At 45.8% G+C, this 144,179-nt stretch overlaps 1 protein-coding gene across 1 annotated transcript; it reads right to left on the bottom strand.

Moving 5' to 3' along the window:
- Positions 1 to 68,468: 68,468 nt before the first annotated feature.
- On the bottom strand, positions 68,469 to 142,835 carry LOC134564908 (fibroblast growth factor 13). The gene is made up of 5 exons (XM_063424195.1): positions 142,604 to 142,835; positions 140,525 to 140,635; positions 136,324 to 136,427; positions 69,453 to 69,651; positions 68,469 to 68,956 (listed from the first exon to the last, which is right to left on the bottom strand). The coding sequence occupies exons 1-5, from the start codon at positions 142,788 to 142,790 to the stop codon at positions 68,820 to 68,822; spliced, it is 738 nt and encodes a 245-aa protein (XP_063280265.1). The 5' UTR covers positions 142,791 to 142,835; the 3' UTR covers positions 68,469 to 68,819.
- Positions 142,836 to 144,179: the final 1,344 nt, after the last annotated feature.

Raw genomic sequence — 144,179 nt, 5'->3', positions numbered from 1 at the left:
CAGGACAACGTAATGAAGGATAACCTTTAAGCAATATTTGTACTTAATACAAATTAAAAGAAAAACTTAAGACTTCACTTATAATCTTGGGGGAGTATTTTAATAAGACATAGAAAAAAAAACAAGGCACACTGTTGCAATGAATTTTCCTGGTTTGCTGAGCGTTCATATTAAAGGAGAAATGTGCAGTTTCTCACGCTGGTGAATTGTAAACACAGGACCATGTTTTGTAAATATTGGCAATGTTATGAATTCTTTCTCCAAGAGAAGGGGAGGTTGAATGACAGCCTCCTGGACCAATGTGACAGGAGAGGTGGCGATACCCTTCTCCAATCCATGGTCACCTTGCCACAGATATATAATGGAAAAATAAACTAAGGGCAGGTCTTCTGCCCTGCTGCTGTTGTTGCACCCAGATCTGTGTCTCCAGTCTGTTTTTCCTGGTTGGGCCTCCACGGTGATAACTGGCCCCTATACGTGGTCAAGTTGCAAGCTAATGAGGAAAGAAAAAAGAAGAAAAAAAAAAAAATCTGACTTCTACAGCTGGAAAAAGAAGAAACCCACGATGTTCTCAGAGGAACGATTGATGATGGAACTGCTCCACTCCTTTTTGTTGTCCTGTGACGCTGACTTGACCAGGAAACACGTGAGAGAACTATTTAGCTGAGGAAAGAAACTTGGAATTTTTTATAGTGCTGAAAAAGCACTCTCAATCGACCCATGGAAAACCCTGGGGGAAAAACTTTTTTTATCCGTTCTGAACGGAAGTATGAGAGCTAGCGCTCTCTTAGGGACCTGGGGAACAGTCTTCCCACTTCTAAAAGAGGCTGGAGAGGACTTTGAAGTTGATTCTGGGCTTTCGACAGGAAGCAGGACTGGCTCCCCTGCGAGCTCCGTCGCTTCTTACGAGGATTGCTCTGATGCAGGGTTAGAGCCGATGCAGGAGACCCCCACCCCCATGTCGGGGCTTGGGCGTGGCCAGCGCGGGTCTCGGAAGGGCTGCGGGACTTTTGTGAGCCTTTTTGCTGGGCCACTGTGCCCGGGCAGTGCCGCTGGCGCGCGCGCGCCGCGTCCGCCTGTGTCGCGCCAAGCCAGAGCGGTTCAACGCCGCTCCCGCCGCTCCGCCGGCCCTGCTCCCCGGCCCTCACGGGCCCGGCATGCTGCAGCGACCCCCCCGCTGCCCGCCGCCGCTGCGGCGTCCGCCCTGCAGCTGCCGCGCGGAGCCGCGCCACCTCGGGCCCCCAGCCGCCGCCTCCCCGGCCCGCCCCGCCCCGCCGCGACCTGCTCCGCGCAGGATTCGGCAGGCGAGCCCGGCGGGGACGGCCCCTCCCTGCCCCGTCCCGCCGCCGCGCCAAATGCTGTGCGCTGGGTCGCCGACGCCGCCCACCGCTCCGCGCCCCGCCCTACGCGTCCGGTGCCGGTCCGGCGCCGCGGGGGGAGGGCTGGGCCAGCAATCCAACCCCCCCGCGCCACCGCGCGGCACCGCCGCGCGCCCCCTCCGTTCAGAGGGGACGGGGCCTAGCGCTGGAGCCGCAGAGCTGCCGCCGGCTCTGGCCCTGCCCACCAACCCATCGGCTGGCCGGGCAGGAGCTGAAAGCTGTGGCCGGTCGGCCACGCCCCCCTGCCCAGCGCGACAATAGCCCCCCCCGCTCAGAGAGGAGTCTGAGCGAGTCACTGTCCGCCGCCCGCCCCCCCTACGGGGCCGGGTCGGCTGTGGGAGATGATAACGGGGCAAAAGCGTTGTCTGATGTGCACGCTTTTCCTGTCGTGAAATCGGATGAGGTTTTAGTCCTGCATCCCAGGTGAATCAGGCTGCTGACCTAAGAGAGCTGCTGCCTGAAGATGCAGCTTTGCCCGAGCCAGTTCAGGGACCTGTGGTTTTGGTTCCACGACATCATAGCCATGATGACCCATCATGGGCAGTCCCGTTTCCCTTATTAAGGGACGTGGCAGAAGATAATATAAGCTTCACTGAGGCAATTCAATGGATCAGTGCAGAATCTGAAAATCTGATCTTTCCTTATGTGATAAGAGGTTTTGCAACAGTGATGTTTGAACCTCAACAGGTTTTTACCTTTGAGAAAAGTTGGAAATTCCTAGCTGGACAAATGGCTGTCAAAAATAGCCACCTGCCTCGAGACGATCCCTTGTTTGGGGTCGGAGTTGACCTACTTATGGGGAGGAGTCAATATGCTTGCCATGATGTGCAAACTGGTCTTTCTCGCACTGTCTTAGATTCGTGCAGATACATAGGGATATCTGCATTGATAAAAACCAGGTTATCCTTCTCCCCAAAGCAAGACTTCTCAGATATAGCTCAGAAGCCAGGTGAACCTTTTCATCGACTTATAGTGCGTCTGATGGATTTTTTAGAAATGAGAGTCCAGGATAGCACTTTAAGAATGATACTGCTGGAGCAATTAGCACGGAGCCATGCTAATTCTGCTTGCCAGAGGCTCCTGGAAACCATTCCAGAGACTTCTACTGTCCTGGAGATGGTCCAGACCTGTGCAGTTCTGAACACCTGTGAGTCTATGGTGATCACCCCAACGGCTGCTTCACAGCCGGCTGAACAGGGGCAGAATGATGGACATGAGACACAGGCAGATATTCAGCCTAGTGGAGAACAGGAAAAGGAGGCACAGAAAGTGACTCCCTTGTTTCTCTGCGCACAATGTGGGGGTCCAGACCATACTGCAGAAACATGCAAAGCAGTGGGTCATGCTGAGCCCACATCAAGGCCGAAAACTCAGAGGCGAAGAAGAAAAAGACGAAGACATCAGGGGGACGAAACAGTTTCCCAAGCTCTAGAACAAGAGCAAAATTCTCTGGCTGGTGTACAGCCATCATCTCAAGTGTAGGAAGTGTTGATGTTGCCACATAGCTATGGTCAGTTTTCCTTGGACCTTGCAGTGGGTTTCTACGTCCACATCTTATGTTGCATGCATTCTTTGAGAAAAAGTCAATTGCTCAATTTGTGTTTTCTAAGTTCTCTATCCTCAGGTTCTGCGATCCATGCTAAGAAGGCGGCCACTGAAAGTCTGCTGAGCTGCCTCAGGTGCATTGGACTGATCCTGTTTGATCCTGAAACCTTGTGCACCCTGTGCCACCCTAGTGCCACCCATCACAGAAGCCTCTTCGAGATCTGATTAACATGGACACGGACTGGCATCCTCTCTTTTCCTATATGGCCTCCATAGAGACTTTGGATCCTGTGGAGCTGCTGGACAAGGACTGACTGAAGCAGTGTGATGCTGAGAGCCAGCGGACTGTTAATCATGGACTCAGAGGAATTGTTTGCTATGGTTCAGTTTTATGTACGGTAGCCATTGTGACCTCTGTGGGGAAAGTGCATGTTGTTTGGGGGTTGTGGTTTTGGGACAGAACTTTTGGGGTTCAGAATTTTGAATTGAGTGATTAATTTTTCTTGGAATGCTCCTGCCTTTTGCACCGTATATTCCCTTGTATCTTATAAAAATTTAAATATATGAGGGTGTTGGTTTAATTATGTTAGACTATGCTCGAGATATTTTGAGCAGATTATTGCAAGGGGTTCAGGGTGCAACCCTGGGTAGCAAAGGCAGAATCAGACCAACATGTAGCCCTCACACCATCACCTAAATGAAGGTCGGTGAACTTTATACAGGTTTTTTTTTCTTTCTTTTTTCCTGTCATAGAATTGTTCATTTTTCTTTTTCTGTTTTCTTTTTTAATATACTTAAAAGGGTGAGATGTTGCCATGAATTTTCCTGGTTTGCTGAGCGTTCATATTAAAGGAGAAACGTGCAGTTTCTCACGCTGGTGAATTGTAAACACAGGACCATGTTTTGTAAATATTGTCAATGTTATGAATTCTTTCTCCAAGAGAAGGGGAGGTTGAATGACAGCCTCCTGGACCAATGTGACAGGAGAGGTGGCGATACCCTTCTCCAATCCATGGTCACCTTGCCACAGATATATAATGGAAAAATAAACTAAGGGCAAGGCTTCTGCCCTGCTGCTGTTGTTGCACCCAGATCTGTGTCTCCAGTCTGTTTTTCCTGGTTGGGCCTCCATGGTGATAGCACACTAAATAGAAGAAAATGATATTACAAATAGCAGAACTTATTCCTTTACTACTTATAGAATATAACTTTGTTGAGGGTCTGATCTCTTTTAGCTTTTATCATAGGAAGTGGATAAAATAACAGGGTTAATTCATCTGTAACAGGCATTAAAATAGTTGAAAACTTTTCAGAGCTACGAGTCACCTTGAAACTCAGGCCTTATTAGCTTACTCATCTTTTTCTAATACAGATACAGGCACTATTATTTGTCACAAAGAGCTTTTACAAAATTAACTTATTTTTTATTTATTTTAGCTCTAAACTGGTCAGTTTTAATATACTTTTTCTTTTAAAAAAAATTAAATTAATATATGTAATTTAATTATGCCTTCAGTGTACTATTTAAATATTTATCTACCAAAATAGAGTATTTAACTATTCAAATAGCTGAAACTCAGGCAGTTTTCTTTCTATTGTATCTACTAAACACAAATGTCTTTTTACACATCAGTTGTTTTTGAAGAGCATATTTTCTCTCTTTTTTTTTCTTCCCCGCATGTAATGCTAACAACATTCAGAAAAACGCAAAACTTCCTGAGGGATACTATAGAAATAAATCTAAAGCAAAAACACTAAGAAAGAAATAAGTTTATACAATTATTCACCTTTAAGAAATACAAGCACTAGAACAATTCTAAGACTTGTACTCTCCAAACCCAGGGATAGACAAAAAGACACTATACTAAAGGAATCAACTATCTCTTCTAAGAAATTAGCTATATATAAAAAAAACCTTTCCCTGTTTCTTTCAAGCAAACACACAAAAAAAATAAAGATTACAGAGAATCAGAAAAAAATCATAGCTAGTTCAATTAAGAAGCAATTTTAACTTGGACTCTACTGGTCACACGCTTCAAAAAACTCAATCAACAGAAAAAAACTCTTTGCAACACGTTGCTTGCTTCCACAAACGCTGTATTATTATTTCATATTTAAATTAACAATCTAACTCAAAAGTGTAGCAATCATTTTAAACATCAATGAGCTACATCGGTCACAATCTTAGCATGCACACAAAAACTTTCACATGCAATAAACAAGCAACTGCAATGCCTACTGTTCTAGGCATCTAAAAACAGCTACTCTTATATCTTTTTATACGTGAAATACAAATAGCTTTTTACACTGTTCACAACTACAAAGCAAATTTTTATACGTTTCCCTAAGGTAATCTCGCTGAGCCTCGGCAGCCTAGCTCTAACTAGAAGAAAACACACCAGTTTCTAAAGCTCTCTTAAGAAAACTCCATGGGAACAGGGAGTCTATACCTACATTCTCCCGCACAAGCATATGGCCGTGACTTTTTGGTGGCTTACTTCTGACAACGGTTAATAGAGAGGAGGGAGGGTAAATTGCTTAAAAAGCAATCTGCACCTTTTCACTATATTGGACAAAAACTACACAAATTCAGGTGATTAAAGGGAGAGAAAAAAAGCATCTTGGCTTTTTCTAAAGTGTTATTCATCAACTCTAAGTGTTTAGCTTCTACTACTATTTACACAATTCTAAACAAGAAAAAGACTCTTCAAAACTTTTCTCTTCACTTTACTTCACTTTATTAACTCTATTCTATTGCTAAGCACATCTTTGTTACAGTTTTTAAAACTTTTGTCAATTTCGGCTCTAGGCTGCCGTCCTGTCGTCGCAAAAAACCTGCCGCTTTTTTTTTTTCTTGTCTCCCAGCAACCGGGAACTGCACTCGCCTCATCGCCTGCTGGGGTTTAGTTTTTACTGAAAGAAAAAACCACGAACTCTGCCGATTTCAGCAAAACAAACAGCTCTAGGGAGCTTCTAAAATGTATTCAGCCTGAAGTAAAAGATCTACTACCACTAAAGAAAAGAGTAGACGAAATTCCTTTTTAATTCCTTTTCCTATCTTTTTCTTCGTAATTTAGCATCAGTGGCCGGGGGTTTGAAGTCAGGACTAGGAGCGGGGACTGAGTTCTCTCTCGGGAATCCTCTTTGAGCGAGAGGAGGGGCGCAGCCACGGGTCACGTGGTCTCGCATGGGTCTCGGATGACGCAGCTGATGCTATCACCGAGAAGGCTGCAGAGGGGGCGGGGGTTGGGACAGACTTCACCCTGACTACCAAGCTGCGAGAAAGGCATTTTCCCATAGCATTTTTCTCCTGTTAGAACACGGTCACACATCCCCTCCTGACTGAATGCTTCTGCTTTTCTACCTTCCCCCCCCTCCTTTCTTCTCCCTCGCACTGGGGATGTGAGCACCGGCTTTGGTTCGGAGCGCATGCGCTGGCTCGAACCGGGGAAGAGCGGGGTTTCGGGGTGGCGAAAAGGAACGGGGCAGGGGTCTCGGTTAGTGAGACCCCGTTCTCCGCCAGCGGTGCCGTGGCTGTAGCGGGATGAACCCGGGTACGCTGCGGACCAGGGTAGGGAGCGGGCTCCACGATCAGGGCAGGGGCCGGCGCTGGCGGGGGTTTGCAGGGAGGAGGAAGGCAGTCCGGGGGCTCCCATTCATTCCTTTTTCTCAACTCCCCTACCGGATACACCCTAAACTGGGATCTATCCTACAACGGCGCACATTCTAACTCGTCTAGCTCTCTTTTCTTCTTGTTCCTGGCATATTTACACAAAGCTTGACATATCTAGGACTCAAACGTGCTGAATTTTGGCCAGACTACATATTTCTCTATCTCCTTCCAGGACATTCGTTCTAATATTCTAACATCCATCTCAAGGGGCTTCCCCTTGGGACTCAGGGACTACCTCTGCCGAGTTTTCCCACAAATCATCTTCCTGATCTCTACTGAGATACGATCTCATACTCCCCGTGGCACAGAAGTTATGAGATACTATAAAAATTAAATCCCGAGTTTCCGAACTCGGTGCCGTTAACTTAATGATCCAACGGATGACCGTTCTGTGGATGTTCGGTTAACCGCAGGGCTCTGTAACCGCTACTGAAAAAATTGACGGACCCCACTCGGTCGCGGTCAAGAAGGCTTACTCGTCCCCGAACTCAAAAAGGGACGTCCTCTTTCTTTCAGGACCTCTGGTGACTCCCACACCCCATCGGGTAACACTCACACACGAAGCGAAATATCACGCGTTCTAATCGCTTCCCCGTCGGTCGGCTGTGTCTCTCACAGGAGCAGCGGAACCGCAACCTTAAGGTCCTTTCTCGCTTCGTGATAAATCACGTCTCGTTCACGCACACACTCACACGCACATATACGTTCTCAAGCACTTGGTCACCCCACTCAACCACGCTATACTTACGGTCTTTTTCCTGCGTGGATTCTTCGTGCACTTAGACTTTTACGAGTGAAACAATACCGCGGTTCTAGGGGAAAACCCCTGCTGAGTTCCTGAGCTCCCCCCCAAGCTAGCTTGTCTTAATACTTAATACTTTCGCTGTTGTGGGTTCTGGGTTCGTAAAGCCAGTTCATTCTTCTGGACCTACTCGCTCTGCCAGGCCGCTTTTTACGGCGGGGCGCCTCCCAGTCAGAAGCAGGGGTCCGTAGAATATTCAAAACTGGCCCCTCTGTTGGGCACCAAAATTGTTGTAAATGCCAGGACAAATTTATTGCCAAATTCAATAATTTGGTTTAATAAAATTCAAATCACAAAATTTGGAATCAAATTACAGAATTTTAAGTAATAAAAACAAAACAATATGAAACCCCACAAACAGCGACACTTACTTGACAGAATTTCTCCCGGGAAAATTTGAGCTAAGGGTGACCCAGAGACACGGAACCTGGCCGTCGGTGTCTCTAGCTGGGTTCACGAATTTGCCATGTTCGAGGCTTGGTTTTTATACTCTTTATTCTGCCTCTGGCAATATTTCCCCATACTTCTCTTTGTTTCTTGGTTAGCTATTCAAACCCAAATCTATCTCCGGTCGGATTGAAAAGAGCTCCCCTTCCAAGTCCATGTGTTAATATTCAGTTTCTATGGATCTTTATAGTTGATGAATGTTTGCGATATGGGTGATATTGCTTGATGGTCTGTGAAGGTGGCTCCCGAGGTGTGAGTTGCTGATACCAGCTCATCTCAACAGGTCTCCTCCCAATACTTGAGAAGGCTGCAAAGTCTTTTGTTCCCTTCTGAATGGAGACTCTTGATTTTCAGGGTAGTCAGTTTCACCATCTGCTGCAGAAACCTCCTGAAACATAGACTTTTTACTTGATATAAATTTATACAGCTTTATAATTTTCCAATTTACCATAAGAACATGAATTAATCATCTCACGTTTTTCACACGGATGTTTGCTACCAAGTTACCATGCTTTGCTTTTGGGTAGATCTTCTACCTCAGTAACAGGATTGTTTTACAAGGAGTTATTGACTCTGACATGGTTGGGGAAATAAAAATCATGGCTTGGATCCCCCAGCTGCCCTGCGTGGTCCCAGCAGGGAGCAAAATCGCCCAGCTTGTACTTTTCCCGGCAGCCACCTTTACACACCCCCTATAGCTAAACAGAGGGGAGGAGGGTTTGGTTCAACAGGGGTACCATAAATTTTCTGGACACAACGCATAACTCCTGAGCGTTCCACGTGCCCCGATGCAAAGTGTCTCTGAGAGGGAAAGAGTCAATTTAAACCGGGCTCATTAATACCTGCGCAAATATTACTCTTATCTCCCAAAATCAATGGCCTAATGATTGGCCATTAATGCCTCTCCCCCAGGTCCTTTCAGGGGTGGGTGGAAACAGTCAAAGCTATCAGAGACAACACCTGATGCAAATTACAGGGCCTGAGGGGAGGGTAGCTACTGTCAGGCTTTTTGTGCTGTCTGCACTGCCTGTTTTGTGGGGGAGAGATGTTGTATCTCAGAGGGAATTTTTATGCAGTCAAATTTTGTATAAGGGTCATTGCGGCATGTGACACCTCCAGACTGACTTGGAAATCCTCTGATCCAGTTTGGGTAGACCAATGGCCCATGTCATTAGAAAAACTCTGCATATTACAAGAACTTGTACAGATACAGATGAAAAAGGGACACATAGTCCCATCCAATAGCCCTTGGAATTCACCCGTGTTTGTAATTAAAAAGTGGTCTGGGGGGTGGAGGCTGTTGCATGACTTGAGGAAAAAAAAAGAGGCAATTGAGGGAATGGGGCCCCTACAGCCAGGCCTCCCTTCCTGTTCTATGATTCCTAGAAATTGGCATCTAACAGTAATTGATTTAAAGGATTGTTTTTTTGACATTCCGCTGCATCCAGACGATGCACCCAAATTTAGCTTTTCTGTGCCGAGCATTAATATGCAGGCACCACTAAATCGATATCATTGGTTAGTATTACCTCAAGGACTGCACAATAGCCCAACTATATGCTAGTGGTACATGGCAAAAACCCTGAGCCCTACGGGAACAAATGCCTGATGTTCTGTTGTATCATTATATGGATGATATTCTTATCTCTGCAGAAACTGTGGTTTGAGTGGAAGAAGCAGTGCAGGCTGCCTGCCAGGCTGTTACATCAGTGGGCCTCACCATTGCTTCTGAGAAGGTTCAAAAGACATCTCTGTGGAAATATTTGGGCTGGCAAATAGGCATGCATTCTATTTCGGCACAGCCCTTGCAAATTTCAACTGAAACCAAAACTTTACATGATGCACAGAAATTGCTAGGAACAATAAACTGGGTCCGTCCCTTGCTTGGGATTTCAAATGCAGATTTAGAGCCATTGTTTGCCCTCCTAGGAGGAGAGCCTGACCTCTTATCACCTAGACACTTAAACAAAGAAGCACAAATTGCACTTCAGAAAGTGGCTGATGCTATCTCTGAGACAATCAGCTCAGTGGGCTCCAGAACTGCTGTTGTGGCTAATCATTCTGAATCCTAACAAACAGCCTCATGCCTTAATATTTCAATGGGACTCAGAAAAACCAGACCCTCTGCTAATTATTGAATGTGTCTTTTCATCTAATAATATGCCGAAGAATATTTCCATGCAAGATGAACTTATGGCCATGTTGATTGTCAAGGCTCGTCAAAGACTGACCTCTTTTGCTGGGAGAGATTTTGATCATATCTACCTACCTCTCACAATGTTTTATTTGAATTGGTTGCTACAGATGTCTGAAAAATTGCAAATTACCCAGTGTTGTAGTGTGCTTTTATGGTTTATCCCTGAACCCCTGGTCCTTCCCCTGGGTTTCTCCTCCAACTTGTGTCAATCCTTCCTCCTCTTCCCCACCCAGAACCCTGCCAATCTCCTGATCCCTGTCTGTCACCAAAAAAGGACCTTCCCCTTATCCTGGAGAAATTCCTAAGGAACGTCGAGTGAATGGCTGATTTAAAAGATGCCCTTCACCTTTTGGAAACTATTGGCTGCCCAGGTGTCCTTCTTCCCTTTAGACCCACCCCCCCACCCCCCACCCCCCCTTTACCTACCTGACTGGTGAGTCTCCTGCACCTTCCCATCTCCCCTCCCCCTGATAAAACCGAGGGTGACTGCGTGGCTCGGGGAGTTCTGGCAGGGCAGTTACTGAATTCAGAAGCCTGTAAGCTACAATAAAACTCTGGATTGAAACATCCCACCAGAACTGACTCTCTTCTTCACTATTAGTCCAAAAGTCTCTCTGACAGAGGGATTCCTGGAGAACTACCCTCTGCAAAGGCAGTTCTCACTGACTGGCTCCGGAGCTCCAGGCAAGTCCAGGCTTGTCCTCACGTGGTCGACCCCACTGCTTGCAGCACCTGGCTAGGTAAATGTATCTTTGTAGGTAACACTGCAATAGCTGCCTTCTGGGCTCGGCTGCTGGGTTTTTGAGCAAGCCTGGACTGGTTCCGTCATGACCTATTGGTAACACAAATAACCCAGGGCAGATATCTATCCATCTGCCTAAACACAATTTATTAAGTTCTTCTTTTAATTTAATCCCCAAGCCAAAAAGAAGTGAGACTCCTTTGCAAGCTATGACAATATTCAGAGATGGTTCTGGGAAAACCCATAAATCAGTGATTGTACAGAGGGATTCTGAAACTGGAACCTGGCAATCTGATATTGCTGTTGTTGAAGGGTCCCCACAAATAGTGGAGTTAGCTGCCGTGGTCAGAGTGTTTCAGAAATTCAGCACACCTTTTAATCTGATTACTCACTCCACATATGTTTCAGGTATTGTACATAGAGCAAAGAACTCGGTTTTGGAAAATATTAAAAATTACATTCTTTTTTCCTGGTTAAAACTGCTGATTTCTCTGTTAGACCAAAGAATTGCTCCTTACTTTGTGATGCATATCAGGTCACATTCCAATCTACCCAGCTTTCTCACTGAAGGTAATGCCCAGGCAGACTTGTTAACCTTATCAGTGCAGCATGTTTTGCCTAACAAAATAGAACAAGCTAAACTGAGTCACTCCTTTTTTCACCAGAATGCTGGGGCTTTGGTAAGACTTTTTGAATTAATTCCAGCACAAGCCTCTAATATCATTGCTACATGCCCTGACTGTCAATGTTGCTCCCTTCCTAATGTGAACACAGGGGTCAACCCGAGAGGTTTACAGAGCCTACAAATTTGGCAAACAGATGTGACACGCATTCCTGAATTTGGCCGCTTGAAATTTGTGCATGCTTCTATTGATATCTTTTCAGGTGCTCTGTTTGCCTCAGCTCACACGGGAGAGACAGGGAAAGATGCCTGCTGTCATTTCGCTGCTGCCTTTGCCACCTTAGGAATTCCGCAACAGATTAAGACAGATAATGGACCCACATACATTTCCAGTACAGTTGCAAATTTTTTCTCCTTATGGGGTATCACCCACAAAAAAGGCATACACCACTCACCCACAGGACAATCAATTATAGAACGCGCCCATGGCTCTCTCAAACGTCTTCTGTTACAACAAAAGGGGGGAGACAGAGACACTCCTGCTGAAAGACTATGCAAGGCCCTGTATGTTTTTAATTTCTTGAACTGTCCAATGACAGACTCAAATCCCCCTATGACTAGGCATTTTGCATCATCCACATCGCTTTCCTGTAAGGAGAAACCACCAGTACTAATCTGTGACCCAGAATCTGGTAAAATCCCTTACCCTTTGATCACCTGGGGGACGGGCTTTGCTTGTATCTCCTCAGAAAAAGGACCTTGCTGGATTCCTGCAAAGAATGTAAAGCAATTCCAGGAACCTCTATCAGCAGCTGACGGAGGCCAGGATGCCACCAAGGTGCCGGGAGAGAAGGAGGAGCCCCACCCAGACTGCAGCTGATGACATCTTTTGTCCTACCTGTAAAGGAAACTGAACTTTGGGTTTTATGTCAGTGTAAAGGGTGTGGAAATTGGTGATATCGAAGAGCCCTTTTGGCAAAAGCCTATGGTAAGTCAGGTATAAAGCCATTGAATTTTTAATTATAACTGGCCACAAGAAAAGGATAGTCCTCACCTCCCTATTCTCGGGAGGGAAGTTTTGAGGAAATCCAAAAATAGCCGTGTTTGCAAAGTAGAGTGCAGACAAAACAACTGAGTGCCTTATATTTGGCTAGTCCTTGAATAATCTTAAGAAAGGACAAAAAGGGGATAAGCTAAAAAAGTTTTTTCTTTCACCACAACATAGTTCAAAACAAACAAACAAAAACACCATGGGGTTAAATCGAATGCTATGCTTATTAGCATTGCTTGCCTTTTGTAGCACAGCCTGACCTGTTAATCAACCCAAAACAAATGTTTGGATAACTCTAGCTAATGCAACCAAACAAGATACCTTATGCCTGCCCACCACATCCCCAGAAAATCCATTTTCAACCTGTTTAGTCGGTTTGCCATTAGATGGCTGGCCAATACCAGAAACTACCAAAAGCATTGTACAGAGCTCAAACCCCATTGATACATGGGATCAGTGGACTCCTTACCTTCCTATAACACCCTTGGAGCCACAAGAATTAGAACTCCTGGGTTCTGTAAAAATGGATTTTTGTGTTAATTTTGATTACACAAGAAAAAATCAGTCAAAACCCTGGGATGTTTCTCCCTATCAGACCTCTTGGTGCAATTACACTTCTGGCAGCCCTTCTAAATCCAGTAACACCCCACTGTGGCTGCCATCAGGAATGTTTCTGGTTTGTGGGGATTGGGCCTGGGCTGCTATCCCTTCACACATAAAGGGAGGTCCCTGTAGTTTGGGACAACTGACTGTGCTAACACCTAATATGTCCATGATTTTACAGCACAAATATCCCTGCGGAATAAGGCGCACTTTGCATACATTTGATGAATACTGTGATGATGACTTGTCTTTGTGGTCTGTGACCCAGATGAATTGGGCTTCTTCGCTTTTGCCAGGACTGGCTGCAAAAAAAGCCTTAAGTCAATTAAATAAGATAGTCTGCTGGCTGGCAAAACAGACAAATGCCACCAGCTCCGCTTTATCAAATTTATTAACAGATGTTGACAGTATAAAGCATGCTACGCTGCAAAACCATGCGGCCATTGACTTCCTCCTCCAGGCCCAAGGCCATTAATATTAAGATTTCGATGGAATGTGTTGTATGAATCTTTCTGATCACTCAGAATCTATCCATGAAAGCATACAGCAGCTAAAGGATAGTGTTTAAACTAAAGGTAGAATCTAGATCTTGGCTAGATAACCTGTTTAGTGGCTGGGGTTTGACACCTTGGCTAAAATATTTTCTTAGGATAGGAATGCATGTAATGATTTTAATAATAATTGTATTAGTTATGATACCTTGCTTACTTCAATGTGTGCAGAGATTATTTAATAAGGCCATCAAAGGAGTGTTTTTGGTTGATACAAGAGGGGGAGATGTGGGAATACACAAGACAGAGAGTCAAACAGACTTGATTAGCATAGCTAGTTTGATAACCAAGATGCCATGGCAGGAACAAACAGAGCTTTGAAGATTACAGATTACAGAACCTTCCTGAAATGGTATATAAGCTTTTGGAAAATCTGAGTAAAATCAAATTCTGATCACCGAAACAGTCTTCCCATCTCTCAATCGTCAGTAGCGGGGCTGTGTTTCCACCCCTGGGGCAGTCGGTTCCAGGTGTACTGCACTCCCCTCCAGGTGAAAGCAAACTGAGGCCTGCATTCTGCAGCCAGGGGAATGGAGAAAAATGCATTAGCGATGTCAATTGTGGCGTACCAGTTCACTGCCTTGGACTCCAGCTCGTACTGGAGTTCTAGCATGTCTGGCACAGCGGCGCTTAGCAGTGGAGTCACTTCATTCAAGGCACGATAGTCCACAGTCAGTCTCTATTCTCCATCAGACTTGTGCACAGGCCAAATAGGGCTGTTGAAGGGTGAGTGGGTTCTGCCGACCACCCCTTGGCTCTCTAGCTCTCGGATCATCTCGATTCGTCTGATACTGCCGGTGGTGCACCATCGAGGTGGCAACAGGTACTCGTTGCTCTTCTACCTTCAGGAGTCCTACTGCAGATGGGTTCTCTGATAATCCAGGCAAGGTGTTCAATTTCTTAATGCCCTCTGCCTCCACAGCAGCTATTCCAAAAGCCCACCTGTGTCCCTTAGGGTCTTTGTAATAGCCATTCCTGAGATAGTCTATGCCCAGAATACACGGAGCCTCTGGGCCAGTCACAATCGGATGTTTCTGCCACTCCTTCCCAGTTAGGCTCACCTCGGCTTCCAACAGAGTCAGTTCTTGTGATCCCCCCGTCACCTTCAGCAATGGAAATAGGTTCTGTTCCCACATGTCCCGATGGCATTAGGGTACACTGTGCACCAGTATCAACCAAAGCTTCATATTTCTGTGGCTGATGTGCCAGGCCATAGAACCCACACAGTCCAAAAGACTCGGTTTTCCCGTGCCTCTTCCTGGCTAGAGGCAGGGCCCCTCTAGCACCGGTTACTACTCTCTTCCTGTGCATACATAGTAGAGGTTCCTTCAAGGGGGTCTGACAGAGCATCCTCATTTCTGTAATACCTGACAGCCTGGTCATGGAAGGCTGAGGCTACCTTCATTCTAGTGGAACCCCCTCGGTTAGTGTTTCTCTCTTTGAGCTCACGCACCCGTGCTGCTAGAACAGAAGTGGGTTTCCCATGCCACACTCCCATGTCTTCCCCATGGTCACGCGGGAAGGACCACAGGTCAGCTCGTGAGGTGTACCCTCTCTCTCTAGCTGGAGGATGTTGGGCTCTGACTCTGGGGCCTGTGACTGGCACCGGTGCCACATGGGAACTGTTCCTCCTCATCTCCTCCCTTACTTCCCTTATCTCCTCTTGGAGTTCTTTAACCACAGAAGAGACCTGAGTCTGCATTGGGCCACTGATCACACTGTCAAAATTTCTAAGCTTGCTGGCTACAGAACCTACAGTCTCTCGGTTGGTATCAGCATTAATCGTTGACATGAATGTGGTGTATTCAGATGGCCCTTTAGTTGCTAGATTCCACAACATTTGCCCTATGCACCTGACTTTGTCAAGGTCATTGTCATGCTGTCCACCCCTCCTGAAAAGTACCTCCAGTATTGCCACTTCTCTCAGCTGTTGGATCCCTTCCTCAAGAGTCTTCCAGCGCATTCTATGGTGGTGCTCCTGCATTCTGTCTCTGTGGAAAAACCTCTCCCTTACACTCATTAAAAGCTGCTCCCAAAGGTGAAGGGGTCCTTGCTCCCTTACAAATACCTCATTCACACCTGAGTTTTGGGTCAAGGGTCCCATATTCCTTGCCTCACCACCATCCAGTTGCACACCTCTACCCATAAGGTCCCAGAGCCTAAGTAACCAGGCTGTATAAGGCTCATGTCCTAGTCGTGCAATATCTTTTTGCAGACTACGGAGATTTTCATATGACAGGGACTCAGTGATGATCTCAACTTCTGGCCCTCCTGTGGGTTGCTAGGGCCCTCCTTTTTTATCCTTATCACCTGGGTGCTCTGATTTCACCTTATATTTCTTCCTTTCCACAGGGGCAACTGCTGCTGGCTGTGACTGCCCCTGTGGTTCAGCTGGAACCTGGATGGTTGTAACGTCTGTGGGTTCCACTGCTGCACCTTCAGACTCGTCCTCTTCAGGGCAGGGGAAGGGTTTGCCACTAGCTGGGACTAACGAGGCCAATGAGGCCACCACTAGGGAAGTGTGCTCCTTCAGCATCTGGTCCATCTCCTTCACCAGAACTCCCATCCAGTCTGGGTGGTTCATTTCTGAGGTGGGCTTCATGGCAGGGTCAGGTGGTGGGGCAGCATCCTTAGTCTGTGGGGCAGTGTCAGTCTCTATGGCAGCACCCTCAGTCTCTAGGGCAGTATCCTTATTCTCTGGGGTAGGTATCAGGGTGGTTATCCAGGTCAATCTCCCCTTATCTCTGAATGCTAAATAGAATAGGCCTGTGAGCAATACCAGCCATTGTATCATAGCATTAGGATTCAGAGAAGATTTAAACCCTTCAAAAACTGGTGGAATAGACCCAAAGAGCTGAGTGAAGAGTTGCGAAAAAATTTCCCCTGGTGTCATTTCCTCACAGTAGGTACCATTGTTAAATTAACCCCATAAACAAACACTTAGAGTGTGATAGCCATGTATTCATGTGCCTGCCTTCCAGAGGAAGTTAAAAATCCAATAATTCCTCACCTTATTAACCCATAGTGCAAACTGGATAACAGCCACAGTAGCCTTAGTTATAGGGCCCATGTTTAGATAAGGGCCTGCAAATAGGAGAAACACAGCCACAACCACATGCCACCCAAACCAAGGTAAGCTAGACCACATGATGCTATTTAGGGAGGTTTCTATACCCAGTGCACAAGGCCACTTAAGAACTGTTATTCCTTTTCCTCTCAGTGCCCTCAAGCCCCACAATGGGCGCCAAAAATCTGTCTTGGTTTGAAAAAGAGGTATCTGCTAAGAATGGGGCAGGACCTCCCTAGAAATGGAGAATTCAAATCCCCTTCCTCCAAATTATTCTAATTTAGAAAATTAAAGGGGCTTTCAGGCAGAGGTATGGGGATAGGAATAACAGTTCTTTACTGGTATGTATGACAAAACAACAAACAAACAACAACTACAGCATTAATAATAAACAGAACCAGGAACCTTGAGGGCTTTCTTTCACATATGGCCCCGGACAGTTTGATCTCGGTGCCCCTGCAGGACTCCGAGAGGCCAAGCTGGATGGTGGAAAGTCCCAGGCTGGTGGATGAGATGAGGAGCTCTGCACTGGTAGCTGGAGTGGCAGGGGTGTCCCGGCAGGGCTGCGCAGTGCAGGGCTACAGAGTAGCAGGAGAGCCTCAAAGCTCCAAAGAAGCAGCGGCGGTAGGGGGAGGGCTGGAGAAAACGAGCTCAGGATTCCTGGATACACAAGCAGATGATGGTAGATTTCCCAGGACGAGGCAGAGGCAGAGTGATGGCCGTGAACTCTTCCTGCAGCGAGGGGCAGCTTGACTGTCTTCCTCGATGCTGAGAGCAAGAGTGAGTTCCCCTCCTCCAGCTCTGTCTTTTTACCTTTCCCAAAGCTCGTCATCTCTCCCCTCTGAGGGACACTCCCAGAGACTTAAAAACAGTAGGTGTAGCCTTGTGCTGCCATGTCTTTCAACTACTCTCTTTGTTCTGGCTAAGTACTGTCATAAGGGTTTCTTAGAAACTTATGGGGAAAAATTCTGTAAGTGAAAAAGAGGCAAATCTAACCCCCAACAGACCCCTCTGCTGACAGTCCATAATTCAGTGGTTCGTGCCTGGGCAGAGGAGGGGCAGCACAGCCTTGGTTTAAATGCTGGCTGAAAGCTGTGCCAGCACAAATGTTCTCTTTGGCACCACAGAGTGCTGCTGCTTCCTTTATTTATTGATACACTCATTCTTAAAAGCAAGAGAAGGCATAGTCCTGACAGAACAGACCTGAAATCCTTTGGTCCTCCAGCAGCAGTGTGAGCAAGAGCTCATCCCTGTCCCTGCCCTGTGGGTGGACGTTCAAGGGCCCATGATTTGTCTCCAGCAGCCAAGGGTGTAAGAGTCGGTCCGAAAATCCCTCATCTGTCTCACGATTGTCAGAGGCTGAGACCCCAATGGACCCTGGGCCACAGCACAGGAGTTCTGGCCTGATTGAGGTGGGACCCAGGTTTGTCCCTGCAGGTGCACCCATTAGACCAAGATGCCCCCCTCAGAGATCTGTGCAGGAACAGTGGGGGACTGTCACGGTTCCTGGGCCATGTTTGCAGAGGCTGTGTTTGCTCTGACTGTGCTGTACCTGCTGCAGAGCCCAGCTTGCTCTGCTCCTACATTGTGCAAGAACACCTGCGGCGCTCACGAGGTCTCCCCCTCCTCATTGGCCTGTTGCCCCTCGCCTTGAAAAAGAACTATAATAATCACCCCGAGGAGACACTTTGAGATCTCCTCAACAGACAAGACAGATATATTGGCGCACGCCACAAGGACTGCGAAGGTGGTCTATTGGCTCCAGCGTCACGAGGACTCGCGTCTGCTGTTGGTAGCTATACCCCCCCCCCTTTTCCTCTTTTCTCTCTCTCTTTCTTTCCCTTCTCTTCTATCGTATATTGTGGGTATCAATAAAGATACATTGATTTTACTTGAACTAAGTTCTCATTGCCTCTTTTTGCACTTTGAAATCAAAACGAACCATCACAACCATCCATGGGATCGTGACGAAGGGTCACATGGACAATTGGAGCTGCCAGGCTCAGGTTGCAAAGTTTGGTTTTCTTCAGGTTTTATTTTTGTTGGGTCTTGGTTTTATTTATTTTAATGCAGATTAGGTGATTCAGGAATGGTTTAGATGCATTTGATTCTAAACTCTCAAGAGGGCACTCATCAAGGGGCTTTTCTCTTGACTAATCCTAAATCCCACGGTTGCTATCAATTCCCTGCTTTGCTGTGTTTGCTGCTCCATCCCAAGCACAATTTAGCAAAGGAACAATCCTGTTCTGATTACATACAAAAATGCCAAAGCAAACAAAAGTGCAGTCACAAAGGTGGATTATGAGTTATTTTTCCTTTGTTGAGGGAAGAATGTTTTTTGTCCATGCATTTCAAGGTACACTACTGCTCATGAGCAATTTAAAAGAGAAATATTTGATACTGCAGGGGAGTTGGTAATGACTTAATCAAAGGCAAAAATACCTCTTTGCTCCAGTTGAATGTTCACATAGTTTAGTTCTTATTAGCATTAATTTTCCCCAAAGCTTTAGCATCTGATTTATGAAAGGCCACATTATGAATTTTAGCAATAAACAAGAATATTGGAACAACAAAACACCATTCTTCCACTCCCATGTAATGCAGTGTAAAACTCCTAGAGCAGTTCTGGAAGGGCTCTACCTTGGCTGGCTCACATTTCATCTGCAGTCACATGGTAAACTTCCTGTGCCTCTCTCTCCACCCCTCTGCAGGTCAGAAGTCAGAAATCACCTGGATGTGGAATAACCACCTCTGCACGAGCAGACACAAATCCCTCTGCAGCAGCCAGGCAGAGCATCCTTCCTGTGCCCCCTGCTCCCCTCAACACCTGAGGAAGAGCTTGGGGGTTCCTGGCATATGCCTGACCTTGTGATTGCAGGTTGTGCAGGGCCCTGTGCCACACTGCCAGTTTTTATGGCAGATGAGGGATGTGCTGAGCTTCCAGTTGGGTGATGTTTTTATTTAAACCAGGTGAGAGTCTATGACATTCTCAATTACAGTTTGTTTGCACACACTCTTTGCAGTTGAAATGCAGTTTGCATCCAGTGCACCTAAGGTCTGCTCTGGGACATGCCAAAAATCTCACTGCCAAAGCTATGAAAGTATGTGGCATTTGCAGTGCTAATAGAGAAGGAGCAGGAGGAAAAACAAACAAAGCCTAAACCGAAGTGGTGCCCTATTTTTGGTACGCTCCTGCAAGGCAGCAACTGGGCTGTGGCAGCCCCCCAGTGAGCTCTGCTGGTCCCGGTTATTGACGGGTCAACGCAGAGACAGATAACAGGGAGACAGGACTTGGGTGCAAGCTGAGATGTTTATTCAGCAGATGTTGGAGCCCCAAGACCCCGGGCAGAGGCTTTGGGGGGGATTTTATGCTTTCACAGAAAGGGGAGGGGGCAAAGGGTCACAAACTAATGGGTTACAAGTAAGGGAGTGGAATAGGGTGGAATGACATGGATATGGGGCCAATAGGATGGATGGGGGTGGGGGGAAGGGTCACAGGGGCCTATGGGGCATTGAGGATTAGGGGATTTCTAAGGCAGGGATTAGGTAGAGGTTGGCTCATGGAGGGATATTGATAGGGAAAACTCTGGAAAGTGGGATAGGATTAGGGAGGATTGACAACCAAGAGATGGAGTTCCAGAGCTTAACAAACTACTGGGTGAAACTATAACTGGGGATGGAGATGGGGGTATGCCTGGATTATACCAAATATAACAAGCACGATACAGGAATAAGTCATTACCTAAAAATGCAATGCAACACAACTTTCTTCATCCCTTTTAAGCAGTGACTCAGTCACCAGCCCTTCCCACAGTTCTTCACTGATGTTCTAATTGCAGACCAATACCAGCTTAGACTGCCTAAAAATAAACCCCAAATTTTCATTTAATTAGTTGGACTGTCTGCCTCATTGCCATGAAAATTATATAGAAGAAAATATTTACTTACAGGGTTTTCCTAAGTATGATCTCTCAGATATCCCAAACAGGTAGGTAATAAATCTATATAGAAATATGTGAAACTATTAAAGACAATATGAGAGTGAGTTTGGGGCTGGGAGAGCTGGGTGGAGCTCTGGAGCTCAGAGCCTGCCTCACCTGTGCCCCAGCCCATGCACAGGCTGTCCCGCTGTCCCTCTGTCCCTCTGTCCCTCTCTCCCTTTTCCAAGGCTCTCATAAAACAGGTCAGTGTCTGAGCAGTGTTTGCTTCCTCTGTGCATTGTTCCCCCAAATCCTTCACTGTGGCTGCAGCTTTTCTTTTCCCAGGAAAGGACTGTCATTTGCAATCAGAAGCTCAGACCTGTGTCCTGCTCAGTCTGCTGTCACTTCTTTCTCTGTGATGAGGTTCTGGCATGTAAAGAATATTGTAGGTTAATGTCTCTGGCAATGTTGCAGGGGATGCTGGGCATAGCAGTGCTCCTGCCATCACACTGCAATATTCTTCCAATGAATATCAGCTTTTTCAACAAACCATTGTGCCCTTCAAGTGTCTGAAAAAAATGAAAACTGGGATGGTGGTGGGTTTTTTGATGCAGAAATATGTCCTTTTGAAGATATTGGGCTTTCTGAGGGTGTGTTGGGAGCAGTGATTTGCAGTCATTTGAGGGAATACTGCAAAACTGTGGCCGAGTTTCTCAGGTATCGTGGGCATGATATGCTCACAGATACCATTTGAGCTATTCCAGACTAGGCCAAACTAGGCCTCAGGCCTGGGCCTAGTAGGCCGCGGAACGTTCCGAGTACGTAGTAGCAGATAACCTTATCTCCTGCTACGTATGTGTTAAGGTATGGCCACTCGCAGCATGGAGGTAATGGCACTAGATCTCCGTAGCCACCTTAATCCTAGATTGCTTACATACTTCTGTATGTCCACTGCCTATCACAATGCACCTGCTACTGTAAACTATCTGCTCTGTACTTAACCGGCCATCTCGCGGAATAAAGCGGAGTTCGTGCTGGAAACCATACTGGTTTGGTCTCACGTTACTCTAGTCCCCAGTCTTTCCAGGGTTCAACAACAGTGGCGCCCGAAACTTAGAGACAGAGCCCTGGATTTTAATGGAATATAGGCTTCGATGCTGTGTGATATTTGGCTTCAATGCTGTGGATTATTTGGCTTTAATGCTGTGTATGATTTAGCTTAAATGCTGGAAGTCCTCGCTTGATTTTGGACGTGTGTGTGTCGCTTGCGATCTACGGTCCGGAATTCCGAGGCAGGCTGGGGAGCGTCGGCTGATTGGATTGAATAGACGGCGACAGTGCCACCTGCTGTCAGTGGAAAGAAGGTAAGAGCAGCGGCGCGGATGGATTCACTCACGGAACGCGACTATATAGCTGCCACGCAGCTATTAGCGTCCATTGTCTCGAAACGGGGCGAAAAGATCAGAGATTCTGATATAAATGAGCTGGCCCAATGGGCTAAAAAGAAAGGCAAGTTACAGCAGCCCTCGCTTTTGTTTAGCGAGACAGAATGGAAGGAGATCGGAGATTTACTGTGGGACTCGGTAGTTTCACAGGGAAAGGACGCAAAACTCTGTTCGGAGTTAGGCGTCACGTGGAAGAAAATTATAAATACGCTACAAACCTTTGCCGCGGAGCGCAGAGCTGCCCAAGCCGCGATTTCCGCATTGGAGAGAACGTCCCCTTGCTCTCCTGAACCGGAGACCGTTCCTTCCCAAGCGGAAGAGCGGAAAAAAGTATCCAGAGTTGCGAGATTTTTCGGAATTAATTCCACGCATCCGGTGAAAGGGAATGCGGCCCCCCTCTGTTCCTCCCTCCGTGATGTGGTAGACGTAGCCAGCCATGCGGTTGAGAGACCGAGCGAGAGGCCGGAAGTGTCCTTGCCGCGGTTCGGCGAGAATGGCGTGGGGGAGGAGGCGAGCCAGCCGCCAGACCCGAGGGGCGTGGCGAAAGAGGAGGCAGGCGGGACCGGCAGCGGCGCAGGGCGGGCACAAGTGACGCAGCAAGGAGGCGGACTTGGAGGCGGTGCCACCGGCGGAGCGGAGCCAAACCCCTCCCCACCGGAACGGGAGCTGACGTCAGCTGCCCACATGACAAAAACAAAAACAGAGAACATGGCGGCGCCCATGACCGGATCGGACAACGCGAGTTCGATTCAACCTGAGATCCCTGCGCCCCCACAGCCTGCATCAGTGGGACCCGCCACCCATCCACGAGCGTCTCACTGTCCTCTGCCAGAATCTGACTCGGAGGAGGAAGTTTTGAAATCGGATAACAGCTGTGCGACGCAAACGCCGGAAAAGCCGCAGAGGTCAACGGAGCTGCAGCAAATTATAGCAGAGCTTGCTAAGCTCTCTAACCGGCAAAGTCAGCTGGAACAAAGGACATTTGAATTATCCAAAACATTCCCGCAGAAACCATGTACCATACACCCTCTGTCATCATTACAGAGCCAGCAGGCGTTGCCATCCAATGCCCAGCAGATGGCGCTGCCTGCCAACCAAACTGATCCGCTGCTGAACCGCTGGGCTGAAGTTAAAAAACATGCCATCCTCGATAAGGACTTTGACGCAGCCAATGTTATAGCGTGCCCTGTGGTGATTGAGCAGAACGTTGCCAGATGGCAACCGCATGAATGGAAAGTACTGCAATCTGCAAAGCAGACAGTTAGTCAGTATGGAATTCGTGCGGAAGCTTCCAAAAGTATTATACAATACATCTTCACTGCTGATCTCTTGTGCCCTGCTGACAGTTCTAACATTGCAGCACTTCTGCTCACGCCATCTCAGTTTCTCATTTTTGAAAGAGAGTGGAGACGCCTGGCAACCGAGGAAGCCAACAGGCATCAAATAGTGGGAGATCCATTTTATGGGATTCAGCCGGACATGCTGACGGGCCAAGGAGCCTATGCCACGACGAATGTACAGCTGACTTTTCCCATCGAAATCCATCAACTCTCCCAGTCACTAGCCTACAGAGCTTTGCTGTTGGTGCCAGACAAAAAGAAGCCTCCATCCTATGCCAACGTCAAACAGGGAGCCACCGAATCGTTTGCTCAATTTATAGATCGTCTTTCTACGGCATTGAGGGATGCCCCAGATCTGCCTGACGAGGTGCGAGACCACCTGTTTCGTTCTCTGGCATTTGAGAACGCCAGCGCACGCATGAAAACCATCCTGGCCTCCCTCCCTCAAGGCTGTGGCGTGGACGAAATGTTGGTGAGAGCAGCGAGAGCAGAACAGTCCAACCAAACGGCAGCTTTCACAGCGGCAATGCAAAATGCAATGCAGCAACAGGGACATGTTATCGCAGCTGCATCGACGGGAAAGCCCTTTAATCGTTTTACTAATAACAAAAAATCAGCGGCAAAGTCCCAGTGCAACCGCTGCGGTGAAATGGGTCATTTCAGGCGGACCTGCCAAAAGCCTGTTTGGTGTCAACACTGCAATGTGGACACTCATGCCACAGAGATCTGCAGGAAACAGGGAAACTTCACGACCAGCGCGCCGAGGCAGCGCGCCAAGACACAAATCAATGCCTCAACACACCAGACCCCAAAAAAGACTCATTGAGACAGACCAGACCTGCTGCGTGGAGAAGTGTTGGTGTGGACATAACAGCAGCAGAAGAAGTCACCTTGCAAGATAAGGAAGTCACTCTAATCCCGACTGATGTCTCTGAACCCATCTATAATACAGTTTCCTCAGCTGGAGGTTTGATCTTAGGAGGAGCCTCCACGAGCAAACAGGGTATTATGGTGGTGCCAGGAGTCATCAATGCTAATTACACTGGACAGTTAAAAGTAATGGTTTATGCCCTGCAGCCTCCTGTGAAAATCCCAAAGGGGAGCAAAATTGCTCAGATCATCCCCTTTGAGAACATCCTGCCACGTCGTCAGTCCCAAAAGCAGCCTGCGGAAGCCGAAGGCGGAGCTGAGAGCTTTGGCTCTATGGGACACAGTGTTTTCCTTACAGTGGATTTACACGAGCGGCCACGGATTGCAGTGAAACTGCAACGAGGCGATGAAATTATCGGCATCGAACCACTTCCAGACACCGGCGCAGACATATCTTTAATTAACAAATTGCATTGGCCTTCTCATTGGCCTTTGACATCCCCCTATACCCGCGTTGTGGGTGTAGGAGGCCTGACTGTTCCCTCAATAAGTGCAGATCCTATTCGGATCATCTTTGAAGATGGACAAGTGGTTGTGGCGCATCTATATGTTGTGCCAATGCATCAAGAGATTCTAGGACTCCTAGGTAGAGATGTGCTTTCCCAAATAGGGATGGTTTTGACTACTGACCGGCATTTTCCTTAGTGGCCACTGCAGAGCAGCCACCCATTTTAAAAATCACCTGGTTGACGGATACCCCTGTGTGGGTTGAGCAGTGGCCAATGACAGAGAAGAGGCTGCGAATTACCAAGCAATTGGTGCAGGAACAATTAGAAGCAGGTCACATTCGACCCTCAGTGAGTCCATGGAACACACCGATTTTTGTCATCCCTAAAAAATCAGGGAAATGGAGACTGCTACATGACCTTCGTAAGGTTAATGAGCAGATGCAAGCGATGGGTGCTTTGCAACCAGGCTTGCCAGCACCGACCATGATTCCTCAAGGGTGGGACATTGTGATCATCGATTTGAAGGATTGTTTTTTCACGATCCCACTCCACCCTCAAGATACTCAGCGCTTTGCCTTCACTGTGCCATCTATTAACAGAGCAGCGCCAGCACAACGGTATGAATGGGTGACTCTTCCTCAGGGAAGTCGTACCTCGCCTACCATGTGCCAGATATTCGTCAATTGGGCTTTGCAGCCGATTCGTCAGCGTTTTTCCAATGCAATGATTTATCACTACGTCGATGACATCCTTGTTGCTACTAAGGAGCCTCTGCCCACAGAGGACTTGGACTGGTTGATCACGCAATTAAAACATCGTGGTCTGACTGTGGCCCCGGAAAAGATACAGCGATCAGCCCCGTGGAAGTACTTAGGATGGCTGATCACGAGTGCACAAGTCCGGCCACAGAAAATTACTTTACATACCAACATTTCAACGTTATATGATGCTCAGAGACTTTTTGGAGACCTGCAATGGGTTCGTCCCATTGTAGGAATCACCAATGAGGACTTGCAACCGTTTCTACCATGGCTACACGGTAATGATGCCAGTAGCCTTCGACAATGTACCCCTGAACAGCAACAAGCCTTAGTTAAGGTGTCAGAGAAGCTGCAACGGGGTTGGAGCATTCGCCGCATAGAACACCTGCCACTGTCACTGTTCCTCTCCAACGCAGATGCCTGTCCGTTTGCCATCATCTTTCAATGGCAAAAGAAAAAGGGGGAACACCAGTCTGGGTTAAAATCGACGGCTGGTGTGATTGAATGGGTGTTCTTGCCGGTGCAGCCAAAGAGTCGTGTTATGACAAGAACAGAAGCCCTTGCCGCGCTCATCAGGAAAGGGAGAGATAGGATTTTAGAGATCGATGGGGAAGAACCGGCAGATATCAGTGTTCCGATCAGAAATGAAGATCTGGACTGGAAACTGAGACATTCTGTGGAGCTGCAAGAAGCATTGTTGGGTTTTACAGGTGTGGTTCACAACCGACAGCCAAAAGGTCCGATGTGGACTCTGATTGCACGCCATCAGTGGCTGGAGAAGCCTTTGTGTTCCATGACACCTGTGGACGGCAGAACAGTTTATACGGATGCCGGCCGAAAGACACAAAGAGCTGTGTGTGTGTGGAAACAGCAAGGAGAATGGAAGCAGCATTTAATCCACAGTGAAGCCGGAGACAGCTTGCAGACCATGGAGCTGGGAGCAGTGTGTTGGGCTTTGCAAACCTGGAATAGGGAACCTCTTAATGTGGTGTCAGATTCTTTGTATGTGGTTGGAGTGGTACAAAGAATTGAAGATGCACTCATTAAGACCACTCAGAATCAGCGCCTCGGAGAACTATTTCTGCGACTGAGGAGCATACTCAAACAGCGTCAGCATGCCTTTTGCGTGATGCACATTCGTAGTCATCAGTGCAACAATGGTTTGGGAGAAGGCAATGCACGGGCAGATGCTGCAGTCAGTTGCGTTGCCCATGTCCCTCCTGAAAGCAAATTTGTCAGAGCTCGCAACAGCCACGAGAACTTCCATCAGAATGCTAGAGCTTTGCGTCGTCAATTTCAAATATCTATGAACGATGCACAGGGGATTGTGCGTGCCTGCCCTCAATGCAGTCATCACGGGCCAGGTCTTGGCCTAGGCACGAATCCTCGAGGAATGAAAGCCCTGGAACTGTGGCAAATGGATGTAACACACATCCCAGAGTTTGGAAGGTTGAAATATGTTCATGTCACTATTGACACCTACTCCAAATTCATTTGGGCCACAGCGCAGACTGGGGAAAGAGCTCTGCACGTTGAGAGACATTTGACTGTTTGCTTTTCGGTGATGGGAGTGCCTGCAGAAATCAAAACTGACAATGGTCCAGCTTATGTGGGACAACGAGTTGCTAGGTTTCTGCAAAAGTGGGGAGTCAAACATACTACCGGGATTCCTCACTCTCCGACTGGCCAAGCCATTGTGGAACGGGCTCATCGGACGCTGAAAGAGTATCTCGCAAAGCAGAAGCAAGGCAATGACCTAGATGTGACCAATCGTTTATCTAAAGTACTGTTCACTTTAAATTACTTATGCCTAGCAGAAGGGCGAGAAGAGCCTGCAGTTGTCATCCACCACCAGGCTGTGAAAGAAGGGAGACCACAAGCAATTCCAGGACTTTACGTATATCATAAGGACATGCGAACGGGTGAATGGCAGGGACCCAGTCCAGTCTTGTTTAATGGTCGCGGTTATATGTGTGTTTCTGCAGGAGAAGCAGGACCTGTCTGGGTGCCGAGTCGCTTTACCCGTGCGTGTCCACAAGAAAAGATACCAACCGGCGGTGACACTCACAGAGACAGCGACGACTTACCTGAAGCACCTCAAGAAGACGCGGAGAGTGCTGAAAATTGACTGTTTTAATACTATATCATTGCACTGTTGTTGTGTGACACTTAGAGGCACGATAAGTTATTGGTTAGGGTTTTAGGTTGATAGCCTGTGTGCTACACTGTGTGCTTGTCACAATGGGTGAAATGTTAAGCATGAGGGTGTTGGTTTTAATCAGTGTGGTAGTAAAAATAAGAGCAGGGATGTTTGACATTGACACAAGGGAGAACATGTGGGTTACTTGGGCCAAACAAACTAAACAGGATTCCTTTTGTTTATCTCTAGCGACGCCATCCAATCCTTTTAGAACCTGCTTGATTGGAGTTCCACTGACCTCCATGGCAGAGTTCAAGTCTTTAACTCCTGTCAGGATTGACCCAAAAGGTGATTTAGGGCCACAAGCTGCTGCCATAGCGCGAAACCTTCGAGCGGCTGGTCCAGAACCTCAGGAGCTTGATCTCTTAGGTTCTGTGCCAGGAAACTATTGTCTTGTCTTTGGGCGCTTTGCAGTGAATTCTAGTCTATTAATCATAGATGAGCAGCAATTGAAAGGCCACGCTACGTGGCTGTCCCCTCATTCACCATTGTATTACAATTACTCTGAGTATTGTAATAGTTGGGTCAGATCTGTCACGCAATTGACAACAGCTGCTAAGAGATTGCCACCAGGAATCTTTTTAGTTTGCGGAGATAGAGCGTGGTCCACAGTACCTCAAAACAGTGTCGGAGGACCGTGTTATTTTGGCAAACTAACTCTGTTCGCACCTAGCATTCACCAGGTTCTAGGCTTGCCAAGGAAGGCTCAACGAGTCAAGCGCAGTATGTCTCAGCTAGGTCCCAACTGCAAAGATCACGTTACCCTATGGCAGCCTCCAGCCGTGATCTCAGCATCCATTTTTGCCCCAGGAGTTGCTTCAGCACAAGCCCTCACACAACTGAAACATTTAGCCTGCTGGACAGGAAAACAGATTAACATAACGACGAAGTTGTTGAGTGAGCTTGCTGAAGATGTTAGTGGCATTCGCCATTCAGTGCTCCAGAACCGAGCCGCGATTGACTTCCTTCTTTTGGCTCAGGGGCATGGATGCGAAGAGTTTGAAGGCATGTGCTGCATGAATTTATCAGACCACTCACGGTCGATACATCAGCAGTTAGCGCAGTTGAGGGACAACATGAAACATCTTGTAGTTGAGAACACTCCGTTTGACACTTGGCTGAAGTCTTGGAATCTCACTGGGTGGATTGTGGATTTAATTCGTTTTGGTATAATGATCTTTATTGCTGTCATAGTAGTTTTGACAATAGTGCCTTGCTTGATACAATGCATGCGCAAATTAGCTGACCGTGCCTTAACGTCAGTTTGGATAGCCCAAAAAGAAAAAGGGGGAAGTGTGGCCGAGTTTCTCAGGTATCGTGGGCATGATATGCTCACAGATACCATTTGAGCTATTCCAGACTAGGCCAAACTAGGCCTCAGGCCTGGGCCTAGTAGGCCGCGGAACGTTCCGAGTACGTAGTAGCAGATAACCTTATCTCCTGCTACGTATGTGTTAAGGTATGGCCACTCGCAGCATGGAGGTAATGGCACTAGATCTCCGTAGCCACCTTAATCCTAGATTGCTTACATACTTCTGTATGTCCACTGCCTATCACAATGCACCTGCTACTGTAAACTATCTGCTCTGTACTTAACCGGCCATCTCGCGGAATAAAGCGGAGTTCGTGCTGGAAACCATACTGGTTTGGTCTCACGTTACTCTAGTCCCCAGTCTTTCCAGGGTTCAACAACACAAAACCACTCATGAATATTTGCCTTTCCACTCCTTGTGAAAGGGAAACATTGAAACCATGCTAATAAAATGCATTTCTTGGGGACATCAGGAGGAGGAGAACATGTGGATCAGTCACATGGATCAGGGGATGTGTCTGAAGTGTTGGCTTGATTGCCTTGAGCTCCTTGGTGGGTGAGGCTGTTCAGACAAGGAGCTGAAGGCTGGAGAGCCACACGGAGCTTATTTGGCTCAGCAAACACCATGGTCAATGTCTGAAGGATTTGTAAGGATAGTTCTTGACTACTCTATTTTAATGTGAACTGGGAAGTGACTTCTTATATTTATGGATAGTGGAATTTCAGGATGTAAATCACAGGAAAAAAAATAAAGGAGCTATATTTGATAAGCAAACAGTTCACTGAATATTTTGCCCAGCTGAAAGGTATTGGACTCAGTGGGTCCCTTCCAGTTTAGGTTATTCTATATTTTATGTTGTCGGCAAAACTAGAAAATCTCAGGTAGTTCTTATTTCAGCTTTATGATGAACTATCCCAATAATTGTATTTGACAGTCAAAAATTGATAGAGAGCCATGGAAGTCATTAATGACAGATTGTCTGTCTGTACTTAATGTGTCCAGTCCAGCTGCCTGAAATGCAGCTGTTGGAGACTGCTTTGGCAAGAGGCTGTGACTGAAGCCCCAGGCCTTGCCTGCCACCAGCAGAAGGAAATGCTGCCAGGGGACAGGGATGCTGCCACACCTGCCAGCCCAGCAGCAGCAGGAGGGCAATGGTGCCACTGCCCACTTGCCCTGAGCCCCAGCTGCAGGAAGCCACCTCTGTTGGTCCTCAGGAGAAGGAGCCCTGCACGGATGAAAGCCCTGAAATTCACTTTGTGGGAATTACAGACCAGACTTTCAGGTAATGCTGCCCCTGAGTGTTCAGAAGTCATGGAACTGGCTAAAAATGATGCCTTTACTTACTAATGTGAGACGGAAAGGCAGCTGTTCTACTTCATCTTACTACAATTATTTATTTTCTTCTATAGAACTTTATTAATAAGAAATATTTTTATGCAAAAGAAAGTAAAAGCAGGAATATTTTGGGGCATATCCCAGTATCAGGTTCTGTTGTGTAAATTGCCAAATCATCCTGAGATTTACATTAAAAAACACAGGTTTAGCTATCCTAAATGCATAATACTGTAACTCTGTTGCTTATGTGTAGCTCAATTAAGCAGCAGCCATGATGAAGCCTGCAGGGTGGGGTTTTCATGCAGTCTCCCAGGAAGGCTCTGCACCTCCTCCTGCAGCAGGGAGGGTCCCAGGGCAGCCTGACTGCCAGGGCAGGGGGGGCTCACCCCTCATTTCTGACTCCATGATGCAGTGATCTCGGCTCCTCTGGCATGTTTTGAGGTGTCAGGCTGCTCCTCTGTCTGGGTGCCGAGGCTATGCCTGGTTTTCTGCTCCTTGCACTCCAGTTCTGCCTTGCCCAGGGCTGCTGGAGCCCGCAGTGAAGGGGAGCATCTCTTCAGAGTGCAAAGAAACCCCACTTCTCCCTGTCCCCACCAGCCCTGGCAGCAATCACATCATTTCCCTCCCATTTGTTTCCCTCGGAGCCTGCAGGGCCAGGTGGGGAGAGGAGGGAGCAGCCCTGCGTTCTCCAAGCTGCTCCATGCACCTGGCACGATGTGATGGGAATGCGGATTGAGAGCTCTGTCCTCGCCCAGTGCTTGGGAAATGAATCACTTTGATCTCAGGCGGATTTCCCCGGGCTATTTTTAGATGCAATGAGGATAACCGAGAGATGTCGATTCTAATGCAGATGGAAAGCAGTTTCAGATGCAGTTTTTCCCCAGGGGTAGAAGAGAAGAGCAGGTGGAAAACAAGGCAATCTCTACCAGCATTTCCAAACCTTCTGCTCAGAGATAGATTGCCAGGCCCCTGAGGCTAGAGAGGGATGTTCCCCAAATACAAAATTCACTGGATAGATGGTGATTCTCCTTGTTGGCTTTTGTGTAACTCACCACTCTGCTGCAGCCCAGAGTTAGGACTTGCAGTTAAATTAATCTTTGTAGCACAGTGGATATGTTTATAAAGGATTGCTAATAGCTACCCTTTAATTTAAAAATAATTGCATCATCTCTCACTTTCCCTGCTTAAAACATGTATGTGGAGATCTCAGATTGCTCAGTTTTGATCATATCAACTCCTGCTTTTCATTTCATCTTCCAAACTGAAGCAAAGCAATGAACAGATACGCAAACCAAACCTTTCTTCCCTAGGGCAGGAGTGTGTGTGTCTGCAGATTTGCACTCAGGCTGCTGAAGAGCAAGAGTGAAAACGTGTACAGGGAAGAAGCGCTTCTGAAGGGTGTTTTCTCCTCCTTCTTCCATCCACCATTGCTGGGGAAACCAGTGCAGTGCTCCAGCAGCATCGCTCCGAGCACAGCCAGCACAAAGGAGATGCAGATTCAGCACCAAACACAGCCCGGGGCCCCTCCCAGAGCCTGTCCCAGGGCCTCCGGGACACGGCTAGTGGCAGCTGGCTCTAAATGCACTCTGGAGGCTGGGAAAGGCATGGGACAGGCTTTCAGTGCTGGGGAAGGAGGGGCAGTGCAGCCAGGAGCAAGGGATCCCCAGCCCAGCAAGGCTGGGAGAATCCACAAGGGATCCCTGCAGAGGCTGTTAAGCCAGACAGTATTAATACACACTCCCCTGGGGAGAAGCCAGACAATAATATAAACATGCCCCCTTAGAAAAGGAGCAGTTAGGCCAGACAGAATATAAACTCAACCCCCTAAAGGAGAAACCCTGGCAAACAGCTCTCTATGATATGGTGAAGAAATGTGTTAATCAGTTATACCCCATTAGTTCTTTTTTACCCCAGCTGATTGGTCCATTTTGGATCCTTCCCCTGATTGGTCCCTTTCCCAATTCCTCTCCCTGTTGGCCAAGTTGTGAAACCCCACCCCTAGCTACCCTATATAATCCCACTCATCTTGGGCTCTCTGGCTCCTTTCTGCTCCGCACCTGTGAAATAAAGAAGCTCTCCTGGAGATCGGAAAGACCCCGTCTCGCTGCTTTTCCTTCTGCGTCTCCCGGGGTGGCAAATGCAGCTCTGCTGCTCAGGCAGCCTCTCAAAGAGCAAATCACTCTGCCCTTGAGAGTGCACTAAAGAGCAAATCACTTTGCACTAGAGAGTGTACCAAATAGCTGATCATTCTGCACCTGAAGGTGCACAAAGAGCTAAATCACTTTCTGACTGAGAGTGCCTGTGCCTCCATCGATCTAGGTGTCTTTTTAAAGACGTTTCTAGTGAGGAAGGTTGTGGCACCTTTACCACTGGACCAGATTGCAACAAATCCCAAAGCTATAGAGTGCTGAGGCTGATGGAGAAAACCCCCATCAATTTCAATCGGCCTTGCTATCTTCCTACTTGTCTATAAACATTCACAGGGACTAATGGGTCCTCTTACCCTGCTCCCTCATCCTCATTTGCATCTTTTGAAGTGAAGCTCACTGTGAGCTCTGGAACCTGTAATGGGGATATGTTCATTTTTTGTTGTTATGTCCATGGTGCCTGTAGTTAAAGGATGTTTTTCCATGGCCAAATGTAGTGTTCTGTTAGCACAAAACCAGGCACTAAGATACCTAAGCTTATAAATCCCAAACCATGAAGTCAGACAAATACACTAAAAGGTCAGAAGCGTAAAAATAAGAAAATTAGGATCTTCTTATGTATTTTAATGTATTTACTACAGTTTTGTTCAGTTTTTCTTCTGTTTGGAGAACCAGAATTTTAGGAGCAACTTCAGTGCTTCTAGTTTTTGTGCTTTCTGTTTATCCAGTGCCGCAGTTTTGTGGAGGAGGGATCCAGGAAATGTGATGAACCTGCAGGAGAGCAGTGAGCACAGCAGGACTGGCAGCAGCCAGAAATCAAGCATAGCAAGGTGCCATTAGGCTGGTTTGGCTCCTGATCTTGTCAAGCTTTGGGAAACTGAGGACTATCTGGAAATTTTCCCTGCTCAGGTTTGTGGGCAGCCTGTGATGCACAGATGTTTCCAACATCTGCATCTGAGAGCAGGGCCCTGATGTTGCAGGTGCTAAGGTCTGAGATAGACACTACCAGCTGGACACTTCCAGTTTTTCAAACACAACCTCAGCACCTTCTCCCCTATTTTCCTTTCCAACACTGGGGTACCACCCACTTCTTCAGACTGTTAACCTAGCAGCTGAAACAAACAAATTCTAATTTGGAAAAACTTCCAAACTTGGTGTCTGTTTAGTTACCAGAGTCCAAATATGTTTGGCCAGATGGATCAGTTAAACATCCTTTACTCCCTGCCCCACACACCACACCTGAGGAATCTTTCCAAACCCTTTTTTAGTATCTGAAATGCCACTCCCTCAGCATCCCCAGAGCAGTCTTTTCTCTCTCCAGGCATCTCTCCATGGGCCATGGTTAATCCCAGTGCCCCTCTGCAGTGAAACATGACCCTTTTGTTCCATTCCTCTCCTCCAAGCTCGAGTTTCTGCAGGAATCCCTCGGGGTTTGATGCTATCAGGATCGATGCCTTGCTTTGTTCTCTAGCCCAGAGAGCTGTTCCTGTGAATCTGGGCTCTCCCAAGAGGAGAGGGAGGAAACAGAGCTGTGGGCTGAGCACTTCATCTTCTGTCCACCCCATAGGAGTGTCCAGGGTCTGGCACTCACTGTGCTTTGTCTTGGAAAGATTCATCAGCTGCAGCAAGCCATGTGTGAGCTGCTGTTCTGGGGCCAGAGCCCCTTCCTGAGGAAGAGCCTTCACTGTAGCTCAGCATCATCTGCAACACACCAACAAGAACCAGAGAGATGCCAGAGTCAGGGCAGGAGGAGAGTGTTTTTAACTCAATGCAGAAGCATTCTCAAATAATGCAGAAGCATTTCAAGTCTAGTCACAAGCCAATGCTGAGCTTTCACAACAGAAGTTTGGATTTAGAGTGTCTCCTGAATCCTAAACCCCATTTCCTGGTGAATTCTTAATTCTGCAAGTAGGTAATGCCTGGTGTCTCCCTTTGGGAACAGTGGAGACTTGACAAGTCTAAATAATAACTCTTACCTCTCCTCTCTTTGATGTTAGATGTCGCAAAGTTGTTTTCTGCCATCCACTTCTCATTTCTTCTCTTTAATTCCTGCAGAACTCTGCTGAACACACAAGCTGATGAAGGATAAGACATTTTCAGGTCCCACCAGTGTTTGTAGCATGAGGTCTCTCCCTGGCTGCCAGGGTGACGCATCACAGTGGCCTGGCATGGGACAGGCTGGAGGGGCCTTGGTGACCTGTCACCCTAATTTTTCAGCCTTCTTTTGTTTTCATAGTTTCTGAATTCTTTCTCACACGAGTGTTACAAATAGAAGTAGTGTTTATGTTAATACAAGTATGTTATTCGTTCCTCTCTTGAGGAGGAGACAATTGATGGACCTTTGGTTTAACCAATGTGGTTGGAGAGGTGATAATCTTGTCCTCCAATCCGTGGTCTGGGTGCAATTACTATAAATATTGGAGTCAGACAATAAAGGAGTGGCTTTTGCCCTTTGAACTGGATGGAGTCTGTGCCATTTCTCTCGTGTCCTACTGCGACAGTGACCCTGTGAAGTTGTGGTACCCAAAGCTCATTTTTGAGCTGCAGTTTGAGTGCACAAAGCCCAGACTTGCCAACGCTCTGCCTACCAAAGCCACAATCTCTGGGCCACACCCAGGCCTTGGAAGAGCCTTTCTGCAGAGTGGAGCCATGTCCAGTTGCTGGACGCTGAGCTGTGCCCAGGCCACGGGAGCGTCTGGTGCCACTACAGTGCAGGGACAATCGTTACACTTCCATTTCACTTGTGTGCATTCAGCTGAGGCCCTGGCACAGAGGTTTCAGCTTCCATGAGGAGCCTTGTAAAGACCTTACCCTAATTATGGAGTCATTCCAGTGACATTTTAAATTATGGATGAGTTTTACATAATTCTTTTGATACATGTTGTTATGACAAAATTTTATCTTTGCCAGATGCAGTGAATTATGTAAGATCTTTGTTTTGCATTTGTCAGGATAACTTGAACCACTGCACATTTAACAAATGCACTTTCAAAGGACCTGGTCCTGCACACAACTGCGATAATACAGATAAACTTTCATAAACTGCCGCAGCTGAGCCTGATGATAAGAGAGGGACTCAGGAGACATTTTCTGGGTTGTGAGCAGATCAGAGCAGGAGGAAGGAACTCCTCAAGTTTATTTACAAAGTAACTTATATACATCTCCTATAATGTCCATCCATTGGAGGATGAAAATCCCCACCTTCCAATCCCACTGGTCAAACTAACTGTCCATCACCTTTCTCCTCCCAACTAGAAATATGTAAACAAAGAAAGACAGTTAGCAAAACATGGCCAGTGTTTACATTAGCAAGCGGGAGAGAAGCTGCATATTCTCTTTCAATATGAGCACTTGACACACAGGAAAAACCTCATGGTAACAATAAACTTTATTAAATTTCTATTAAATTATATAAGCTAACAGGCAAGTTTATGTGACAATGTTCAAACTCCAAAGCCAAGCATGCAAAGAGTATGAAAAGTCTTATCCTGAAATGCAGCACCATTCCTGGGCTTCCAGGCATGGCTCATTATATGATCAAACACTGTTTTTCCCATGAGGGCCCTGTCTCCATAGTGGAGCAGCCTGCCTGATGCAAATCAGTGGGCAGCAATTCAAAAATCTGTTTTCTTTACGTCCTTCAGCCTGTGGCCTCAGCCCTTGTTTACTGTATCCTGCTCATCCTCGCTCTAAAGATGAAAAACTCTCTCCACTTGGTTTTTGTTTAATTTTTTTTCTGTGACACTCATTACTCAGGTCATGTTTGTTTATTCTGCATGCAAACAATAATTTGTCTCTATGAAGCCCAGTCAGGCAAGGGAGAAACATTATCACTTTATAGATAAGGAGCAGGGGCACAGAAAGATTCAGTCAAGAATGTCAATTAGTTTGGGATGTTCAACTTCAGATGCTCAAGAGCTGATAATCCCTGTGCACAAGGGATTTATTTCCTGGCTTTGGTGATGCCATGGACACTGTCAGGGCAGGACCGCAGTGGGCAGCAGCTGCCTGGCCACACAGGTGGCCCAAAGCACTTCCAGGGCACAAGACCAGAAACAGCAGCCAGATGGAAGTGTAGGAAATCACAGAATTCACAGAATTCGAGAATGGTCTGGCTTGGAAGGGGCTTTAAAGATCCTTCAGCCCAGGCCTCCTCCCCTGAGCAGGGACACCTCTCACTATCCCAGGCTGCTCCAAGCCCTGCCCAACCTGGCCTTGGACACTTCCAGGGATCCAGGGGCAGCCACAGCTTCTCTGGGCAGAGTAGCAGGATAAATGCAATGTCTTCTTGGTCAGGCTCACAAGGGAAATTTTAAAGCAAGGAGCTGAAAGAAGGCAGTGAGGTGACTTTGTGGGGACTTTCTGGCCATCTCTTTGCTCTCTGACTGTTCCAGCACAACTCAGATTGCAGCCTGCCACTGATCATCACATCCAGCACTGGGGGAGTCCAGCACACTGTGCACGAATCACACAACCACAGAATCATTCAGGTTGGAAAAGACCTCCAAGATCAAGTCCAACTCTCGAGCTGGCACTCCTGTGTTCACCAATAAACCCTATCTCCAAATGCCACATCCACATGGTTTTTTTGGAGCACTTCCAAGGATAGTGATTTCAGCATTTATCTGGGCAACCTTTTTCAGTGCATGACAAGCCTTTCCATGAAGAAAGCATTCCTAAAATCCAATCTAACCCTCTCCTGGTGAAACTTGAGGCTGTTTCCTCTTGTCCTGTTATTTGTTTCCTGGGAGAAGAGATCTCCTTTCAGGTGCTTGTAGAAATATCCTGCAGCCTGGTCCAAAGAGCTGAAATTCACCCCTCTCCTCTCACTTTGGCTGCAGCAAGCACCAGGAGCGCAATCAAGGGCTGCATTAGCAGGAGAGTACAGGCAGCCACAGGAGCCCAGCTGCAGAACCCAGGCTGAGCTCACCAGCCTCCTTGGCTTGCTTTAGACTATAATTTGCCAGCTTCCAGCCCATAAATGAGAGACCTGAGAATGGCTATGGAAACTTTCACTTGCCAAATTCCAAGAGTATTTATATAATTTAATCAATAAATTGCATTGATTTATTTGCACTAACTCATTGAGGTCTGGATAATAGATCAGGGTGTGCATGGTGCTGTACAAACACATCATAAATAAATACAGCTGGCAAATCAATTGTAAGATAATGATTAAACTTCTCATAGTAAAATAATGTGATGTCTTTCCATTATGGGTTTTTTTTAAAGAATCTGACCTAAGAGTTTTCAGAGTCATTTATTTGAGGAAGGCTGCCCTTTAAGCCAGATCTTACACTGTTTAAAAGGTCACAGGGTTTAAATATCATGGTTCCTTACAAAACAGCACTCCCTGAGTGGTTTGACAGCACCTTCATCAGAACACATCACAGTCCTTCTCAAATGAGGGCTGGGCCACTGAGGCCAGGGCTGGGTCCTTGCAGGGAATTTCATTCTCCCACCCTCTTTGGCTGCTGGTGATGATCCCACACAAAGAACTGTAAAGGTTACATCCAAGGCCTGGTGTGTTAACACAGGTGAAGAAGCACATTTTCCTCCATCACAGCCCTGGCTGGGCCATTTTGTGACATCAGTGAGAGAGCTGGGAATAATGTGGTGTTTTACTGCACTGCATTTCGTGCTGGCCTCATGCAGGCAGGAGATAAATCTCTGACCAGAGCAAGGTCTCATTCCAGGTATGCTGAGCCCAATAAATCTCTTGTTGAGACAGATGAGCCAGACCAGACTGTGCCCATGAGATCCATTGCCCAACCTCGGGGCTCCCAAGCTGTGCACAGCTGAGTTGCCTCCCCATCCCATTCATCTCCTGATGCATTATTATACAGCAAGAAGAAAATGCTTATTCTACAATTATGTGTTCTAATTAATTTATCTCTTCATCAGGTTTTCAAAAGAGACAATTTTCCTTGTTTACCTTCCTCATTGCCTCTTGGCACATGCAGTGCAGCAAGGCAGGGCCATGTTATCCAGATGTGTCCCTGCCCCCCTGTACCACATGGGGCTTCAGATTGGATTTTTAAAAGGAACAAGGGCTTTAAAAGTAATTCATGTGCAATTGTCTTTCATGCGTAAAATGTTTTGCCTTTCCATTTTTACCCATGCTCTCCCTTTTTCATGCACTTTTAGGCACACATAACTTTATAACACAGCATTCACTTTTTAAGAGAGGCAGATGATACTGGAGCTCTTTGGATTAGGAGGTTTTTCTTCTAGGAGAACTTGTGAGATGGGGGAACATGTTTGCTGCTAAACTCCTGGTTGATTCTGCTGAGAAATTCAGAGCGCAGAGCCCTCTTGGGCACAGAGGAGGTGTTTGGCAGAGCACTGTTACCCACTGCCAATGTGAACCAACACAAACCATCCCATCACAAATTCTGAGTACAACTCCATGGTTTCCTTCTGGATATACAGAAATTACATGGGTTTAGCCCAAGGTTTAGACACTAAGTAAAAGCAGTTAAAGCCACTGCTGCCTAGCCACTCACCTGTGTGTTCCAGGATGTAATATGCTCAGGCTTGATGGGCTCATTCGTTTTGGTTGACCTTTCTGTGACTACAGTAATTTTTCTCTCAGACCCATTTTGCAGGAGGGCAAGGAGGTGACTGAGCCTCGGCTCTGGGCAGTCAGAGCAGAGATCAGCTTCAGAACCTGGTGGCTGGAATTTTTATTGGCATTTCATGAAGGTTTCTGGTATCAAGGCAAATGCCTGGATCTATAGGCAGCCCAACTTTCAGTAACTTTTTCACTACTTTTGAGTCACCATTAATGCCATCCCGCTCAGTGGTTATTCCCTGTGGTGGTGGGTTTTTGATAAGTTTGATAACTTATGGTTTGTTCCTGTCACCACCCGGTGTCTGGTTTACTTTGGTTTTTACTCCATATTTTCCCCTCCCCTTTCCCTTTTGGCCCCCTCTCCTAACCCTGCCCTGTGTTAACCTGGGGCCAATCACCCCTCTGCCCCACCCCCTCTGCCCCCCGGTTAAAATGTTAAGTGCAGGACCCTGCTCGCACTCTCTCTCGAAACATCTTGAGGCATAAACACCTTTGAGGCAGCCTTCTCTGACTCTTGCTTCGAAACCTACATGTCAAAGATATCCAGGACCAAGAGAGCAGAGAACATTTCTGCTCTCTACCATTACTTGGACTGCTTGCAGTCTAAGAATGGCCATTCCTGACCAGCCTGGCCAGGGTGAAAACTAGCCAGAGCTCCCCGGCCCTCTGATATCAGCTGACACCCAACGTCATAGGGCAATAAGACCCCCAGACGGAAAGACTGTGCCTTGGAAAGCCAAGAACCATGGCACTGGGAGAAGAGCTGCTGCTGGCCACCCCGGCCACGTGGGAGAGAGGCGCCAAGTGCACTGCTCTGTCCCACCGTGAGAGAGACCACGTGCAGCCACCGGGGCCACTCCGCCACCATGTGCTCAGCCTGCGGAGCTGCTGGAGATGCGCTGCCACCACCGCCACTGTGCCGGTGTGGCACAGCAACCACCATGGCCACTCAGCCGCAGCGGCCACCGAAGTGCAAGCAGCAGCTGCTGCACCGAAACTGACGGGACAGCGTGCACTGACCCACTGCAGCTGCGCACGGCACTGAGGGACCACTGTCCTGTGCCCACCGAGCCCAAGCGGGGCACCGCAAATAGATCGTGCTCTGCCCACCTGTGCCACCGCGCCGGGGACACCTGTGCCTGCCCGCACTGCCTGCACCGACTGCCAGCCACGTGCTCATGCCTGCCACCTCGGGGGGTTGACTGCTGCTTGCCTGCCACGCTGTAGGAACATTGCTGGCTTCTTGCCACTCTCTGCAGCCGGCAGCACCAAGGATTGTACAGTTTGTGGAACACCAGCACCCCTGCCCAGCCAGCTCACTTTTTGGAAGCGGAGGGCCGGCAGGGGAGGGCGAGTGTCCTGGTTTAGGACAAATTAGGGGAAAATCTCCACAACTCCCTCCCCCACTGTAGTCGTGCATTTCTGTACCCGAGCAGGTGTTTCCATATAAGGAAGTGAAGCTAGAATTTTCTATAGCCTGCTCGCTGTAATTGGCTTGGTCCCAACACAGACACAGTGATAGGACTGTAGAAGTGCACCTCAAAGTCTAGTGTCCCTCTCATTGGGCCAAGAGCCAAAAAAGCCCACCTAGACCATCGAGTACTAAAGGGCCTGCATAAGGGTACACGAGGCTTTTTGGGAGTGCCTTAGCCTGTGTAGCTTTGCTTGGTACACTGTGCTCGGCTTATCTCTTTTCATTTTGTAACGTTTATTATTTTCCTGTTATTAAAACTTTATTTTACAAAGCATATCCTGGGAAGCCGTCTCGCTATTTTATTAAGCCATTTCTCCGCTGGCTGGACCCTCGGAGTTATCGGGAGCTACCCCGATAAATGGCACCTTCGAACAGGAACTCTACATTAGGGTAACTGAATCGAAGTTTGCTGACAGAGAGCCCTCACGTTCAGCTAGGCCATTTTGCTCTTGGTTTCGTTTTTTTAAAAGCGAGCTCGTGGTGGTTTTTTTGGTCGTGAAAATAAAACCACATTTTTGGGTCAAAAAGGCTGAGAGGGAGCCTTTTGACTGAACCCCTATACCGGTGAGAGGGGGTCTTTGCCGGACACCGATTCTGGTACAAGGTGGATTACTCTTTAGAAGAGAGAAGCTACAGTCTAGCAGAGCTGGAGACAGAGAACAGCTAATCACCGAGTGACCTGAGAGAGTCGGAGACAACCAAGAGCAGCCGGGAGATCACAAGAGCCATTCTGGTGAGTGACAATGGGGACCCGGCAATCCGTAGAACAGCGAGACACCTTTTGTTATTTTAATTATAAACTGACTATTCAAGACTATAAGTTTGAGAGGAAAGAACTTAAAAAACTTGTGAAATGGGTCTATAAAAAGTATCCGGACACTAATACAGCTGAAACAGTAACAGTGGAATTTTGGGACATTGAAGTTGTATAATTCAAAGAAAAAATCTGTGTTAAAATTAAGACCCATCTTTAAAACTGTGTTAGACTTTGTAACAGAAGAAGGCGAAAGGCTCAGCAGTGAAAAAACACTTGAAACTGCAGAAAGAGAAACCTTGAGAAAAGCCTCTAAAAGCAACCATAAAAAAGGAGCCCAGAAAGTAAAATGCAAAAAGGCTCCTGCTCACCTTAGACATGAAGATAAAAATCCAAGTTCTGATGCCCCAAGTCCCAGAAAAAACCGGTTTGATTTACTCCCGAGGAGAAGGCACGGGGCAGCTCAAAGCCCTCCCCCGAGCCGTCCTCAGACCCCCGGAGTGGGACCTGTGCCAGCCTTGGCCAAGCAGGCAGTTCCATTCCAACCGCCCTCCCCACCCCCTCAGTCACCCAGTACGAGATTCGGGCGATCCCGGTCCGTTAATTTTGAGCGCGCGAGTTTTGAACAAAGCCCTGAAAGCGCGGGCTCACAGAACAAAGAAAAACGTGGAATTCTCCCCATCTCTGAGGCAGAAGCTGTAGTTCCACGTGGGCGGGCTCAGTACAGCCCGACGCTGCGGCACGAACCATCTGATGTGTCGCTCAGCTCCTCCCACTCCAGCACGGGAGGCTCCCCCTCCATGGGCAATCCCAAGCCTCGGGCACCGCCCCGGGTTGCCACCCACAGCCTGGACAGACACGCCCTGGCTGTGAGGAGCGTGGGAACCGGATGTGACATCCCGGAACTTGCCCTCCCCAAGATGGCGGCGCCCATGCCGGAGAAATGTAAACAAACTCCGATGAAAAATCAGAAAGTTTCCCACACGTCCTGCAGTTTCTCTGATGATTCAGAGGATTCATCAGCCAGCATAGATCCCTGGCACAAGATAAGGAAAGAAACCAGCACCCCAGAGCCAGCCCGGCTCTGGCGACAGGAGACCAAAACAAAACAAAAACAAGGACAGAGCAAGACTGAAGCAGTGAAAGTTTATCATCGTCTAAAACCCTCCAAGAAAACAGAACAGAGACAGCTAACAGTTCAATTCCAGCAGCCAAGATACAAAGTAGACTTCGTCCAAAAGAAGACTGTCATGAAAACCACCACAAGAATCCACCAAAGCAGCAGGCTCAAAATACCTTAAAACCCTGACCTATTCTTTTATTTTGCAGTTTTAACAAGAAACCCAGAACTTTATAAGTTAATTTTTTCATTAAGATCTCACAAAGACTACCAAGTAATTCCAAAACAAAAAGTTTTTCTTTTCTGTTTTGTCAATTAAGCAAGAAGATTATAATAACTTGCCCAAAAAATCTATATTCCAAACTAATTATAAAAGCGAATTCCTAAATAATTTTTCCTTTACAGGAAAAGATTCTGCAAAAATATTTTGCTTGCTCATATCTTTAATTGAAATAGTTAATTCAAAATTCAAAAGTTTTAAAAAATAGCCCGTATAAATATTACAAAAAAAATTATTAAATTCATCTCTATAATTAAATTGAAAACCTTTCAAAATTCATACTCCTCTAAAAACAATTCGTTTTATAAATAAGTCAAGAAAATCTAAAATCTCATAACCATGTAGTAAAATCCTAACACCAAAAAATAAAAATAAGATTTTAAGAAAGTCTAAAAACTATATCTCAAAACCAAAAAAGAACAACTGTCTACATGTTTTTCAAAGTTCATATTTTATGTTTACAAATTTTTATGTTGCAAGTTTGGTAGAGGGAGCAGAGACCTCTCAAGAAAAAGTTCTAATCAATTGTAAATTCACATTAAAATACTAATCTTTTTCCTTTTTTCTCAACAGCAACTGTATTGTGTCACATGTTAAAGCAAACACTAAACTCCTAAGTTTTATAGCAAATAGCAAAGTAACAGCAAACTTTTAACCATACATCAAAATACATCAGCTCTTGTAAAAAGTGTCGCATATATCTCAAAGTCAAATTAAGACAATTGTGCAACCATGCCCAAACTACCAAACACTAACTACACCATCAATAGCAGCAAAAGTTAACCCTCAAAATTAAAAACAAGTATCATGCAATATCAACCATTTAAACAATTCAAACAAATTCACTTGTCTAACCACACACTTTTTAAAGTATGTTCTACCTCAACACATAAAGGAGAAAAAGACCAAAAAAGACAATTAAAACATCTCTTGTAAACATTTCTCATTCCTAAATGTACAGTTCTTAAAATTACAGAAGTTTTTCAACATATCAAATCTACCACATATTATAACTAATTCATTCAAAAGCCAATCTATTGTTAAAAAACACACAAACAGCTAAAAATGCTCTTTAAAAGATAAAAATGGGAAAGGGCGTAGTGCTTTCTATTATAGAAAGGTTGAACAAAGTTATATATATGTTTTTTAATCTCTCATATTCATAAAAATTCTGAAAACAAGACAAATTTTAGAGCCTGTCCTTTATGGCAGGGAGAGAGGTTTTGTTTGTCTCCACAGGTACAGACTCTAAGAAAGTTCCTGCAAAAGAAGTTGAGTCACAACTACAAAAGAAGAAAGGAGAGCAGAACACACCTCAAGAAGAGCATGCAAAAAGACCCAGAGTGACCACAGACTGTGTCTTCAAAAAGACTTCTGCATTTTAACACAGCCCAGCACTATAGACACTGAAATACGTTTGAAGCAGAGACTTAAGTTTTATAAAAGTTGCACTGTTAAAATTTTTGAAGTTATTATTGTCATGTCAAAATTGTTCGTTGTTGTATGTTAAAAGTTATTGTCAAATCTTTATGTAGAAGAAAAAGAAAATATAGTTCACTTGAAAAAATCTCCCCAAACAAAAAGTAAAATAAGATTCATATGTAATTTGAGACTAAATATTAATTTTAAAGATTGGCTAATAAAAAGAAAGTACCAAATTTAGAATTTTGTAATCCATAAAACTATAGCTTAACTATAAACCAAATTGTTAAATAACAATAAGTTATTGACACAATCACAATTATGAACAAAAGTGAGAATTTTTTCAAAGTAACTATTTCTCTTTTTTTTTTTTTTTTTTTCTTTTTTTAATATGATTTTACAGGGTGAGATGTAGTCGTGCATTTCTGTACCCGAGCAGGTGTTTCCATATAAGGAAGTGAAGCTAGAATTTTCTATAGCCTGCTCGCTGTAATTGGCTTGGTCCCAACACAGACACAGTGATAGGACTGTAGAAGTGCACCTCAAAGTCTAGTGTCCCTCTCATTGGGCCAAGAGCCAAAAAAGCCCACCTAGACCATCGAGTACTAAAGGGCCTGCATAAGGGTACACGAGGCTTTTTGGGAGTGCCTTAGCCTGTGTAGCTTTGCTTGGTACACTGTGCTCGGCTTATCTCTTTTCATTTTGTAACGTTTATTATTTTCCTGTTATTAAAACTTTATTTTACAAAGCATATCCTGGGAAGCCGTCTCGCTATTTTATTAAGCCATTTCTCCGCTGGCTGGACCCTCGGAGTTATCGGGAGCTACCCCGATACCCCACCACCGGGTTCGGGAGGAATTTCCTCAGAGGAAAAGTGGAAAAAACTTGTTTATTAAGAAACAACAAAAAAACACTCCCCAGCACAAGAAAAACAGTCCGAGATGACAACAAATGTTTTCACCAGTCCAAGAGAGGGTGAGCAGTCTCTGCTGGGGAGGGTGCCAAAGCTTCTCTCAGGTGCAGACTCCGGGAGGGGGACCCTTGACGTTCCCGAATCAGGGCCCGAAGCAGGTCCGATGTCTTCAGGGAAGGGGAGGAAGGAAAGAAGGGGAAAAACAAAAGCAGAAAAATGAAAAAGCAAGCAAAAAAAGCAGAAAGCAAGAGAGCAAAGCCAGCAAAGCGAGCCTAAGCTAGCAGCAGCAAGCCAAAAGCCAGCAGCCGGGGGAGGGGCTCAGCTATAGACAAAACAGAGAACATGGGAACAGAAACACACGATTTGGGATACAAAGCATGAAAATGTCCTGTCACCCCAGGACATTCCACCCCTTATCCCATATCATGAACATGTTACTGAACACAATGAAAAACTTTCTTCTCACTTGCTCAAACCTTCCACACTTACACATTTCCTTCCATCTTACTTGCTCAGACCTTTGACACTTTCACGTTTCCTTCTGTCTCATATCTGTATGATCTAACGTACAGATAATGGTGGTAACACTCAGCAAACAATGATCTCATCCCACAATCAGATCTCCCTGAGGTACACAACGGGTTGTCCCATCTTTCTGCATTATCCACCAGGTATAACCTGGTCCTTGAGCAAAGACAATCCCACGAATGGGTTTGCCTGTACTCAAGGCAGGATTAATCCATACTGTCTTTCCCAACAAACCTCTGACATGGGCCACTGGGACTTTATCTCCATCTACTATATTAAGGGGCTCAGACTGGGCAGGACCTGCTCGGTTGGTGGAACCTCGAGTGTTAACTAACCAGGTGGCTCTTGCTAAATGCTGCTCCCAGTTCTTGAAAGACCCCCCACCCAATGCTTTCAAAGTGTTTTTTAACAATCCATTGTACCTCTCCACTTTACCTGCAGCTGGTGCATGGTTAATAAGATTATTTTTAAAATGAGTCCCATTGTCTGACTCAATCCTCTCAAGAGTACCATGCCTCCAAAGGACCTGCTTTTCAAGGCCCAGGATGGTGTTGCGGGCTGTAGCATGAGACACGGGGTACGTTTCCAACCATCCCGTAGTGGCTTCTACCATGGTTAGTACATGGCGCTTGCTTTGGTGGGTTTGAGGCAGTGTGATGTAATCAAACTGCCAAGCCTCCCCATACTTGTACTTGGACCATCGCCCCCCATACCAGAGGGGCTTCACCCGCTTAGCCTGTTTAATGGCAGCACATGTCTCACAGTCATGAATAACCTGAGAAATGCTATCCATGGTTAGATCCACCCCTCGGTCTCGTGCCCACTTATAGGTGGCATCTCTGCCCTGATGACCTGAGGCATCATGGGCCCATCATGCTAGGAACAGCTCTCCTTTGTGCTCCCAGTCAAGATCTATCTTCAACTCCCCTATCTTTGCAGCCTGATCTACCTGCTGATTGTTCTGCTGCTCCTCATTAGCTCTGCTTCTAGGGACATGGGCATCTACATGGCGAACCTTCACAGGTAGTTTCTCTAACCGGGTAGCGATGTCTTTCCATTCTTCAGCAGCCCAAATTGGTTTTCCTCTGCGCTGCCAGTTTGCCTCCTTCCATCTCTTCAGCCATCCCCACAGAGCATTGGCTAACATCCAGGAATCAGTATAAAGGTAAAGTTTTGGCCACTTCTCTGCTTCAGCAATGTCCAGGGCCAATTGAACAGCTTTGAGTTCCGCGAGTTGACTCGATCCACCTTCTCCTTCGATAGCTTGTGCAACTTGTCATGTGGGGCTCCATACGGCTGCTTTCCACTTCCGGTTCATCCCCACAAGGCGACAGGAACCACCAGTAAAAAGACCGTAGCGTGTCTTCTGCAGGCAATTGGTTATATAGTGGAGCTTCTTCAGCACGGGTCACTTGCTCTTCTCCCTCTTCACCAGTGAGACTGAAGCTTTCACCCTCAGGCCAATTTGTAATTACCTCCAAAATCCCAGGACGATTTAGTTTCCCAATTTGGGCGCGCTGTGTAATGAGGGCAATCCACTTGCTCCATGTAGCATTGGTGGCATGGTGGGTGGAGGGAACCTTTCCTCTAAACATCCACCCCAACACGGGTAGTTGAGGTGCCAGGAAGAGTTGTACCTCGGTACCAATCACCTCTGAAGCAGCTTGGACTCCATACGCGGCCAAGATTTCTTTCTCTGTTGGGGTGTAGTTACTTTCAGACCCTCTGTAGCTCCGACTCCAGAATCCCAGTGGTGGGCCTCGGGTCTCACCAGGCACCTTCTGCCAAAGGCTCCAGGACAGGCCATGGTTCCCGGCTGCAGAGTAGAGCACGTTCTTCACCTCTGGTCCTGTCCTGACTGGGCCAAGGGCTACCGCATGAGCAATCTCCTGCTTGATCTGGGCAAAGGCTTGCTGCTGTTCAGGGCCCCAATAGAAATCATTCTTCTTATGGGTAACCAAGTAAAGAGGGCTCACAATCTGACTATATTCAGGAATGTGCATCCTCCAGAAACCTATAGCACCTAAGAAAGCTTGTGTTTCCTTCTTGTTGGTTGGTGGGGACATAGCTGTGATTTTGTTGATGACATCAGTAGGAATCTGGCGCTGTCCATCTTGCCACTTCACTCCCAGGAACTGGATCTCCCGAGCAGGTCCCTTTACTTTTCTTAATGGCAAAGCCAGCTTCCAGGAGAATTTGGATGATTTTCTCTCCTTTCTCAAACACTTCTGCTGCTGTGTTTCCGCACACAATGATATCATCAATGTATTGTAAATGTTCTGGAGCCTCACCCTTTTCTAGCGTAGTCTGGATCAGTCCATGGCAGATGGTAGGACTGTGCTTCCACCCCTGGGGCAGTCGGTTCCAGGTGTACTGCACGCCCCTCCAGGTGAAAGCAAACTGGGGCCTGCATTCTGCAGCCAGAGGAATGGAGAAAAACGCATTAGCGATGTCGATTGTGGCGTACCACTTCGCTGCCTTGGACTCCAACTTGTACTGGAGTTCCAGCATGTCCGGCACAGTGGCGCTCAGTGGTGGAGTCACTTCATTCAAAGCACGGTAATCCACGGTCAATCTCCATTCTCCTTCAGATTTACGCACAGGCCAGATGGGACTGTTGAAGGGTGAGTGGGTTTTATTAACCACCCCTTGGCTCTCTAACTCTCGAATCATCTTGTGAATGGGGATCACAGCATCTCGATTCGTTCGATACTGCCGGCGATGCACTGTCGAGGTGGCAACAGGTACTCGTTGCTCTTCTACCTTCAGGAGTCCTACTGCAGATGGGTTCTCTGACAGTCCAGGCAAGGTGTTCAATTTCTTAATGCCCTCTGCCTTCACGGCAGCTATCCCAAAAGCCCACCTGAACCCCTTAGGGTCTTTGTAATAGCCATTCCTGAGATAGTCTATGCCCAGAATACACGGAGCCTCTGGGCCAGTCACAATCGGATGTTTCTGCCACTCCTTCCCGGTCAGGCTCACCTTTGCTTCTAACAGGGTCAATTCTTGTGATCCCCCCGTCACACCGGCAATGGAAATAGGTTCTGTTCCCTCATGTTCTGATGGCATTAGGGTACACTGAGAACCAGTATCAACCAAAGCTTTATATTTCTGTGGCTCTGATGTGCCAGGCCATAGAACCCATACTGTCCAAAAAACTCGGTTTTCCCTAACCTCTACCGGGCTAGAGGCAGGGCCCCTCTAAGCCTGGTTATCCTTCTTTCCTGAGACATATGTCTTGGAGGTTCCTTCAAGGGGATCAGACAAGTCATCGTCATCATTATGCCTGACAGTTCGACTACGGGCAACTGGAGCTGCTTCCCTTTTCCTACCTTCCTTCAATTCACGCACCCGTTGTGCCAGAGCAGCAGTAGGCTTCCCATCCCATCTCCTCATGTTTTCTCCAGACTCACGTAGGAAGAACCACAACTCAGCTCATGGGGTGTACCTTCTCTCCCCAACAAGGGAACGTCTGCGTTGGATACCAGGGCCTCTAATTGGTACAGCTGAGATTTGGAGGAGGTCCTCCTTAATCTCTTCCCTGAGTTTCTTATGACTTTCCTCTATTATGTCTTCTAATCTCTGCAGTCGTGTTTCCACAGCTGCAATTCTGGCATGAGCCGGGCCATGTACAGCATCTGCATATGCCCGAAGCTTCTTTGCCATATCGAGCACAGTCTCATATATCTCATCCCGCTTCATTATTGCTAGAGCAGAAGCGTATTCAGGTGGCCCAAGGCGCACAAGTTTCCTCCACATTACAGGTGTGCACGGTACGAAGTCCGGATTCCTAGTTGTTATATCATCTGAAAAAATGATCTCTACCACTGCCATCTCCCTCAGGCGTTGGATCCCCTGTTCTATGGTCTTCCACCGTGTCTGCTGAATATAAAGGTCATCTGCACACAGGTATCTTTGTGCTATGCTGTCCAAGACCCGTTCCCAGAGGCTGTGAGGGCTAGCCCTCCTCATCATGCCTTGGTCGATGACAGGATCATGTGACAGGGATCCTAAATGCCTCGCTTCAGTGCCATCCAGAATGGTAGCCTCCCCTGCCGCATCCCAAAGGCGGACTAGCCAACTAATTATAGATTCATCGGGCTGTCGCCTATAATCCTTCCTTAGGCCTCGAAGGTCCTTCAGGGAGAAGGAATCAATATTGGCTCTGGAATCTATGCCACTTGGTGTTGTCTCTGATTTTGGTGATGGTCCTTCTCTTGGATCATCATCATCCTCCACCCTTCGGTCAGTCTTGCTTTTGCACTTTCCACCTTTTGTATTTGCAGCAACAGCCATTGGTTGGGGCTTACTGTCTGGTTTAACTACTGGCCTGGAGCCTGGGATGTTAGCTGCAGCCTGAGTGACTGGGACAGTGACTAATTTATCTCCCTGTTCCCTTTCCTCTATCTGCTGCCCTACAGTATCTAGCAGGGTGCAATAAGCATGTGCCAGGGCCCAGCTCACTGCAATGATCCTTTCCTCCTTAGTGTTACCATGGCACCTCTCTTTCAGATACTTTACCACCTCAGCTGGGTTCTGAATTTGTTCAGATGGGAAGTCCCAGACTACAGGATCAGAAAACTCCTTTAAAATTCGGCCCATATCCTCCCATTTCCCACACCACTCAGGATTCCTCACCCTTGGTTTCACTCCTAAATCAGGAGTCTCACCAGCTCCTCTAGAAATCTCAGCCTTCATCTTATATAAACTGCAGATAGTATAAAGAAAGCTTACTAAATTAAATGCCAGAAAGATGGTGTCCTTGGCGGTCAGGGAGGACCAAACATTTCCTAATAGAGATGTAAACAATTCAGAGGAGAAGAAGGAAAGCAAAGGCTGAAAAGCCTCCTCCCCTGCTTCTCCCCTAACAAACTGAGTACACAGCCACAACCATGAACCATACATTCCCGGAACCGATAACAATATTTTTATAAACCTCTTGCAAATCATCACAACCAAGCCCAGCCCGATAAATATTCTGGTTAGTGCCCCTCTGCTACAAAAGCTACGCATTAGGGACAATACCGGAGCTTTTTCTGGATAAGAAAATAAACCTAACGACCAAAAAGGTATTAAAACTTCAAAGAACCCTAATGACCAGAAATAGAGGCAGGCTTTCACTCCAAATGACATTATGAATTCAAAAAGAGACATACCAATATACCCACAAAACAACTGAGACCAAAATATTATTAGAATAAAGTTTTTTCCACTTTGTATGGTCGATTCTCCCCGTGCGGGCCACCAAAAAATGTTTGTCCTGGTTTAGGACAAATTAGGGGAAAATCTCCACAACTCCCTCCCCCACCACCAGGTTCGGGAGGAATTTCCTCAGAGGAAAAGTGGAAAAAACTTGTTTATTAAGAAACAACAAAAAAACACTCCCCAACACAAGAAAAACAGTCCGAGATGACAACAAATGTTTTCACCAGTCCAAGAGAGCGTGAGCAGTCTCTGCTGGGGAGGGTGCCAAAGCTTCTCTCAGGTGCAGACTCCGGGGGAGGTCCCTTGACGTTCCCGAATCAGGGCCCGAAGCAGGTCCAATGTCTTCAGGGAAGGGGAGGAAGGAAAGAAGGGGAAAAACAAAAGCAGAAAAATGGCAAAAAGCAAGCAAAAAGCAGAAAGCAAGAGAGCAAAGCCAGCAAAGCGAGCCTAAGCTAGCAGCAGCAAGCCAAAAGCCAGCAGCCGGGGGAGGGGCTCAGCTATAGACAAAACAGAGAACATGGGAACAGAAACACACGATTTGGGATACAAAGCATGAAAATGTCCTGTCACCCCAGGACAGTGAGACAGCCTTTCCATGTCCAGAAAGGTCTTTCCTGGTATCGAAGACCTTCCTTGCAGCCTTTTATTTCCAGAACCATCCGTTTGGTGAGTGCCTGACCACGCGGTAGGCAGGGAGTGCGGTGCTAGCCCCAAGGGAGGGGGAGCATGTGTTGCCACATGGCAGATGGGCCAAGCAGGGCCAGGGAAGCTGTTGAGACAGCTGTATGCCCTCAGACAGATTCCTGGGTTTCTTTTGCTTTTATTTCTTTTCTTTTTCTTTTCTGCAAGGAAGGGCAGGTTAGCTGTCGTGCAGGCAAATATGGGTGCCCGCCCGAGTTCACAACACAGAGAAGCATATCTCCAACTGGGAGAAATCCTGGTGGGAGAAAAAATGGGGTTTTCAAAGGGTCTGTTTAAGAGATTTATCCGATATTTGTTTCTCCATTTTCCACAGATGGATTTGAAAGATGTTAGAACTATGGAATTTTGGGATGCAGTAAGGATTGTACTGATGGGGCTGACCACAAAGGGAGATTCTTCTGCGGATAAATTCTATTCCTTGTTTGTGAAAATTCAATCAGTGGTCAGAAGCCAGGAAAGAGAGAAAGGGAGACAGGAGAAATGGCCATTGCGGCTGCCCACAGCTATGCCTGAAGCCCCTGTTCCCCAAACCCCTTCCCTTCCCTTCCCTTCCCTTCCCTTCCCTTCCCTTCCCTTCCCTTCCCTTCCCTTCCCTTCCCTTCCCTTCCCTTCCCTTCCCTTCCCTTCCCTTCCCTTCCCTTCCCCTCTTCCCCTACCCTTGGCAGATTGCAGGGGGCAACCTACGGTGATATAAAAATGCAGGACAGCTATTATCTTCCCAGGCCTCTGCAACCCTCTCGAGACCCGAGCACTGCCAGCATGGTGCCGGCTGTCAGAGACCTTTCCCAAAACCCTGGTTCCAATCCCTTTTCCCCAGTTTGTCCCTCATGGTCCTTTGTTCTTGACCCTACAAAATGGCCCCCAAGGGGGACATGATGGCACAGGCCAAATGGCTGGTCTCGACCATGTGCTCCTTCTACCCACAATCCCTTCCTCCCTGTCCCCACCCCTCCTCCCAACCCCTTCCTGTCACCCAACCCCTTTCAGCTCCCAGCTACCACCCCTTCCTCTGGGTCAGCCCCTTTGGCTCCTCCCCCTGTGTCAGTCAACCCAACTCCACCCCTGTCTCCACCCAGGGCTCCACCCATTGCTCCACCCCCAATTATGTCACCAGGAATCTCTGCCCTCTTTTGTAACCCCGCCCAGGATTCCATCCCTTGGTTGTGTAGCTCCTCCCCTCCTCTTCCAGCTTCTGGTTCCCACAGGCCCACATCCTGCTCCCACAGTCCAGGACCTGGAAGTGGCTGGTCTGGGGACCTGAACCCAGAAGTGGATGCCATTCCTTTTGCTGCTCCTGTTACATACAATTGCAGGTCATACCATCCTAAATGGGAACCCTTCTCTTGTCAAAATAAGAAGTAGCTTTGTAGGGCTCAGAAAGAATTTGGTAGCAAAGGTGAATTCTTTAAAGGCTTATTAAAAGCTACCTTTTCATAAAATGTACTGGTCCCTTGTGACCTAACGGATTTGTTTTCATGTTTACTCACCCCTACAGAATATATCCTGTGGGAAAGAACATGGAAACAATTGCTTAATAATTTACTTCCTGAACTCTTGCAAAGTACTGATTGCGCAGTTGACATACAAAATAATTGGATTACAATTGAACATATAAGCAGAGAAGGGGAATGGTTTGAGGCATGCAAGCAGGCAGGGGGAATACCTTGGCCTGTGTTAAATCATGTAAAGGATGCTGCCGAAAAGGCATTTAAGATCATGCCAACCAAGGATCCAAAGCAGAGTTATATCTCAATTAAACAATACCCTTCTGAGCCTTTTCTAGATTTTATAGATAGACTTCTGTGCAGTTGTGGAAAACCAGATAGAGGACCAGGAGTTGCAACGGAAGATGATCCTGGAAGTGGCACAGACCAATGCCAATGATGTTTGCAAGAGGATCATCTTGGGGCTTCTGGTTGCTCTGCCTCCAGCCCTGGACCTCCCCACTGACAGCTGCACAAAGCGAGCCATCATGGACCCAAATGAACAGTGATAAGGGCCTGGGCTCAGAGGCTGGACTGCAGCACCAGCCACCATTCCACCTCGACCACTAGTGGCTGGGAGAGTCAGATGTTTCCAGTGTGGACGGGAGGGACATATGATGGCTTTTGTCCCTTTAAGGATAAAACATCACACACACTGGTGGGAGCAGTGGGGGAGGGGGAGAAAGGGAACCTTCCAGTTCCAAAAACTAGGGGAGGAGTGTGGACCTGTCTCGCGTGAAAAAATAAAAATGGGACAGGTGGCCGGGTTGTTGGGGTTGTGGAGCAACCCAATAACAACAGGTATGCTTTTTGACACACCAGACTGGCAGGTGGTTGCCACCGACCCTGGACAGGTGGCCAACCTACAACAGACTGACAGTAAGTACCTTGTTATCAGGGATTCTAAGCACACTCCCTCAGAGATCGAGATTGCTCCAGGACTTTTGCCATCAGATCCGGAGCAACTTGCTCTCCTGACATGCTGTATCCATTTTCCCCTCTTCCTACCAAAGCGCCAAGTCATTGCTCAGGCCATACCACTGCCCAAACTGCCCTAGGGTGATCTGGACCTTTCAGTCTATTGGGCAGAAATGGTGGGAGAGAACAAACCCATAATTTGGTGTTGGCTCAAGAGGGAGGGGGATTTCATCCAACTCCAGGGATTGATGGACACGGGGTCATATGTGACAGTCATACCACCACACAAGTGGCCGTCACATTGGGAGGTGCAACCCATGGCTGATAAGGTTACAGGTATAGGGGGCACACAACTGGCAAAACAATCCAAGAGCATTGTGAAAATTGAGGGACCAGATGGGCAATTGGCTTCTTTGCACCAATTTCTTTTAGATTCCAAATTTACCTTGTGGGGAAGAGATGCCATGTCCCAATGGGGGATTAAATTAGAGATCCTGAAAAACCCTAAGGATTTTAAATTGCGGTCACTGAGGAGTGCCCCTTCCAAAAACTAAATTGGCTGACCGATACCCCAGTTTGGGAGGATCAGTGGCCGCTGAACAAACAGAAATTGAAGGTGCTCCGAGAATTTGTAAAGGAGCAATTGGCTAAAGGTCACATTGTGGAAAGTAATAGTCCCTAGAATTCTCTGGTGTTTGTGATCAAAAAGCCGGGGAAGGACAGGTGGCACCTCCTCCATGATTCGTAAAAATTAATTAAGCCATCGAGGGCATGGGGTCTCTTCAACCAGGTATGCCATCCCCTTCAACGCTCCCCCAAAACTGGAATTTGGCTGTCATTGATATACAAGATTGTTTTTTCCAGATTCCCCTAGATCCAGCCGATGCCCAGCTGTTTGCATTCTCTATGCCTTCCATCAGCAGGGAGGCACCCATGAAGCGCTACCACTGGAGAGTTTTACCACAAGGGTTAAAATGCAGCCTGAGTATTTGCCAGTGGTATGTGGCAAAAATACTGTCCCTGGTTTGTGCCAAGGTGGGGGAGGCTGTCATCCTTCATTATATGGATGATGTGCTTGTGTGTGCCCCCAGTGACAATGTACTTACTTAGGTACTGGATGAGACCTAGCCCCTCTCTTCAATTTGTTAAGGGTGGGAGACGAGCTGGATTCTCCGAGGGCTCTGACTCAGGAGGCTCGGCAGGCTTTAGAGAGGGTTAAGTCGGCAATGTCCAGCCGACAGGCCCATCGTTGCTGGCCAGAACTTTCATTTAATTTCATCATTTTGGGGAAATTGCCACACTTGCATGGGTTGATTTTTCAGTGGGATAAAGACCAGAAGGACTCCCTCTTGATAATAGAGTGGGTGTTCCTAGGTCATCAGTTGTCCAAAAGTATCACTAAGCCACAGGAGTTGATGGCCCAGCTGATCAGCAAAGCAAGGGTCAGGATGCGACTGCTGGCAGGGTGTGAGTTTGCATGCATTCATGTGCCAATCAAATTGTCAACTGGTAGATTTACCAAAGAGGCTTTGGAGCAGTTGCTCCGTGAGAACAAGATGTTGCAGTTCGCTCTGGATAGCTACCCAGGGAAAATTTCAATCCATTGCCCTGGCCAAAAATTGTTCAGCTCTGAATTCAATTTGATTCCAAAAGAGAAACAGAGCAGCAAACCTCTCAAAGCTTTGACAGTTTTTACTGACACATCCGGAGGGTCACATAAGTCAGTGGTGACTTGTAAGGACCCTCAGACTCAGCAGCGGGAGGCTGACATTGAGGTAGTCGAAGGCTCACTTCAAGTGGCTGAGTTGGCCTCAGTCATCAGGGCTTTTGGAAAGTTTTCAGAAGCCATAAATTTGATTACAGATTTGGAATATGTAGCAGGGGTAGTGTCCCGAGCAGAGAATGCAGTTCTCAGAGAAGTCTCAAATCCGGCCATTTTCAACTTGCTTTCAAAGTTGATACACCTAGTCTCCCACAGAGAGCATCCTTACTATGTTATGCATGTGAGATCGCACACTGACCTTCCTGGTTTCATGGTGGAGGGTAACCGCAGAGCAGATGTCCCAGCCGCTCCTGTGCAGCTGGGTGGCCTACCAAACATCTTCCAGCAAGCCAAACTGAGCCATCAACAATTCTATCAGAATGTCCCAGGCCTAATCCACCAATTCCACCTAAGGTGGGACCAGGCCAAGGCAATCATAGACATGTGCCCAAACTGTCAAAAGTTTTCTTTGCCCTCGTTGGGATCAAGGGTCAACCCCAGTGGGCTTGGCAGTTGTGAGGTGTGGCAGACAGATATCACACACATCCCTGAGTTTGGGAGGTTCAAATATGTTCAAGTGTCTGTAAATACCTTCTCTGGCACAGTTTATGCCTCAGCCCACACAGGGGAGAAGACCACTGATGCACAGAAACACCTTGTGCAGGCCTTCTCCACGCTGGGAATCCCCAAAGAGATAAAAAGTGATAATGGTCCAGCTTATGCTTCCAAGGAGTTTGATAATTTCCTGCAAGAGTGGGAGGTGGAACATAATAAGGGAATCCTGTACTCCCATACTGGCCAGGCAGTGATAGAAAGAATTCACTAGATGTTGAAGAACACCTTGGGACAACAGAGAGGGGATGTCAGGGTCAACAGTCCACAACAACGGCTTTGTAAGGCTTTGTTTACCATGAACTTCCTTAACTGTCACCATGAGATTTCTTAGTTTCAGAGCGTTCATATTAAAGTAGAAGTCTTTCACCTTCTCATGCTCTGATATAAACAAGGAGATCGTGTTATGTAAATATTACCATTGTTTTTGCATTCTTCTCCAAGGAGAGAAGAGGTTGTGAGACAGTCCTTTTGACCAATGTGGTTGAGAGGCGGGAATTCCACTCTCCAATCCATGGTCACCTTTCAAATAGTGTTTAAGAGCATGTAATAAACAAAGGTCAGACTGGCTCTGCCCTGCTTTTCTCTCACAACTTCCAAATCTGCATGTGGTCATTTGAGTGTGGCGAACAGTGACATCTGGTGCCAATGTGGTATATTGCAAGCTGTGGGATGAGAAAAAAGAAGAAAAAAAGCCTTTCCACTGCTGCAATCATGAAACCCACAATCTCTTCAGAGGACCGACTTCTGGTGGAACTCATCTGATCATTTTTGATGTCCTGTGAAGCCAAGCTACCCAGTGGACATGTGATTGAACTGTATTCCTGGGTGAAAACATGCAGAATTTTTACAGTGCTGAAAAAGAACTGTCACTTGGCCTGTGGGAGACTGTGGGAAAAAGCCTCTTTGCATCCATCCTTGACAGAGTTCCCAATGCAGGCATGCTCTTGGGGTCTTGGGGGACAGTCTTTCTACTTCTTAAAGAGATTGGCCAAGATTCCGATTCTGGGATTGTGATCAAGAAAGACAGCAGAGAGGGCTCCCCAGCAGGCTGCGTCCTTCTGGATGATGACCTGTCTGAAGTGGGGTTTGAGCCATCGCGGGAGGTCTGCACTCCCGTGTCAGAGGTTGTGAGTGGCCAGCGCGAATTTTGGGAGGGGTGCGGAGTTTTTTCGGGTCACTTCCCTGGGGCACCGTGCACCAGGGCTGCCAGTGAGGACCTCCCGGTCCCCGGGGCACATATGGGGTCGGCAGCGCCTGCTGCGCAGGCACTGGATGCCAACAGTATCCCCCCCCAGCCCTGGAGTGGGGACAGAGGCGCCGCCTGCGCCGTTGGCTGACGTGCCGGCAGGGTGGATCTCTGCCGACCCTCCGGCAGGCCCAGCCCCTCCCAAGGTGGCGCCGCCCCGGCCCCGCCCCGTGGGCTGCGTCAGAGCAGCCCAGCAGGAGCAGGGCCGCCCTGCCCTGCCCCGCGTGTGCGGCATTAGGGCGGCCCTGCGGTCCGCTCCCTCTCTATGCAGCCTGCCACGGAGGCCCTGCCACTTCCGCCCCCCTCCCCCGGCTGGCCAATGCCCGTGCAGCGCATGCCCCCCCACACTGAGCGGGGGCTGAGCACTGCAGTGGATCTGCCATCCCCCCCTCCCCCAGCCAGAACTTGGAGGCTGAGTTGTCAGTTTTTCTGACGTCATACAATTGATCAGTGTTAAATTTGCAGATTTGATCTTTCCATCTGAAATTAGATGCTTGGCTTTGGTGTTGTTTGGACCTGTTCAGATCTGGCTTTGAAGACAATTGGAGACGGCTGGCTGCAGAAGTGGCTGTCCGAAATAGCCAATTGTTTCAGCAAGATCCCATGTTTGGGGTCAGAGCCTATGCTTACCCTGACGTGCAGTTTGGCTTTTTTTAGAACGTTCTGGATCAATGCTGAGAAATAGGCATAGCAGCACTGGTGAAAACTGTTATCCTCTTCTCTAAAGCAGGACTTTTTGACTATAGTCCAGAGGCCAGATGAGACCTTTGTTCAATTTGTGAGGTGTCTGATCCATTCTTTGGAGAGGCAAGTTGAGGATGACACTTTGAAAATAATTTTGCTCGAACAGTTTGCAAGGAGCAATGCTAATGCTTCTTGCCAGAGGCTCCTTGGAAGCCGTCCTGAGACTTCTGATGTGCTGGACATGATCCAGGCTTGTGCGGATGTGGACACCTCTGACCTTAAGGTGTCTGCCCTGGCTGCTGCCTCACAGCCATCCAAAAAGGAGCTGAAGGGTGGACAGCTTGCCTGGGCCCGGGCCTTTCATGGGAGGCTCCCTTGGCCCGGTGACTCCCGGGCCAGGGGAGGGGATAAGAATATGCCCCCGGTCCTGGCCTGGATCGGGTTTCTAGCAGATGTAAACACGCTGCTGCTTCCCCCTGCTAGGGGGGGAGCCGGCCAGAGGCCTGGCCGTGGCCTGTTGCCATGAATTTTCCTGGTTTGCTGAGCGTTCATATTAAAGGAGAAATGTGCAGTTTCTCACGCTGGTGAATTGTAAACACAGGACCATGTTTTGTAAATATTGGCAATGTTATGAATTCCTTCTCCAAGAGAAGGGGAGGTTGAATGACAGCCTCCTGGACCAATATGGCAGGAGAGGTGGCGATACCCTTCTCCAATCCATGGTCACCTTGCCACAGGTATATAATGGAAAAATAAACTAAGAGGCGGTCTTCTGCCCTGCATGCTCTGTTGCACCCAGATCTCTGTCCCCAGTCTGTTTTCTGGCTAGGCCTCCGTGGTGATAACTGGCGCCCACGTGGTCAAGTTGCAAGCTAGTGAGACAAGGAAAAAAGAAGAAAAAGACTGTCTTCCACAAGCTGTAAGAAACCCACGATGTTCTCAGAGGAACGACTGATGATGGAACTGCTCCACTCCTTTTTGTTGTCCCGTGATGCTGACCTGACCAGGAAACACATGAGAGACCTATATGGCTGGGGAAAGAAACTTGGAATTTTTTATAGTGCTGGAAAAGCACTCTCAATCGACCCATGGAAAACCCTGGGGAAAAGCCTTTTTTCATCTGTTCTGAACGGAAATATGAGAGCTAGCGCTCTTTTAGGAGAATGGACAACAGTCTTCCCACTTCTAAAAGAGGCTGGGGAGGACTTTGAAGTTGATTCTGGGCTTTCGACAGGAACCAGGACTGGTTCCCCTGCGAGCTCCGTCGCTTCTGACGAGGATTGCTCTGATGCAGAGTTAGAGCCAATGCAGGAGATCCCAGCCCCCATGTCGGGGGTTGGGCGCGCCCAGCAGGGTTGCTGGAAGGGCTCCGAGGCTTTCCTGCGGGTTTTTTCCTGCGCGGCTGGGCGCGGGAGGTACCGGTGAGCCACGGGGGCAGAGCGCGCCGTGTCGGCGCCCGCCGGGCCAGGCAGTCACTGGGCACGGCCGCCACCGCTGCTTCGCCGGCGCCGCGCCCCTCCCCTCGCGAGCCCAGCCACGCGCCGGGTCCCCGCCGCCGCCCGCGAGGGCTGCTGGGCCCCCCCCCGCCGCCGCCCGGCCCCGCTCCGCCCCCCGCCGCGCCGCGCGGGCTCCAGCGGAGGAACCCAGCAGGGACGACCCCTGCGCCGCCCCTGGCCCTGGCCACTGTGACCGCGGGGCTGCCCCCGCCGCCCGCCGGCGCCGTGGTCTCCGCCACGCCGCCCCCCCTCCTCCCTCCTGCGCGACCCGCGGAGGGCGGGCCGCCGGCTCAACCGAGTTCCGCCCGCCCGGTCCTGGCCCCCCGCCAACTGCTGCACGCAGGTCCTGTCCCCCCCGCGCCCCGCACAGGGCAGCCCCCCCGCTCCAGGCAGCCCCCCCGCTTGGGGAAGCCCCCCCGCTCAGGGCAGCCCCCCAGTGCTGCTGCCCGGGGCGGCCGCAAGCCCCCTCCTTTCAGAGGGGGCGGGGCCGAGCGCTGACGCCGCAGAGCTGCTGTCGGCTCTGGCCCCGCCCACCGACCCATCGTCTGGCCGAGCAGGAGCTGAAAGCTGTGGCCGATCGGCCACGCCCCCCTGCCCAGCGCGACAATCACCCCCCCGCTCAGAAAGGAGTCTGAGCGTGTCACTGTCCCCCGACCACCCCCCCTACAGGGCCGGGTCGGCTGTGGGAGATGATAACAGGGCAAAAGCGTTGCCTGATGTGCACGCTTTTCCTGTCATGAAATCGGATGAGGTTTTTAGTCCTGCATCCCAGGTGAATCAGGCTGCTGACCTAACGGAGCTGCTGCCTGCAGATGCAGCTTTGCCCGAGCCAGTTCAGGGACCTGTGAGTTTGGTTCCACAGCATCATAGCCATGATGACCCATCATGGGCAGTCCCGTTTCCCTTATTAAGGGACGTGGCAGAAAATAATACAAGCTTCACTGAGGCAATTCAATGGATCAGTGCAGAATTTGAAAATCTGATCTTTCCTTATAAGAGGTTTTGCAACAGTGATGCTTAAACCTCAACAGGTTTTTACCTTTGAGAGAAGTTGGAAAATCCTAGCTGGACAAATGGCTGTCAGAAATAGCCACCTGCCTCGAGACGATCCCTTGTTTGGGGTCGGAGCTGACCTACTTATGGGGAGGAGTCAATATGCTTGCCCTGATGTGCAAACTGGCCTTTCTCGCACTGTCTTAGATTCGTGCAGATACATAGGGATATCTGCATTGATAAAAACCAAGTTATCCTTCTCCCCAAAGCAAGACTTCTCAGATATAGCACAGAAGCCAGAGGAAGCTTTTCATAAATTTATAGTGCGTCTGGTGAAATTTTTAGAGATGAGAGTCAAAGATAGTACCTTAAGATTGATATTATTGGAGCAATTAGCACGGAGCCATGCTAATTCTGCTTGCCAGAGGCTCCTGGAAACCATTCCAGAGATTTCTAATGTCCTGAAAATTATCCAGACCTGTGCAGTTCTGAACACCTGTGAGTCTATGGTGATTACCCCAACGGCTGCTTCACAGCCGGCTGAAAAGAGGCAGAATAATAGACATGAGACACAGGCAGATATTCAGCCTAGTGGAGAACAGGAAAAGGAGGCACAGAAAGTGACTCCCTTGTTTTTCTGCGCACAATGTGGGGGTCCAGACCATACTGCAGAAACATGCAAAGCAGTGGGTCATGCCGAGCCCTTGCCAAGCCTGAAAAATCGGAGGCGAAGAAGAAAAAGAAGAAGACATCAGGGGGACGAAACAGTTTCCCAAGCTCTAAAACAAGAGCAAAATTCTCTGGCTGGTTTATAGCCATCATCTCAAGTGTAGGAAGTGTTGATGTTGCCACATAGCTATGGTCAGTTTTCTTTGGACCTTGCAGTGGGTTTCTACGTCCACATCCTATATATCATGCATTCTTTGAGAAAAAGTCAATTGCTCAATTTGTGTTTTCTAAGTTCTCTATCCTCAGGTTCTGCGATCCATGCTAAGAAGGCGGCCGCTGAAAGTCTGCTGAGCTGCCTCAGGTGCATTGGACTGATCCTGTTTGATCCTGAAACCTTGTGCACCCTGTGCCACCCTAGTGCCACCCATCACAGAAGCCTCTTCGAGATCTGATTAACATGGACACGGACTGGCATCCTCTCTTTTCCTATATGGCCTCCATAGAGACTTTGGATCCTGTGGAGCTGCTGGACAAGGACTGATTGAAGCAGTGTGATGCTGAGAGCCAGCGGACTGTTAATCATGGACTCAGAGGAATTGTTTGCTATGGTTCAGTTTTATGTATGGTAGCCATTGTGACCTCTGTGGGGAAAGTGCATGTTGTTTGGGGGTTGTGGTTTTGGGACAGAACTTTTGGGGTTCAGAATTTTGAATTGAGTAGTAAAATTTTCTTGGAATGCTCCTGCCTTTTGCACTGTATATTCCCTTGTATCTTATAAAAATTTAAAAATATGAGGGTTGTTGGTTAATTTATGTTAGACTATGCTCGAGATATTTTGAGCAGGTTACTGCAAGGGTTCAGGGTGAAACCCTGGGTAGCAAAGGCAGAATCAGACAAACATGTAGCCCTCACACCGTTACCTAAATGAAGGTCGGTGAACTTTATACAGGTTTTTTTTTCTTTCTTTTTTCCTGTCATAAAATTGTTCATTTTTCTTTTTTTGTTTTCTTTTTTAATATACTTAAAAGGGTGAGATGTTGCCATGAATTTTCCTGGTTTGCTGAGCGTTCATATTAAAGGAGAAATGTGCAGTTTCTCACGCTGGTGAATTGTAAACACAGGACCATGTTTTGTAAATATTGGCAATGTTATGAATTCCTTCTCCAAGAGAAGGGGAGGTTGAATGACAGCCTCCTGGACCAATGTGGCAGGAGAGGTGGCGATACCCTTCTCCAATCCATGGTCACCTTGCCACAGGTATATAATGACAAAATAAACTAAGAGGCGGTCTTCTGCCCTGCATGCTCTGTTGCACCCAGATCTCTGTCCCCAGTCTGTTTTCTGGCTAGGCCTCCGTGGTGATAGTGGCCCTGGGCCCTTCCCCCAGCAGGGGGAGGGGAGTCTGTGTCTTCTGATGGCAGCTCTGGGCTGAGCCCCCCCCATGAATCCCAAGGGGTGGGCAAGAGACATTTATAAGCATTTATGATTCCTGACTACCCGGCCACCCGGAGCTCTGCTCGGCCTTGAAATCTGACATCATAAGCCGCAGCAGAGGGAGAGAGGAGTTGGACAACCTGAAGCCTCCAGAATTCCAGCCCGTTCCTTGAGAGAGAGAAGAAGGAACACGGAAAGAAACAGCATGATCAAAGTCAGCAAAAGAATTGATTATTGGAAGGAGGGATTGAGGAGTTTGCCATTTTTGGCTGAACCTCTCTTGTGAAACCACGGAGAATGGGCTATTTCCTGTAACATATGAATGCTGTTTGGGGGGGTGCGTGGCTCTAGTTGAGAGTTGTAGATTGATACAATTGGGATTTAATAGAGAATTTTGAACAGGAGAAAGTGATATGAAGGCCTTTGCTCCTAGGGAAAAAGGAGATCTCTAGTTTTTGAGATGAAGATAATTTTGGAGACAGAAGAAGAGAATCTTTGCTTTATACTAGAAGAAACATCTTTAAATGGTACCCTAAATGAGCAGGCATAGCCCATATGCAGTGTTGGGAAAGCTGCTAATGGGAAAGACTTCACAAAGGCAGGTTCCTGGGTGGCTTTGTGGGAGTTGAGGCCCACAAGAAAACAGTGAGGAAAATTCATGAGATATCAAGAGAGACTCTTCTCCCAAAGTGATAGAAGATTATGTTTAAATGGCGAAACTGACTGAAAATTATAATTTTGTCTCTCTATGTTGGTTGTGGGAAAATGAACAGTTTTTGGGGAAGGGAGAAGATTTTTAAAGGGTTCAAATTTTCTTTTTTTTTTTCTTTTGTTTCTTCTTTTAGTGTGTGTTAATAAAACTATCTTTGTAACCTTTAAGTTGGGCCTGTTTTTCCTTTTTTTCTCCCAAAGTCTATCTTACAGAAAGAAAAGAGAGTAAACACAAAAAAAAACCATCACAAATTTGGTGTACCAGCCGAGAAAGGTTAAAATTGGTGAATGTAAAACCACTACACCACAAACCAGGGCCTCACAGCTCTGCTCACACGTGCCAGGGGAGAGAGTGTCTTAAAATATGTGAATTGGAAATTTTTTGTTGTCAAGGTCATGTCCCCAAAAATTGCTGAAAAAAGGCCAGAGCTGGAGTTACTCAGGATACATTGCATGGCAGGTCTTTTCCCTAAGAAATGAATTTATATTAGTCTTTCTACTGCACTTATAAGTCATTTTTGCAGAGCCAAAGTTAGACAAAACAGTGGTGGTTTTTGTCTTGGTCTTACATCAAGGAGGAAACTGAACTCCAGCATTTAGAGCAGCCATTCTCTGAGCTGGTAAAATGCATCACACTTTGTGTCCTTCATCCACCATGCTGAAGCTACAGAAAACTGAAACACCCATCTTTGTTGGTCTTGGACTCACCAGTCAAGTTGCCCCTCTCTGGTTCAGGAAGACAGGGAAAGGATAATTTTCATCCACAAGGGTCTCTGTCCCAGGGAAAGCTAAGCCATGGTGTGGTACTGCTGCTAGAGCAGAGCGCCCTTATAATATCTGCAGTGATAAAAAACAGAACCCAGACAGGAGAGAGTTTGTTTAAGAGAGAATTATTTATTAGAAGATAGGAGGTTGTTACGTACAGGTTCTGTCCTGCAAAAGTGTCCTTGTCAAGGATATGTCAGGGAGACCTTTAAAGCCATCGAGCTGGCCCTGCTCTCCATGCAGACACTCAAGACACAGCAGAGCTCTGACAGGCCTGGCTCCATGCTGGGGCTCAGCTGGGGAGAGCCTGGGTACCACAGCATCCCTGAGCTTGTCACACCACCTGCATCCCATAGGAAAGGTGTTGGGGACAGCAGGAGGGGCACTGCTCTTCCTGGATAATTCCCCAGGCAGGGAATTGCCTTCCATCGTGCTAGCAATGAACGTGCTCGAGCAAGAGGCTACGGAGATACAAACAAGGTATGAGGTAGCATGAGGTAAATCAAACAAACAAGGAAAAGAAAAAACAAAGATCTCTGATACAGAGAAGACCTCTTCCTGCTCTTGCTCACCCCCAAACCAGGCCAAGCAGCAGTGTCTGAGCCCCTGCAAAGACCGCTGAGGAAGCAGCTCTGCCAGGTGATCATAAAAGGCAGCAGTTGTACCTCATGAGAGTTGTGTTCCTGCCAGCTTCAGGGCTGCCCTGTTTCCTTTGGGCTGGCATTTTTCTGCACAGCACTGCAGTGCCTCAAGGCTCTGCCAGGTGAGGCCCAGGTGTGTCAGAAGCTGCTGGGAGGGGGTGGCACCTCCTGAGCAGCTCCAGACCTGTAGGCAGCACTGCTGGAGGAGCAGGCACAGGAGGACGGACAGGTGAAAGGCATCCCCAGCCCTTGGCAATGCCAGGAGGGCCTGAGACCCTGTTCTGCAGGTGGTCAGTGGCTCATTGGAGCTTAGGGCTTGGATCCATAGCAGCCCCATGGCTTTTCCTCACTCCAGGTGTGCATCTTCCTGCACTCTGCTACTGCACCTGTGGCAGAGCAGAGCAGCTTTACCAGTGCCTCTAAGTTTTGATAGAGAAGCATCCAATTAGACATTTTCCCAACATCTAGCAGGTTTCTTAAAGGAAGGTATTATCCAGAAGAAAATATGTGTAACTTTCTAATTTATGGGTGCTGAAATAAATATTCTGGAGTCTGATTCCTCAGTCTGGTCCTCTGATGAAGCCACATTCTTGTCTTAACTTTGAGGCAGAATATTACCTTCACTCACTGTCTGTAAAGTCACATTTAAATCTAACTTTCCTTATTAAATCCTAATTATGGCTCCAGAGACTACATGTAAAACCCTGGGTATGATCCATCATTTTTCTCATAGAGTACATAACCTTTTGTCTACTATCAGCACGCTATCAGGATTATTACCCTTTCAGTCCTCAGTAATCTGAAGGAAAAAATATTGTTGGACCAGGTTTGCCAGAAATTTAATGTAATTGTCAGAAAAATCTGTTTCTGGCTCATCTATCACCACATCTCTCTCCTCATCTCCATCCAAGAGTAGCCTTTGTTAGCTTGGTATATCAGAAAGCTTTGGAACAAGCGATCTGGCAGCGAATGCTCACAGCTGACACCAACATCAACACAAAAGATGGGTCAGACTACGGAGTTCAGAAGGGGGATTTGTGAGACAAGAATTTCCCTTCTACTGCAGATGAGCTCCAGGGTTGGAGGTACTGGGGATGGAGAATAACAGGAATGTTGGAGCCATAAAGCAAAGCAACAGAGTTCCAGTTATCTCTAGGGTAGTAAACACTCAGCACTGAACTAGCTTTGCTACAAATATGCCTATTTTAAAATCAGGCTTTATGCTCCTAAGGCATTCAGACTCCTTTTTTAGAACATGTACTCAAATGAGTTTGATGTCTGGGGATGGGAGGGTTAAGAAAAATGTTGCCCAAGTGTTGTTATGATTTTTGGACAGCACAGAAATAACAACATGACTCTCTGTACGATGGTAAAAAATGAAAGCAAATTTTATTCTTCTAAATTCTTTTATAGAGTAGTTCGGTACCAAGAACATGATTGGTTATTCAGAGTCTACACCCTTTTGTAAACATTTCTCACTTCCCAGGGATTGTTTTTGGTTTCCTCCTTAATATTTCCCAGGCCACTTTCTCCGGCCTGTGTGAAGGTAGTATGTGATGATTTCACACAGACACAGTGGCTGCCTGATGCCTAATTTCAAACCATTGTCAGTACCACACCCAAGGACATCCCACATTTAGTTGAAGGGAAGAGATGATCCAGATCCACTTAGTTATCAAAACCTCTAGAGCAATCATGACATCTTCAGTTTTTTAAGGATTTCTGTGGCACTGGATGTGCTCTCACTTTCTTCACCCTATGGAAAGGGGCAAGCTGAGGAAGCCTGGGCCCTAAGAGCAGGCCAGAGCTCTTCACTTACTATTTGCCATGAAACAACACATCTGGAGCTTTGATCTGAAACAATCTCCTTCCCTCCTCTCTCAGCCCTGACCTTAAAGCTGGTTTAATTCTGGCTCAGTCAGGTGGGAGGAACACAGAGCAGACAACAGAATATCTCATTTTGATTTCAGCCAGACATTTAGGGGTAGATTTTTGCTTCCATTTCCATTATTGTCTTCCAGAACTGGTTCTTCAGCCACCCACAATGAAAACTTGTCCTTGCTAGGACTTCTTGAAAGACCTTGATGAGTGAAGCTCACCTGTCAGAGCTGCCTGGATGCTGCAGATGAGAAAAGTTTTCCTGGATGTTTCCAGAGAGAAAAGGCAGGAGAGAGGAGTGTTTTCCCTCCAGAGCAAAGGTATGGGAGCCTTTTCTCTTGAGGCCAAATGAAGCTGGCTGCTAAATGCACCTGCAGGGATGCCCAGCAAATGCTGAGCATCCCCCAGGTGCTCAGCAGGGCTGGAGCTGCCAGAGCTCCTGGAGCCCATGCCAGGCTCAGGGCACAGAGGTGCAGCTCAGGGGGCCCAGCAGCAGAGCACAGCACAGCACAGGGCTCACTCCCAAGGCTTGGTCACAGCAGAGCATGGCTGTGTTTGAGTATCTCAGCTGGGCACGCAGGACCAGCTCTGGCAGTCCCCAAAAGCAACGAACATTTGAATTTCTGCATGTATAGCATTACAGGGAATTACTGTCACACAGAAAGATTTTGAACATTAATTACAGTGTCTTTTGTAACTTTATAGTTTAATTGCCAACCCTTTTCCCTTCAAATTAACCATGGATGTACAGCATATAATCAAACAAGCTTTTTAAAAAAGTACGTCTTAATATAAAGAGTTTATTCAGTGCATGGTTGTGTATACAACAAATAATAAACAACTTTTTTGTACCAGGCAGAAAGCTGCCTGTACAGAACTAATTTAGTTTTGGAGCACAGAATCCAACGATGATTAATGCACAAAATCTTACAATCATGCAACTCTATGCCAATATTCCAACTTTCTCCCATGCAACAGACATGATGACCTAAATGGAAACCTAACTACATTTTTTAAACAATTGTTTCCAATAGCATGTATATGTTGTTTAGGGGTAACCTGTCCTAATGCTTCCTCCTACACAATATTCATGTGCTCGTTACGGTGAAAGGACTTTTGCAAATAAGACGTTTCTTATTAAAAAATTGTCACCTTAATTCCACAGTTTCTGTCTTTAGAAAAGAAGCCGCAACGATAGATTAACATGACACATAAAATGGAATTAAGAGAAATCTACACTGGAGGATAATTTTATCCCTTTCTGTTAACCTCCACTTGGGATAAAAAAACAACTCAATTCCTAAAGACTGGGGTTAGCACAAGAACTTTACCAGAAACTACAAATCTATAAAAAATTATATTTCATTGTGTTTAAAACCACAAGAACATTGTTTGCTTGAGCCTGAGACACCAACTCACAGTTCCAACCCTGAATTTTGAATTATTTTTTTAAAGACAAAGCTTTAAAGACCCATTGGAGTTCAGAAATCAAAAAGTTGCACTATTCCAAATTAAAGGATACTTTTTTTATCAAGCCTTAGATATAAAACAGTAAGCCAAAGAAACAACAGTTTACGTATTTGTTTTTTGTTTGCCCCAATAAAATGTACAAGCATTAAAATTTCCTTTGAAGAGCAAAAGTGGTCTTTTTCTGAGTTGGAAAGCAAATTCTTATCAGCAGTAAATGCTGTGAAATGTTTTTGTTTCATTTCCACAAAGCATAGGAGAGAGAGAGAAAGAGAGAAAGAAAAAGTGAAAGAGAGAAAGATCTGGACATTTCTTCTCAGAGATTTTCCTGCAGTTGTGTTTGCTGCTATCCAACTGCCTTGTGATATGCACAAGCACATTCTACATGCCTGGGGTTTATCCTCTGACAACCAGTAGATCTAATGGCTAATAAATGGGTGACCTATGCGAATTCGGTGGCTTGTCCTGGGCAACTTAAGGTTTGGATGAAAGACTGCAAGTAAGAATTCAACTGCATCCAGAGGTAAGGTTCTGTTTAGAGAGCACTTGGCTGGCCTGAACCCGGCTACGTTGACTCATTTTGGCTCATGGATTTACCCCCATTTAGCACTCCTGAAACGCTTCTGCTCTTTGTTGGGGTCCCACTTCCAGACCTGGAGAACTCTGTGAGATCATGGAGGGAAGGCTCTTTGTACATGGCCACTGCAAAGGCAAGAGAGAGCAGAACATCAGCACAGGTTGGGGCTGCTCGGGCTGGGGGGCAAAGCTCAGCTGTGACATGCTGACATTGCTCAGCCAGCAATACGCAATGGAAGGAGAGACTCACCCAGGGTAAGGAGACCTCTTCCATTTCAAACGCTCCCTGAGAACCTCTGAGATCCTCTCGACTGGACTGACATTTTACAGAAGGGGAAAACCATTCCTCCCTCTCCCAATTAAACCAGCCACCTACCCACTGCACTTACACAAGCCTGCAGGACAGACCTAAGCTGATAAAAATCAGCATTTCCTTACTAACAGAGAAGTAGCACTGTCAGTAGTTGTGATTTAACCTGTTTGAACTCTGCTGAGATGAACACCACGTTACAGAACATTACACTCCTGGTACATAAGCACCAGACACGTCAAATATACATGCACAGGAATTAAACACAACACAGTATCAGTTCAGATAAATGGAGCAAATCCAAGCAATTACCTTTTAAGGGTTTTGGAAGAAAGTGTGCAGCAGGTTTATTTTTCTTCACATGGTTTCCTTTCATTATTTCTCCTTCTTTGTTAAGACCTAAATACCAACCCCGGCCAGATTGTTGCTGTCTGTAGATCATTGAGGAATATGTCACATAGTAGTTTTCAAATACTGATTCTTTGAACTTGCATTCAGGTGTAAAATGTTCCTGTAAGAAAGCAACAGATCAATACGGGCAGGGCCGAATCTCACATCAGTTAATGAAAAAACATCCAATATCCATTGCTTTCTGAACAGTTAGAAGTCATACCTCTCATCCTCAACTATCCAATTATGAAACATGGGTCCTAAAAGTATTAACAAAAGAGTAACACAATTTGAAACCTTTGAAATGATGCTGTGAGCAGCTCTAAGTAGAACAATGAATAAAAAGTCTAAGTGAAGATTTATTGATTGATGCAGCTAATGGATATCAGGTGGACACAGAGCCGTGTCACCCCCTGGGACCAGCTGTGGTCCAGCCCTTCAGGCAGGAATGCTTTGTGCATTAACTGCTGGCCTGAACTGTGTATGAGAAGTGCAGGAAGAGTCCAGAGCCAATATGCTGTGAGTAAATGGTTGTGTCTCACTAACCCAGCAATATTAAGTTAGCTGGTAGCAGATGCCTCTGTGGTCTAATCTCTGCTCCTCCTGGGCCTGGTGTATCACCCACAAGAGCCCAGCTGTCAGGGACCCTCTGCAGACATCACCTCTGCTCCAGGGCTGCACCACAGCTGGAAGCCTGGGGCATCTAGCCTTGGGCTCCCTGTTGGATTGCACTGTGTCTCTTGGGGAGCTGGTACCGAGCTGTCAGTGAAGATAAAGAGCAGCAAAGCAGCCCAGAGCCTTCTCCTCCTGCCCGTGGTGTGCTGGCCCTCCCCATGCGATGCCCTGACTGAACCAGAATCACTGCACTATTGCCTAGATGCAAAACTAGATCCAGACATGGAACATGGCTCTTAGAGGGATCTCAAAGCAAAACACCAGTCCTGACAGCACCACAGCTGATTCCCATGGGCCTGGCTCCTTCAGGCTTTGAACATTACAAGTTGTGACATCTCACCTATGGACTCTAAAAGTCCATAAAGTATGAAAGAGGAAGGATTTGGTCTGGTGATGCAGATGTTAACATCTCAATTGTGCCTGTCACTGCACCACAGAGCAGCCAGGTGTTTGCTGGCCTTCCCTTGTGAAGGCAGTCAGCTGCAGGGGAGCTGCCCTTGTGCTTACAGTACCCTACAGAGGCATGAAAGAAAGGAGGAAAATTTGTGCTTGTATAATGATCGCAATTTTGATTTTAAAATATCACAGGAAATTAAATGTCTCAGGAGCTTAAGACATTCTTATCTAGTTTCTAAAATATTCTCATGTGAGAAAAGGATGGCATTAGGAAAAAAAAGAAACCCACCACTCTGCATTTTCTGCACATCTTTTGCCATTTTGTCTTTATAAGAGAAAGAAAAAAGCTCCCATTCTCTGGCATTTGCTTCAACAAAGAATATGAAGCAAGCAATTTTCTTCCTTTTTTCCTTTAAGATAATTGGTTGTTATTTAGTTAATTGACAATTGGTTTCAATTGCTGTCAAATGGGGATAGTCACTGCATTTTTTTAAGATTTCTGCATAAAAGCCTTCCCTCACTGTTCCCTGCCCAGTACCAGCCATGGTAACAAAGACTAATGGAAGGGTATCATCCAATTAGCAGCAAAATGGAAAACTACAGTTCTCCCACTGGCAGATTATGGTTTATGAACAGTAATTTGGAGCTGTTTTGGGTACAAAAGGCCCACCTGTACACAGCAGCAGAGGGTCAGACTGCAAACAGAACTGGAACATTTACCCTGGAGCTCTCAGGAAGCAAGTTAACCTCAGAGTGAGCAGCACCCCAGAATCCCTGACACAGAGGGACAGGAACAGTGAGGGGACAGAAGGAAAGACACTGAACCCCTCCCTCACTCCTGGTTTTCCCTTGGCTCTCATGGAAGTGCTGTGCTCCTGTGAGTTTGCAGCTGAGCCCATGTCCAGACCAATAGTGCCCTGCAGGTGCAGCCAGCCTGCCAGCCACCCCACAGCATCCCAGGGAAAACCTTCCTGGAGCATCCCAGGGAAATCCCTCCTGGAGCAGCCTGGGATCCTGCAGCAGCTACAGGGGCTGGATCCTCTCGACAAACAGAAACGAAGACACCTCTCTGTAACATGCTTAGTTATCAAGACAAATTCCCTCACGGTTTTTGGGGCACTGAAGCAGAGCACCTCATTCCCTGGGCTGGCAGAGATTCGTGCCCCTTTCTGCTGGCTGGTACCTGCCAGTTCCCAGGCTGCAGCTGCAGCTTCAGCAAGGTGGAATGGCATTCTCTTTGCCAAATAAACAGCTCTCACTGAGCTCCTGCAGAGGCTGAAGGGCTCTGCCTGCTCCTGAATACCAAGCAGCTGTTCACCTGTAGGAGGAGTTTGTTCCCACCCTTCCCTTGCCTTTAGTTAATTCAATGTGTGTTCTTCCTGCTCGGTGCAAAAAAGAGCCGGGAAGGAGCACTGCAGAGGGAAGCTCCCAGTAAGGAATGGCAGCATGGGGGCATTCCAATTAAAATGATTTTTTTTTTTTCCTGAGCTTGGCAAGTCCACTATGGGAATACACGAGACAGAGAGTCAAACAGACTTGGTTAGCATAGCTGGTTTGATAACCAAGATGCCATGGCAGGAACAAACAGAACTGTGAAAATTACAGGAGGTGGGATTACACCTGCTTACAGGAAGAGAGAAGATTCAGTCAACTTCTGCAAGCAAAGAGTTGTAAAATGCATGAGTTTTCTGTGTGCTTTTTAACCTAATTATTGTAGTAGAAATTACTAACCTGTCTGAAATAGTATATAAGCTTTTGGGAAACCTGAGTAAAATCGAATTCTGATCACTGAATCAGTCTTCCCATCTCTCGATCATCGCCATTAGTCCACGTGCCAGCCCAGCTGAGTATGGACAGGACTTCCATGAGCACATCAATTCAGGATACAGCGCAGAGCAGAAACTGCAAATTGGCCATTATGTTATCTCTGCTGGAAAATTCTTTATTAATACACAGAGGAAGAGCACGCTAAAGTCAGGAGAGGGCTGAGTACCCCAATTAACATCAATGTTTTCCAGCTCACATAGTCAATCCTATGGAAAATTTATAAACACAAGTGTTGAATTCTAAGGCCAGTTTTTTCCTGTCTTTCGGCTGTCCTTTTAGTCCATCCTTTCAATGAAAAAAATGGAAATAAGTTCTGGAAATCCAGTGTTATGGATACATTATTACACAAAACAGATGAAAATAATTATTTCTGTGAGACAGTATTTCCATCTCTGCTTACCTCAAAAGTCACTGATGATGGCACCTAAATGACAATAAACTGCAGTCACTCAAGCCCCTCACACATCCACCCTTAACACTGAATGAATGAATGAATAAATAAAAGTGAAAAGACAGTGCTGTATTTGTTATGAACAAGTTTCCCGGTCGGGAGGGGCTGGGCTGCCCCTGTCCTGGCCCCGTGACAGAACGGTCGCCCCGTCCCCCCGGGGGAAAGCGCAGAGCATGCATTGGCATGTTAAAAGAGCTCTGGGAGTGCAGCCCCCTTCCTCCCAGTTTGTGCCGTTGCCCAGCCTTGTGGAGGAATGGGGGTTTATCCTGGTTGTAACCCCCACACCCTAGCAAGTTTGAGTAGGGAGGGAAGCTGCCCTGAAGAAAAGTTGCCTGGCAACACTTTCCTACCTCATTAAAATGTGAAAAGAAGCTGCCCATGCCTAGATAGCCCTGTCATTGTTCTTTGTAACTACCTCCTTCAGCAAGAATACCTCTGCTGCTACCAGGACAAATGCATATGCATTTGTATATGCAAATAAAACCACCCCGGTGGATTCTGGGACAGTTTTTTAGGGAAACTGCACCCCAAGACAAGAAGCTAGATTCATCAGAGAACTGGATAGTGCCCTGGCCGAGCAAGGAGTGGATGCGCCCCCTGGCCTGGTTTGAAGATTCACCATGACCTATGAGGAGTCTGAATGGAATGGGAACCAGCCAGCTTAAGCGACACAGACAGAGAACAGGAAACTCTCAAAGGTTTTCCCTGAGGGTAAAGAGCTGACTCTGCACAGTGACAGACTGCCACTGCTCTGCCTTCTGATGGTTGACCAGAGAGAACCCCTAGCTGTTCCTATGGGAACAAGGACTCGGCATCTACTGTTTGCAGTGGAATGATGATCTGGGACAGCACCTGCTCCTTCGGATGGCTGCAGCAGTGTGGAAAACTCCGATTGGACTCTGCAATCCTGCTGATGACTTTAATAAAGAGCTGATCACTTTAATAAAGAGCTGAATATTAATAAAGGCATATGCCCTGTTCATTTCAGATTCACTGTAGTGAATAAAGGAGCCATGCTTAAGTAAGCAGGAAGATGAATTGTCAGAGGCTGCTGCTTGGTTTTGAGCTGATCAGCTGAAGTACTGAAAGGTTCCTTCATGAACAAATCTGTAACTGCATTAAATATGTGAAAAATAATTAAACAAGAGTAATTTAGCTTATAATAATATGGTAAGAAGGCTTTGTGGCATACACTTAGAGTAGCTGTATTTCCAGGCAGCTGACTAGATTATATCTAAAATAATTCAGGCTGCATTACAGAATGCCAAACCTGAAAGCTAAAATATCATAAAAGCCAATCTGGAATTCTTCCTGCTCTATTTGTGCAGAAGACAGATCTGAAGCCAAAACCTCTCCAAATTATCAGCCATCACATCCACCTACACTGCAGGACCATGTGTTAATTATTCTGTGCTCCAAATGACTCTGGTGCAGGAATTCAGCCTCCCCACAAACAGAAAAGGGGAAAGCTGCGTGGAAGGAAGGTGTTTGGTGTCATAGGAGCCTCTCATTGGGATGGCTGATGCACAGTGCACAGAAGGAGGAGGAGGATGTTTGCGCTCTGCCATTTATTGCATTCTGAATTTGCATTGTGGATACCATCAGCAGGGGCCATCACCAAATTCTTCAAGTCACGAGGTCAAGGCTGGGTTTGTTCAATGTTTCTCTCACCATAGACTGAATATCCTGCAGCTACCCTACAGCAGTTTATTAGAACAATCACATATTTTGTTCAGATGGACTTAGTGCTACAGGCATGAGTAAACAGCAAGAAAAGAAAAATTACCTTTGAAAAGTATTCAAGAAAAGTACTGTGTACTTGGGAAACTTGGAAAATGTTCTTATATATTGAGCATGTAATTATATTCCTTGTGATCAGTGACTATGTCCACATATGGGATTTATCCTTTATTTTCTCCATTTAATGAAATTTGGATTTTTCCCCTTCATATCCCAATTTCTTTCAGAACTATAGTGTAGCCCAGGACTCCATTTTATAATCATGAATTTTTGAAGGAGCCTCATTAAGGCTCCATAGTAGTGATTTTCTGCACCAGTGAGCCTGCCTTTTTCATTAACAGAGACTGATTTTCTCAAGCTTGGCATGTGAAGTTCCAGGGTGTATCCTCTGGACCATCACCCTGTAACGTGCAGTGGTATCAACAGCACAGGATGGGAATACTTCAACTTTGATGTTATCAGGAATAACAGCTTTTAGATCACCAGTGGGAGAAGTCTAAAGAAGCCTGGATTCCCTGAGCCACCAAAAGCCATTGGCTGCAGCAATGGAAAATGGCAATTACCCTAAAGCAATGCATTTTGTATCAGATATAGCACATTTCTATAGACAGGTTCCAATCCCACAATGTTGTCCATTTTGCTGGAGTTTACTTCTTTTGAAGAATGCTGGTGATGTCAGTGGGAGTAGCTCCCAATCTGTGAGTATGTACAGATTGTGTGGGGCTGTTTGACCATGTAATTGTGACTGTACACAACATTGTCAGTCACAGCAAAAGACATCCAGAATGCTGTCCCAAGAGAGCACAGAGAGAGGACAGGGACAGACAGAGCAACAGGGACAGACAGGGGAATGCACAGCACAGAATGCTGTGGGGGCTTTTGAGGACAGGTGCTGGATCAGCTCAGGGAGGAGCATCACTTTGGCCACGCCCCTTCCAGGTGAGTTTTCAGACTTTGCAGGTAGCCCAAAGCACTACGGAGGGGCTGTGAGGCTGAACTAACTGCTACCAGACAAATACCAGCTGATGAACAGGGATTTGTGGAACAGTGTAATTCCCCTGGAGGTCACTTCAAGGTATGTGTACTGGCCATACAACCATGGAAGAAAATTAGATCAAAAATTATAGAGAGAAGAGACATTGAATTTATTCAGGAAAACAACTTAATGACAGAAGTGATAGGAAGGCTAAGTTTTCTGGAGAGTGATCCCAAAGAACTCCATAGAATAGATTTTCCTTATTGCTAGTGCAATAAACAGGAATTTATCAAGTGAAACACAAATGGTCAGTGGTGTGTAAAATTATTTAGTGCAAACCTTCTGTGGGAGCCCAAGGAAATAGCTGGATAACCAATATGTCTAGAGATAGATTTCAGGTTGTCACCAGGTATTCTCTGAATCCATGAGAAAAGCATTGAAAAGAGCCTATAATGGTTCCCTTGGAATCATTCCTTTGTACAGCAAATCAAATGCACAAATTCAGGGAAAAATGCCCACAGTGAACTGAAGTAGAAAACATATTAATTACAGATACAGAGATTCAGAGGTGTGAATTTTGTTCATTACTCTTTTTCTACCCTTATCAGTGATTCAGTTGTGCAAATGTCTCCAAGTCATCTCTGCCCAGGTTTTTAAGTGGCATTTAGGCCCATCAACAACCAACTATTTAAAGCTAGGTGCAGTTATCTCATCGTGCTCTGCCCATCAGGATGTGCTGCCTGATGCCCCAAGGGAAACAACTCAGTGACTATGAACAGTGCTGGGATTTGAGACAGGAGCTATGCATAATCACATTATTGTTCCCCTGTCTTTTGGTGATGCTTCACTTTTACAACTGTGTTGATTAACCAAAGCATTCCTTAACTGGGGCAAGAGAACTAAGGGATGATACATACAGAAAGAAGGTACTCTTCTGATTACTGCAGAGGAAATGAATCCTGCTGGAAAAAACCTGTAGTGGGGCTTAAAACTTCTGAAAGATGCCCAGGAGTCCACGTCAGAGATGTCAAACACAGGTCCCTGTCCTAAACCATCCCACCAAGTTTTGACATACAGTTTACTTAGTATGAAGAAGAAAGGACACAAGATCCACTTTACCCCAAATTTTTATTTTCTGCATCATGTTCACCTCTGATGATGCTGGAATCATTGTAGAGGGAAACCTCTGCCATTACCTGAATGATCAAGTCTTATTTTACTACATTCCAATGCTTGCACCTACCCTCTTTTAATTTCTGCAGCTTTAGGAGAGATCCTACCTTGGCCTGGAGGAGAACTCAAGTCACCCGAGGCAGCAGAGGCAGCTCCAGCAGGTCCCTCTGTGTGCAGGTATCTGTGTGTATAAATACCCTGAGCCCACTGGAGCTGGAGGATCATTCCAGCAGCCTGGAACTGTGCCAGCTGCTGAATCGTGCTCCCATTGAAAACTACCAGAGAACTCCCTCTCAGTACGCTCACAGTTTTCCCCCGAGCAGCCAATCCTTTTCATAATTTTCCTAAGCTCATTATCTCTGTTCCCTGCCACAGCGGCTTCCACAGGTGAATCCCGCACTTCAGAAAAAATATTTAAAATGTGTCTGTTGTTGTTTTTTATCATAAGCCATAAGCATGCTTCTTGTTGGTTTGGGGTCTTTTTTGGGTTTTTTTGGGTTTTTTTGTTTTTTTGGTTTTTTTTACAGCTTTTTTTCTCTCAGCTTTTAATTTTGGAAAACAGCGCATAAAAATACTCAGTGTGCCTCTTCTGTGCCATTCATTACCCCACATCTTCCATCGTGCCTCTGCTTATCCAACTCTTGTCTTAACTAAGCAGGCCTAATCTTTTTAAATCTCTTCTCATATGAAAGTTTCTCGGTGCCTTTAATCATTTTCATTACCCTTCACTGAATTATTTCTCTTTTTTTCCCTATCATTTCCAGAACTGAAACACAACATTTAGGAAGAGGCTGCACCATTGAGTTGCATAACAGAGGTAAGGTATTTTCAGTAATTTGTCTTATGACAAAGTAAAATGGACTTTGTTGCTCAACCTCACTATTGTGCATTTGTAGAAAAGTTCTCTCTTTTAAGTTGTGTCTCTGATAAATATAGTCCAATTTTATGGTATTTCTGACCCTCTGATTAGTCAGTGTACCCAAGCTTGAATACTAAAGTAAGGGAAAAAGATGCAAAAAGCAGCTTGAACAGGTTTCTTGCCCAGAACTAGAGCAGAGAGCCCCAAAGATGCAAGCAAACTATTTTATAACAAATCCATTATTACACAGATAACCTGCCAGACACTGCAATCAGATTTCAAGCAGTTTTAATTGACATCAAATCCTGGTATTGATGTCAATTATAACTGCTAGAAATCAAATCTCTCCAACACAGCTGTTGAGCAGAATGTCCTCAACTTAAGTGTGTCATTTAAGTGTGTGCTTTTAAAAAAATAACTAAGTTGAAAAAAAATCCCTTTAAAGTGTGGGGATCATCTGCTCTCAGTCACAGACAGCCCTTCATACCAGTTGTTCTATTGGCCAAGCTCTGAGCCCACTGCTATTTGCTGGACATGGCCAGTGGCATCTCACAGGCCACAACGAGGCAGAGCCTCAGCACAGCACAGCTGCCCTGTTTTCAGGGTTTACTCATGGTTTGTTGCTCTGAGAGTTGCCTCCCAGCTCCTCCTTTGGCTCTGCAGAGGATGGGCAGCAGTGCTGGGCACTGCATCACCAAACAAGCCCTGGCACTTGTGTTGCCCAGCCTCCTCTCCACAGGGAGCTCCCCACACAAGCTCCAAGGGAGCAGCAGGCCTGGTGAGAGAATGGGATTTACTGCTGGATCCTGGATACAGGACAGCAGCCCTAGGCTAGGGAGATGGAAGAGATCTTTGGACTGACACCCATGAATTCATGCACATTTATCTTAAAGGACTGGAAAACAATAATCTAATCAGTGTTTGCAGGAAGCTCTAAATCTGTCTGTTCAATTGCAAGCATCCCTTTTGCAGTGGATGCTCCTAAATTCTATGGAAAATCAAGAAGCACACAAAGCTTTTTCTCTTTGGGAAGAGCACCTGAATGAACAAGAGTCAGAACAAGTAGGGATAGTGCTCTAACATGCCTCCTGTGGGAGCAGTGACAGCAGGGAATGCTATCTCTGTGCTAACCTGCAGCCTGCCTGAATGCCTGTCTGTACAATGCAGATGGCTAAATCGATGTGAAAGTGATCCCCTCATTCCTTCTTGCCCTGCTGAGGTACCATCCTGTGTTCCTAATTGGGAAACTCGAGGAGGCAGAGCTCTCCCACCCACAGCTGGGCAGCAGCTCTCCCAAGCACAGCCTCTGTTCAGCCTGGACCTCCCCAAACCTCCAGCAGCTGCTTTGCTGACATTGAAGAAGAAAGATGAGGTCTGCACCAGAGGAAGAGCTCAGATGCTGCTGAATGAGCTCTTTTTCTGCACACCAGAAATTCTTCAGTGACTGTGAGAGGCTGCAAATGGAAGATAAATAACAGCAGGAGCTGCAGGAGAAGGAATAATGCCACACTACATCAAACAGGTTCCTGCTTGGCTGTCAGTTGAGAGTCTGTTCCACAGGAAAAGCCAGCCCTGCCCTTTGGCTGTGTTCATGTGGATACACATTTCTGGTGTTCTGTCTCAGCCCATCCCTCAGTCCTGAGAGCCCCAGCAGTTCCCCAGCCTCTGTGCTCTCCCCACACAGCCCTGGGCACTGCCTGTGCTAGAACTGCTGCCTCAGAGCAGCCTCCCCTACAGCAACACTGTCAAATGTATTTTGGGAACACCCTGGAAAGCTTTGTAAAGTAATAAGTGCAGCAGAGTTTTTGGACTGGGATTATATACTAAAATATAATACCAAACTATCAGGCCTATTAATTAGGCTTTTATTCTGAAGCATTACATTGCAAGCATAATTGTTAATTTAAGCAGGACATTACACTCAACAAAAGCAGTGACTCCTTCAGAACCTGATCCAAAATGTATTTTAACGAAGGCAAATATTACCCATGCCTTTACTGCATTTTGGTTAGCTCCTAATGATAGTGGAGGGTTAAAAAAATAATTTCTGCATGGCAAGCGGCTTACTGCGGGTGGTGGGGAGCTAGAAGACGCATGACCTGATGTCATGGGTTGGCGCTGGCCAAATGCCAGTGCACCCATGAGTGTATGTTTTTCCTAATGAGCTACTGTGAGATATGGTCAAGAACAGAGCAGAGCAGGCCTAAAACTTGAAATAGAAAAAAACTTTATTAAACTACATAACAACAGACAATAGAAAAGAAAAGAAAACCTAACACCCAGAAACAGAAATGAAAACCTCCCAGAACATTTCTTCTCCTCCCCCCAATTTCCATCCCTTACATGCTCAACAGTTAACACTTGCACATTACCCTCATCTGACTTGCTTAAACCAAAACCCTGGGTTCCCCATCAGTCATCATCCCTAAAAAAAACAATCTTCAATTCATCCAGGGAGAGAGGAGTCTCTCTCGCACCACAGACCCCCCACAGGAAACACAGGTCCATCCTCCCGTGTTCCCATGTCACCCATGGCACCACCTGGAGAAGTCTGCCATGGTGACACTTCTTTCCATGTCCAGTGCTCTCACCACCATCCATGGACCAAAACCGCATATAGGGCTCTTTTAAGGATGTTTGGTCAAGTACCAAAAACCAGCCATCTTCTCATATTGGGACAAGCAGTCCCCCCCACATATACCCCTGGGGCTGAGGGTTCCAAGAACAGGCCACAAAGTCTTTGGTTTTGAGCCAAAATGCATCCACCCAAATACAGTCTTATTTACGTTCAGGAGATTTCAGGGTCCGTCTACAGCTAGCATTACACAAGAAAAGTCCAGCTCAACAGCCACTCCTCTTCATCTCTAGCCAATCTGGGGGTCTTTTTCCATCATGCTTTATCATCTTGGTCCCAGGCTGTCCCTCTCTCTTCTGAAACCACCAGCCATGAGAATCAATGTCTGGGAATAGTTTTCCTCTGCCTCAGAAAGGGTTAAAAGCTTCTGTCTCCCAACAAGGCCACAGGCTCAGGCACTTGCAGGCTCCAGCAACTCCCACACGCAGCAGCTCGGCACCTTCTCCCTGGGGGAGAGTGGGGACGGGCCGAGGGGGACGAGGGGACTGGACGGGGGGATGGAAGGCACCTCCAGAAGTTCTCCACCCCTCCATCCTGGATGGGGCTGGCCCAGCTCCAGTCCCATTCTCTCTCCCCCCCCCGGGGCACGGGCCTACCTCAGCCTGACCACCTGGCCCCCCTCCCCCACCCAGCCTGGTCAGCTGGGCAGGGGAAGAGGGAAAAGATGCTCCTCTCCTGAAAGTGGAGCCAGAAAGAGGAAGTCCCTCTGGGAGTCCTTGCTTTCAACCCCTTGTGTCCTCAGAGGCGTGTCCAACCCCTCAGTGGCCACTAAAGGTGCCAACATTCAAACCTGACCACTGATTGGTTTGACCTCAGCTTCCTGAAAAACTCACTTCCCCTCAAACCAGGAGATTACTTCACCTCTCGCCTCTGAGGACACACATTTATAAACTATCACCAACATTACATCCATAAATTTACCTTATCACCCAATTCATGCTTTGCCCTTGTTCCTCTTTGATCTCATCTCAGTTCTCATTTTATCACTCTCCTAAAATTTCGTTTCCCGGTCAGGGAACCAAGAATGTCATGGGTTGGCGCTGGCCAAATGCCAGTGCACCCATGAGCGTATGTTTTTCCTAATGAGCTACTGTGAGATGTGGTCAAGAACAGAGCAGAGCAGGCCTAAAACTTGAAATAGAAAGAAAACTTTATTAAACTACATAATAACAGACAATAGAAAAGAAAAGCTGGGGTTCTACTGGCTCGTGTCACAGGATATTTGATATTTATCACTATTAATTCAGCTCAGTTTCTTACTACAAAGTGTAAATATAAAAACTGAGCTTAATAATAATAATGTGAATGTCACAGGTTCAAGGAACTGGTTAGATCCATCCTGACCAAACCAGCACTTCTGTCTGACCAAATGATAATGAGACCTTTCCAAATGAGCTTGATTTACTGAAATATGTTTATCCATGCATGCCATGGGTGGATGTTTTTCAAACCTCAGTAGATTGACAGGGCCAGGGCATTACTGGCAGCCAAACCCTGCTTCTTGATACAGTGATGCTCTTTGGAATTTCTCCACCCTCACAGCTCCCTCAATGATGCTATTGACCTTATGCTGCTAAGAGGGCCTCAGAGGGATGTTTGTATTAGAGACTGTTGTAATTTAGGTTTAGGGGGGGTCCCTGGGGAGGGTTCCCTGGGAGCCCCCCGGGCTCTATGTTCATTGGTATTTGCATGCAGGTAGGCAAGGAGACTCTAGACGGCTGGTGAGGTGCTGATGAGATGAGGATTTATTTGAAGTCTTACCCCAGGAAGGCAACATGGTCACTGAGGGAGAGGGGAGAGGAGGAGTAGAGGGGGAAGGGGAGAGGAGCAGAGCCTCTGGAGGCCTCCAGGGAAAAGAGAGCGAGCCCTCTCTGCTTGCATCCTTAACAGGGAGCTTTGAAATGGGTGCGGTAAGATTCTTCAGCCAATACAGTTACAGACACACGATACTGCAGGGAGGTTACAAACTTGGGATAAACCATACACTTTCCAGGGGTGAGCCAGAGCATACCATTTCCTTAAAATGCAATTCCACAAGAGATGGTAGGGTAATTATGAGATCCGAGAGATTTCAGATGGCAAAAACTTTAATAACAAGATAATAAAGGATTATACAGGGGAGATGAGATAGAAGAGTGGCCCTTACTTGAGAGCTGATGCTGACTGGTAAGAACACATTTGTTTCAGCAGGTGAAGACCCCACCCACAAAGGGACACATGCAGAGAACAGGCTACATTTCTCTCTGTAAATGACATACATGCATGTCTTGTAAGCATTTTAAGTTTTGGGGAAGTTTTCCAGTGTAAGAGATGTCCCGGTGCGAGTGGTCGGAGAGAGATGTGGGACTCCAGGCGGCTCTGTTCCAAAATGCTGTTTGTTGCAGAGATGGTGTTACAGCAGTCCTGGGTCATGGGTGATATAGAGCCCAGCCTAAAAGCTGCCAGCTACAGCTTATAGGCATGCCTGAGAGACATTTAAGTTCTGGTTACAATACACTATATCTTTTTCTGTACTGAATATGCTAATTTACAACATCCAACCAGTAAAAGACACAAATCCTATGGAATCTACATACAGCCTATTAGAAATCCTACATTACCATACTGTGTTACATTTTAAACCCTAAAAGCTACTTTCTAGACCCCTTTTCTCTTCACTGCCACATTGGCAGGGTCCCTCTGGCCTTTGGACCCTTGGCATCCCTTTATTTGCTAAGGGTATTGTTCAGTCAAGAGGGATTCTCCTTCAGCTGGCCAAACCATTGTTTTCTGGTTGTTCAGTAACTAACAGCTTGGCATCTTACATCTCAAAGCTCACCTTCATTTCTACTCTGTCCTTCCAGGAGACAGCCTGAGCACACAGATAAGCTCACAAAGCTCTGGTTTCTTTCTCCCACAGTGATATGGACTTTGCACAGGTCTGTCATTTGGCTGGTTTATGAGTCCCTGTTGCCTCTGGACTGTGTAAAAGATTACTCTGGAGCCAGACTTTTGGGAGACACCATGCTGCTCTTGTCTAAGCAGCAGAGGAGAAACAGGTCCCTGGTAAAACACTTGCAAACCTAATTTAAGCTTGGAAGACACCCAAATGTCTTTGGGAGGTGCAGTTTAAAACCCTAACCTAAGACAGCTTGGACTGCAATCGCAGATTTCTGGGAATGCTGTGGAACACTTGCTCCATGAATCAAACACTGCAGATCTCTGTATTATAACATTTCAACAGGAGAGCTGTTCTGAGTTCTCTCACAGTGAAAAAAATAGAAAAACACTATATTCAGACATAGGTATGACCACTACCTGACTTAGACATCTGCACCAGCAAGTCTCTCAAGCTTCCTAAGAATTTGAGTCAAAGAACCATTTCCATTTCCATTTCCATTTCCATTTCCATTTCCATTTCCATTTCCATTTCCATTTCCATTTCCATTTCCATTTCCATCTCCATCTCCATCTCCATTTCTCTGACAGTGTTACCTGTTGAACAGACAGGGAGCTCCCTGAAAGGATTTAGGAGGGTTTGAGTGAACTCTTTGTCCCTCAATCATACAAAAAGGTGAATGATGTGAGCACTTTGATTTTAGAACTAAACCTTGTATCTCTGTCTCAGAAAGTTTTAAGCTTAAAGAGAGATCAACAGATGCTGTGTACTGTATTACAAGGAGAATCTGAAATCCAGGTCCTAGGTTTAGTTTGAAAACTACTGCTGTATTTTTTCTTGAGGTATCTAAAGTGCCTTGGATCAGTTCTGCCTCTGAATTGTGGTTCTCTATTTCCAAGTCGCAGCTGTCTGCAGCCAGCCAGGAGTGAGCAGAGCAAAAGCAGCCTGCAGTTGGAAGTATAAAGGTGAGCCTGTCCATCAGAAAAGGTGATCATCTTTCTGTTTCCCCACTGGCTGATCTCTCATTTCACTGTCCAGGGATCATTTCACTGATCCCTGTCCCGGCCTTTGCCACAGCCACGGGTGCCCAGAGGGACCAGCTGCTCATGTTCACGGCAACACCGTGTAAAATGATCATCTTAGCAGGGATTCCTGCACTTTCATTACAGTGCAATGTTTTTAGAATTATTCCTAGGTGGCTTGGCCTAGGATGAATTTGGTCTACAAACTAATTACTTTCTTCCTGCAGGTTGTAACAGTTTGTCTGCTGGTCTCTTGTCTTTTTAGGCTCCAGCTGGTGAGATTCAGCTCTTCACTGCAGTGTCTCCCACCACTGGATGTTTGTTATTGAAAAGCAGCTGGTGTCAGAGCTGCAAACACAGCCAGGAAAGCCCAGAATGCAAAATGGAAAATGATGAGGAAGAAAAAGATTAATTTCTTCCCCTAGATTTTGCAAAGCCAATATCTGTTTTTGAATGGCATTTCCAATTTGACACTGGAAACCGCTAAAGCATTTACATAAGAATGCAAAAATGCACACATTATCACTGTAGGAAGCATTTAAAATTTAAGATAATTATATAGTATGGGAACCATTTCAAAGGACTCAAACAAAATAACTAATTCTAGAGAGTCACCCTTTAAGATGATTATTACTCTGCACTGCTGCTGATCTCCCACTAAAAAAATCCTTCTCTTTACAATTATATGCACATTATAAAGTCCTACTTTGTTCTTCCACCATCAAGCTCCTACAGCTGCCACTGACAAATGTGCATTCTCTGAGAGCTTAACTAGACAACCAAAATATTCACACTGGGAACAGAGGTAAAGCACATGGTTGCCACAGTCAGGGCCACCCTCTCTTACGCTGGGGCTCCAGCACTGGTCTGCAATGGGGACACTGTGGGAATATACAAGACAGAGAGTCAAACAGACTTGATTAGCATAGCTGGTTTGATAACCAAGATGCCATGGCAGGAACAAACAGAGCTTTGAAGATTACAGAAGATGGGATTAAACCTGCTTACGGGCAGAGAGAAGATTCAATCAACTTCTGCAAGCAAAGAGTTGTTGTAAAATGCATGAGTTGTCTGTATGATTTTTAACCTGATTATTGTAATGGAAAATTATAAACCTTTCTGAAATGGTATATAAGCTTTTGGGAAATCTGAGTAAAATCAAATTCTGATCACCGAATCAGTCTTCCCGTCTCTCTATCAATCGCCAATAGGACACAGGAGGATTCCTGTCAGGAACTTGACATTTCTCTGCTATGGCATGAGCAGCAGAAGTCAGCAACATGGGTGATACACAAAAACCTGGCTGGGCATTGTGGGGGAATCCCTCTGCTGCTGTGTTTGCAGCGAGGGCATCACTTTGGAACCTGGGATGCTGCTTCTCATCTGTGCAAAGTAACAGAAAGCAGGAAAAATGTATTTAGTCAGCTGCTTTCCTGACCAAAAAATCCCATTTCAACTGAATAAACCTGGCATTGGAAGAGAGAAGCACACTTGTGAGGTGAAACTGTTCTGCCCCACCAGCCTCTCTCTACCTTCTGCTTACATTCCCCACTGTTGCTCTGACTCCTGCCTCCTGCTCCACTGCTGCCATTCTTTTGTCTTTTCCTCAAGTGTCCCAGGGAAAAAAAAAAAAATATTCTGCCCTAGCTCTATTGCTCAAACTCACCTGGGGAAAAACTTATCTGCCAAATCCTAATATGTTTTTATTGGATATCTGCTAAGAGAGATTTACAGCTCATGCCTTTTTTTTCCCTGACAGCAAGGGCAAAAGTACAAACTGAACTCAGAGCAAATGAAAATTTCTTGTCTCAGATATTATGGAGACTTAAGAAAGTCTCATACCAAGTCTCTGACTTAATGGACAAAATAAAGTGTTTTCTGAGTCTAATTATCTGAAATAATAGCAGTGAAAAGAGCTGGAACTTTCCCACAAACTTCAGCCTGAAAAAGAAAACTGATATATTTAAAATCTTATATTTGGACAAAGTAAAGAGTAAATTAAAATGGTATCTGGTAATGGGAAGTGTAGCCACCTCATTAATTGGTGTTGCTCCTTGGGCTGCTGCAGGTTTTTCACACAACTGTCTCAAACAAACCAAAGCATTGGAGGTCACTGTTGTCACTGAAACCTGATCATTATTGAAAAAAGACAAAAGAGCTGTGCCAAGTGATGGTCTAGATGTGATCTTCTGCTGTGGACAGCACCTGGTCTGACCTTTCAAATCAGCCAGCATCCTTTGGGGTCAGGACACTGCAGCTGCCAAATTCAAGCCTGGCACTTGCCACAGTGGCCTGGGATAGACTCACTGCTCAGGGGACACTGGGAAGCTGAACATACTGAAATGAGCCAAGCACCATGTGCAATCTCCTATTTTATCAGACAACAGTGATTACACCTGTTAGAAGTAATGAATGTTTTCACTCCATTGTGAGAATGAGGACTGCTAAATAATATTTGAGTGTAATCACATTTACATATTCAAGTGGGCATAGAAAAAATAGTCTTTTAAGAAATTCACCTTTCCTGCTCCCAGCAGCTGCAGTCAGTGTGATGCAAGAATGCAAAGGGCTGAATTACTTCTGCAGACAGGAAAATGATTTTTATGTTTTTAAATAATTCATGTGATTTATATTAAAAAAGGCTTATAACCTAAGAATTGAATAGTGTATAGACTAGTTCATCATTGGGGTTTTAATATGATACCTCTAAAATATGCATACGGATCAGTGATTTACTAATAATCTACTCTTACAACACAGGCACACAGAGAGATGCAAAGCACAACAGGTTTAAACCCTTTAAACCCCCCAATTTCCATTATCACTGCTATTAAAAAAAATTTACGTTGGTTTTATTATCCCTTTGTAAGTCTTAATCCATTACTGGGCTACCTTCTACCACAGCACATAAATAAATGAGCCTTTCATTGTCAGAGACCTTTACAATGTTGTTGTTTGTTTGCTTTTAGTTTTCTGGGTATGCTGGGCATATCCCAGGCATGTAAGAGGGATCTACTTGCTCTAAGAAACTCCAGATCAAAAAATAAATATGATAAGGCTGAAAAATATTCATCAGAGGCAGCAGGAAATCACAAGAGCAGAGCAGGGCAGAGACAGGCAGCAACGATGTAATGTTCAAAATTGTATTTAAAAAGTAAATCTGTAACCGAATTTCTTAGAGATCGTGGGCACAATGTGCTGTGGAATGAGATTTGAGCTATCCCAAACTGGGCCTCAGATTTGGGCCTGTGTAGAAGTAGATAAGCTTTGTGGTGCAGTTAGAAATTAGGTTTAGGTGTGGGCATAGACTGTATAGGGCAACTAGAGTGAAGATACGGTAGCTGCCTTAAACTGAGATAGTTTACATACTTGTTCACGCTGAATACCAATAGAAATGCACCTGCAACTGTAAACTATTCTGCACTGTATAAAACCAGCCATTTCGAGAATAAAGGGGAGAACGTATGTTATTACGTTTTTGCTCCATCTCCAACCCCAAAAACAGAGTCCCTTTTTTCATAAATCCTTCAAGCCGAAGTGTATTTCAGATTCAGCAGCAACTTCAGCACTCGGAGTGAACTCCTGGCAGTGCTGCAGTGCTTCAGGAATGTGTTTTCCTGGTTCATCACGACACTTGGTTCCCTGTGTTTGCTCCTTGGTTTCAGAAACAGAACTTGTCTGCCAGCAGCACCTCCCAGCGCCCAGATGTTATTCCCATGTGAGCATTTTCACAAAGAAGGAAATGAAAACACACTTCTTACATGTTTTGCTCAAGGCTAATGAGGATTTTATTGCCCAGCATGGATTAAAACCCCAGAACACTTCTTGCACCACTACTGTTTTTAGTACAGATTTTTTCTGTCTCTGATCACTCCACCAAGCTCTCCTGCACACTGAGGGAAAAGTGAGTTTTGAGGCTCTTGATTTATTGGTTTTTAAACCTGCAAAATGCCCTGAAATAGCCCCAGTACTTGTACTCTCCTTACCTGCTGCTACATTGCTAAACCTGTATTTTGTCTTTTTCTGTACAACTTTTCACACTCAGAAGATGCAGCAGGATTTAGCCAGGACTAGCAGAAGAGTGTCCAGTCTCAAGTTCCACAGGGACCATGGTCACATCTGCCTTTCCCAGAGTTAAAAGGCTCAGGAGCAGCTGCTGAGGGTCCAAGGTCCTGCCTGCAGGGGGGCAGCACTTGTCCCAGCAAAGAGGAGGAAACTGATGCTCTATTTACATTCACAGCTTGTTCCTGTTTACCACACGTTCTAACTGGAGCAGCTGCACTGCCTTCTGACTTCTGAGGAAAGCTACACACCAAGGACAGCAGGGCACACCCCATCCCTGAAGGTGCTCAAGGCCAGGCTGGACAGGGCTTGGAGCAGCCTGGACTGGTGGAAGGTGTCCCTGCCTCGGAGGGGCTGGAACGAGATGATCTGTAAGGTCCCTTCCAACCAAGGCCATCCTGTGATTGTGTGATGATTCTGTGGCATCTTCAGACTGACTCTTCTGCAGCTTTGTTGCTGCTTTATTACTGCTTTCTGGAGGGAGAGGTTCCTCTACAACACCTTGGTGCATCAACCTGCACTGCCCAACTGCAGAGGCCAAGAGGGCAGTGAAACCATTAGGGTATTTTTACCTGATAAATCTTTTTTCACCCTAGTGCTGGCTGCATGAACTGAGCTCTTGGCAATGGCAAAGTGCTGGCGCCAGCACCTGGCTGGCATCAGAAGGGAACTGGGCAGCACCAGCAGCAAGGTGCTACCATGGTTTTAAAAATCAGTGAGGCACTATGCACTAGAAAGCTTCTCCATCCCTTGACAAAACGAGTCCCTATTGTGTTGGAAGGGAAATCAGAGGGAGGAGCTACTGGTGATCACTATCCCAGTAAAACATGGCTAATGTGCATCACCAGTTGCCCACTGCCCCAGTTACAGTGTGTAGCTACAAGTAAGTCAAGTACTTAATTTGTGTAATTACAAGGAACTGATCCCTTGGGGTCATACAAATAATTCAGTATACTAGCTAAAAATGAGCTTTCTGAGAACACTTACACTAGTATAATCTGATGGGATGCAGAGTTCTGGAAAATAAATGCCAAAGGGGCTGAAAAAACAGCTAAAACTAATTTATTTTTTAAATCGAGTGAATATTAGCATTTTTTGTCTGTATTTACTCAGCTTTAAGGAATAGCCTCTTTGCTTCTTTGTTGCTGTTTCTTCTTCTTGCCAATATATCTCAACCTGAGGAATTGTATGCATGGTTCAGCACAAGTGCCAAGGAGTGAAATGCAGTTATAATAAAGCTACACTGCACTACATGTGGGAGGCACCTTTGTCCATCAGCCTTTCCAGGGAGCTTCTGAAAAATAACCCCTGTTATTAAACTAATCATGTTGTGTCAAACGGCAGAGTGACAAGAGAGAAAATTTACCGGGGTAAAAACTCGGCAATAAAGGTATGTACAGGGGAGGAGGAAATTAGGTTGTTGCAGACACAGCAATAACATCGTGAAGCAAAATCCAGTATTGGAGGAGATAAATGTTTTCCAGCCCAATATTCCTCTGTGACAAGTATGAAAGAGAATGCATAAGAACAAGGGGAAAAGATGAAAAATAGCAGCAGAAAAAATGCCTTTGAGAAGTGAGCTGACAGGTAATAGTGGCTGCAAAGAAAGCAGATCAGAGAAGTGGCAGAGATGTGGATCTCAGTGCCACTCCCCATTCAGTTCTGCTGCATGCTCTGCAGGGGCATCCAGCCAGGGCTGCTCTCCCCATTCCCATCCACATAGAAACAGACCTGGTAAAAGGGGCAAGCAGGGTGTTAAGGTGGCAGCGCTGGTGATGAAGCAAGCCAGAAACAAAATGTGTGGCAGTGACGTGTTTTCTAACAGCAGTAACAGATTTTAATAAGCAAGCTATTCTTCAGTTTTGATTTGAGGTGTATATAATTAGGTAATGTGGGTGTTGAGTGATAAAACGCACAAGAAATACACAAATTAGAAGCATGGATGTTGCCATGAGTTTTTCCCGGTTTTGCTGAGCGTTCATATTAAAGGAGAAGTTCGTACCTTCTCACGCTCTTTTAATGTAAACATCAGCTATGTTCTATAAACATAGCCATTGTTTTTACATTCCCTGCCGGGACAAACAAGACTGTGTGACGGTCCTCTTCACCAATGTGGTGTGGAGGTGGGAATTCCTTCCTCCAATCCACAGGCCTCATAGTAAAAGTATAAAAGTAGGTTTTTGTAAATAAACCGGGTCTCCTGCCCTGCAAGCTCTGATGCACCCAGATCTATGTCTACGGTCTGTTTTCTGGTTAGGCCTCCACGGTGATACATGGATTTTTTTTTTTAAACCATGGCCTCTTTTAGACTAAGTGGCATGACTTATTTTTATTGTATTACTGTATTTGGAAAATAAAAGGAAAACTTTTCTTTTTCATCTCTTCTTCAGCATAGGAAAGATTGGGGACAAATGACACTGCTCTTTTAAGGTCTCCTTCAAAACTTAAGAACCTTTATTTGTGGTTTGATTTCCTGTGAACTGGCTTCTTCCTAGAAGAGATGAGATCTATCTTGTTTTTTACAGATTTTTCAGTTATCACTTCCACAAACTTCCCTACAAACTCAGTTAAGTATTACTCTGCTCCAGATTTGAGTAAGACCAAGGAAAGCTAGAAATATTCTATGACTGCTGACCAAAAGCAAGAATTTACAATGGATTTCAAGAATGTCCTTTTGAAGGAAATATGACTGCTCAAAAAACCAAAAAAAATCCTCTCTAAATTTTTGGGCATTTCCTCCCATGGCAAGATCTTTCCAAGGGCTTTGAAAGTGAAACATCCAGTACAACTTTCTGTACAGCCTGCAGGAGTCCCTACTCCTCACTGTCGCCACTAACAGGCTGAGCAGGGGATCAAAACAGTAGCTGCACAAAATATGTATTTCTGTCTGTCTCAGGAATTTAATCAATTCCTGTGGGGAGACGGACCGACACAGTGCTGAAGGCAATCTTGCCCTTGATATATCACAGCTGTGTTAATTATCCTAGGGTGAGAACAGCCTTGCCCTCCCAGCTATGGGTGTGATAAAAGAGTTAGGAGGTAGGGAGTGAGTTGGAGTTTGCTGGCTGTGTCGTGAGAAGGAAGGGATAGGAGGTTGTGCCAAGGACAGAAAGGGTGAGGCACTGTATGAAGGACAGACAGGGTTATGTGGCTGTGCTAGGGACAGGAAGGAGTGAGCTGGAACTGCAGAAGGGAGAGAGAAGGAGAGAAAGAGCCAGAGCTGTGTGGAGCTGCTTGTGAGAGACTACAGAGAAAAGGTATGGGAGACAGATAATGAGGTGCTGATGCTTGAAGCCTTCAGATGTTTTTATTGAAGCACTCTGAGTGTAGTGGCTGTCTAGGCAACCACAACTTAGTGCTAAGTGGACCACAGTTTTCAAGGCTGCTCTGGGAAAGCAGAACCCAACACCCTTGGGATGCCTCACTGGGCCCCATCCAGTCACCACCTGCAGCATCCTTCTGAACTTCTCTCTCCTGGGCATCCCACCCCAGGCTGCAGAACAGGGCTGATCCCTCCCCTCATTCACCTTCCCCATACAGAGCATTCAGCCTTCCCAGCCCCAGCACAAGGCTGCACCAAGTTCAGTGCTTAATGCACTCCCTGGGTACTTAGGACTATGATCATTTGGTCAGAACTGAGATTTGGAAAGCTAATTTTGTTCTGGCCTCACATTAACTGTTCATTTATTACACTGGGTGTTATCAATATTCAGAGGTCTGAGAACTCCAAGTGCATGTGTACCACAGAATGACAGTATTTTATTGTGTGCAATGGCTCAGATGAGACTGGAGAAGTGCTACTATCCAGGTGGCTTTCTGAAAACAAGCACAATGAATCAGCCAGCAGCACTGTAATATCCTTCCTGTGAAACTGTGTAAAAGGGAGGGAATTGGCCCTCACTCCAAACCCTGCTTCCTCTGCTCCCCATGAGCCAGACAGCAACATGCCCGTGGCACAGACTTCAAAATATCTGCCTGCCATGAGGGTCATCCTAACCAGGGCCTAAAATTACCTGGTTTGCAGGCTGCAACTGGAATAAAAAAAAAATTCCCCTTCTTTTTACAGCAAAACCTTCATAGACCCTCCTCACTGCACCCTTGCTCTGATACCACACTGAAGCATGCACTTGGTGGGCAGCCCTGATCACCCTCAGATTGTCTGGTCGTGATGTAAGGACCTTCCTCCAGGTGCATTTCACTCTTCCACTGTGAAAATGAGAGTAATGTGGGAAATGGATTTGTAGAGAATTCTCAAAGCCTGATAGAAGGCTCCCATAGTCTTGTACATCTGTATGCAAATTTTGAGATAAAAAATGCTGACTTAGTGTCTTGGTTTGGAAAGACAGGTATCTGTCAGGGAAAACTGGAGTTTCTCTTGGAATGGAGAATGTAAAACCCACTCCCTCCAAATTATTACAGTTTTGCAATTAGGAGCTTTCAGGCAAAAATATGGGATTAGGAATAACAGTTCTTTACTAGGAAGATTAAAACCACAAATGCAGTAATACAAAAAACAAACAAACAAAACAAAACAAAACAAAACAAAAAACCAAAAAAAACCCAACTAAAAACAACCAAGGAAATGAACAAAAGTCCTAGAAAACCCTGATGGAGTCAGGAATACGAACTGACACCCTGTTGTCAGGGTGTTGGAAGCAGTCCAAATAAATCCTCCTGGAGTGACAGATGTGGTTCTGTTGGAGTAGAGATGAGTCTGTAGACAGGATTCAGTGGTGGTAAGATGAGTCCAGTATTCCTCTGGGAATGCAGTGAAAAAACAGGATGCCTGAAGTTTCTGGGTCCCCATTTCTATCTGGGTAGGGAATGGTTGGCTCCTCCTCACTGGGCGGTGCATCTCACAATGGGATGATGTAATGTGTCATGTCATTGGTGAGCCTTAATGGCCCATTAACAGAAGATATCCCCTGGAGGGTGGACGAAGTTGATGAATGAGATAAGAAATGTAACTGGATTTCTTAGAGATCACGGGAATGATGTGTTGTGGAATGAGATTTGAGCTATCCCAAACTGGGCCTCAGATTTGGGCCTGTGTAGAAGTAGATAAGCTTGTGGCATAGTTAGAATTTAGGTTAAGGTGTGTGTATGGATTAGATAGGACAGTTAGAGTAGAATCATGGTAGCTGCCTTAAACTAAGATTGTTTACATTTTTATTCACGCTGAATGCCAGTTAGAATGCACCTGCAATTGTAAATTATTTCACACTGTATATAACCAGCCATTTCGAGAATAAAGTGGAGAACGTATGATCTGACCATATTGGTTGTACTCTGCGTTGCTCTGTCTAGCCCCTGTTAATAGAGCCCTGGCAAAAAAGAAACACTACCCCACCTGGTTTTAACAGCTGGCCTTTTATCAAAAGGCATCCACCCTCCTCCCCCCTGGAGTTACAAGACATAAAAAAAGAAACCATCCTCTGTAGTCGTGCATTTCTGTACCCGAGCAGGTGTTTCTATATAAGGAAGTTAAACTAGAATTTTCTGTAGCCTGCTCGTTGCAATTGGCTCAGTACCAGCACAGACACAGTGATAGGGCTTTGGAAGTGCACCTCAAAGCCTAGTGTCCATCTCATTGGGCAAGGAGCCAAATAAGCCCACCTAGACCATGGAGCATTAAAGAGCCTGCACAAGGGGTGCACGGGGCTTTTTGGGAATGCCTTAGCCAGTGTAACTGTGCTTGGTACACTGTGCTCAGCTTATCTCTTTTCATTTTGTAATGTTTGTTATTTTTGCTGTTATTAAAACCTTTATTTTACAAAGCATATCCTGGGAAGCCGTCTCGCTATTTTATTAAGCCATTTCTCCGCTGGCTGGACCCTCAGAGGTATTGAGAGAAATCTCGATAATCCTCCAACTGCTTTCTACAGATGAAATAGAATACTCATTTTTTTGGTTACATAACCCAAGACACTTAGAAATGCCATGGAATAGGACAGACATTGTTGAGAGAGAAATGGAACTAGAACAAGTTTCAAATGATGGCCTTACGAATAGACTAGATACCTTGGAGAAATAGAACTATGAAAGATGCATTGTAGTAGGACCCACAAGGGGTAATTTTAGATGATTGGCTTTAAGGCATTAGCAGCATTGTGTGCCAAAAGCTGATAGTCCAAGAAATGCCTATAATGTATTGTAATTAGGAAATAGTTTGGCGTCTGATTGTGATGGCATGAATTGTAACATCTGTACCGTCTCACCCTTCGTATGAGACTGAAAATAGAATAAAAGTTTTAAAGCGCCTCATCTCTGGGTCAGAAAAATGTATAATACAACAGGTAAGGTTATCCTTAGCTGCACAGTATAGGCAGATGTCACAGTGGACACGGAAAGAACTACACGAGGACACGTTGGTGAGCGAAGCAGGAAAAAGGGCTGAGTTTATTTACAAAACTCAGTTTTATACATTTCTTATGGTGCCTGTGGATTGGAGGATGGAATTCTACCTCTCAATCCACATTGGTCAAACTAATTGTCAATCACCTTTCTCCTCCCACCTAGAAATATGTAAACAATGAAAGACAGTTAGCAAAACATGGCTAGTGTTTATAGTAGAAAGTGTGATAAGGTGAGATTTCTGACTCCAATATGAAGAACATTACAGAAGGCTTAGAAAAGTCTTCAAAACCAGGGTGACAGGCAGGAAGCAACATCAAGAGTAAAGATCAGTTGTCATGGCAGGTGAAACTTCAAATAAACCTGAGTGAACACCCCAGGAACCACCAGGCCATGATGATGCTGCTTGTTCTGGTTCAACAACTTCCCCATACTCTTCCCTGCAAGAGAAATGCATTTTGCTCCTTCTTGGGAGTGGCTGGGAAAAACATAAAGCTCAGGTAAAGGTTTGAGTGGGAATGGGAATGCAGCTCCAGTGATGGTTCCTACGGAGCAAATGGGCTGAAAATGAACAGCAAAACTCAAACAGCATCAGTCAGATGAAATTCACAGAGAAAAAAAGGTTGCCTCATTTAAACAAGCAAATCAGCATTAATAAATTTACCACCTTCTTTACCTGGGCTGATGTAACATCCACCAGTGCAAATCCCAAACATGTGCCCCGAGCAGGAATGTAGGAATGTGATAAAGGCTGAGCATCTCTGAGCACTCACATTCTGCTGAGAAATGCTAATGCAATGTTTTCACTTAACCTCAGTACTTGGACCCCAATTCTGAGAAGGCACAAAAGCAACTGCTGCTTTCACAAAATCGAGTCTCTGATAAGATGCTGCGGGTTCCACACCATTTCCTGAAAGGGAGATAAGGACAGAGTTTGGACAACTCAGATCCTGGGAAACAGTGACTTGGAAAATCAGCTCTGGGAACAAAAAGCAGTTTCAGGTAAACTCATCTGCTGATATGGAAAAGTAATTCTAGTCCAGAGATGAAAATTATTTTAAAGTCTCATAAAAACAATCTGAACAAAATGCACTTTAAACTTTACATTGAGTCTAGCATCTCTGTCATCCCTGCTCTTGGGGCTCAACTTCTACAGCTCAGTAGGTCAGACCACAGTCAGACAGGAGCACTCTGGGCTCTGAAAATACCATGAATTCTACAGGCTGCTGGACCATCATTTCTGTGGCCATGCCAAGGACCAGGGAGATGTCACCTGTGCTGGCAACAGCACAGACCTGCAGAAGGGCTGGCTGTGCTGCCCCAGTGATGCAGCACAGGGTGGCTCTGGCATGCTGGGTACAGCCTGGGGGTTCTACTGCTCCCACACAGAGCCCTGGGGTTCATCCATATTTGCCTCCTTCCATCCCCTCTCCCCTCACTCAGACCAGGAGTGTGCAGAGCTCTGGAACCAGGCTGCAGACCTGAGACAGAGCCTTCCTCCACTGCAAGCTTTAGCCAGGGAGAAGCTGATCTTGGGCACTCTGGGGCATCACGAGCTGACCTGGCTCTGTGGCTGCTCCTTCCCAACAGATTGTCTTGATTTGAAGAGACAGGTATCTGTCAGGGAAAACTGGAGTTTCCCTTGGAATGGAGAATGTAAAACCCCGCTCCCTCCAAATTATTATAATTTTGCAATTAGGAGCTTTCAGGCAAAAATATGGGAATAGGAATAACAATTCTTTACTAGGAATATTTAAAAAAAATACAAATGCATTAGTACAAAAAAAAAAAAAAAAAAAAACCCAAAAAAAAAACCCACCCAAAAAAACAAACAAAACTCCTAGAAAACTCTGACAGAGTCAGAGATACGACCTGAAACCCTGTTGGTCAGGGTGTTGGAAGCAGTCCAAATAAGTCTTCCTGGAGTAACAGATGTTGTTCTGTGGAGATCCTGTAGAAAAAAAGGGTCCAGTGCTGGCGAGATGGGTCCGGTCTTCCTCCGAGAATTCAGTTGAAAAACAGGCTATCTTGGTGTTTGGGATTGCTGGTTTTATCCTGGTGGAAAGTCTTTGTCTCCTCCCACTGAGTGGAGCATCTCACAATGGAATGAAGTAATGTTATCAGTCATGAGAGGTGTTAAATGGCCCATTCACAGGTGATGTCCCTCGGAGGAGGATGGGTGGAGGAAGAGATAAGAAGGCACTGCCTTATCTGGTGTTATCAGTTGTCCCATTAACAGAAGGCATCCGCCCTTTTCCCCCCCTAGAGTTACAAGCGATAAAGAACAATATCTCCCAACTGGTTTCAACTGATGAAAATAGAATACACATTTTTGGTTACATTTTTCAACCCAAGACACAGATACAAAATAAGAGGAACTTACCTTAAGGCTTTAAAACTTTTTTATCACAAGCTGCAAATGTTGAGACAAATATCAACAAAACAGCCCCAATTCTCAGCTGTCATGAGCTAGCCCTTGGTAAAACTGTTATAAATGGGTCGTTTCTATCAAGCGTGACTCGCTTCATGGGGAAGGTTTGACTGAGTACTTAATTTAGGCTGGAGGAAACAGCCTCTATGCTAACCCTCTACTCATATTTCACACCACTTGACAATCTCAAGTATTTTTCACTCATGCTGATGCTTTTCTTCTTGGTGTCAAAAAATTTCAGGACAATTTTAACATGTACCTTCAAATCATCTTCAAGCTGAAACAAATCTGAAAGGTGTGCATTTCCCCACAAAACACCCCCAAAATATCTGCTGTTACTTCTACAGCTGAGGTGAAGTTAGAAACTTTAGGGAACATCTTTGTTAAGCTTGGTAGGAAAAATAAATCAGGCAGTATGAACTGTAGTGAAAAACATCTGCCATCAGCAGCTCCCAGACAGCAGAGAACGAGAGCAGCAAACCCCACTGAGGGGTCAAACACTCCCTCTTGGCTCTGCCACAGCTGCAAAGAATTCTGCAAATGTCTCTTTTCAGCAATTCTGCCACTAAACTCGAGTCCCAGGGGTGTTGTATTGGAAAGGAGAGCTCACTCAAAATGAACAACTCATCTGCATGTGAACAAATTCATTACTGTAAAGTCAGATAAAGGATTTGCAAAGATGTTATGTTTTTTTGATGGGAGAAAACTATGCAATGGTCTTGCTGACACTTATTGGTATAAAAGATGGTTTAAAATTTCCTGTGACAAACTATATTCCAGAGCAGAAGGAAAAAGATACATATGTGCACAGGGAGAAAATATACAGTTTTGGAGAAAATTTATTTTCTCTGAAGGAAATTACTGCATGTTTTAAGATTATGAAGAAAGAAGACAAAATTCAGCCCAACTGAATCCTCATTAATAATGTCTGCATTCACCCATTGTCCTGGTTTGAGGGGAAGTGAGTTTTTTCAAGAGGCTGTGGTCAAACCAGTCAGTGGTCAGGTTTGAATGCTGGCACTTTCAGTGGCCACTGAGGGTTGGACATGCCTCCAAGGACACAAGGGGTTAAAAGCAAGGAGTCCCAGAGGGACTTCCTCTTTTCTGGCTCCTCTTTCAGGAGAGGAGCACCTTTTCCCTCTTCCCCTACCCAGGCTGGGTGGGGGAGGGCGGCCACGTGGTCAGGCTGAGGTAGGCCTGGGGCCCTGGTGGGGGGGGAAAGAGAGAGAATGGGACTGGAGCTGGGCCAGCCCCATCCAGGATGGAGGGGTGGAGAACTTTGGAGGTGCCTTCTGTCCCCCCATCCCCGTCCGTTGTGTCGTTCCCCCCCCCAAGGAGAGAGACTGCTGCTTCAGCGTTTCGAACACTGGCAGCAGGCAGCAGTGAAGAAAGAGTGGGGGGAGAGGAGAAGTTCCCGGCTGTGTAAAGAGTGTGCCGAGTCTGGGACCCTACCGGGAGCCAGGAACTGCTAACCCTTTCTTGGCAGAAGGAAACTTTTTCCCAGACATTGCTTCTCATGGCTAGTGGTTTCAGAAGAGAGACAGCCTGGGACCGAGATGATAAAGCACAATTGGAAAGAACCTTAGATGGGCAAAGATTGAAGAGGAGTGGCTTCTGAGCTGGACTTTTCTTGCATAATGTTAGCCATAGAATTAACTCAAGTCTCTTTTGAACATAAACTGCATTTGGGTGGATACAGCTGCCTCTGCTTTTGCTACAGTGACTGGCACTTTAAGAGTGGAGCAAACAGAGAAGAGAGGGGGAGGGTGTGGTGGCGCCCTCTGCCCTCAGGGGAGACCTGCTCTTGGAACCCTCGGCCCCAGGGGAAAGATGGGGAGAGCTCAGCACGCAAGCATCCTTAAAAGAGCCCTATATGCAGCTTTGGCCCATGGACAGTGGTGAGAGCACTGGACATGGAAAAGAGTGTGTCACCGCGGCAGACTTCTCCGGGTAGTGCCATGGGTGACATGGAAACACATAAAGGGTGGACCTGTGTTTTCTGAGGAGCAGTCTGTGGTGCGAGAGAGACTCCTCTCTCCCTTGCTGAATTGAAGATTAGTTTTTTGAGTGGTGATTGTTTGATTTAAAACCCAAGGTTTTGGTCTCTGGAGGGTAACATGTAGGGGGTGGAAATTGGGGGAGGAGAAGAAATGTTCTGGGAAGGTTTCATTTCTGTTTTGTGTGTGTGTTTAGAGGTTTCCTTTCTACTTCTGTTCCTATGTAATGTAATAAAGTTTTGTTCTCTGTTTTCAAGTTTTAGGCCTGCTCTGCTCTGTTCTTGACCACATCTCACAGTAGCTCATTAGGAAAAACATACACTCATGGGTGCATTAACATCTGGCCAGTGCTAACCCATGACACCCATGCACAACTCTGTGTCAGGGGGTTCAACCTCCAGCACAGATACCTTCCTCACCATTAATTAATTCTTTCCCAACACTCCTCTTTCCAAGTAATTTTCTACATGAAAAAAAATTAAATTAATACTTTACCCATATGTTCTTAGTTAAGAATAATCCACTCAGATGTGATGGATGGCTGTCTGATCTGTAATATACTTGCTATACCATATTTTATATTATCCTGCTTGCTTTCTCTCCCTCTTTCTGTTCTTTATTAATTCATTCTCTCTCTCTGACTTTCCCTTTTAGTAATTCTCTGCTTGGTTTCCAGCCTTATTTTTATCAGTGGATTTTCCCGTGACTCCTTTCTTTGGCCCCTTGAAGAGAACAACAAAAGCTGTGTCCCAGCCTCAGTCAGACACTAAGACCTTGCACACCCTTGCTAGCAAGCAGCACACTTTTTGCCCACTTACACATATTTTTTAACAAGCTGGCTTTCAAATAAAAATGACAGTGCTTAAATGATACAGCTCGTTTTTGGCAGTGATGATCACATTCTTAAGCAGTAAATCCCAAGGCTTTGCAAAGGCTATTCAAGCAGATCCTTTTACGTGGGACTTATTTCCAGAGGCAAACACACTCTGCTGCTAATTTAAACAGAGCTCATGTGTTGTGACAGGTAGAAGAATTATAAAAGAAAGGCCTCGTAAAATCAGGCCTGCTCTATTAAATTAATTGCTAGCCTGTCATCTCTTCTAAGTGTAGTTAAGCAATTTGCAAGTTCCCATGCAAAAACAATCTTGGTATGAAAGGTTTCTTAACACAACCTATTCTTGGGTTGAAAAATCAGTGCATCCATGTAAACAATAAGATCTGTTCCATGAGAAGCCATAAAGGGAAAATGTAAACAACCTGAATCTTAGCATGTACACACAAATCACCTTCTGACCAAAAAATGAAGTAGTAAGAAAACTACCAGTCAATAGGTGTTGCACATGAGGCCTGTGAAAACTTGTCATGGGTTGACATTAGACAAAATGCCAATGCACCCATCAGGGTATATTTTACCTAATGAACTACTGTGAGATGTGGTCAAGAACAGAGCAGAGCAGGCCTAATACTTGAAACAGACAGACAATTTATTATACTACATAACAATGGACAATAGAAAAGGAAAGAAAAACCCAACCACCCAAAAGCAGAAGAGAAAACCTCCCAAAACACTGCTTCTCCTCCCCCCAATTTCCATTCCATACATGCTCACTCAGTTGACTCCAGCACATTACCTTCATCTACTTGCTTAATCCCTCAACAACCCTGGGTTCCTAATCCAAATCATCATCCTTTAAAATTCAGACAATCCACATTCCATCCAGGACGAGAGGAGTCTCTCTCGCACCACAGACCCCCCCCCACAGGAAACACAGGTCCACCATCCCGTGTTCCCACGTCACCCATGGCACTGCCTGGAGGAGTCTGCCAGGGTGACACCCTCCTTTTCATGTCCAGCACTCTCACTGCCGTCCATGGACCTGAACTGCAACAGGGCTCTTTTTAAGGATGTTTTGGCCAAGTACCAAAAACCAGCCATCTTCTCATTTTGGGACTCAGGTCCCCCCCATTTACCCCTGGGGCCAGGGGCTCCAAGAAGCAGGCCAGAACGTCTCTGGGTTTGAGCCAAAAACATCCACCCAAACACAGTCTTATTTATAGTCAGGAGGGTCCAGGGTCCGTCTATGGCTATCATTATGCAGGAAAAGTCCGGCCCAATAGGCCACTCCTCTTCATTCCGGCAATCGAAGGGGCTTCTTTTCATCTCACATTACCCTCTCGGTCCCAGGCTGTCCTCTCTCTTCTAAAACCACCAACTATGAGAATTCAGCGTCCAGGGATAACTCTCTTCTGCCTTAGAAAGAGTTAAAAGCTTTTATCTCCCACCACCAAGGTCAGGCACAGGCGATCGCAGGCACTGCAGCTCTCACAAGCAGCTCCAGCTCGGCACCTTCTCTCTGTGGGGGGAGGAGAGAGACGGGACCGGGGGGGGGGGGGGGGGGGGGAAGGGGGGGGAACGGGATGGGACAGGGAGGGGGACGGAAGGCACCTCCAAAGTTCTCCCTCCACCCCTCCATTCTAGATGGAAGCTGGACCAGCTCCACTCCAGCTCCCTCTGTTCCCCACCCCGAGGCCCACCTTGCTCAGCCAGGCCCACCTTGCTCCCCTCCCCCACCCGGCCTAGCCAGGCCTGGGCAGGGGAGAGAAGAAGACGCTCCCTCTCCGAAAGCAGAGCAGGGAAAAAGAGAGTCCTGCTGGGAAATCCGGCTTTTAACCCCTCATGTCCTCAGAGGCGTGTCCAACCTCTTAGTGGCCAACAAAGGTGCCAATACTCAGACCTAAGGACTGATTGGTTTGACCACTACTTCCAAAAAAACTCACTTCCCTTCAAACCACGACAAAACTGTATAAAATAAGTGATGTGAATAAAGAATTGGCTTTTCCGCATGAAGAAAATGGAGTCTCGGCTAACTTATTACAATATCTGATGACCCGACATGATTGCGGGAGGCGACAGCCGAGCCTGCCACGAAAAAGGACGCAGGCCTAGCCAAGACAGGACTCGAGAGATGGAATACGCAAAGCCATGAACAAACAGCCTGCAGCAAAACAAAATTCAAGCAGCGAATACACAAAGTAGCGAAAGGCTACGGCTACAGCCAGCCACGGGATGGCACAAAATACACAAAGACAAGAAGCAGCCGGCAGAGAAGGATATGAGCAGGTAGCGCACGGGGCCACAGAATGCACAGAAACAAAGAGGTCCCGGGAAGGTGCTGCCCACGGAGGAGTGAGCATGGACTGAAAAATGCATTGTGGACACTGAGACAGGGGGAAACAGCGGTCTCAAGAACCGTGGTGAGTGTAGGGTCAAGAACCGGAGATGTGGGGGACACAATCTGGAACCGTGAGAGAGCACAGCCTTGAGCCGTGGGGAACAGCCGAGAGCCGGGAAATATATTGCATCCAAGGGGATGCAGGGCACAGTCTGAAGAACCATGGAAATACAACAAAGTGAGCCGCGGAGACGCGATTGAGAATTGTGGGAGACACAGCAGCCAAAAAGTCGTGAAAAATACGCTGTGGAAGATCTGTGCCATGGAGCGTAACACGAGTGAAAGTCTGCACGCGGGACTGCAGGGTAACGTCCAGACTGTGAGTTTAAAAAAGGGGTAAAATATAGGAAATCCTAGATCAAGAATTTCAGCTGACAAAAAAGCGATAATACATGTGTGGGCACTTATATTGCCCCAACGGGATAAAATGGGATAAAAGGAAATTGTGAACTTTATTGCTACGGAGTAGAAAACAACCCGAGAGTAGATGTACAAAATGCCTTTTCTGTCGAAAGGTGGGACGAGTTGGGGTAGTTTTTGTGGGCAGCGGCTATAGGGGAAGATATGGTAGCCACAAAATCGTTACCTATGTGATAAATGACATGGGATAATTAGTGTTTATGATGTATATAAAATATAAATCAAGCAATGCTCTGTAAAATAAATGGAAAAAGTCAGTCCGGCTTGGGACAAACAAGTTTTGAGATGAACAATTGCCTCTGCCGGGAATTTAGGGATGGGCAATTGTCCCTGCCAGGTGTGGTGGTGTGGAATTAAGTTCATAATAAGTTTGTTAGGTTTGTGCAGGTTGATTGTACAATGGTATGTTCCTTGTACCCCATTTTCCCCTGTTGGTATTATCCTGTAATTCCCTAAGTCATATAACTCTTCAGTTATTTGTCAATCTTTCCTCATGGTCTGTGTAAACCCCTCCCTGTTGTCCCTGATTGGTTTCTGTAATGTCACCCCATGTTCGTACCACCTCTTTGGTTGAAGCCTATTGGTTGTAACCTCCTTACCACGCCCCACGACACTGCTGTATAAAACGGCAGGTCAGAAGAGCTTAGGGGGATAGTCTGAAGATCTGGCAGGTGGTAAGGAGGTCCTCTGGGACCCCCAAATAAATCTGTCGTTTTACTGGACTGGCTCCTCCCTTCTTCTCCATCGTTGTCAGCATTCTTCACCGCCTCACACAGCCTCTCAGGACAAGAACTCACAGGGATCAGCCTGCTTGTGTGACTTGCCTGGCTGTACCCTTTAGCCTGTTGTGGTGCCTGAGCTAGCCTAGGCAGGCAGAGAGACTGAGTTCTCTTAAAGGCACCGGGATAGCCGGGAATCTGAGGATGAACAATACCTCTGCCGGGAAACCGAGAACTACAAGATTTGCAATAGAAAAGAAGGAGGGTCTGAGATAGATGGGTCCTCTCAGGAGATGGAACTGTGAACAATCCAGCCTTTACGACCAATATGGATCTCGCTCCACCATCTGGGGGACACATCCCAATACATGATTCCGAGAAACCAAATTGATATTCATCCTCCCTCAGAAGAACTATTCAATGGACCGGATGGCAGAGAGGAACTCCCATGAATATGAAGAAAAAGAGGAAAGACAAAGAAGATGTGGAGAAATACTCTGCCCCCAGCTAAATAAACTGTATATAAGCAAACCCCAAAAAGACTGAATTTGTGAACGGGGGAGTTACGGTCCACTAGAGGCCATAGCTAAGGTTCACCCAGTGCCAATCCCAGGACTCAACATTGAACTTTCGATTGTTGGTTGACCCTAAATTCTGTTTGTTAATTGTTGAAAATTAATAAAATCACTTATTAATTTGGAATTGGCTAAACATTTATAACACCTACATGGTATTTTATTAGAAATTGGTTTAAAAAATTACAATCTGCTGAAGGGACTGCAGCTGCTGTGGCAACTGCCCCCCCACGGGCTCCAGAGACCTCTCAGTCAGTATCTCCTGCGTCTGTAGGTCTGTTTCTGTTCCCTTTACCCATGAACAATGGAAAAGTTACCTTTTAATTCTGTTTTTCCTGTAGAAAAGACTATTAAAAATGTTATATTCACTGCTTGTAAATGCTTTCAATCTAAGCCATGTGACGCTGGCAGCATGGGGAACCGAACAAAAAGCCAGGAGATGCAATCTGTGTGCATGCGCCTCTGTAAAACGGTTCCGGCAGGACACAGTCTCCCCAGGTGGCGCAGGGTGGCCGCAGCAGCTCCACTTGGGTGAGTTTTATCCTCCAGAAACCCCCAAACCCTGGGCACCAGTCGGTTTGCAGCTCCATACGGAACGCGCAAGCTCTGCAGACAGCAGGAACCGGACCACATTTCTTACAACATAATTCCTTCCCGGAGCTCAAGGCTCCAATGCCATTCCCTCCTGGTCTCTGCACAGGCTTTTCAACAGAGCTGGTGGCTCTGCTGGGGTGGGCCCTGCATCGGCGGGCCCTCTCCACGGAGCTCCACGGGCTGCAGGGCAGGAGGTGGGAGACACAAATGCTTTGTGCCTTTTTAACCTTTTCTGTATTTGTTTTTGGTGTTTCCCCCCCTTTTGCTACATGCGGTCTTTAGAGGGTTTTTTTGTGTTGCTTTTCCCCCTCCACTTTTCTACCGCAGGTGTTTGGGGGGCACACGGGGATGCAGCAGGCCCAGGAGGGCTGTGGTCGGCTGAGCCGAGTGAGCCACGATGGGTCTGCATGGCTTCCAGCGCCACTGCTGCTCAGTCATTGCAGAGTTAAGAATCCAACCCCTACAGATGGGAGGACAACATGGTGGTGTTTGTTTGTTTTTCCCTTTCTCCTGTGGCGGCTGCAAGATGGCAGTGGCCAGAGTTTTCTTTCTCTTCCCCACCCCCCCCCCCCCTTTTTTAATTGATTCATTAACTTTAAAGAGAAGATATGCATGTGTTTTTATCATCAACAGGTAAAAAGTATTCATCTATTCATTTGATCAGACATCAATTGCCTCTGAGAAAATGAGGTTCAGTTGGAAGAGGAATGACTTCATCATGACCCAGCCTTCATAACCAGAACAAGACCAAAAGTAGGACTGCCAGAGGATGGCTGTGTCTGGAGACTTACACAGGAAACTTGTGAACAAAAGCCTTTTGTCATCATCATGGTATAGTGCTCCTACTAACCTTCTTCAGCTATTCCCTGTTTCAGGCTCCCAAAAAGACATTCAGTGATGCCAAAGATCAACATTTCCAGCGAATGGACTTTCTTCTGAGTCTATTTGGACTTTAAAACAATGGTCATTTATCTCCATTTCCCCTAGAGACATTAGATATTATTTTTATTTTTCTCATGCTGCGAGACCCTGTCAGTGACATGACTGGATTTAATAAGTTTTGTTGATTGTAACCATTTTTTTAATGTATCTTGTCCCATATTTAATAGATAACCAGTAATAGCCTTAATAAGATGCAAATTGTTTTAACATCAGAACATATGAGCTTTTTTAAATTAATAAAAAAGGGAGAGAGATCGAGACAGGTAGAAGAACTATAAAAGAAAGGCCTCATAAAATCAGGCCTGCTCTATTAAATTAATAGCTAGTCTGTCATCTCTTCTAAGTGTAGTTAAGCAATTTGCAAGTTCCCATGCGAAAAGAACCTTGGTATGAAAGGTTCCTTAACACAACAACCTATTCTTGGGTTGAAAAATCACAAAATCACAGAATCATTAGGTTGGAAGAGACCTCCAGGATCATCAAGTCCAACCCAACCCTAACCTCAACTAAACCATGGCACCAAGTGCCACATTTATTCTTTCCTTAAATACATCCAGAGTTGGTGAATCCACCACCTCCCCAGGTAGACCATTCCAATACTTTATTACACTTTCTGTAAAAAACTTTTTCCTGATATACAGCCTATATTTCCCTTGGTGCAGCTTAAGACTTTGTCCTCTGGTTCTGTTAGTTGCTTCCTGAAGAAAGAGACCAACTCCCACCTGACTACAACCACCTTTCAGGAAGTTGTAGAGAGCAATAAGGTCACCTCTAAGCCTCCTCTTCTCCAGGCTAAACAGCCCCAGCTCCCTCAGTCGTTCCTCATAGGGCTTGTGTTCCAAGCCCCTCACCAGCCTTGTTGCCCTCCTCTGGACGCGCTCAAGCATCTCAATGTCCTTCCTAAACTGAGGGGCCCAGAACTAGACACAATACTCAAGGTGTGGCCTCACCAGTGCCGAGTACAAGGGAAGAATGACCTCCCTGGTCCTGCTGGACACACTATTCCTGAGACAGGCCAGGATTCCGTTGGCCTTCTTGGCCACCAGAGCACACTGCTGGCTCATGTTCAGTCGGTTATCAACCAGAACCCCCAGGTCCCTTTCTGCCTGGGCACTGTCCAGCCACACCATCCCCATCCTATAACATTGCAGGGGGTTATTGTGGCCAAATGCAGAATTTGGCACTTGGACTTATTAAACTTCATCCTATTGGACTCTGCCCATCCATCCAACAGTTCCAGGTCTCTCTGCAGAGCCCTCCTACCTTCCAGCAGATTGACAACACTCTCCCAGCTTAGTGTCGTCTGCAAATTTACTAATGAAAGACTCAATAAACTCATCCATTGTTACCTTAGTTTTGAAGACTTTTCTAAGCTTTCTGTAATGTTCTTCATATTAAGAGTCAGAAATTTTACCTTATCACACTTTCTACTATAAACAATGGCCATGTTTTGCTAACTGTCTTTCATTGTTTACATATTTCTAGGTGGGAGGAGAAAGTTGATTGGCAGTTGGCTTGACCAATGTGGATTGAGAGATGGAATTCCATCCTCCAATCCACAGGCCCCATAGGAAATGCATAAAACTGAGTTTTGTAAATAAACTCGTACCTTTTTCCTGCTTCGCTCACCAACGTGTCCTCGTGTAGTTCTTTCCGTGTCCACTGTGACAATCCATGTCATCAATAAAAATATTGAACAGAACTGGCCCCAACACAGACCCCTGAGGGACACCACTAGTGACTGGCTGCCAGCTGCATGCAGCACCTGTTCACCACCACTCTCTGGGCCCAGCCATCCAGCCAGTTCCTAACCCAGCAAAGAGTCCTCCTGTCTAAGCCGTGAGCTGCCAGGTTTTCCAGGAGTGTGCTGTGGGAGACATTGTCAAAGGCCCTGCTGAAGTCCAAATAGATAACATCCACAGCCTTTCCTGCATCCACCAGGCGGGTCACCTGGTCATAAAAGGTTGGTCAAACACAACCTACCCCTTCTAAACCCATGCTGGCTGGGTCTGATACCCTGGCCATCCTGTAAGTGCTGCATGATAGCTCTTAATACAAACTGCTCCATAACCTTACCGGGTACTGAGGTCAGGCTAACTGGTCTATAATTACCAGGATCTTCCTGTCTATCCTTTTTATGAATGGGAGTCACACTGGCCAGCTTTCAGTCATCTGGAACCTCACCAGTAAGCCAAGTTTGTTGGTAAATGATGGAGAGTGGCTTTGCAAGCTCATCTGCCAGCTCCCTCATCACCCTGGGATGGATCCCATCTGGGCCCATAGATTTATGGACATCCAAGCAGCTCAACATTTCTCTGAATGCCTCCTCCTAGATAACAGGAGGACCATTCTGTTCCCTGACACCACCCACCAACCCAGTATGACAATTATCCTGAAGACAAGCCATCTTCCCACTAAAGACTGAAGCAAAAAAGCCATTAAGTACTTCTGCCTTCTCCTCATCTGCAGTTACTAAGTTCCCTCCTGCATCCAATAGATAACAAAGGTTGGTCTCATCCTTCCTTTTACCATTAACATATTTGTAAAAAGTTTTTTTATTATCCTGTACATAGGTTGCCAAATTAAGTTTGAATTGAGCTTTGGCCTCACTAATTTTCTTCCTACATGCCCTAGCAACCCCTCTAAATTCTTCCTAAGAGACCTGACCCTCCTTCCAGAGATGATACATCCTTTTTTTATTCCTAAGTTCTTTCAAAATCTCCTTACCCATCCAGGATGGACGTTTGCCTTGTCGACTCATCTTTCGGCACACAGGGACATTCTGTTTCTGTGCCCACAAGATCTCTGTTTTGAAACATGCCCACCTTTCCTGGACTCCTTTGTTTTTAAAAACTACTTCCCAAGGAACTCTCTGGACAAGTCTCCTGAACAGGTCAAAGTCTGCCCTCTGAAAGTCCAATATAAAAGTCTTGTTCATGCTCCTCCTAACTTCACCAAATATTGAGAACTCTACAATTTCATGATCACTATGCCCTAAGTGACCTCCAGCTACCACATCTACTAATCCATTTCTATTTGTAAACAACAGATCTAACACAGTCCTACCCCGGTGGGCTCACTCACCAGCTCAACAAGAAGTTGTCCTCAATACACTCTAAAAACTTCCTGGACTGCCTCCTTTCTGCTATATTAAGTTCCCAGCAGATGTCTGGTAGGTTAAAGTCACCTGCCAGAACAAGAGCTGGTGCTCCTAAAACATTCTCCAGCTGCTTATAGAATAGGTTGTCCACCTCTTCTTCCTGGTTGGGTGGATGATGACAGACTCCCAATAGGATGTCAGCCTTGTTGGCCTTCCCCTTAATTCTTATCTATAAGCATTCAACTTCATCGTCACTAGTTATGATATCTATGGCATCAAAAGCCTTCCTAATATAAAGGACCTGTGCATAAAAAGTGCATCTGTGTAAACAATAAGATCTGTTCCATGAGAAGCCATAAAGGGAAAATGTAAACAACCTGAATCTTAGCATGTACACACAAATCACCTTCTGACCAAAAAATGAAATAGTAAGAAAACTACCAGCCAATGGGTGTTGCACACGAGGCCTGTGAAAACTGTATAAGTGATGTGAATAAAGAATTGGCTTTTCTGCATGAAGAAAACGGAGTCTCAGCTAACTTATTACAATACTCATGTAGTCGTGCTCTGCTGTGAATGGCTAAGGATCACTGGGGCTTACACTACATAGACTTCCTACTTATGGAAATTTTAAATTACCCAAAATGTATATGAGTTGAGTTGAATATGTATGCCCACCATCCCCACTTCAAATTGAAAATTGCTTTTTTTATAACAAATGCCTATTTTGAGCAGAGTGTTTGGAAAAACCCTTCCAAGCCAGGGTGTCCTCTGAAGCAAGTGGGAGAAGAAACAGGTTTTAAACCTGCTCCTTTTTTTCCAAAATGTGGAATTTGTTACTTTTATAGTCACACACTTGCCATTGGCTCCAGCAGGCTTGGAAGCAGGCTTATAGGGGTGCTGGGAACAGGAGGGAGGGGTTGATGGGTAGTAAATCTGTCCCTTCTGCTGGCAAAGAGAGGGATGTAATAAATTCTAGAGGAGGAGGAAAAGGAGAAATATAATAAATAAAATATTTAGAGGAGTGGATGTTAAAAGAGGGGAAGTGACAAGAAGAAAGGAAATGAGAAGTCAGTTGTATTAAGGACCAACAAGCTGTTTATGAAATGGAAGCAATGAGGGAGCCAGTGAAGTCAGGGAACATCAAGTGCAGTCTCTGGTGCCACCCTGGCAGGGCAGGCAGCCTGTTTGGGAGGCAGGAGCTCCCCTCTGCCCCTCCCTGCAAGGGGAGGACACTGCCAGAGAAGGGGTTTGGGTGGAACCAAAGGTCACCCCAGCCCCACTGCTGATACAAGGCAGAGCGCATTTAAAAATCCACCTCATGTCCATGGAAACTGCCAGGCAAAGGCCAAGAGGAGCCCCTGTGATCTGGAACTCACCTGCAGTCTCTCTGGAGCCAGTCCAGTGTCCTGCCCTGTGGGCAGCAGCAGAGCTCAGCTCACCTTTAGTGTCACTACAGGACTTCACCTGCTCTCCCCAGGCTTCACAAGACCTTGGACAACTTGACACACTTAGTCTCTCCTTTAAACTGGCTTCAGGCTTTCTCCTGAGCTAATGAGAAACAATTTCTGAGCTACTCCTTTAGGAAAGGGCCCTTCTTCAAAGCCCCTTCCAAGTGCCATATGCAAACAGTAGCAGATCCAGATTCCCTCCTTAGATCTCACTTGTCTGCACCCCAGGACTGCTCCTGGGAGCTGTTTCAAAGTCTGAAGTGTCAGCATCAAAAAGAAAAGAGGTGTGTGGGTATGAAGTTACTAAATACAAAACTGTCAACCTCCTTTCATTTACAGCCCTGAAAATGCATACATGCAAAAATGTAGGGCTTATATTAAAGTTTTTACTCTTGGAGCAGAAAATATTAAGGAAAAAAGAGACTTAAGATAAGGCTGTGCAGGTCAGAATTCTTTCTCAACTAATCTTTTCTTTTTCATCAATAATGATTTCTGTTAATAAACCCCACCCTACCTTAAATGAGATTGTCTTTTACCATCTCAGGGAAGGGCAGTCAGCAGACAGACACCTTTTGTTGGTGACTGGTCAATGACAGCAACAAACAGCAGATGGATTTTTTTAGTCTCTTACCCAGATAAAAGCTGTGTGGAGAATCAATGCCCATCCCAGAAGAGCATTAGCTTACAAGCCACCTCAGGATAGGAGTGGGGGTCCTGAGGTGTCTGGGTGTTCCAGCTGAGGAGGCTGCCAGGGCTCTGCCCGGGCTGGGACAGGGACCCAGAGAGCTGCCAGTGCCAGCTGGGAGAGCTGTGCTCCCCCAGGGACTGAGCTGTGACACAGTGGGAGCCCTGAGAGCAGGAACAGGGACACACAGGGCTATGGGACACTGTCTGCACCAGCCTTTCACAGTGCAGAAATTTTGGAAATATGCACAGCTGCTCTTAAGCAAATACGTTCCTTACCGAGCTTGCCACAGCCAAGAGGAATGAAAACTCACCCCATCTAATGGGAAACCTGAATTCTGCCCCTTGGGCATCCTCAGTCTGTGTTTCTGCTGCCTGCTGGTGGCCTAGACATGTCACCTGCTCAAGGGGGCACCTGCTCACCAGCTCATTGATTTTGCTGATGTCCCCAGGACTGCCCAGGTATCAAACAACACCAGCACGTTGCCACAATGTTCAGGGATGGCCCAGGCTCACTGAGCTGCTGGAGCACTCCTGTGCTCAGATCCAGCTGGAAAACAGCACTGAGGCAGAGGTGAAGCATGAAGGGCTGAAGGGAGAATATGTCCTTAACAGACACCCTCAGCATTTATATGGAAACTATGATTTTGATAGTGGGTTTTACTTAAAAAGTGCTTGGATTTTGGTTTAAGAAGTACATGACCTGTAAAACTTTCTTGGGTTATGTAACAAAAAAAAAAAAGTGTATTCTATTTCATCGGTAGAAAGCAGTTGGGGAAATGTTTTTTTTTTCTTTATCTCCTGTAACTCCAGGGGGGAGGGGGGAAGATGCCTTCTGATAATAGACCAGCTGTTAAAACCAGGTGGGGAAGTGTTTCTTATCTTTTCCACCACCCAACCACCCTCCGGGGGATATCTTCTGTTAATGGGCCATTAAGGCTCACCAATGACATGACACATTACATCATCCCATTGTGAGATGCTCCACCCGGAGGGAGGGGGGGGGGAGCCAAATGTTCCTACCTAGATAAAAACTGAGACCCAGGAACACCAGGTATCTGTTTTTCCACTGGATTCCTGGAGGAAAACTGGACCCATCTTGCCATCACTGGACCCTTTCTACAGGATTATCTCTACTCCACAGAACCACATCTGTTACTCCAGGAGGATTTATTTGGACTGCTTCCAACACCCTGACCACAGGGTGTCAGGTCGTATCTCTGAGTCTGTCAGGGTTTTCTAGGATTTTTGTGTTTGCTTGCTTGTTTTTTTGTACTACTACATTTGTATTTTTAATATTCCTAGTAAAAAACTGTTATTCCTATTCCCATATCTCTGCCTGAAAGCCCCTAATTGCAAAATTATAATAATTTGGAGGGAGGGGCTTTACATTCTCCATTCCAAGGGGAGCTCCAACTTTCCCTGGCAGATACCTGCCCTTCCAAACCAAGACAAAAACCCCACCATACTCTCTACCAGAGAGTCAAAGATGCCAAAACATCAGTCAAAGGATCAAACTCTTCATAATGTGTGTGACCCTGCTGCAAGTACCACAGGGATGAAGTGATGTGGGAGGGACAACCTGAGCATGTGCGAGGCACAAGGGATTTCCTGTTCTAGGTTACCCAACATTTGTTTTGAGTAAGAGTAGATATGTTTGGATTTGGCCTTACAGTAGCAAACAGCTCCAGGAGCATCAGCCTAATGACAATTTTACCAACATTGCTTGACTCAGTAAAAACCCTACAGATTGAATAATTGCTATATCAAAAAGGAAAGGCCATAACTATCACAATTACCCACATTAACTCAAATTGTTTCATAAGAGAAGCAACTGTTGCTTAGAAGACTGTCAGAGCCAGAGGGAAACAAAACAGTTCAACAACAGAAAGCCTGGTATTAAATGAGAGGGGAAAAAACCCCTTGTCTTCTTTTACTGTCAGTGCTGGGATAATAAAATGAGGGGCTGCAAGTGCAGAGGGTTTGCTTTGGGTAGCAAATGAAGCTTCATCAGATGATTCATGGCCAAACCAGGATGACTGTACCCATCTTCTCCCCTAACAGCACAAAAGGAAGTTGATTTCCTTAGTACAGATATTCCCAAGCCTCTTGCAGATCAAGACTGCCTCCCTCTCAGCTGGAAATTTCAGATCTTCAGGGGTTCGTCATGGGGAAATCGCTGTAAGGCCTCTAAAGACAGCCCTGGAGAACTTGATGATAGAGCTGGTGCACAAACAGGGCCTTTCACTGCTTCAGATGAGTGCTGCTCAGGAAGAGAAATCATCAGTGCAATGGCCATGGCTCATGGGTGAGGAATGTTCTCTTCCTGCCATGGCTGCTGGACATAAATGTGAAGAAAAGATTTTGTTTAGTTGTAAGAGCTACAGGTTATTTATAATAAATGCTTGCCCTTCTGGTACTGTTCCTACAAGTATAATTAAAGGAAATATAAACTGTCAGTGCATCACTTAGAGCAGAGGTGTTTTCTGGCATCTCACAGATTAGAAATGCAAATGTGGGAAACAATTAACTAATGTGGTAGAAATCAGAAATTTGCATAAAGCTCTTCCAGGTCTTTCCTAACACAGCTGCAATAATTTCCCCAAGAAAAAGCCCAAGGAACTCTGTACTGAACTCTGCTGCCTGTGGTGCAAGCTCCAAATCTGTCTAGAACACATGTGGGCCTGACATTGGTCTGAATTTAGGCTTCAGGCTCTGCCACTGTCTGTGTGAAAGGCAAGCGAGCAACTTTCTCATGTTAGCCTGAGAAATCTTAAAGAGGAATTCAAACAAACCTTGGGAAGTGAGAAACTATCTGCAGGTGGTGTTTTTCCAACATGTTTACTGGAAAGAAATATTTACAAAAGAGTGTAGACGCTGAATAACCAATCATGTTCTTTGTACCGAACTACTCTATAAAAGTAGAATTTAGAAGAATAAAGTTTGCTCTCATCTTTACCATCATGGAGAGTCATGTTGTTATTTCTGTGCCGTCCGAAAACCATAGCAACATCTGGTGACCTGACGTTTTCGAAGAAGTTCAGCACAGCCAGGACTGATTCATGCAGCAAAGCTTGAAAATTCTACCTGCCTCCTCAGAGAGGTAAGCGAAGTATCTCCACATTTTTTCTAAAGAATGCTGGTCCTGCTGACCATGGAAAAAGATCAATCCTGCCAAAAGACAGCAGGTCGGACGGCACCCAGCACAGCTGGACTTTAATTTCTAGAAAAGACAGCCGGGCAGAGGTTCCAGAAAAACCTGGGGAACCCCTCTCCTGAGAGAGGACAGCTTGTGCCTTTCCTGACAAGAGCAGCTGGAATTCTTCGCTGCCGACAGCTTGCCCAGCGCTCCCCCGACCTCTTTCGGTTCTGTCTGGCTGAGATCAAAGCGAGCGTCTGTAAGCCTCTCCCGGCCGGCAGAGACGGCGCTTCCTTGGCTTTTCCTTCTCCTTTCTTCATACCACGGATGGCTGGCAGTGGTTCCTGCGTTATCACCCACTGCGACTGGTCTGTACCGTGACTTTAAAAGATGCTAGCCCATCCAAGATACAGCTGGTCAGATTCCGACCCGGAGTGTGACACAACGATCCTTTCCTCCTCGGCGTGGCCCAGCATCTGGCCTGCGGACGGGACCGGGATCAAAAACCTTTGATCCCTCTGTATCCTTCTGTGTGTTCAGGGCGAAAAGTTCACTTTATGAGTGTTTTATGCTAACGTTACCTGTGCTTGTTTTTATGATTGCCTGTGTGAGTTTAGGGCTTGTCTTTCTTTGTGTTTTAACTTTGTTCTTTCCCTTGTGCGGGGGTGGGGGGGTGCGGTGAGACAGGCATGGCAGCACGGATGCGATCTCCCTGCCTTCTCTCTCTCTCGCTCGGGTTTTCTCCCGCCCTGCTCCAGGGCGCTGCAGCGGCTGCAAAATCTCTCTCTCTCTCGTTTTTCCGTACTCGGTTTTCCCCCCTCCCCACAGGCGCGCGGGTCGGGCGGGCGCGCAGATCCCTTCCCCGCGCGGTGCCGCTGAGACGGGCTGAGAGCAGCTTTGCCTCTTCGTCCCCCCCCCTTCCCCCCAGGGCGGTGAGGGGGGCCACCGGCTCTCCGCTTGAGACAGGCGGTGGCAGGGCGGCGGCGGGCTGAGCTCCGCCAAGCACCGCTCCGTTGTCCCCTCCCCGTTTCCCCCCCGGCGGAGGTTTTCTCCCACCCTGTGCAGTAGCGATGAGAACAGGGGCCAGCGGCCACTGCCCCGCCGGCACACACTCCATCGCTGTTTTCATTTCCTTCCCGCGTGAATTTGCACAGCAAGTCGTCATAGGAACTGAGGAGCGGTCTCCTCGCTCCTTTTCCCCCTTCCCCCCGCCATGAGCGGCGGGGTTCGCTCCCCCACTCCTTCCCTGCGGGCCGAGCGGCTGACTGCGAATAGGGCACGAGGAACTTGCCGTTCCTCTAGACAGCGGATAATGCTGTAGGAGTTGCTTCGCTTGAATTTTTTTTTTTTTTTTTTACATAGAAATGGGGGCCACTTTTGTTTGGATTTCCCCCAGCTCTGCGGAGCGGCCCTGGGGCCATTGAGCCCCCAAAGCCCCACTCAGGGAGGGCCAAATAGCTTCACTGCCTTTAAGGCAGGCAGAAGCTTTTTCCTTTACAGAAAAATGGGGGCCACGTTTGTTTGGATTTCCCCCAGCTCCGCGGGGTGGCCCTGGGGCCCTTGAGCCCCCAAAGCCCCACTTAGGGAGGGCCAAATAGCTTCGCCGCTTTTGAGGTGAGCAGAAGCTTTTCCTTTTAGAGGGACAGTTGATTTTTGTTTGGGTTTTTCCCTCCCCCCCCCCTCAAAACATTTCTTCTCAAGGCGTCTCTGTGAACAGAATTGGAGCCTTAAATGCCTGTTCATAATAGAAGAAAAATGACAAGAAATACAAAAAACAAATAAGCAACCTTTGTTGCCTTTCGCAGATAACACAAGTATTATTAATAATTCTACAGTATAACCATCAGTTATGTTTTAAGTGTTATCTCAGTTTTTAAGATATTTGATGTGAATTCACTGATATGATAAAGTTATCACAGTTCTACAGCCGGCTGCTACTGCTGCTGCTTCTGCTTCTTCTTCTCATGTACTTTGCTATTTGTCTATAATTGCCTGTAAGACACGTGTCACCCAAGAATTTTTTCTTGTTTTCTAGCTGTCTATGCTAGCTTTGCATTCATGATTTTCTAAATATTTTCAGATTTCCAGACAAGGTTATCTGAGTTTGTAAGAATGCCTCCTCTGTCCTGACGGTTTGGGATGCAGTTCCAATCCTGGTCACAGACCATCTCAAGACCCTGCTGAGCTCAGAGCATCTCTACCCTGACAAATTTAGGAGGTGTCAATTACCATATTAGTTTTTTATTATAAGATTTTTAAGAAGCTTGTTTTTAAAATTGGTGTAAGGGATTCCTCTGCAGTTAGAGCTGGGCACTGGCCATGCCTTGGCTCTCTCTGGATGGGAATTGCCTATTTGCCCAGATGTTTTAGTAAAAATTACATATGAGTTATTTGACTCAACAATTTGACCTTTAAATATAATAGCTGAATTGATCTTTGAGGTGAACCTGGAATTCCTGCCCGGGAAGGATGAACAGGATCTCACTGGTAAAGAAGCACTTCAGCTTTTGCAGTTCCTGGGCTGATCAAAAGTATTATCAAAAAGATAACATGCAACAATGTAACATTTATGTTATGAACCTGAAGAAAAAGTAATTCTGAAACCTGGATGTTGAATTTAGACAATGGAGTCTGACAAGTTATCAGTTTAGGGCAGTGGAGCCTGACAAGTTTGTTAATTTAAGGAGATGTGCCTGTGTTTTATCATTAGCAGGTTCAGCAGTCGTGTTACCCATCACCTCTGAGGAGTGAAAAGGGACATTGCATAGCCTTAGTGGCTGTCACATAGACTGCAAAGATGACCATGTGGTTGGAAGTTATGGAGACAACAGAAGTCCTGTGTCAGCAGCATGGTCCTGTTTTCATCGATCATCCTCGAGTCACTCCCTGCTCCAGGCTTCAAGAAGACATCCAGTGATGCTAAGGATCAACATCTTGTCTCAATGGACTTTTTCTTTTCATGTGTTTTAATTTTATAGTAGATGTTGTTTCATTTAAGTTTCCTACATAGATGTAGTTGTATTTTAGGTAATATTTCACGTGCCTTCGGTGTATGTTTTGTAGTTATTAAGGGCTGTTATTTCACTTTGTGGTTTTTGCCTTTCTGGTCTTTGGGATCATGTAGATTTTTTTTGGAGTCAGATATCTTTTTATTGATATTTTTATTAATTTTATTATTCTTATTCTTTTCTTTCTAGGTGACATCCTACAGATATCATGGGCCAATTGAGTGAACGATGGTCCAATACTGCACATCCTGCAATGGGTCTCTGCCCTTTCAAACATCGCATGCATTTTTGCATTAAAAAAAAAAAAAAAAAAAAAAAAAAAAAAAAAAAAGGGTCAACTCAGGTTGTCCAAATAATTGGAAAATTAAATCAGTTTGCGGTTGCAGGTGTAATGCAAGGACCACTGTCCTTTGCTAAAAGGCAGAAAAAGCCCTTGTTATCTGAAAGGATGATTCCTAGAGTGATGGATCTTGACAAATTAGACTGCCATTTTTGAGCAGGCTAATGATGTTTTGTTTTTTTCTGTATTAGAATTAGTAAATAGCTAAGCTTGACGCTGGTGCATGGACATGGTTATGAAGGGTCAACACCAAATGCCACAGAACTTCCCTGACCATTTAAGTTGGTGCCCAATGAAAGTTCTGTTTAGTAATTGGTTGATTACTAATGGGACTTCGGGTGTCATGTTTGTCTTTTTTTCTCTTGCAAGGGCCCTGCAGGAGAGGACACAGACACAGACGCCGCCCTCAGCAAAAACTAAAAGGGGGAGATGTGGGCCTGACATTGGTCTGAATTTCGGCTTCAGGCTCTGCCACTGTCTGTGTGAAAGGCAAGCGAGCAACTTTCTCATGTTAGCCTGAGAAATCTTAAAGAGGAATTCAAACAAACCTTGGGAAGTGAGAAACTATCTGCAGGTGGTGTTTTTCCAACATGTTTACTGGAAAGAAATATTTACAAAAGAGTGTAGACGCTGAATAACCAATCATGTTCTTTGTACCGAACTACTCTATAAAAGTAGAATTTAGAAGAATAAAGTTTGCTCTCATCTTTACCATCATGGAGAGTCATGTTGTTATTTCTGTGCCGTCCGAAAACCATAGCAACAAACACACATCAAATCTTTGCTTCACACAGAAGCAGCTAAAGCATAAATTAAAGTCAAGGTTTTCAAAAATGGGTGAGTGGTGCTGGCTGCAGCTCCATGGCTGGTGACACAAACACAATCCCTGCCTGCAGAGGTGGCAGGGGAGATCAGGCTGTGCTGCCTGAACCTGATCTGAGCACTCCTGGAGCCTCTGCCAGCTCTCCCCACACTGCAGGACCAGGGATTCTCACAGAGGGTACCAAAAACCAAAAAATTGCAACTCCTAAAATTCAATGTCCAACAGTACAAGACATTTGAAGAGAGGGATTATTTGTGAACAGAACAACACCTGGCTCTGCGCTTGCTGGGCTGTTCCATACGAAAGCATCAGTCCAGCTCCTGCCTGGGGCATTCAGCCAGAGAAGGCTCCAAGCCAAGGGCTCAAGGCTTGTCCATGACCCAAACAACCCCCCTCTAGGCAGCCAGGGCTCTCTGCTGCTCTCCCTGTTCCTCATGGCTGTTCCAGGCCTTGGAGCCTGGCTCCAGGCAGGCAGGCACTTTTTTTAGTCATTAAGTTTCACAGGCCTCCCAAACATTCTGTTCATTTTTTAATGGCACAGAAATCTCATATAGTAAATCAATTACTGTCTTGTCAAGATCCTGAAAATTTCACTAAGATAAATTCTCCCTCTGGCTGGCAGTCAGAGAAACTGCTTGAGTAAGAATAACTTACATGAGAAAGGATTTGCAATAGCAAGCCCATTAAACTCTTAGTTTATCAGGTGAAGGGAACAGATCTGCACTTCAAACTCTGTCTATTTCACTGTGCAAAATGTGAAATGATTAATTCATGTTCTTATGGTAAATTGAAAAACTATAAAATTGTATAAATGTGTATTGGGTAAAGTATATGTTTTAGGAGACCTTGTAGCAGATGGTGAAACTAACAACCCTGAAAAAGCAGGCGCCACCATTCAGAAAAGAACAAAGGATTTACGGGAAAGCCTGCAGCCTTCTCAAGTACCGGGAGGAGACACATCAAGATAAGGTGGCCCAGCGATCCACACCTTGGTTGCCACCTTCACAGACCATCAAGAACTATCATCCATATCTCGATCATTCATCAACCATAAAGATCTATAGAAATTGGACATTAACATATGAACTGAGAAAAGAACTCTTTTCAGCCTGGTCAGGGAAACTCTTGAATTTGTATAGCTAGTCGGGAAACAAAGGGAAATATGGGGAAATATTGCCGAGGGCAGAATAAAGTTGTTATAAACGCCAGGACAAATTTATTGCCAAATTCAATAGTTTGGTTTATTAACATCCAAATTACAAAATTTAGAATTAAATTATAACAATTTCAAACAATAAAAACAAAACAATACGAACCCCACAAACAGCGAAACTTACTTGACCGAAGTTCTCCTGGGAAAAGTTGAGCTAAGGGTGACCCTAGATACACAGGACCTGGCAGTCGGTGTATCTAACCGGGTTCACGCCTTTGCTCACTTAAAGGCCCAACTTAAATACCCTTAACTTCCCCCTCGGCAACTTTTCTCCCATTGTTTCTCTAATCATCGGCCATTAACTTTGTTTACACTAAATCCCGAAAGGTTCTCCGGGCACATTCAAATGCTAATGTCCGTTGCAAGTCCTTGCTGGCATGTAACATTTGATCGTTGCAAGTCTTTGCTGGCACGTAGCATTTTGATCGTTGCAAGTCCCGATGAGTTTAGCTGCACGTAGGCAGGGGTAAGTCATCAGCGCCTCGTGTTCTCACCTTCTATTTTTGGAACCCGGAAGATCAGGAGAGGTGCTTTACAGAAGTTCGTGAAACGTGCGGGTTGAGCAGACACACATACCTTTATACAATATATATTACAGTTCCTAATCTATAATTATTTATAGAACATGAATTAAATAACCATATTTCCCACAACTCCCCCATTTCTTTTCTTTTGTCAATAATTTTAATTCATGTTTTGTATTTAATTTAATTGTTTTCCTCTCTTGAGTTTCTCGTTCCTTGGAGAAACACCTGACCAGCGATTCCTGAACTATGTTTGCCTTTTCTGCTTTTCTTCTATCTTTCTAATTCTCATGTCTCTGGCTGCCTTTGAGTGCCAGCTAGTTACTTGTGTCTTAACAGGGGTAACTTTTTGGAGGAGCCTTATGTCACAGGGCTGGCTCTTCACCGAGCGCACAGCCTGGTTGACACTCTCTAGAGTGATCTGCAGAAGCTTCCCTCTGTCTGGCCCAGCGTCTGTCGGGTTGCAACTGAACAACGGGGAAGTTTTTCTCTTCGCGACAGCAGGGGCTCTCTGCTCGGACCCTCGGGGTGGTTCAGACAGCATACCTCCTTTTAAAAGCTCCTCATCGAGATTACTTTACTTGCTCTGCTACACACGGCACTACATTAGTTCGACTGCACTCAGTGGCTAACACTTGGGCTTTTAGATCTAATTTTCCCTTTAACCCCTTTTCGTATATTGAATACTACCCGGGATAATCTGGTTCTATCAATCTCAAACGTGTGGCACAGTCTAAGAATCGCATAGTCAGAGTCTGTTCTTCCTCAGAACACCTGTGGCATAACTCCAGCGGCCTCTACCCCCACTTGCAGTGCACTACTCTAATTTCAAGACAATAATGGTATTTGAAATGGATATATGGATTGCAGGGGCATCTAGGTTCAGAGCAGCGCATGGATATTTTTTCTGCCATTTGTTTCTGATATCCTGGGGTTGGAGTTCTTTTTCTTTAAATTTCTGGAGCTCCGGATTCACCCTTCCTGATGTTCTAACACCTGTTAAAAACAAAACAGGGGAACCCTCTAAAACTGAGGGGTTAGCACAGACTACACCTTTGTCACATGAAAAAAAACCCCTCTTTTTCTAGAATCTATCTGATTTTATAAATTAACCTCTTGAAGCTCTCTCACAGCTGGCTTCAAATCAAATTTATCAATTCAGATCTAGGTATAATGTAAATTTAAATTTGGATATTACTTTTGAAAAAAATCTTCAGGAATGCATTTCAGGAGGAAAATCTGCTACGACTATTATTCAGACAATCTGAATATTTGAATGAGTTTTTCTAGTTCATAAGTCACTCATCATCTCTATACAAAACAATTCATCACACAATTCTTCATACAACTCAAAATCTTCCTTTCATGCATGAATGATTCAATCCCATATCTAGAATTTAAAGAACTCAATGCTAAATTCAAAAATCTTCTTTTTGTACTGTTACAAGGAGAAATTAAAATTAACAGAAAGAGAATTCTACTTCCTATTGAATGAGGTTTATACTGAAACAGACAAACAATTCTTTTTATATTCTACTAAGACCTCTGACAGTGTCCACTGGGTATATAGCAAGTAAACAATAAACACTAAGACAACTCCAAATCCTATAGCATTAACACAGGTTTTAGCTTTTTAAAGAAAAAATCAGTTAAAAAAAATCATAGACAAGCACAAACAATTCGGGCTTATTTCAAGAATCAAACTCAGCACATTCAGAGTGATTTGGTATACAGACAAACATTCATAAAACTCAGTATCTTACAATGCTTTGTGACAACAGCAGTTTCTAGGACAATCAGCTGTTAAGGTTACACACATCTTCACTCAGTTTCTACAGTCTCAGTGCAATGAGTCTGCACTACTGCTAATTAACTGAACTACAAATTTATATTCCAGACCCCTACTCAGCACATTCTCAGATACACACAGCCAAAAGAAGGAAGCAAATTGAGTGAGACAATGGGACTACTTTCTGTCTCTATTTTCGATGTGCACCCTGCCATGGCCATTCTCACTCAGCCTCTAAGAAGCATCTGCCTTCACAACTGCTTCTCACCCTTGCTTCAGCCACCCCTAATGATCAGCAAAATTAACACAATTCCAGAAGTACTATCGGACCTTTCAGCTTTGCTGTTAGCTTGATGGCGACACTTCTTATTTTGGTTTGTAATTCTACTGCCTCGTAGCAATTGTGACTACACTCTTCAGATCCTCCCCAGGACAGAAACTGGGCGGGGTTTCGAGCCACAGCAGTACGGAGTTCTAACTCCGGGGAATTTACCAGAATTGCCTCATATTTTAATAGCCGGGATTCAGTAAGCTATTTATCTGCATTCTGTTGCAATATACTCCTAACATTGTGAGGGGTATACACTACTAAAGGGGCACCGAAAGTTACTTTCTTTGCCTCCTCTACCATCAAAGCCACGGCCACAATTGCCTGTAAGCATGTGGGCCATCCTTGGCTAACAGGATCTAATAATTTTGAAACATACCCCACCGGTTTCCTGGCTCTCGCCCACTCCTGTGTAAGAACTCCATACGCCGTGTGATTGCTAACATCCCCGAAAAGCTGGAACTCCCGGTTAATATACCGGGGCAGTTCCCGTCAACTACTCGTGCAGATCCGTCTACAAACCATTTCTCACAGACAGGATCAGCTGCAGACCCCTATTTCAGCGTGGCAAGATACAATCCTGCAGCAGTAGCTGAAGTGACTTCTTCACTTCATCAGGGAGCCAATTCAAACAATCAGTGAGCAGTACAACTTTATAAAGGATAACTTTAAGCAAAATTTGTACCTAATACAAATTAAGAGAAAAACTTAAGACTTCACCTATAATCTTGGGGGAGTATTTTAACAAGACAGAAAAAAACAAGGCACACTAAATAGAAGGAAATGATATTACAAATAGCAGAACTTATTCTTTTACCACTTATAGAATATTCTAGACATATACAGACGCTATAAGAACAATACTGGCAGCATTATAAAAATGGCATCGCCTCAGGCACTTCTAACTTATTGCGGGTCTGAGCTTTCTTCAGTTTTTATCAAAAGAAGTGAATAAAGTAGCAAGACTAACTCATCTGTTTTAGATGGAAGGCATCAAAAGCTATGGTTAAAATGCATCAAAATACTCTGTAATAAACTATGCATTACTTAAATTCGGAACTTAAGACTCAGAAAAGTTTTCCAAAGCCAGGAGTCACTGTAAACTTCAGGCCCTGATAATCAGACAGCTTTATCTAGGGCAATTGTCAGAACATTAACACTACTGCTTTTTACCTCAGTCCAAAAAACTTCACAAACTTAGCCTCTTTTAACAAGCAACTCGAGTTAACTTATGCCTAATTCCCAAAGCAAAGCTCCTGTATTTGCTATCTACTCTTGCGTATTATTAAACTTAAATACATGGCTCGAAGGACTACAAGCAAACACCGACCAAACTTAACACCGGTGACACAAAAGCTGCCTCTCATACATCACTTACTCTCTACTCCTGAAAACACAGGCACCAGGGCAACCTCAAGGTTCACATCCTCTAAATTGAGGAGCAAGTAAGAAGACATAATATCAAAAACACAAACTATCTCCTTCTAAGGAGTCAGTAATTAAGAATCCCGGTTCTCAACTAGATAAAATACATACAGAATAGGAACTGTAAAGAATAAAGAAAAATCTTGTAACTACCAACACAGAGAATTATACCACTTTCTCAACTTAATACTAAAATCCTGACTCCAACTACCATTCTAACACTATCTCGACAGAAAGATTTAGTTTCTTGCCTCTCAACGGCCGCTTTAATTTGGACTCCACCGGCCACATGCTTCAACTTTTTGAAAGAAAAATTGAAACACACAAAACTTTTGCAATACACTGTCCGCCAACACAAATGCCATATTCTTGTTCAAGCTAACAATCCGAATTCAAAATGTAGCAATTGTTTCAAACATAGACGAGCTACATCTACCATACTATCAACTTTTTGATTTGCACAAAATCTTCACATGCAGTAGACAGACAACTAAAAGGAAGATATATTTTCAGCTTTTCAAGAACAAACACCTAGGTATTTCCTACGCATAAGTATAGCTCTCATTCTTGGTCTCTTCTCTCAATACTTTTATCTATTTTTGCTTCCTATTTCGCCTTACAGGGCGGTTTTCTGCCCCGGGCAGCCTCGTCTAGTCACTTTAAAACTGCCGCTTTCTTTCGTCTCCCGGCAACCATGGACTGACTCGCCCTGCCGCTTGCGGGAAGGGGGCGGGTTTCGTTCTATTCTCACGTTAGTGAAAAGAGAAGAAAAAAAAAAAAAACTCCGCCGATCTCGTCCAGGAGAAAAAAAACTCTTAAAGCAAAAGACACAACTCTAGGGAGTATCCAAAATGTATTCAGCCTGAAGTAAAAGATCTACTACCACCAAGGAAAAGAGTAAGCAAGATTCCTTTTAATCCCTTTTCTATCTCTTTTCTCCTTTTGCAGACTCACGTGAATTCTCGCGTTTCTAATTTGCACGCTTCTCAACACCACTAGTTATTCTCTAATGCATTCTAATTCACCTTTGGTAATTTCTGTTTTGCTCTACTGTTAAATTTCTTACGGGAATGCTTCTTTTTCCCCATTTTTTTTCCCGGGCCGTTCTTGCTCTCACACTAACTGTCCCACCCTGAATCCCTCCCGGGCTCTTCAAGATCTCTTTCGGGGGTCCTGGTTTTAGCCAGGGCTCTAACTGGTGTATACCTGTCTGGTTTATTCTTCTACCCTTTGTTTTCTTTACCCTTCTTCTCTTTTTCTCCATATTTTAGCGTCGGTGGCCGAGGTGCGGGGTCAGGACTAGAAACGGGGGCAGGATTCCCTCTCGGGAATCTCCTTGAACGGGAGGGAGGTTTCTGGAGTGGCCGCTGAGCTCGGGGCTCCGCATGGGTCTCAGATGGCAGTGCTAACACTGCCCTTGAGAAGGCCGGGGAGGAGGAAGGGGTAGGGGTAGGGGCTGGCAGGACGGGGGCCACCGAGCCGTGAGAGAAGTTTATCCTGTAGTCCAGTTCATTCCGTGTTTCCCTTTCTTCAGAATACAGCTTTACTCGTACCCCATACCATAACAGAACATATGCCAATGCTTCAAATTCTCTCTTTTTCTTCTTCGCTACATGTTCTCACAGAGCTTCCCACGCCCATTCGTCAAAAGTACCAAACACAGGCCATATAAGATTAGGTCCTATCTCCTTTCCTCCCTAAACATTCATACACAAATAAATCATCCGATCTTTAGATGCTCCTCTCCTAATTGGGCATTCTTGCCAACCTTGCAACAACTTTCCTAATGGACTTTTTTGAGGGATTTCAAGAGCAGCCCTCGCTGAGGTTTCCCTTAAGGAATCCTCCCGATCTCTGCTGAGATCTGATCCCATACTCCCCGTGGCACAGAAGTTATGAGATACTAAAAAGTTAAATCCCGAGTTTCCGAACTCGATGCCGTTAACTTAATGATCTAACGGATGACCGTTCCGTGGATGTTCGGTTAACCGCGGGGCTCTGTAACTGCCACCGAAAAAATTGACCGACCCCACTTGGTCGCGGTCAAGAAGGCTTACTCGTCCCCGAACTCAAAAAGGGACGTCCTCTTTCCTTCAGGACTTCCTGGTGACCCCTCCCACCCCGTCGGGTAACACTCACACACGAAGCGAAATATCACGCGTTCCAATCGCTTCTCCGTCGGTCGGCCGTGTCCCTCGCGGGAGCAGCGGAAACGCAACCTTAAGGTCTCCTCTCGCTTCGTGATAAATCACGTCTCATTCACACACACTCACACACACATACACGTTCTCAAGCACTTGGTCACTCCCACTCAACTACGCTATACTTACGGTCTTTTTCCTGCGTGGATTCTTCGTGCACTTAGATTTTCACGAGTGAAACAATACCGCAGTTCTAGGGGAAAACCCCTGCTGAGTTCCCGAGCCCCCCCCCAAGCTAGCTTGTCCTAATGCCTAATACCTTCGCTGTTGTGGATTCTGGGTTCGTAAAGCCAGTTCGTTCTTCCGGACTTACCTGCTCTGCCAGGCTGCTTTTTACGGCGGGGCGCCCCCCGGTCAGAAGCAGGGATCCGTAGAATATTCAAAACTGGCCCCACGTTGGGCGCCAAAATTGTTATAAACGCCAGGACAAATTTATTGCCAAATTCAATAGTTTGGTTTATTAACATCCAAATTACAAAATTTAGAATTAAATTATAACAATTTCAAACAATAAAAACAAAACAATACGAACCCCACAAACAGCGAAACTTACTTGACCGAAGTTCTCCTGGGAAAAGTTGAGCTAAGGGTGACCCTAGATACACAGGACCTGGCAGTCGGTGTATCTAACCGGGTTCACGCCTTTGCTCACTTAAAGGCCCAACTTAAATACCCTTAACTTCCCCCTCGGCAACTTTTCTCCCATTGTTTCTCTAATCATCGGCCATTAACTTTGTTTACACTAAATCCCGAAAGGTTCTCCGGGCACATTCAAATGCTAATGTCCAGAGTTAGTCCTTGCTTTGAGTAACTGTCGTAGAGGTGTGTGATGATCGTTGCAAGTCCCTGCTGGCATGTAACATTTGATCGTTGCAAGTCCTTGCTGGCATGTAACATTTGATCGTTGCAAGTCTTTGCTGGCACGTAGCATTTTGATCGTTGCAAGTCCCGATGAGTTTAGCTGCACGTAGGCAGGGGTAAGTCATCAGCGCCTCGTGTTCTCACCTTCTATTTTTGGAACCCGGAAGATCAGGAGAGGTGCTTTACAGAAGTTCGTGAAACGTGCGGGTTGAGCAGACACACATACCTTTATACAATATATATTACAGTTCCTAATCTATAATTATTTATAGAACATGAATTAAATAACCATATTTCCCACAAAGTGTATAAAAATCAAGCCCCGAACCGGGCAAATTTGTGATCCGTTGGGGGAGATAGCAGACTGCCAGGTTCTGTATCTCACGGTTCACCCTTGGCATTTTCCCGGGAAAAAGACTGTCAAGTGTCTCCACTGTTGGTGGGTTTATCGAAATTCTGTAATTCGATCTTTATTAATAAACCAAATTATTATTTTAATTAGAATATCGTATTAGCATTTATAACACACTTATTGGAATTTCTTATGTTTTTTGTTCTGTGAAAAATGTAAGGCGTTGTCATTAATTTGTGTTCTTATGGGTTATGGCATGTTAGAAATTATAAAAACCATTGGGTATATATATGTTATGGGGAAATATAGTCTTAAGTTTGTCTGCCTTGAAAATTCGCTGAGACAGAAAGAGGCACCACCCTGGAATTTACATTTAAAAAGGAGACAAAGGACTTACGGGAAACCCTGGCGTTCTCTTTGGCATCAGAAAAGGACACATTAAGATAAGCTATCAGTCTTCCCCTCCCTGGATGACAGAGCCATCAGATCATTATCTTCAGCCATCTGGAACACCTCATCCCAGCATTGGAACACCACCATCAGAGAACCATCATCATCAACATCTCCGGAGATGAACTTTTACCATTCATAAACTTTGGTGTCCATTCACTAACGGGAAACTAAAAATTGACACCTTGCACCAGAGCAGGAAACTCTTTTCAGCTAAGCCAGAGACGACTATGAATTCGAATAACTAGCTTGGAAACAAAAGGACTATGAGGAAATTTTTGCCAGAGGCGGAATAAAGTGTATAAAAACTAAGCCCCGAACAAGGCCAATCCGTGAACTCGGGGAACGGCAGTTGACCAGATACTGCATCCCAGTTCACTTTTGACGATTCCTGGGTCAATCTTCAATGTATCTCCGTTGTGGGTGGTTTTGGCAAAATTCTGTAATTCGATCCTTTTTAATAAACCAAAAATTATAATTTTAATTGGACTACTGTATTGGCATTTATAGCAGTTCTGTTTCAAATCATTCACTTATTTACTCTGAGCTTACTGTGCCTTCTGACAGTGTCAATATGGCTCAGCTGGCAGCAGATGCTCCGCTAGCTCTGAGCACACTGGTGTGAAATAACGAGAACAGAATGAGAATTGATGTGAACTTTTGCCTGAAACCTGAGCTGAAACCTTCATATTTATGAAACTCTGCTTCTAATTCATGTACCAGCTCCACCACATATCCTCATTTTTAAAAATACTGTCTTCCAGTTTAGCTGGAATACACTAATACTGGCAGGGTGAGGAACAGCCCACTCTTTGCAGTTCCCTAAACCCATTTTGTTAAAACTAAGTTCTGGAGCTGTCATTTGTGCTCACAAATCTTTTGTGGTTTGCCCACTCACAGTCAGCTCAAATGCAACGTCCCACCAATAGTTGGGTTCAAGAGGAACACTGCTATCTCATAACAGGATTTTTTAACATCTGAAAATGCTCTGGGCATGAGGATGGAGGGTCTAAATTGATCCCTTATTTCTGTGCATTCAAAGTAATCAGAGTAAGGAAAGGGGGAGACTGCTTGATAAAGCAGACAGCATCTTGTGCTGTGATTCTGAAACAAGCTCTCTGATTTTTAGGTACCTCTTGAGGCTTTAAATAAACGGAACTGCAGTTCACCAATTATCATGCCTGCTTTGCTTAGCTCCCCAGCAGATTCCATTTTAGAACAGTACTGCTCAATATTCAGAGGTTTTTGGGTAAAATAACAAAAATGAAAAACAATGTGATGGCACCTGTAACATCAGCAGAATGTAAAATATGAAAGGCCTTATCAGTTCAATTATCTAGACCATCCCATTCGCTGGTAAAAGCTATTATATAGGCATTATATCCAAAGACTCTCTAATCCATTCAAAAATTTGGATTCCTTTGTTAATCTTAGATTGCCTAATGAAAGCACTTCAGTATGGAAATGCAAGTTTCTTGATACAATTTTTATTCAACAGACTTTTTGCTTTCCCAGACCCTTTTTATATTTTCCATCCAGGAACCTAGCAGGTCTAACTCCAAGAACTACCTTATGGAAAAGTTTGTTTCTGAAACCAAGGCTTCAAAGGCATAATGCAAATATGACAACTTTTCCATTTCCTTTGTTCCTGGGTAGCTTCTGTGCCACACAGAAGGTTTCTCCTGCTTCTTAGGATTCATACAGGGGGCTCTGGTTCCAGCACACAGGAGTCATGCCAAGAGAATGGCATTCAGACTTGGACTGAAGTAACAGTTTCCTTTGGAAACCTCCGCCAGTTGTGCTGCAGTTCTCAAAAGCAACCATAAAACTCTGAATCTTGGGCTTAATGACTCCTTTTTCTCCCCCATTGACTCCCCATCGGTATTTCTCTGTACTCTTTTCAAAATAATCCTTTTGGCTGACAATGTGAACTTTTATAGTCAAGCTGGATTCTCAGTTTTTGCACCTCATCCCTTGCAATAAAAGTTCTGCAAGGAGAAGATGCTTTTAGCAGGCTTGCAAGGATGTAAACGGCCAGGAGCAGTAAACATTTCTCTAGAGGCTGCCAAGTAGAACAGAAGTGAATTCAGCTCCTCTTAGCACTGCTGTAACTGCAGGGCTACACAAAGATAAAAAGACACAAAGAAGTGTTTAATAAATAAAACTGCTCCCAATACCCCCACATGGCAGATCAGTTGGTGATAACAGCCTGGACTGATGGACAGCAGTTCTGGGGAACTGGGCTGCCCTTTACTTACTTTTAGCACAAGAACTGCCGAATTTTGTTTGTCCTGGCACTGCTGCAAGAGCCAGAGCTGCAAGCGCTGTCCTGAAGCACAGGCACTCACAGCAGCAGGCACACTTGCTTCTCCTCACTCAGCTTTTCCTGCAGCCATTCTCACCCCTGCTCTATACCCTCACCACTTTTTCCCATCAATCTGGGACCAGGTTTAACACTTTGGGGGATTTCTCATCAGAGCAGCAACAGCCTCCTGAAAAGTAACCCACAAACAAAACATCAGCAGGATGCAGCAGCAGCACTAAGCAGTCAGGGCACATCTTTCTCATCTTCCTGGCTAACTGTAGGTGCCCATGGGAGAGTACAGCAAAAAGGGGATCTTACCTTCCTATCCACACTCCCCTGGCCTCTACTGATGGGAATTTCCAGGCACTTCTAAGCCAAACATAACACCATCATACTTTGCAGCATTTTCCTTTCAAGAATTTACCCACACAAATGATGGGATCCTTGGGCTCCCATGGCAATGAGCTCCCAGCTGAACAATGAGCTGCATGGAAAACACTTTCTGTGAAGTTAAACCTGATGAGCCCTTGCATTTCAGTGTCATCCCAGGTTAGCCCCTGCTCTACTTCTGAGTTTGTTTTCCAGTGCCAGCCCACTCCTATTGGTTTGGGGAGCCCTAGGAGCCTGTCTGGGGCTGCTCCAGCACCCTGGTTAGATGTTCACCCTCAGACAGGCTGAGCCATGTGTCAGCAGCAGTGCTAAGTCACTGTGACAAGAGCTGCTCATTAGCTCAACCTGCAGCACTAGAGGGAGGGGAAGCCCTTGTGGGCTTCCCAGAGCAGGCAAACAGCTTTTCAGAAGGAAAGGCAGGTGCAGGAAAGAAGCCAAGGTTTCATAATGGTATTTTCTTTTAATTAAGTCACATTCTAAAGAAGCAGTGTTAGTTTGGAATGTGATCTTGCTTTTGAACTTGAAGACACATATCAGGAAAAATAATCAACACCTCAAAAGTTCACATAAATACTAGCATACATATTTTCCCAGTGAACTGAGCCCAGCTCTATGAGAAACAGACATGCCTGGTGTGCATGGACCTCCACACCCCACAGGTACCTAAGCTGCTGTCCCAAGGTGTAGCACCTACATCACATTTAGGAGAGAAAAGCAGCACATTTCTCCTTGGCTCTGCTGAATCCCAGCAAGGTAAGCTGTCCTTTGGTGATCTGAGCACACAAATCCAGTGGATCCAGGACCTGGCAATGCTCTCCTCACACTCTGCATCTCCAGCCCTTATCTGCTCAACCCTCTGCTTGCCAAACATGTTTTGCAATGTGACAGTGAGGAGTTGTGAATAGCCTGGAAGCCCTGGAATTCAGTATTCCTTGTTTGCTGGTCCAGGGTCAAAACTTGTTCAAAGTGATCAGTGTGATCCAAGGTGTGAAGCTCTCAGACTTGAGTCCAACTTGAAATTCTGCCAAAGCTTTTTTTTTTTTTTTTATCATGGCAGTTTTGTGTCACTGTGACCCCAGTGAGCAGTGCAATGGACTGAAAAACTGGGTGTTAAGAGCTACACTGCCATTTCAGCCACATTTCTGAGCTTGCTGAGTCCCAAAATTCTGCTCTGAGCAGTATCTGAAGTCTGAGCTTATAAATACTTTCTGCTGTTTTTAACCAGGGACTTTGGCATTGATTAGCAAATGACCAACAAAGGAAGAGGATGCACTTTTAGTCTCTTATCTATTTTGCATGTATATTATTTATCTCACAGGACATTTATACTCCTCTTGCACAAACAGCAGCTTCACTATTGATTTTTAGCAGCAGCTCTGTTGGGAAAGCGTTTCTCAGGTGTGCAGGTCTGTCATGATCAGAGGAGAGCACAGCCCTGAAGCATCACTGCCATGCCTGGGCTCCTCTTAGGGAGCCTCAGCTGAGGAGATGCTGAGATCCTCAGCTCCTAGCACCTGCAGGGAGGGATGGAGGCACAGCAGCATCTCTGGGGATTTCAGATGCCTGGGGGATAACTTGAAAAGAAAAGCAGCATAGTAGTTTCAAGACCTTCAGCTTGCTGAATCTCCTAATAATTCTCCTATGGGAGGATTACGCCATCTACACTTCCCTGCTGGAGACGGGCAGTCTGTCCCCAGAAATCTGGGCTCCCACAGCTCCCACCAGAGAGAAACACCGGAAGGGAACAGCACCATCCCTCCACCCCGCCACGCAGCAGCCTCACATCATTTCCAGCAGCACAGCTCTCCTCCTGCTGCAGGGAACCATGGCCCCAGGAGTGTCCCACACCACAGAGCAGGGCCAGACAGGCACGGGGAGCTCAGCCAAAGGCTGCAGGTCCCTTCAGCAGCTGGGGGGCACGTCTGTGAGCAGCAGCTCTGCAGCTGCACTGCCAGACAGTTCAGCTCACAGCTGACCCCAAAACCTGCCAGTCACACACCCTGCTTGGAGGCTGAGACAACGAGTCTGGGCAGGACTATCAGCAGCCTGGGAGGCTCCACTGAGACCCAGCAGGCTTCCCCTGTGCCAGGCAGTAGGAGCACCCAGCTCTGTGCTGCAGCACTGCTGTAGCACTGAACCCAAGTGTGCAGCACTGAACTGCAGGTGTCACCTCCAGCAGTGCCCATGGCTGGAGAGGCCAGCAAACATTCATCAGTTCAGGCTGGTCCTGCAGTGCTTGGGAACCCCCTCAGGGCAAGCTCCCATCCCCTGCTGACCCCACACCTGGCCTGCTCCCTTGGCTGTGGGGCAGCAGCTGCAGGCAGGGCTGGCAGCACACAGCAGCTCACACGAGGGACAGAGCATCCTCTGAGCTGTGAGCATGCTGAACATCTACCCAGCAGAGGGCAAGGTGCTGGGATGGAGAGAAAAACATGAATCTGCACCTCAGACCCTGGCACTGAAGAGAATCAACTGTATTAAGGTGTAGTCTGCATTCCCGGTAAAAAATTATTTATACTTGCATGCAAATACATGCAAATACATACAGAGGACAATGTTAGCTGAATGCTCTCTTAGGGTAAGTTATATGTACAGCTCTGTACAGGGTTTTATACCAAAGTGCTCCTTAAACTCCTGCGAACTCTGCACCAAATGATATCAGATGAGAAATGGCAAAATGAAGCCACGTACAGCAGCAGTATTAAACAAAAAATACTGGACATCCCAAAATAGTTAACAAAGCCAGCATAAACACCTCTTCCTAACAGCCATCCCACAGAAGGCTGAGTGCCCTGAACTGCCCATAGATAAGCTGGAGGGCTATATGAGTGATGGACAGACTTGACCCTGTCACACATGGTCAGGGCAAAGGAGCTCTCTTAGGTAAGGACTCCCTCCAGCCTGGGAGAAGCTGTGAGGAACTGCCCATGACACTGGGAAATGAAATGCTGTGGTAAAACACACAGCAAGACAAGATGGGAAATGAACCCTCTTTCCAAGCGGAGCTGCATTGCTCCTGAGACTGGCCAGAACTATGCAATGAGCAGCACATATTTAATTATACTATTTCTGACAACATACCCAGGATAAACAAGCACAGAATCATCTGCGTTGAAATGTTCTATAGGAAAAATATGCATTTCACTGACAATCATTACATGATTTGAAAAACTCTAACATGATGGTTCATGGAAAATGCATGGATGGAGGTTCACAGGCTGTTTTTTAAACTCTGTGTATTTTCGGTTGTTTCAGCCTATGCAGAACACCCAATTCCCTTCACCTCCATCCACCTTCCCGTAAAGGAACTTCACTCAGCTGCTCTTAATCGCTGAGAGTCTCCTCTATCACATCACCACCACTTAAATGAGAAAGCAATAGCTCCAGGACTGTGTGTCTGACAAACAGGTCCTTAAAATGGCTTTCACTCTTTTGTTCAAGAAAACCAAACAACACACAGAATTCATAGGATATGAAACCTGAGAAACTAGAGTGTGGCATATATGGTAGTCATGTGAAAGATGTGGTCTTTCATAGAAAGAAAAATAAGATGAAATAAAAGCCACCCTAAAATACAAAATGATTCATGTGGTTATGTAGGACAGCAGGGCCATAACACCGTTTAAGTCATCTTGCAGCAGCATGACACTGGTGTGAGAGGATGAATCAAATCCTGTGTTTTCACTGGGAAAGAATGCTCAAGCACCAGGAGCTGTGGCTTCAAATAGCTCCTGACAAGGCCCCTCCAAATGAAACTTTGAGGGTGAGTTCAGCTTGGGAGGAGCAGTCACACAACACCCATGGACTTTGGAAGGACACTGGCTGCAGGAAAGGAACCATTTCAGATGGGGAGTTCTGTGATGTGGAGATGTGATATGGTCGCTTCCCTTCCCTGCAGGCCAGGACTTTGATGTGCTCCTATAACACATGTAGACAATTGCATATTTGGTTTAACAGTCTTTCTTTTGCTTAGCTGAATTGCTGCCTTGTCCCCAAGGAGCTTTTATCATTACAATAGGGATCTTACTTTTGCTCTGACAGATGCCGCAAACTATCTATAAACTCTGGCAGTCAACTACGGATATCTGTTCTCTGCAGATTTATGATACATCATTGATCCCCCCATGGAGAAAATTCACCTCATTCTCGACTACACTCATTGGGTTGAAGCAAACCGCACTGCAGGCTGCCTCTGAGGGCAGATACCTGGGTCCCCCTCTGCACAGACACAAGAATCACACCAGAACCAAACCCAAGTGACCGTGATAGACCACAACAATCTCTCTCCTTATTAAACTGCATCACCAATGCTAATTTCATTTCTCTCTGGAAATGGTGCAACTATCTGCTACAGTTATCTACAATTTAAGTGCCTTTCTATTTCCCCTGTTCTCTTACTTCAGGAACTTGACAGTGTTTTGTGGGGCTTTTGCACTTGATCAATCCCATGTTGCCATCTGTCTGCTCCTGACAAATCCCATTCAGGAACACATCCCTGCAGGGGCTTTTAAAACCTCAGGACGTGTAGATGGATGTCACTTACTTGAGCTGATCTGTTCCCCAGACTCCCTGGTGGCTTTCCTTGGACAGGTGAGTGTTCAGCTGGTATAAATCAGCTGAGCTATCCTGGGACTCATTTATATCAGCCAAGAATACAGCCCAAAATATAGAGTTCATTTCCCATGCATCAGACTGTCAGACTGTCAGACTGCATCCCTTGCTGGAAGGACCATTATTAGCAAAAGAAATGCTAGAAACACTTGAAAAATAGTGCTGGAACTGGATTTCTGGCAGCCTGAACCAGGGGCAGATGCTCCTCACCAGCCCTTATCCATTCCCTGGGCTCACTGATAGGAACAAGAGCTGGTTTTTCCCTCTGAGAGTTTCTTGTGATTATTGCAAAGAACAGAACAACCAAACCAGAAGGCAGCAGAGGATAAACACAAGATTATCGAGAACCTGGGTGACAATTTCCCTCAGAAAAGAAGATCAAAATTAAGTGGACACCTGTCTTGGTGAAGAGTATTTAGGAGTATGAATTTGGGAAACCACACAACAAAAGTCTGTTTGAGGCCTTGCCAAGCCCATCAAGTTCAAGAAGATTAAAAAATAAATGTAGGAGAGAATATAGTTGTTTGATTAAGAAACAAAAATGACCACTGTTACTAAGGGGGAAATAAAGAGATGTCAGCAGTTAATTTTACAGTGACATAAACAATGGAATTCAAACATATTAAAGGATTCAAGGAAGACATGATTCATGGGAACATAACCATATGAACTACCCTTAATCAATGGAAAAAATAAAAATTACAACCAAAGTGAATCTCAGAGCTCTGCCTAAGATGCACAGATGCCCATCAAGCTAAAAGTTGCACTCAATCTAAATCAGTCACATTCTGCCCCTTCTCCTCCCAGCAAGGGATGCTGGAAGTGATACTCCATCATCTCAGTGGTGCCTGTTGAGGCCAGGGCTGTGTGACTGCTCCATTGCAGGGTAAATCCTCTGTCCACTTCCCTGGCACAGACAGAGGTGATTTCTGCAGGACCTGTGCACTGAAAGCACAAACCCAGCGCTCTCTGGGACATTCTTGTCCCGCAGCACCGCCAGGGCTGATCTGGTCCTGCTCTGGCAGATACAAGAGGAAATAATATGCAAAGCTGCCCCTGCTCCCAGCTGTCAGGATTGCAAAATAAATGAGAGATTTGAATAAGTTTGCCTAATTTTTATCAGGATTAAGAGAATCGTTTATAGAAGAGAATCATTTGTAGTAGATAATAGAATATATTTTCCTCTATTTTCCTCCTTGGGAAAAATCTATTAAAACTGTATAATTAAAACTCCTGAACACAGTTCAGCTAACAGTTTTTAATTGAAAAATGGTCTATTAAAAAATCTTTTTTTTCCAATAAAAAATCTGTCTGCTCTCGTGAGAAATGTCACTGAAAATTATTAACTGACATTCTTCATCAGAACTACTAATAAAGCTGTTCTTTACTCACTCACCTACTGGAAACCATAAAATTTCTATTTGAAAATCCTGGCCAAACAAAAAAAATACTTTCTCTTATTCCTTTTACTTACATTAATACAGATTCTATAGGAAGACACAAACCATGCTCAGGCTGTCCCTTCCCCTCAGTACTCCACTCTGATCAGCGCAGTCAGTGCACAGTGACCAAGAGCTGGGATCCTTTCTGTGTGGGGTTTTGGCTGCAGAATTTTTTTATATTTCACACTTCAGGGTTATTCAAAGGCACAACAGTTTGATTCCATACATCCCTACGTGTTCCTGATGGAAAAGATTAACAAACTAGAACCAGACTATCACCACCACACTGACTCTGCTGTCAAACCTCACATTTATAGGTTATTAGAAGATCCCTTGCAACAGTAAGTTATTCACTTACCAAAATTCCACTGAGAACAGAATTAAAAATGTTTACTTACTGATGTGTATAGGTATCCTTCACTGTTCATTGCCAGATATAATTTTGTTTGAACCCCCTGAATTGCCACCACTCGTAAACCCACAGGTATGAGGTTAAACAAAGCTAGGAGAGAAAGGAGATGGAGAGCAAAATTAATCCTTTAGAGTATGCAGATCAGATAGAAAATTAAACCAGAATTACCAGAATCAAATAAAAAATGTCTATTCATGCATATATTAATTTCTGTGGGTGCTACAGAGCAATACGTCTACCATCGTGTCCTTTTACAGCAATTTCCACCAACAGCTCAGAAATTACCTGAGGGTATCAGTGCACCTCTCTTGTTCTGAAGATGGGGAATTGCTGACAGCTAAAAGAACTCACCTGCCTTGTAAGCAGAACTCAGGCTCTGCCAAGTACAATTGAACACAATTTGGGTTTTGTTGGAGTGATTTTCTTTTGCCACTAAGTGCAAAAAAAGGAATCCAGAAGCAAACAAACAAAAGAATTTTCAAGACAAAACTTTCTTTTTCAAAGTCAGTAAACATTTTGACCAAAAGGAAGGAAAAAGATGAAATTCAGAAAAGTTGAAAACCATAATTAGTATCTCAAAATGTTTCCACTTATAACTCATTGGGGTTTGATTTTTCCCTCTTTTTTATAGGAGAATGGGTTTGAAGAAACAGAGTTAAATAACTTCAAAATGAAATGAAGTGGCAGCATATTCTTTAGATCAACCCCTGAATCTGTGCTTTCAAAATTGAGTTGCTTTGAATGTTCTGCTTGCATTTCTGCTTGTACGCATGCTAATAGTGGCAGTATTTACAAGCAAAGAAACAACTCTTCAAAAAATGAAGATTCCAGTTTACAAAGTGGCAAATTAAAAAAAATAAAAGAAAAAAGGAAAAAAAACCCAAAAACCCAAAACCAAAAAGCAGAAAAGCAGAAAAGCAGAAAATCAGAGCTCTGCCATAGCTTGGATTCATGGATATGTTAAAATTGAACACAAGAAATAATGAGTTGAATACAGTACTTTGTATTTAATATGTAGGATTAAAAATAAAGGGGAGTTAAGAAAATTATCATAACCCAAAGCATCTCCTTCCACTCTGTAGCAGAAATGCAGAGATAGGATAAAGTGATGCTGTCCTGGGGTGACAGGACATTTTCATGCTTTGTATCCCAAATCGTGGTTGTTTTTTTTTTTTCTTCCCTGTTCCTGTGTTCTCAGTTTGTTTTGTCTGTGGCTGAGCCCCTTCCCCGACTGCTTGCTTCTGGCTTGCTGCTAGCTTTAGGCTGCTTTGCTGGCTTTGCTCTCTTGCTTTCTGCTTTTTGCTTGCTTTTTTGCCATTTTTTCTGCTTTTGTGTTTCCCCTTCTTTCCTTCCTCCCTTCCCTGAAGACATTGGACCTGCTTCGGGCCCTGATTCGGGAACATCAAGGGAACACCCCCCGGAGTCTGCACCTGAAAGAAGCTTTGGCACCCTCCCCAGCAGAGACTGCTCACCCTCTCTTGGACTGGTGAAAACATTTCTTGTCATCTCGGACTGTTTTCCTTGTGTTGGGGAGTGGTTTTTTTTCGTTGTTTCTCAATAAACAAGTTTTTTCCACTTTCTCCTCTGAGGAAATTCCTCCCGAACCCGGTGGTGGGGGAGGGAGTTGTGGAATTTTGTCCTAAACTAGGACAGATGCCAAACTACTTCTCATTTCCAGTGATTTATTACTTGGCTGAAAAACTCTGGTCTGCTGCAGGCTGAAGTTTGATATTTATGGTTACTGCCTAAAGCCAATTTAAAACCAAATTATGAATTTGAAATATTTTTATTATTTTCAAAATTACGGCTAAGAATTATGATCCATTATAAATTCCTTTTTCAGCCTGAAAACTCCCAAGTGGTCATACTTTAGTAAAAAATTACAGCTTGACAGCATTTAACACAGATCCTAAATTCTGCATTTGGGGCTGCCAAGAGTACATTGAGTGCCCTGAGGTCGGGGCACCTTTGAGCACTGCACTTCCTACAATGGTCAAGCATAGCAGAAAAGGTGGAAATATCCAGAACTAACAAATGAATGCAGGGCATCATAAAATCTGTGGTTTTCTTTCCCTTTCGTAGCCACGAGTGTACATGCAGACACAAACACACACATACAGACCCTCCTCACTCTTGCCTCCAGTTCAAAATCAACACCCATTACTTTCTCTTCACTCAAACAAAATTCTCTAGTTCTGCTCAGCTTTTGGCAAAAGAAACTTTAATTTTCAGTAAGGGAAATGGATTTTTCATTCATTCTATCAAATGCTTGAGTTTATTTGGGGGAGAAAATATTCCCTTGGACACGGGTCCTTTGCAGTTCAGCCACAAAAAGCAGCACCTGATCTCTGTGTAGGCTGGAGAGGACAATTTAAAGCTCAGCATCCAGGCAGAACCTGCAGGTCTCTTTTGGAAGGTGATTTCTTAATGGCCCATTTACAAGCAGGGCAGCTGTTGGGGTATTTTCAGCATGAGGGTCTGAGTATGGGCTCCACTGTAAACAGTGCTGTGGACCTGTCAGCAACAGCTGAGGAGAGGGCAGTGATAGGACAGCAGGGACACAGCTGCCACTGAGATGGGACAGCAGGGACAGAGGTGCCACAGGCCACTGAGATGGGCTGCAGTGAGGAATTCCTGGCTGTGCTGGGTGCTCGGCTGCTGCTCCCAGCACTGGGACGCATTTCCCTGCCAGACACGTCCAGGCTCTGTTTTGAGGCACGATGAGGGTGAGGCATGCTCAGAAGCTGGTTCATACTTCAGTGGGATGAGCAGAGGCTGTGGCACAGACTGCTGGAGCTTGGGAAGGGGCTGTGGGGGAACATTTTGGCCCTGCCAAAGCGCAGAGGGGCCAGCTGTCAGAGCGATGCCCACTGCCCTGTGCCAGCACAGCCACACACCCTGCCCCAGCTGCTGTCTCTAAGGACAGGGGCACTGGCACTGCACCAAAAATGGGACTGTCCCTCTCAGCAGCAGCTGTTACTGCCCCTGTCCCTGTGCAGCAGCAAGTCCAGTCTGGCTCCTGGAACAGTGAGTGATCAGTCCCCAAACCCACAGCAGAGGCACAGAGAGCATCTTTGCAAGTCCCCAGAGGGACAGCAGGATGGAAAGGTTACCTCATTTCTAGGGGATGACCCTCATGAGAACAGATGTGACAGAAGGGGTGGCAAAGAACCTACAGCAAAATAAATTGCTTGCTACTGTGATCAGTTGGTGTCAGCACAAAATAATCCAAAGCAATTTGCATCCTACTCTTTCCCTATTACATTTGCATTGTTTCAAATAAGGACAAGGATAAGGGTATTCATCCTAATGAACAGCTAAGCAATGCATAAGGGAGAGATGATCTTTGCCATAGTCCTTGTGCAGTATGAGCTGACAGAGAAATAAAGCTGCACAGTAAGAGGCAGCAGGCCACAGCTGGTTTTATGAACATAAACATTTCTATGAGGTCTGCCAGTCTTGGCTTGGCCACCTGCACCTTCATACAGTTTCTGCAGGGCATTATTTCCTACATTGCCTTATTTTACCAGACTTGAAATATTTTTGTCCAGCTGTGTGAGACCCTTAAGTATCTTTCACACACCAAATCAATGCTCTAGTCATGTTTTCCTGTTTTCTATTAATCCTCAAAGTTGTAAAAAAAACCCTATCAGAAACAACAAGTAAAAATGCCCAGAGCTTTTCACAGAAAACCTGAGGGAAAGCTAGTTGAAAGTTGATGGTACAATTTAGAAGAGGTAACAAATAATAATAATAGGGAAATGTGAAGTTTGAAATGCTGCTGAACTCCCAGTTTGTGAAATACCAGAGCGCTGTTTGAATGAGCCCCTGTGTGAGAGTGGAGATAATGTTATTCTATTTCAGGCTCTGAGTAGGCGAGCAAATTTTCCCTGCTGAAAAAAATCTAATGAAATCCAAAGGACAGCAATGAACTTCTCCGGATTACCATGGAGATAACATTTGCTTTGTTTGTCACATGTTTGTCACTCCTCTAGTTGATTATTTCTGTAAGTCATTTTTATCTGTATTTCAGATCCAGTACGCCTGAAGGACTTCTGTGCCGCTAGCACGGCTTTAGTGCTGCTGCTACTCACCCAGCCACCCCAGGACAGCAGTTCTGAGGGGATCTGCATGGGAGGGATAAGACATCACAATCCACAAACAGCATTTATTCTCATGTCACTTACTATAACTACTGTCTTCCTCTTTTGTTCCATCAATTGTTCCATCTGCTTGCAACTGCAAGTGGTATCCTTGCCTGCTGTAGAGCTTTGTTACTATACCTTTAAGCTGAGGCTCTGCAAAAAAACAACAGTGAGATTAACATGGGAAATCCTGATGTGCCATTCCAAGCAAGCAGGATGTGAAAAACAAATCTTCAGGTTTCTTCTCAAGGCTGAGGTAAGAAGAAGACCCCAAACAAAAGCAGGTCTACCAGCTTTGCAACACTTTTCATTTAGGCTGAGATTAAATTTATGTCTATGAAATCAATTGCCAAAATTATTAAATGCCACTTTCAATTACAACGTGAGTAGTACAGTAAATTCTACTTCCAGTGAATACAGATTCCAGCAGTGCTGCTTGGCCTCAGGAGCCCAGCCCTATCTCATTTAAGATTAAAAATGAGCTGGCAAGGAGTACATTCTGTCCTTTAAAAAAGTGTGAGTTCTTAGATGGAGAGGAAAGAGAAGACTAATACAATAGCATTAATAAGAGCCACAGTGACAGTTGAGAGCCTAAATATACAGCAGCAAATGTTTAGCACAGGAATTGCTGCAACTCTAATAACCAAACCCCCATTCCTCACTGCTCCAAAGAGTACAGAACATCTGAAGAGATAAACTACTCAATGAACATATGGAAAATGGAGAGGGAAACCCTGAAATCCAGCAATGTGTGGAAATGCAAAATAAATATTACCATAAGGGCTGAGGTAATTACCTCATCAGCTAGAAGAATAAAGATCAAAACAATGCATAGTTTGGATAGATCTCTTTTTTCCATAACCACCCTCAAATTCACAGCTAGAAAGCAAGATATCTCAAATTGTTTCATATCATTCTAGACCAAAAAGTATACAACAGCAGGATATGCTGTCAAGTGTGCCATTTAAGATATCTGGCTAGAGCATCAGGAGTAACTGCAAAGAAGGTCTACGTCCACTGAATCCCAATGACATCTGCATTGTAGTAATTTCATAGTTAACGTTTATCAGCTCATGCATCCCTGCAGCTCGCTCCACATCTCACTTTCTTCAGAGACAAACACACTGTGAAGATGTGGTGTGTCATTTCCAGCAGTGTCTGAGTAAGACTCCTTGTGTTTGTAACCAAAGGCATTGGGGAGCTTTGCTACTGCACTTCAGTTTATCAGGGGCTGAAGGCAAAAGCTTAAAACAGTTTGCATAAGTTTGCATATTAGATCTTATTAGCAACTTTGATAAGAGTCCAGATGGATACACAACTCTTATCTACCAACTTTTCTGACCAGAAATTATTCCAACCCTCACTTTGGCTCTTTAGCCATAATCCACCCCAAAGCTGCTGGCAAACTGCGAGCAAGGCAGACAGGTGGAGTGGCAAAAGGATCAATGCTCCAGCACAGCAAAGCCATGGCAACATTGCCAGAGGGTTTTACTCCTCCCACACACAAAACAATCCACTCAGATCAGGGACCCAGTCTTCATGCCTGATCTTTTGCACCTGTGACCCAGAGAACCTTGTGTCCACAGGGCAGCTGCAGGTATGGCATTCCTAGAAAGGCACAGGGTGCTGAAGCACAACGCGAAGGTGCCAGCAAAAGCACAAAGCCTCGTCTGCATTCAGCAGATAAAGCATGGCACAGGCATTCTGTGAAGCAGGACACCAAAAACAGATCTCCAGACCACTTATTTAATATACAACTGCGAGAGACTTGTGTGTGGGAACTTCCCCACTAGCATCTCCCCCACAAATACACCCATGTGTTTGCATGTGTGTAACAGAGGGACAGACAACTGACTTACAGGTACCTGCATGCACCCAGGTGTGCAGGTGAGGCATAGACAGCAGTGTGTGCTACCCAAATAAACCAGAGGAACACAACAGGGGAAAGGACTGTCATGGGGTACACAGGTCAGCCAGGCCATACGAGCCAGAGCTGGCAATACCTGCATGTCCATTGTACAAGCCCTGAGATACTGTTCTGCCTCTCCCCACACCTGACACACATCCCAGCTTCCATTGCATCAAACAAACCAAGCCCCCAAAGACATAACCCTTGCCAACCTGGTCGCCTTCTTCGCCTTTTCTTGGAGCCAAAGAGTTTGACCCTGGAAAACACATTCAACTTGTTCTTGTCGCAGCTTCCCTTGCTCTTGCTGGGGCTGTTGACACACTTACAGGCATTGGATTTCTCCCGCTCCCTGGCTTGTCTCTTCTGGCGGATCAGGGAGCTGGCGATGGCTGCAGCCATGGCTGCCACCGCCCCGGCCGCTAGGGCGGCTCAAGCACGCGGCGGTTGCTGGCCAGTGGTGGCCAGCATGCTGCTTGGCCTGTCCTCAAGGCTGGGGACACTGCTGGGCAGCCCGGCCAATGCCACCCTCTGCCACTCTGCACGGCAGCCCAGGACACACCGGCGGGATGAGCACCAGAGCCCCAGCTCAGCACGCAACAGTTTAGCTCAAGAGATTTTGTCCTCTGGAATCTTCCCCTTTCAACTTTCTGGTGCTTTTTTATTCCTCCCAACTTCTAACAGGGGAAAGTTTGCAGGCAGAGGTGAGCATTTCTATGGAGATCATGCATCCCTCCAAGCTTCTCCAGATGCGCTATTGGCATGCAGGCATGGCACATCCACTTGGTGCAAGATCATCGCGTCTCTCCTAGCCCCGATTTCTGCAGTTAACTTTTCTCCCCACCTGTCCCCTCCCCATTCAAATCCCAGCAAACACCTGTTAGACTCCAGCAAGAGCTGTCCAGTTGCAGGGGTTTTCTGGATCCTTTTTCCTCTTCTCGCTTAAGAAGAGACCCGAAGCAGTTGGTGGTGGAGGCACTAGGCTGAGTGCGGATGCCCGGCCTCTGGCTGCCAAACGCTTCGGGAAGCCTGTTCAACACCCTGCGCTCCTGATAGGTGAGCGCAGCCTCCCCTGCACGGCACGTTCGGCTCTGGCACCGCAGCACTTCCCAGACGGTAAACAAGCAGCGCTCGCGAGCCGGGACTGCAGAGGCAGCAGCAGCAGAGGCAGGATCCCTCCGGCAGCGATGCAGGCACCGCGTACTCCCCACGAGCCGTGCGCTGGGTACAGAAATGAGGCGACGCAGCAAACCCCTTATCACCACCTCCCTCCTCTTCCGCTCGTGCCTCCTCCTCCTCTTGCTCCTCTCCCGGCGCTGCGGAGCTGCCGCGGGGCCACGGCGGGGAGGGAGCTCGGGGTGGGGATACCACGGGAGGGGGTACCAGGGGTGGAGGGTGCCCGGGGGCGGGGGTACCTGCGCCGTTCGGAGCCGCCTCCCAGGAGGCGCAGACACCGAAACAGACTCGACTGCGTTGAGCAGACAGCCCCGTTGGCACCGGAGCGAGCACACCTGGGCTGGCAGCAGCGCCGGGGCTCGGGGCAGGCGGGCAGCTCCAGCCATAGCTCTCTCTTGCCTTTCCCTCATCCTTACGGGATGTCCCCTCTCTGCCTCACGGATTTTTGGGGGACTTTTTGCCTCTCTCGCCGTTCCTTTCCACCGCCCGCTCTCAGCTCCAATCTTGTAGCAGACGAGGAAATCCTCAGAAAGAGCAATTTCTTTGTCGTTGCCATTTTCTTTCGTGTCCCTTCGTCCCTGCCACGGTGCCTGTGTGTGCCCCGCGGCCGGGCTC

Source organism: Prinia subflava, assembly GCF_021018805.1.
Source record: "Prinia subflava isolate CZ2003 ecotype Zambia chromosome W unlocalized genomic scaffold, Cam_Psub_1.2 scaffold_22_NEW, whole genome shotgun sequence".
Taxonomy (NCBI): Eukaryota; Metazoa; Chordata; class Aves; order Passeriformes; family Cisticolidae; genus Prinia; species Prinia subflava.
The sequence above is the reverse complement of the archived record's forward strand: the minus strand, read 5'-3'. Positions and strand labels throughout refer to the sequence as shown.

Coding starts and splice junctions, on each gene's coding strand:
- LOC134564908 (XM_063424195.1), bottom strand. CDS start 142,790: ATGGCTGCAGCCATCGCCAGCTCCCTGATCCGCCAGAAGAGACAAGCC. Junction 136,428..140,524: donor AGAGGAAGACAGTAGTTATA/GTAAGTGACATG, acceptor TTTCTCTCCTAG/CTTTGTTTAACCTCATACCT. Junction 69,652..136,323: donor AAGGATACCTATACACATCA/GTAAGTAAACAT, acceptor GCTTTCTTACAG/GAACATTTTACACCTGAATG.